This window comes from Podarcis cretensis (genome assembly GCF_951804945.1).
Source record: "Podarcis cretensis genome assembly, chromosome: 9".
Lineage (NCBI taxonomy): Eukaryota > Metazoa > Chordata > Lepidosauria > Squamata > Lacertidae > Podarcis > Podarcis cretensis.
The window spans coordinates 33,840,128-33,984,306 of NC_137178.1; the positions used below are offsets into that span (position 1 = coordinate 33,840,128).

The window sequence follows — 144,179 nt, forward strand, 5'->3', positions numbered from 1 at the left end:
TCTTTTCAGATGCACCAAAGCTGTAGAATCAATGCACAATGAAGAACCTGGATGATGTTTGCTCACCCTGTTCCAGCCTATGCAGATTGATTGTTTTTTTATTTGTTGAGTTTATGTGTACCCATGTTTTATGCACAGAGGCTTCTATGTGTGTGCAAATTGGGTTTTGTATGTTGGGATTCAGAACTTACAGGGTTAAGATGTTCTGTGATGCCTCACATTCTGACGTGTAATTTGGAAGGTGGGAGGAGTTTTGCCTTACTTGTCTCTGTGTTTTCGAGAGAGACAGAAGCCATTAGCCATGAATGCTAGAAGTCCGGGAGAGTTTATCTGAGAAATGCTGAGTTGTAAATATTCTGCTGTAATAAAAGACTGATAAAATGGACACACAAACGTTTCGTGTGTTTGCCTGGATCTAAGCAAGCAACAGTTTTTTCTGCTGTGTTTTTACTCTGCAAGGCGAAACCGGAGAGAAGCAGATCGGCGCAGCTTGGCTGAGGAGCGTGCCGGACCGCTATAAACTGCAGCTAATTGGGGTCGTAAACCAATTAAGCTTCATTATCTAACAGGTTATGGTTAAGGCTGCACAGGTGATGCTGACAGACTCTGGGTTACCTCCAAGGTTTTGGATAGAGGCAGTTAAGTATGTGGGCTTCACCTGGAATCGGTCCTACAATTCAATGGTAGGTGACACACCTTTTTTCATGTTGCACGGCAGGAAACCCCAGATTCACTTTCTGTGTTCCTTTGGGTCTGTTGCATCTGTGCCGGTGCCTGAGGCTTTGCGAGGGCCAGGTGAACCCAAGTTCCAGAAAATGATCTTCTGTGGGTATGAGCCGGTTTCTAAAGCATGGAGGTTTGCGTACCCATCAGGTGATCAGAGTAAGCTGCTGATCAGTAAACACGCTGAGTTCTATGAGCAGGATGAAAGGTCAAAGACTCCTGCAAAGCGTGATGTTCTTTCAGAATGTTTTTCTGATTCAGAGCAGGAAGGTTCTGATGAGGAGGAAGGAGAGCCAGGGGCTGAGTCTGCTGATGACGATCAGCTCACTGACCAAAGTCAGGAACAGGATGGGGCATCTCCACAAGTTGTAAAAAGAGAGCCCAAGAGTGAGCCTAGTTCTCCTGTGAGTGTAATGCAAAGGATTTGAAGACGCTTTAAGTCAGAGGGGGAATCCCGTGATACAGAGGACACACCTACTGGCCACAGTGAGTCAGAGGAAACACCTGAGTTTGTGTCCAGGCGGTCCAGTCGCACAACGAAGGGTATTCCACCTGAGAGGTATCAAGCCACATGTGCGTGGGTAAGTGTCGCACAATGCGAATCTGAGAGTTGTGAGGATGTTCCACAGATGCCTGACAGGAACGCCAGGAGAGGGCGCAAGGCATTAGGGAAGGGATTGATCTCACAGAGGTCTGCAAAGGTACATCCACAGGTCTCGTCAGAATGCTCGGCGAGAGGGGGTGAAGGGATTCAGAACTTACAGGGTTAAGATGTTCTGTGACGCCTCACATTCTGACGTGTAATTTGGAGGGTGGGAGGAGTTTTGCTTTACTTGTCTCTGTGTTTTCGAGAGAGACAGAAGCCATTAGCCATGAATGCTAGAAGTCCGGGAGAGTTTATCTGAGAAATGCTGAGTTGTAAATATTCTGCTGTAATAAAAGACTGATAAAATGGACACACAAACGTTTCGTGTGTTTGCCTGGATCTAAGCAAGCAACGGTTTTTTCCGCTGTGTTTTTACTCTGCAAGGCGAAACCGGAGAGAAGCAGATCGGCGCAGCTTGGCTGAGGAGCGTGCCGGACCGCTATAAACTGCAGCTAATTGGGGTCGTAAACCAATTAAGCTTCATTATCTAACATGTGTGCAAACGTCTTGCATTTCAGCAAGATACCAGAATATGATCTGCTGCCATGTTCTTAATTTCCCTTTCTGTTACAGCTTTAGAACAGCTGAACTTACTGTTGAAGAATGGTTTGGCTATGAACCTTTGAACCTCTACTACAAGAACTTCTACAGAGTCCATAATAAGCAGTCCTATCCTGATGGACTATATATCTCACATCTCGAAATGTTTTTCCCTCCCCATTCTGATTAATTCTGTTTTCTTAGAGTTTTTGAAGGACTAATAAAAGAAAATGGAAAATATATGGGAACTGTTTTTAAGAGACTGCCAACTGGTTGTTTGTATGTCACTGAAAAATATGCTGTATTAACGATGTGCTCAGTATCGACACCAAAGTATCCATGAATCATTCAGCCACAAAAGCAGAACTTTTAAAAATTAGATGTTGTAACATTATTCCAGTATGAAAGGCAACAAAGATTTAGGAAGACACTAAAGAGTCGATTGCATAAAAGTGAGACATTACTGAAAGCCATTCTGCTTTTTTAAAAGCTTTGTGTATAAAAGTGCAGATGTCTTCCAATAACTCAGAGGAAGGGAGAAAATGGTTCTTGTATAATAGGAATGAGCAAAAGGCTGGCATTTAAGATGTTGCTTGATGTGCTGGAAATCAAGCTGAGACACAGTTCAGTTCTCAGCTTGAAAGAATGAGGATACCAAAGTCCCTCACATGCAGATCCTGTGATCTAGCATAGATTCTGACAAAGGAGAAAGGTGTTCATTTGTTAACCCTAAACTTCAAATAAAGTTTTTTGAGAATGAAGTTCTCCTTCTGTGCACTAAACTAAACATGAGAATATACATCTAGCCTTCCTTCTGACATCAATGTATGAACCCCATGTTCCCCCTTTGGGCTCATTGGACCGTCTAGCTCAGTGTTGCTCTCCAGGTTTTCAGGTGGGGCCTCTCCAAGCCCCACATGGAGATGCCAGGAGTTAAGCCTGGGACCTTCATGCTCTACTATGAAGTTATGCTGCTCCTTCATACAATTGGTTGCTTCTGGTAGCAGGAGTTGCAGAATGTGGTGATATCCAGACACATATTAAGACAGCCCTATGTCTGAGTGAACTTTTTTTTTTGCTCCAGAGCTTTCCCCACACCCCCCCCCCTTTAAAGCTGAATTAGAGGAAATGGCTATTCGGGTTTTATGTCGATTACTGTTTGCTCTGATTCAGCTTTAAAGAGTGGGTTTTCATGGGGAAAGCTCTGAAGGAAAACAAACAAACAGGCACTCTGAACTGGAGGTTTAAAGTGTGCACAGTACCAGGAAAGCACATAGGACAGGTAAGTGTGGCTAAGTTTTAAGTTCTACCAAACATTGCAGAAGTAATCTAGATAGGTGGCTGATGTTTCTGGAAGTGACCACGCATCAGATATTAGCGTCCAGATATTAGCATCTGCCAAGAATATATGAAGGCAAGACATGGCCAAACAGCTATTAACACTGTTTTAACAGTTGGATATGAACACACAAGGATTTATTTAGGGATATCATTTATCAAAATTCCAGGAGGTTCTCTGCCAACACAGAGAGCCAAATGGCTATGGGCAGCCTGCTCAACACCCCCAGTTAAGTGGTGTACTTCTATTTCTTAATATGAATAAGATTAAAAACTGGTTCAAGAAGTACAAATTGCTGGCTCACAGAAGTCCCAACTGCAGCTACTTGGAGAGGGACACTTTGTCTGACATTACACATGTTGGTAGACATGTAACTGACCTGATCTTTAAGTTATCTTAACAAACTCTAACCTACCTCACTGTAACAAGACTGAAGACTGGAGATGTACTTTATTCCAGCTTCCCTCATTTAATCAAACCTTCTAATATCTGCATCTGTAGGGAGAAGTTCCCAACAGAGTCCAGTTGTTGTTTGTTTCTGATGCTGCCTGGTCTTAAAACAAAATAATCTCTCCCCAGTCTTCAACAATATTACTAAATAATTGCAAATGAACAATAACGCTGTCAGTATTCAGGGAGATAAGACAAATGTTAAGTAAATTACACAGAGTAAATGAAAAGCAAGAATAAATACAGTCTCCCTCAGTTGATAGTATCTTGACTTAGTCTACAGTTCGATTGCAATTTAGAGGGAAAGGGCAGGATACATTATTTGGGTATGAGAAATGCTATTTTAAAAAGAGGGAGATTATAGGACTGGTAAATCAAAGTAGCAGTGTTAGAATGAGAAATGGACACGTCCAGAGAGATAAATTAATCACATTCTGGATAATGTTTATTCAATATTGAAACAACAAGACAACAGCAAGAACCCACTGATGGCATATGAATTGATCTGGCTTACTTGACCCAACAAGCTCCCCACCCTCTCACAAATGTGAACAAACCTCACTGCAGCCAACCACAGGCAACCAACCACAACCTGCCTCCAATACCTCTCACTGCCAAGGAAATGTAATAAGTGAATAGAAAGAGAACTGACGCAGTTGATGCTGACACCAAACCCCACATGTACACTATATAAAAGAATATAAGTTTCACCACCCCATCCCTCCTCTTCCCCCACCTTATACTGTACTCAACACTAAAGTCTCATAACAAATGTAACTGATCTGTAGAAAAGATTTTAAAATCTGAAAAAGAGACAATGCACATAATTTTGTAAACCAAGAATTTTTTAAATAAAAAATATTTTTTAAAAAATATTGGAACAACAAGCATAACATCTTTTGATTGTAAAGGATGGTGAACGATGCACATGGTAGGAAATGCTTGAAATGCATGTGTGGTTAATATACACACAAGAGGGCAAAGCAAACTGTATTTGGGACATAAAGCACTGCAGCATCCATCCACTTTTATCTTACGATTCTTTTTATTTTCTTATCATGATGAGCACATCCATTTTAAATTGGATCTTAGCATGAGAAACGAATTTAGGAAAGGGTTTGCCTAGCTGCACTTTCCTGTAAGTCTCCACTGTGTTGAATGAAACACAGGAAGATCAGGAGAGCCTAGGCAATTGGGTGGCTCCCTCCAGCACAATGAGAAAATTCAGAATGGATATGATGTGAACGTCCACTGAAGGAATGAAAATAAAGGTAAATGGGTGGGGGAGTCCCCCCCCCCATAACGATCCAATTTCCCCTCTGAATTTCCTGTTCTACTTAGATTCATACCCAAATAGGGCAGCTTGTCAGATGCCCAGTGTCCAGCTCAGGGTGGTCCAACAAGGTCCTCAAGGCCTTTTTGGGTGGTCCTCAGCTACTGTACATTTGACCACCACCACCCAGCCCCTGCACTGCCTTCCGAAGCCAGCTAATCAGGGTTCCCTGGTCTAGCTCCTACTTTGTTGGAGTAAGTAGCAGCTAGACCAGGTGCCTTCTTCCTTGACCTACCACTACAGGACTGTCTAGAAACCATCTTGCCCTGAGGCAATGAGGGACCCCACCTGTCACATAACTGAGGTGTAGTAAGCAGCTTGGAAAGTGCAGACAAGAGTATCAGTTTAGGCTATTGATTTGGCTGTGGCAATCATGAAAGACAGCTACATCAAACAGAAATGTTTTTTAGACCCTAGTTATATATGCATTCTCGCTGCTTCTAATATACTTCAACTCAGAGACTTTGCTTGGTGGAGAGTGAAGTGAAATAAACAAATGCCAGACACTTTTGCACAAGGCCCAGTGAAATGAATTGGAACCAGGCCTTAAACTAGTGCTTAATTCCCACAGATGTTTATAATTTTAACTCTGCCCTGGATTACGAACTGAATTTTATTTTGTGCTGTGATTTCAACATTTGGTATGTACACCACTGTGAAACAATGTAAAATGTGGACTAGAAATGCTCTAATTTCCCCACTAAGAAATGCTCAAGGGTGCGGCAAGTAGCTTTCAGCAGGGATGGCCAACTGATGGGCTGAAGTCAATTTTCACATTTCTGCCACCATGGTCATTACCTGTCAGATTAGTGGTGGCCTCTTCCATACTGCTGCTAACATGGGCAGTGTCAGCTGAATCCAGGCCCCATTCCCAGTACCCAAAAGTTGGCTATCCCTACTTTAAGCATGCATAAACCATGCCACACAATCATGTTGTCTTAAAGTGCTCCTCCCTCACACAAAGACACCTCAAAATTCAGTATTTCTGCAGGAGTCTCTGATATGGTTTCTGCTTCGGATATATTTATGTTTGATGCATTCCATTCATTTCCTGGCACGCATTAGTCATTTAAAAACCTGTTCAGAAAGGATACATAAAGTCTCACATTTGTATGTGGGTTGGTTTTTTTTATAATTACAAACCTCTGAGTTCAATTATTTTCCCCTGATCCAATTTCTGTATGACAGCAACCCATACAATAAAAGCAAATTGCCACCATTCCTTTGTGCATTTAATTTTCTATTTCCTTTATTATGGTGTTCATAATTTCATATACATATATATGGGAAATAATACCTGTTTACCAAAATGCAGTGATGTAATATTGTGTGGCTGTTATAAGCACAGCAGCTTTCCATTTTGCTTACTATTTTCAGGATTTCTGTCTAATCGCATAACAATCATTACACTAATTTCCTTTGATACCTTAAAAAAAAACATTAGGAACCAAGGAAAAACACTGAAACAAACAGGTGATATAAATGGACTTTTGCAGCATTAGAAAGAAGCCATCTAGCAATTTCCTATCTGTAATTTCCTTACATGCAGAGTATTAAATAGGGACCTCATCTTGGTTCTACCCTTTGAAGAGCTAACAAGGAATCACAGAGTGCAATAAATTCCCCTTATGGCGAATATAAATACATTGGGATGTATTATGCTATGCATTGATTTTTTCGAGACTTTGCTTTAGTGTGCTTATGGTAATTATGTCTGGCTCCAGATCACAAATCAATGGGAACAAAAGTAATTTGATTTCTCTCCCCCCCTCCCTTTTGTATAAAATTAAAGGGTTTCCCACCCCCAAACAAAATCTTCAGGAAATATAATTTTGTTTCCTTGGCAGCAAATACATGAAACTGTGAACCAATTTGTACTATCCATCCAGGGTCAACCTAAGTCATTTTGCTGCCTGAGACTAAACAGCAAGTAGATTCACACACGCAAGTAAATGCCTATGCTAGTCCAACTCACTCTTTGGGTAATAGACATGACTAAATTTGGTTCATTGAACAGGATTCTTCTAAATAGTCACACAAATGAGAGCCAAAACAAGTCCTGCTACTGCAACAGAGTTTTTCCTCCTCTGCTCCCCCCTATGCATGCCCAATATGACCAAATCAGCTCTCGGGGTCAGGATAACGCCCCCCCCCCCAGAACAGCATGTTGTGGGAGAAGAGGACCATCCATCCATCCAGCTCAGATTTGCCTACACTGACTGACAGTAGCTCTCCAGGATTTCAGTCAGCCATTTCTCCCAGCCTTACCTCAAAATGGCAGGGACTGAGCCTGGGACCTTGTCCATGCAAAGCAGAGGCTCTACCACTGAGCTACGCCTTTCTCAAATACTTTGTAAGGGTGCATCCAGATTTGTCACTATTTTGTGGGAGGGATTCAAGCAAGCTGGAAAGTTGAGTTTCTGCAGCTCACCTGGATTAAAAGGTTCTGCATCCCTAGTGCAACAAATCTGCTGTGAAAGAATTGGGCATTTTGCAGTTTGGAAAGTGATGAGGAAATGCATTGAAAAGTGTCGGTTGAATATGAAACAGGAAGATGTCTAAATGCCCTTTGAAGCAAATTAGGAGGGATGCTCATTGTCCTATAATTGCCCTGCAAACAAATAGGAATGTATGCTTGATAAAGACCAGATAGAATCTCACCTACATGAAAGCTTTGTGCAAGCAAATCAGGAGAATTCCTTAATAAACCAGTCAGGGGCCATGGGCTTATCTCCAAAATCCAGCTTTGGGGTTGTTCTCTGCTTTCCACTGTAGTTTACCAATTTGGTCAAAGGTCCATGTTTTATTTCCTACTTAAAGAAAAGTAACCTGCCATATATAAGTAGTTTAGCATAACCCTTTGAAATACTTATATGTGCAGGAATTTTGTCTTATCTGACCGTGGAGAACATGCAAGATTAATACTTTTCTGATCACATAGAAAATGTTTGGGCATTCAGTAATAAATAGCCTATTTGGACATAATTTATGGCTGTTGGGTCACAATGTAGCATATGGTTTCAATGTAGTACAGAAATTGCACTCAAGTGACCTTTGATGTCTACCGTGCTCAGCTAAAGCCAGCTTGAAAGAAGTTTTTGTAATCTTATTAGAGAGGAACTGGTTTATAAATCTAGCAGCTGCTCTAAATCAAGAAACATAATTGATTTCTAAAGAGTTGGAGGAACACCACAATTAGTAGACAAAATAAAAGGAAATCAGGTACTATGAAAGGAGTGGGCCATTATGTTCAGTGCAATAATGTTATAGTTATGCATTTGAAAAGTTAGCTGATTATAATCTTGAGAGCATGTATAATTTCCAAGTAAAGCAGATACTCACTACTGATGGGGATGTACAATGATAAATACAGCTGATGGTTCATTCACAAAATTTGAGGTAGCAGGCTTCAAGTTGAATAAAATGAAAACTAAGGTTTTAGAGAAAAATTTAACTGTGAATGAGAGAGAGAAGTTCCAGGAGGAGACAGGATTAACATTGGTCAAGAAAGTGAAATATTTAGGGGTTAACATGACTGCCAAGAATGTGAACCTGTTTAAGGATAATTATGAAAAATGTTGGATTGAAGTGAAAAAGGACTTAGAAATATGGTCAAATTTGAAGCTATCATTGTTAGGTCGAATTGCTGCAATAAAAATGAATGTATTGCCAAGGATGTTGTTCTTGTTTCAAACATTGCAAATTATAGACAAGATGGATTGTTTCAAGAAGTGGCAGAGAGATATTTCCAGATTTGTCTGGCAGGGCAAGAAGCCTTGAATAAAATTTAAGATATTAACTGATGCTAAAGAAAGAGGTGGATTTGCCCTGCCAGACCTCAAACTTTACTATGAATCAGCTGCTTTTTGCTGGCTGAAAGAATGGTTGCTTCTTGAAAACACTGATGTGCTGGATTTAGAAGGTTTTAACAATGTATTTGGTTGGCATGCATATTTGTGGTATGATAAGGTAAAAGCACATAAAGCGTTTAAAAACCATATTGTTAGAAAAGCACTGTTTAATGTTTGGATAAGATATAAGGACTTGTTAGAAAATAAAACCCCAAGATGCTTGTCACCAATGGAAGCGAAGGCACAGAAAAAACTCAATATGGAGGCCAAATGGCCGAAATATTGGGAAATTTTGGAACAAGATGGAGACAGAGTAAAACTGCAGAGTTTTGAAAAATTAAAAAACAAAGTGCGCGATTGGCTCCATTATTACCAAATAATGGAGGCATATAATTTGGACAAAAAAGTTGGCTTCCAGGTGGAAAAATCAAAATTGGAAACAGAATTGTTAGATCCTAAAATTAAGAATTTGTCAAGAATGTATAACTTGCTGTTGAAATGGAACACTCAGGATGAAACGGTGAAATCTGCTATGATTAAATGGGCACAAGATGTTGGACATAACATTATGATGGCTGACTGGGAACAGTTATGGACCACAGGTATGAAATTTACGGCATGTAATGCCCTAAGAGAGAATTTAATGAAAATGATTTATAGGTGGTACATGACACCAGTCAAGCTTGCAAAAATTTACCATTTGCCCGAAAATAAATGTTGGAAATGTAATGAGACTGAAGGTACATTCTTTCACCTTTGGTGGACATGCCCAAGGATTAAGACATTCTGGGAGATGATTTATAATGAAATGAAAAAGGTATTTAAATATACCTTTCTGAAGAAACCAGAGGCCTTTCTCCTGGGCATGGTCGGCCAATTGGTGCCAAAGAAGGACAGAACTTTCTTTATGTATGCAACAACAGCAGCAAGAATACTCATCGCGAAGTATTGGAAGACACAAGATTTACCCACCCGGGAAGAATGGCAGATGAAGCTGATGGACTATATGGAATTGGCGGAAATGACTGGCAGAATCCGAGACCAGGGAGAAGAGTCGGTGAAAGAAGATTGGAAAAAATTTAAAGATTATTTACAGTAATATTGTAAAATTAATGAGCTTTAGAAAAATGGTGGAATGAAGTTATATGGCTTTGGCAGAAATGTTATAAGGAACTAGGTACAGATAGATTGTTAATGTATTAAAGGGGAAAAAATAAGGTTAGAATATGTTAAGATTAATTACAGGACAGAAAACAGAGGAAGATGGAAAGGAATTGCTGAAACAGTTAATTGAAGTGGAATACAAAAAGGGAGGCGTGAGGAAGTCAATGAAACAAGTGAATGAAAGCTAAGATTGAAAATATTGGAAGTGTTTTTAATTGTTTTTGTTTTGTTTTGTTAATTCAATGTTTTACGTAGTGTTTTTGTTTTTGTTTTTGAATTGTATTATATTGATTTGTTTTAATTTTCTTTCTTTCTTTTTGTAATCTTTAAACTCTTAATAAATATTATTTTAAAAAAAAACATTCACAAAATTTGAGTTGCATATTGCAAAACAAATGACAAAATCCATCATCACACTGGCACCAAATTTACCAACAGAAGGGGGAGGGCAAACATCAGAAGCATTTTCCAGACTGGGGGTGGGTGGGGGAGGCTTTGTGATCATTTGCTAGATAAGTAAGGGCAAGACTGTTTCTCCTCTAACAGCCATTTCTTAAAGGTTGTACACATCACATGACCATGCTAAAAATTCCTAAGCTCAACCACCTGGAAATAATGCTGAGCCTGTTCTGCATTTCATCTCCTAATCAATACAGTGCAGCCCCTTTTCTATAGAGAATGATGAACCTGCATCCCTCCAGATGTTATTGGATGCCAGTTTTCATCAACAGTATGTTCAATGACTAGGCACCATGGTCTGTACATTCTGAGGTGTTTGCTTCATAATTTTATAGAATTATTATACAGTGAATCAGGATATCAAGGAAGAGGGTGTTGTTCGCCCATGTTGGAATTCTGTATTTGCCGAGCTAGCCAGCTCTTGCCCTGTGATAACAGCACTGCTAAGTCTTGCTTGTTCAAAGTACAGTGGTACCTCGGGTTAAGCACTTAACTCGTTCCGGAGGTCCGTTCTTAACCTGAAGCACCTCTTTAGCTAATAGGGCCTCCTGCTGATGCCGTGCTGCCAGAGCACGATTTCTGTTCTCATCCTGAAGCAAAGTTCTCAACCTGAGGTACTATTTCTGGGTTAGCGAAGTCTGTAACCTGAAGCGTATGTAACCTGAAGCATATGTAACCCGAGGTACCACTGTATTCCTAAATCCCTGACCCTGCCAAAGATCATGTAGGGCAATGAGAGAGCTCCACAGAGCAAAATCTGTTGTGGGCTTTTTGCAAAATAGCCAAATAACTAAGCTGAACATCACTATTCACTCTGGGTAATGTTGGTTTTTCTCCTCCATTCCCAAAATTAGCACTTTCTTAGAGTTAGTGACAATGTGTTGATCGAAGTCAGTCTAAAACATCTCCAGTAGCTTCTGCATTAGCAAATATTTTCAGTGCTTCCTCATGCTGAATTGCTGGTGCATTTTTTTTAAAAAAATATATATATTCTCTGCAGTCTCTTCAAACCTAATGGGCTTATTCAGGCATGCAATGAAGAGTGACCCTATCAGGCAATTGGCTACAAGGTTACATGAGCAAGCACATGACTCTCCAAAACTTGTTTTCCTAGATTGCCTGAAATGGCTTACTGTAACAGGAACTCCAAACATTTTCTTTTTTTTAAAAAAAAAAAAGACAGCATTTTCCTTGACAGCACATTATTATTGGCTCTAAGGGATTTTCTTTATTTTTTTGCTAGAAAAAGAAAAGAAAAAGAACAGCATATTATATTTTACATCAATTGCATGGAACACATGCACACAAAAGTATTCCATTTCAGTGATGATAATCCACATTTAAGCAGCAGTGGTGATTAAACAGATCTTCTTAAATTCAAATATTAAATTGAAGTAATTGCATTTTCACACCAAAAGTTATTTCCCCCCCAGTTTTCCATTTTGCAGGCATGTTGCTTTCTAATGCACATTAATCCATATAGCAATTTGCTACTCAACATGTTGACACTAGAGTATACTATGCACAGACTTCAATACATGACACCATTTTCATAGATTCAGGTGAGGCAGTAGGGATGCTAAATTGATGTATTAGAACACCAATGGACTAGATAACTCAAACTCAACCCAGACAAGGTGGGGGTTCTGGTGGTGGGTCGTTCATCTGACCATTAAGCTGGTGTCCAACTTGTTCAGAAATGAAGTTGGACTATCCTGTGAATGTAATAAATAAATGTCAGATTCACAGATTATGGGGTGCTTTTAATTCCAGCTCTACCACTTGAGGCCCAAATCAAATCTCTGGTACTCAGCATCTTCTACCAGCCAATACTGGTGCACCAGTAGTGACCACTTCTGCACAGAGATAGCCAGCCCACAATTTACCTATGTCTTGGCAACCTCCAGGTTAGACTACTGCAACATATGCAAGGTTGTCTTGCATATGTTGCTTCTCATAAACTTCAGGTAGCTGCAGACTGCTAACTGGGACCTTTCACAGAATATATATTTCACCAGTTTTTAAACATTTGTACTGGCTGGTGATTCATTTCTCTGTTATTCAAAGTGCTGGCAATTACCTTTAATTCCTTAAATGGCTTAGGGCTTTAGCTACCTAAAGGTCTATCTTCTTCAGAATCATGCTTGAACTTTATGATTATCACTGGAGGCTCTCCTTCAAGCCCTTTGAAGTTTGCCAGGCAGTGACTTGCAAGTGTACTTTCTCAGTTCTGATGCTTCATATGTGGTGCTTCATATTCAGGGAGGTTTGCCTGGTTTCAAATCTGATATATTTCCACTGCCAGGCAATTACTTTTTTTTTATTTGTGCAGGTTCTTCAGCATATCACTGTAGATAAACTGAACGTGTATGCACTCAAGACTACAACTCTGGTTATCCCTGGTCATGGGCCACACTGACTGGGGCTAATAAGAGCTGGGGGACACAGTTCCTGCCATACTCCTGCCATAGATGGTTTGAATTTATAGTTTTATTGGTTCTCTTCTGTTTTATCCCTCAGCTGTGCTTCTGTTGATTTCTGTGGCATTTATTACTAGGTTTTATTTTGTATTTATTATTGTCTTATTGTTTTTATGTGATTGCATGAGGTGCCCTGGAACTTTTTATCTGAAGAGTGACATGTATGCACCTTAGATCAGTGTTTCCCAACCTTTGGTCTCTAGCTGTTTTCGGACTACATTCCCCACCATCCCTGACCACTGGTATTGCTAGCTAGGGATGATGGGAGTTGTAGTCCAAAAGCAGCTGGAGACCCAAGGTTGGGAAACACTGCCTTAGATGAATCAACAGAGTCAATGCAACAAGAAAACTTTTCAGATAAACATCTTCCAGGAAGCCACATCCATCTCATAAGTCAATATGGTTTTGTCTTATAAGCATGGCTGCAGAGTTCATTCAATATTCAGATTTCTCTAATGAAGCACAAATGAGGCTTCTTCTGTAGCACATGGGGTCATATCCTATGGATGTTCCACTATCATTTGTGATCTCTGCAAGTATAGTTAATTGGGTCAACTATGACAGATATGCCAATATCCTTCAGATGTTCCAATAGGTGGCTGGACAATTATTTAACAAGTGCTAAATAATAAGTTAATAAGATGATCATGTAGCTCCTTGGTAAGCCTTTTGTATCATCTTGCCAAGTGAGAAGGACAACTGGTCATCTGCAGCCTATGTGTATCAGTCTTGAAATACCAACATAGTGCCAAACATGGGGGTGCATTTTGGGGGGGTTAGTTTAAGTTTCATGTTATATATATATATATATATATATATATATATATATATGACTTCAAATAAATTACACAAGGCTGGCTTGTATACGTCACAGTGTAAAAGATGAAATACAAAAGGTATGGGCAGGATACCCCCTAAAGATTTCTGACATGGAGTTGGAAATATTAGCAAATTTACATCCAGCCATACTGAGAAGAGAACATGAGCTTAGATTCTTGACAATCTGCATGAGGAGAAAAAAATAAAATACAGATGAGGAATTTCATTTAGTCTTACTGAGTGGTTAGGAAAAAAATAAGCTGTTGTGCAAAATATTAAAGGAGATCAAAATCTGTTAAAAATCACTACAAGCTCAGCAAAAACCCCAAACCTGTTTCTCAAAAAAAAAAAAAAATCTTATCTATTTAGTAATCTTCTGTAGCCCATTAATCTAGACAGGAGAGCAGTGTTCTATAGTCTCCCATACTATTCATATATTGCTGGAGTAGCAGGTTCAATTAATATATACTAGGAAGAACATGGATGCCTTTATGTTGTACTGGTGAAGGCCATAAGGAACCTTATAGTAACTCTGAACTTGTCCTTACAAACTAGATGCAGGGGAACCACTGTGGTAGATTTGAAGTGATAAACAGGATAGTGAAAGTGTTAAGCACCTCGACTAATACAAATCCATCCCCCAAATGATATTTGCCTTTCTAAGGTATCAAACCATGGTTACATATGCTAACATGCCGGACTTGGGGAGGGATTTGATTCACTTCACATGTAAAGGTGAATTTACCTGATGCACACTTTCTAAAACAAAATGCAATTTTTAAAAAACAACAAGTTCTGAATTTTGCAAGGCAGTTGTCCAGCCAAGTAATGTGTACAAAAGTACATACTGCATATTGTCGGTTATGGTTGGTTTTGGCTAACAAAAGAGTTTGCCCCAGACATGGGGCAAGCATTCTCTGGTAAGAGAGCCCCACCAGATATTTAAAAAGCACAAAACATGTAGCAAAGCATGAAAATGTAGGCTGTTAGACCTTTAAAAGATCCCCTCTTTAAGTCACTTACAAGGCTTCCCCTTTCTCCCTCTGTAGCATAGAAAAGACCACACAGTTTGGTAAGCTATCAAAATGATTTACTTACAAACTTGTCAAAGGTCAGCTTAATGTGTTTTCCCATGCAACAGATCTCAAGCAGAAAACCTTAGTTACAGAACTTGGTAAAATGTTTCTAAACTAGCTGATCCTTCCCCACTCAACAAGAGGGGGCATAGACTTCTGGGTTAGTGCCTCCAGCAATGGCGGAATTCCTCTGATCGGGAGGAACTTGCTCCGTGGAATTCAGGGTCTGGCCACCATGGCGAAGGCGGAGACCCACTAAAAATCACAGGCGGGAGAAGCCTGTGAACATGGGATTCGGCTGGCACCTTTTGCGCCTCCCCTACTCACGGGGAGACCCGGTTTCGGAGATCCAAAGTGATGTGGGGTGAGCGGCAAGGTGCTTCAAACTGACTGCTTCTTTCATGGAGTGAAGCCGCATTGCTGTTGCCGGAGAGCGCTGACTTTTTCCTGTGGACAATTTGATTCTAAACAACTACCCGTGAGTAGAACAGAAAATTGGATTTTTAAACGTCTTAATTTGGCACTGAAACGGGGAGGTTTCAAACAGGAAGTGCGCCTTCCCCTTTTGTAAATAGATTGAAGTAAAGAATTTGCAAGCTAAAGTCTTGGAAAGTCCTATGTAAAGGATTAAACTTCCATCGGCTAAAATCATTAAACCCCTCTTGGAGGCAGGAGAAGAGGGGGAAAATTTTGGATCGCGTAAGACTGCAGGAGAGAGTGAAGAAAGTTGGATCACCACTGCTCTGAACCTGGAAATGGACTGCTAGTAGGACTGACGTTTTTGGGAAAGTTCATTGACTGTGACAGTTAGTTAAATAGGAGAAAAACATTGTTTTCTACGCCACTACAGCAGCAAGAATTCTACTGGCAAAGTATTGGAAGACGCAAGAGCTACCTACTCTGGAAGAATGGCAAACAAAGGTGATTGACTTTATGGGACTGGCCGAGATGACGGGCAGAATCCGTGACCAGGGGAAAGAGACAGTGGAAGAGGACTGGAAGAAATTTAAAATATATCTTAAGAACAATTGTAAAATTGATGAATGTTAAGATGTCAGGGGGTAAGAGGTAAAGAAATTGCAGCAGTAATCAAAAAAAAACTAAATGAACTTTTATGAAAGGGAATTAAGATAATGGACCTAAGGGTTGCTAAAGAATCAATAAACAAGGATGCAGGGATGGGGAGGTATGGGGAAGTCAAAAGAAAGAAGGGTATGAAACGATCAGTTGGAAATTCTGTTGATTTGTGTTGCTTTTGTTATCTGCTTGAAAAAAGAATAAAAATTATTATAAAAAAAAAGAAATACATTGTTTTCATTGTCTCCTTGTGCGTTTAAAAAGGAGTAAAAGTAGCTGAAAATTGAAACTAATTTTACTGCTTGAACTGTGCTTAAAAGGATTGATACAAACAGAAATTGTTTCCCTCTAGAGGGAGCCTTTGAAATTGTTACAAGAGTTGGGCTGGTGGAATCTCCAGCTGCAAGAGAAAACTGTGAGATTGACCTTGGATTGCTTGAGAATGTCTACAGAAGAAGCCTTAGTGATTGCACTATGCAAGATAAGTGAGTCATTGGAACAGCTCCACAAGAAGACGGATGTGATGAATATTAAAATTGATATTTTGGGACAAAAAGCGACTAATTTGGGACAAAAAGTGAACATCTACACAGAAACTATTCAGGAACCGATACAGGAATCTACTTTGACATGCCAAATGGTGGAGAAAGCGAGGGAGAAAGTTGTGGTTGTTGAACCTAAAGTAATACAAGTGGAGAGGGAGAGAGCCCCAGCCTTACAGAGGCAATTTGATGACTACAAGTTGTTGCCCTCTATTACTGAATTCAGAGAAAGTAAGATTGGAACCCTGCTTGGACTGGAGAAGGAAAGTTGGATAGATCATCTCATGCAGGGATTTACTGACCTTTGGGATCTGGACCTGGGTCAGGAGGAAATTGGAGTTGTGGGGACCTTCAGATTTGGAGGGATATTGAAACACGTCCTGAAATATCTTTTGGATTTTAGTTTTAACCACGGAGATGCGGATGACATGTCGAGAAGGAATAAAAACATTGCTAGGTTGGAGCTCCCCTGAGACCTACTCTTCAGCATCAAAGGAAGGAAATTAAGAACAAGATCAGCAGAAGACAAAGTAAAGTGTATGTATAAATACGAAGAAGACTTGCAGAAGGGACCTGGAAAAGAGTTAAGAGCCTCGGACAGAAGATCACCAGGTTGATGGAATTGACGGAAATGACTGGCAGAATCCGAGACCAGGGAGAAGAGACGGTGGAAGAAGATTGGAAAAAGTTTAAAGTTTATTTATAGAAATAGGGTAAAATTAATGAGTGTTAGAAAAATGTTGGAATGAAATTATATGGCCTTAGTAGAAGTGTTATAAGGAGTTAAGCATAAATAAGTATTATAGTATTAATGGAAAATAAGGTTAAAATAAGTTAAGATATTTATATGACAGAAAATAGTGAAAGATGGAAAGGATTTGCTGAAACAATTAATAGAAGTGGAATACAAAAAGGGAGGTGAGAGGAAGTCAATGAAACAAGGGAATGAAAGATAAGGTATTGAAATGGTATGATGTATGTTTTTAAATTGTTTTTGTTCTGTTTTGTTTAGTTTAATGTGTTAATGTTGTGTGGTGTATTGTTTATATATTGTATTGTATTGTTTTTTCTTTCTTTTGTTTTTTCTTCTTTTTTCTCCTTTTCTTTTTCTTCTTGTTTGTAAGGTTTAAAAGTAATAAATATTATTTTTTAAAAAAAACAACAAGAGGGGGCATAGTCAACCTAGTCAAGTATGGCAAAACAGCTTACTCTATGGTCTTTACCCCTTTTTGCATTAACTAGAGCTAAGCATGCTGGTTATATGAGGCTGGATTTCCCACATATATTAGGTTAAATGTGCATGGAAATACATAAATCAATGAAAATAACATGCAAACCTGTGTTCTATTAGGAGAAATTGCTTTGCAAAGATATGTCTGTTAGGCAAAATTGCATACCAAAATGTACAGTTTAGGAGAAATTCACACTAAAATGTTGGCAAATTTTTATGATGACTTAAAAAAATGAATCACAAACTGATGTGAAAATATGAAAACAGAACTTAAGTTCGGGGGAAAAGAAAAAACAGAAAGGCAGAAGTTGACATAATCACTCATCCCTGCTAATATGAAATGTAGCTGCATCTAGTATATCTATCTGTTTCTCCCCATCTTTATAAGATCATTAGCATTCCTTTTTTAAAATAAATGCTTACATTAGCACTGAAATAATATTAGATATCAAATAATCACTATTCAGTCTTCCATTCACAAGCCTTGCTTCACCATTTTGAAAATTAATTCCCCATTTCCGCCCTTTCTGCCCCACCTTGGGTTTTCATAGAATCATAACTTATGAAAAGTATCTCTTACATCACTCATTTCATTAATAACACATTTTTTAAAAAATAAATTAATTAAACCCTAAAGTTGAAGTGATGCTTTACTTACTAAAAGCTCTTCATCTTACTCATCTCTCATGAATAACTTGGTTAATTTATGCTGATGATTTTTAGTATCCCTGAGAGCCAAACTCTCAATCTGCTTAAATTTGCTGTCTTAGTGGCTCTGGGATTTCTACATCCACCAGCATGCAAGGATGGTTAGGTAGGGAGGTGGGGATGTAGCTATTTATTTTTAGATTGATATTTTGCTTTTTGAACACATATCCCCAAGGCAGTAGATGCATTGCATATCAGGAGTTAGAAAGATGGATTGATTTATCATGACTTCTCATGCAAGGTAGCCACATGTTATGTGACAGACTTTTCCTATCATGATTCTTGACCCATCTTTAATATGTACACCAATTCTGCTCATCATCTGATACAACTATTTTTCCTCTGACAAAAAAAACAAGCAAATTACTGGGCAGCCGGGTCTTTTCTATATCTGCTGATTTCTTCTTTGTGCTTTTCATCATATCCCATGAATAAATGAGAAAATAGATTGCATTAAAAAATAACAAAGGAGAGAAAGTGCTCATGGCTGGGGCAAGAGTATTTGTTGTGCTGAGTTAGGAGTAGCAAACAAGGCATCATCTAGATGTTATTGGAGTACAATGCCCACCATCTCTGGCAATTGAGGCTGAATAGGAATTCTTTATCAGCAATTTGGCTCATGTGGAAAGGAAATTTATGCTTCCTTTGTGCTTACATCATGAAGTTAAGTGTGTTAGAAGTGAGTGTTGCTAAACAGGCTAAATTGGTCATATTTTGGCAGGTAGGTAGAGATGGGAGGATGGTAAGATGAACAGGTGAGCACCTTTGGAGAGATGAGGGACATACCAGGCCCTTTCAGGTTGTGTGACTTGTCCTGCTGAGCTAGGGCTGGAAAGTCTCCCTATTGAGGCTGGGCCTTGTGCAAGGCGCTATGATCAAGTCATGGTCTTGCCCAAGTTCTGTGGAATTAGACTTGCTCCCACGCATGGCTTACCTTCTGGTGACATTTGAATAAAATATGAGCCTAGTTCAACCCCACATACGGTACTTGAGTCTTGCCTCTTCTTTATTGGGGGCCTAAACTGGCCCACCGGTCAGTTTAATCAGGCCCCTGTGGCTCAACATCTTCAATCCTAGAAAACATCAACAACTTTGGCCGACCCCTTGGAGAGCCAGTATGGTGTAGTGGTTAAGAGCGTAATCTGGTGAACCGGATTCGTGTCTCTGCTCCTCCACATGCAGCTGCTGGGGGATCTTGGGCTAGTCACACTTCTCTGAAGTCTCTCAGCCCCACTCACCTCACAGTGTGTTTGTTGTGGGGGAGGAAGGGAAAGGAGAATGTTAGCCGCTTTGAGACTCCTTCGGGTAGTGATAAAGCGGGATATCAAATCCAAACTCTTCTTCTTCTTCTTCTTCTTGGTTGGCTTCACGGCCCTTCACTTCATCAAATCTGGCCTTCTTTGAAAAAAGTTTGGACACCACTGTATTTTAGCACAATGATACCAATTCAGACAGTCATAGCTTCCTCCAAATAATTATGGGAGCTGTATTTTAATAAGGGTACTGAGAGTTGTTTGAAGATCCCAGATACCCTTCCAGAGCTACATTTCTCAGGCTGGCTTAACAACCAACCCCTCTTCATAGGAACTCTGAGAATTTTGGTTCTGTGAGAGAAATGGGGGTCTCCTAACAACTCCCAGCAACCTTAATGAAGTATAGAATTCTTTAGGGAAAGCCATGATTGTTTAAAGTGGCATCATAGCACTTTAAATGTATGATGTGAATGTGGCCTTAGGCATCTTGCAATGAAAATGCAAGCTCAACCCCACACCCACTAGAATTCTAAAATAATTCAGAAGCACCCTGGGACTGCATCAGAAAAACAGAAGCCTTTTCCACAGATGAAGAAAACTTTGTGGAAATTGGAGGCCAGGTTGTAGCACAAAACTAATAAAAAACAAAACCCTAACCTTTTCTAGCAGTCAAGGGACCAACAGTATCTTTAGCCTTTTTCCTTACTTCCAATGTCCTCGTGGAATCCCACCTCCCCCGGCACACATTTCTAACATTGCTTTTTAGCTTTATAACATTTTGTATTCTTCCTTGCTGGTATTGCAAATGCATGCTTGCTCTATCTGTATGAGGTTTGTGTGTGTATTCTGTGGTAACAAATTCAAGGCAGAAATGAGATCTCATTGGCACAACAAACAATAATTAAAAAGGCAATTGTGGAATAGAATAGAAAAGGCAAACAATGCACAGTACAATCACCAACTTGTGTATGCATAAACAAATGAAAAAGTCACCCAAGTGAATATTTCTGGGATGTTCTCCACCTCTTCAACATTAGCATGGCAACCTTACCCGGACAATCTTCTCTGCATTGATCAAGATGGTACAAACAAGCTCTAGAGCAGCCTTCTCCAACTTGATGCCTCCAAATATTTTGGACCACAACTATAGTGAGACATGGCCAGGGATGGTGAGAATTGGACTTCAAAACACATGGAGGGTGGCATGTCAGGGGAGCTGCAACATGGGTGGAAGTAGGGTGTCCACCTGTGTGGATCTGATCCCTGCTGAAAGTAGCAGGGCTCACATTTGGCTTTGCTGCTAAGGAACTCTCAGGAGTGCACTATTTGCATTCAACACAATTTAAATCCATCACCGCATGCAAGTCCTGCTCTCAAGAGGTGCAGTCTTCTTCCATATTGTCTTTGGAGAAAGATCTGGAGCAATAGCTTCAAACTCTGTGTTGCCTCTGGCTTCAAAGTCCTCAGTGGGTTTTCCTTAAAGCTGCTTTCTATGGGCTTTTGTGGGGACAAGGAGAGAGGAGAAAGGAGTCTAATGTGTAGGATCAGTCTCTCCTGAAATGGATATTTAGGATCAGTCTCTCCTGTGACTCATGATACCTTCACACTCATTTCTTTCCTCCCCCAACTATTTTCACAGGATAATGTAAGCCAATGGACTCCAGGAACGTTTTATTAGATCTTTATGGCTGTCACTGGTCCATGTCCAACCGGCAGAGTGTGAGAAAAAGCCTCACACCACCTCTTGCTCTTCTGCATCCCAGGTGGACTGCAGCCACTTTAAAGAAGCAAGTGACCCTGAAATAACCAAGGATGCTGTGAACCCCAGCATGTCCTGACAACACCCTATATTGACACTTGTACTGAACATCCCATTAACTTGGTAGACATATGTTTTGCCACAACTTTGCTAGAAAATGGTAATACAGCAGGCCATTTATAGGAGCAAACCAACAGGTAATAAGGGGTGTTTAACTCTTTCCGTACCACACACAATTCACGCCTAAAATTCTCCCTCCTGGTGGTTTATTTCTGTTCTTCAATCCAGCTGGAAGAAATGCAGAAAGAAAGAAAAAGCTGGCAGAAAGGAATAAATGGTGGGATAGGACTTTAAAAAACAATAATAAAAAAACTGTTCTTCAGCTTGTAAGTTAGCTATGCAACTGTTTCCCCTCTCCTGTTTCAATGACCTGAGATAAACACAGGCATGGAGAGAAATGTGTTTATTGGATAGCTCTCTGGAGTGTACCTGGCTGGAACCATCTGGTCAAACCCTTAATGTCATTACAATGAGATGGGTCCCCCCCTTTCTTCAAAGAGCAGGCAATCTGAAACATAAAAGGGAAATCTAAACACTGAAAGTTCAATCCAGAGCAATATCTAAATAAAGGTAAAGTATTGTTAAATATAAGCAAAAGCAGGAAATCAAATTAGCTTAAGGGCTTAGCTACACCCCAGGAATAAAGGTTAGTCATTGTTTCAAATACAAAGCAGCCTCTGACTAGTCTAATTAATAAATAGAATTTTGAGTCGTTTACAATAGACCTTTCAACTCTTCCTACGCTGCAGGCTCCAAACAGTATCACAAGGGGGTTCAAGGTCTATTGAACTAAAATGGCAGCTGTTCTTTTGCTCTGTTTGTTCCATACCACCATTGTAAAATGACATGACCTGACTTAATTTTTCTCTCTCAAAAAATGTTATTCTCCCTTTGAATTTTCCAAAGTGGAAGGAATTGTATTTCCCCCTCATATCAATTCCATATTTCAGATTTTGAATCATTATGATACTGTTGCCAGGAGTACAAACCTAATTGTACAAATTAGCAGAAGTATATAAAATGGGCAGATAGGTACACATACTTCTTTTCTGTCTGTACATCTAACTATGATATTAATAGTATTAGTATTGTTAAATCTATGTTCCATGGGTACCATGCCCAATACATTGGTAAAACAATAGTAGGCATTTATATATGGTTTAGATAGAACAAGTGGGTATATGTCTATGTATATAAAATGTGTGTGTTTGTGTGTGTGTGTGTGTGTGTGTGTGTGTGTGCAAGCTGTTTAAGACTTTCCTCATAGACACAACTTATCTGACTTAGAACTATTTCCTACAGAACAGAGATGGGGAATCTGCAGCCTTCCAGATATTTTCAGACTACAACTTCCATCAGCTCTAGTTAGCATGGTCAATGATCAGGGATGGTGGAAGTTGTAATCCATCACCTTCTGGAGGGCCACAGATTTCCCATCCTTACTTCAGAGCAACTATCAAATCGAGGGATATTAGAAGGAAAATAGAAGTTTTAGATGTATAGAGTAAAGGGTCCTATCAGACTAGGAATTTAAGATTAAAGACAACACATTTTGTCTAATTTTCTTGCACATGCCACACTTCTTAGAGTTATTCCATCCCAAATATTAATCCCTAATGTTTTGCTGTGGAAGGTGGAAGCCAAAACATGTAACTACACTGTGTTTGATCTATCTCAGTTTTGACATTCACTTGCCTTTCATATAGTATTATTTAGTGATTGACAATTTCCTTCTAGGATAGATAGATCCAAATTTACCTTATGCTATACACCCCCATTTTGAACAGTTTCATCTATCAAGGTGTGTCCAAAATGAAAGAGTTTCATGTATATTTTTGTACGAAGTAAGTAGTAAAATATTAATTATCCTATTTTAGAGTCAGCATATTGACTACACACACTTAAAATGAATATGGGGTGTTCTTCCTATCCAGTAGGACAGTAGAGGATGAGATGGTTGGACAGTGTTCTCGAAGCTACCAGCATGAGTTTGACCAAACTGCGGGAGGCAGTGGAAGACAGAAGTGCCTGGCGTGCTCTGGTCCATGGGGTCATGAAGAGTCGGACATGACTGAATGACTAAACAACAACAACAACAAAGGACAAGACTGGCTGCTACTTCTCTCCATTTTTCTTAACCTTTCTTAATGCTTATAAAAACCTTGGAGAGCATAACATGACATCTTCTCACCACTGGTTCAGAAAGGATTTCTACCATGGACACATTTATATATGGAATGTCCCAGGTTCAGTCTTCAGCATCTCCCTTCACCAAGGTCTTCCATCTGAGATCTTGGAGTAGACAGTGCTAGATTAGATGGATCTCACCAGGGCTAGCCCAAGATATTTTGCTGCCTGGGGCTAAGGATAATGTAGAACATATCCTGTTCTGTGTTCAAAAGCTGACCAGACTGGTAGTTGAAACATGCTTCACCTCTGGAAATGGGACCACACCCAATGACAGCAGACTAGCTTGGGTGGCTCAGAACAAGTTGTACACACAGCTCTGTCTTCTAACAATTCACAACCGCTCTGCATTTGCCACATGAGTTGTGCTCCTCACTCTACCTAATGTAGTGTTGGCTCAGGATCTGACTATGTTTGAGAGAGTTTCACATGAGAAGGAAAACTATTTCTTTAAAGAATCATTATTTCCAATATTTGCCAAGGAGAAGAGACTGTAATTGAAGCACATCACCAGTTCATAAGCATAATGCTTCTTCCTGGATCAAAACGCTGCAGACAATAGGAAAATACAATATAGCTAAAAGAATGCAACTGTTTCTGAGCTCTAGTTAATTTCTGCTCAGTCTCCCTCAGTAGTGGAAAATCCACCTGTTCGGAAGAAAACCAGAAAGGTTTTTAAACTCCATAAACGTGAATTGCTACAATTAGGATTCAGCTGCTGGCTGTGCTCTGGTTTTTTAATAAAAACTTGAACAGACATCTTAGCAGCTGGCTGACTCCATTCCAGTTGCAGAGACTGCTTTGCTGCTTATTCATGATCACATAACTGCAGTGGAGAATATAGAAAAGTGTGTATGTGCTAATAGATGCATACATGATGTGAAAACAATGAAATAGTGCTGCATCCACCTAGATTTTAAATCCTTCTGGGATTTAGCACCTACTCTGAAATGTATATGTAAATAAGTGGCTGATAAAACAAAGCTTGTGGCACTGGGAGCAGAACCAGCACCACAACCTACCTTCTCATTAGCATCAGAGATGGAGAACCTTTTTCTGGAGGCTACATATCAGTGGTGGCCAAGGTTGGGTGCAGGTGGGAGGACCAATGGATGTGACTCTCTTAGCTTTGTACAGTAGGTTGGAGGCTTCTGCACACATGCTCCCCATCTCTCCATCACCCTTTCAGGCAAGCAAGAGTTCAAGGACATACTCCAGCTGGGAAAAGTACTCCAAGATGGCATGACCCATGGGGAGGGGCACTGCATGGTGTCAGGTCTGAGACAGCTCTAAGTGAAAGGTTGCAGCCTGCTGAAGAACAGAGAGAGTCAAATCACACACAGGCTGAGCAGAGTTCACATCAGACAGGGGTAACTCCACCGTCCCCTGGAATGCAGGTTGGCAAGGGAACTATCTTGAGTGAGCAGGATCTCAGCCAGGTCTCTCAGGGGGAGGGAAAAGGCACAGAAGAGAAGATTGACAGTCTGTCTTCTCAGGAAGAAGTTGGGGATCCAATGAGCCCTGAGAGTTGTCGCTGGGGGAGGGTGTATGACAGGAAACAGAATCAGAAATGTAAGCATCATAGGTTCTGTTTATGTTGGTGTAAGAGGAAAGACTCCTTAGAAGGGTCATCATGATTGATGATGGCAGTGGCTGTGTTAGAGCTGTCTGGAGTTATCTGTTTGTTTTGACAATAAATCATCCTTTTAATGAATTATGTTCACTGTGTTATCAAGCTGGGGACTGGACTCCTGACATGTGGGCAAGGTCTCTAAGGCCAAATAAAAACGTCTTCCTGAAAAACTGCATTTGACCCCTGAGATAGGTGTCCCACCCCTACATGCATATAATATGTAAATAGGGTTAGAGTTGGATTTCAAACTGAGCACTGGTAACCAAGGCGATATTTCTAAGAATCTCCCTGGAGATAATACGCAGGATAGTGATATCTGCCATATGTGATGTAGTGGCTAGAGTGCCGGACCAGGGCCTGGGAGACCAGAGTTCAAATCCCCACTCAGACATAAAGCTCGCTGGGTGAACTTGAGCCAGTCATGACCTTTCCACCTAATCTACCCTAGAGGGTTGTTGTGAGGGTGAAAAGGAGAGGAAGTAATGTGTAAGCCAACTGGAGCAACTTGGATAAAAAAATGTGTGTGCATGCATGCACAATACAGGTTTTTAAAAAAAAAAAATTAAAAAATGTGAAAGTTGAAGTATTATCCTCCAGCTTAGGGCACTGGGTGTTTCAGAAATGTGCCCCCTGCCCCACATTTGTCTCTAGTCCAAGATTGGATGACTTTTCAATTAGGAATGCTTTTTTTATATCTGAAAGGATACAGTCACCTATATTAAAACGTCTTGCAACAGGCTGTTCAAGCATTTATGCTGTGATTGCTGACTTGTGATTTCCGGATGGGGCAAAGGTCCATAGATGTTTTCCTAGCATACTGCATGCGACATCCAGGGCATTTGCACTCTGTAACATATATTACAATGCTGGGCTTGCAGGTGATGTAATAGGTCTTGCCAGCCATTCTGCTTTTGAAGGTGACCGTTTTCCTAAGATAAGTTCCACCCAAGATAAATTTGGCCATTGGATTTATAATGATGCCATTCAGAATTTATGATAGGCAGATTTGGTTCAGCTCTAACAAGTCATTTGCATAGATCTGGAGACAAGGAGAATGCAGTGAAAGGAAGCATACCTATAGCTTTTTTAAGATGTTGTGAATTGGCTGCCAAGGGGTAGTTTTCTGTAATTGCAATAGTTTAGTTAGAAGATACTGGATGAAATTGTATCGCAAAAGGGACACAGTTGTTCCTTTTTTGTATTTTTTGTTTCCTTTGTGGAGGAAAGTTTTAACTATTTGTTTGTGCTTTTATATTGTATTTTTATCTTGTGAACCATCCTGAGATCTTTTTATGAAGGGTGGTGTAAAATTCTACTAATGATGATGATGATGATGATTCTCAGGATATGATCCCCAGCTGATACTACAGTCAATCAATTGCATCCAGACTTACACTGCTATCCCAAACATGTCTACTCAAGTGCACTGAATTGAGTGCGGCTTAATCTCACATCGGTGGGTTAAGGTTGGAGCCTGAGTCACTTTTAGAGTAGACCCACTCTAATTGTGACTAAGTCTGAATCCAGACTGGGGCCAGCAAGCAGATGTTATCTGTGCAGGGAATATATCTGGGATCGTTTGGAGTAAATTTCAAGGTTATTACATAAATTATTTTGAGGAGTTTGTTATTATTGTTTGTTTGTTTTCTCCCTTCCTGAACACAGTGCCCAAGGCAGTAAGCAACAACAAACAAAGACAGTATCATAACAAAACAAACAAAAAGAAAAATCATAAAAACATATTTCTTGACGTTGTAGAAATGCAGGAAGTCTAGTTTAAGTAAATGTTTACTGAATAGATGCATTACTATGTTATTTTGTTCTGGGGTGGTGAGGACATTGAGAAAAAGAGTGAGATTAATTGTCAATGGTGCTTTTGTGTGTAAAGTTGATTTTGGGTGGGGGGAAATGGAAAGAGTTTGGAAATCTCAGCACTCTCTCTCCCCTTCCCATTACAAAGCTGTAAACTGTGTATCACCACAATATTTAGTTCGTTGGTGGACGCTTTAAGGATGATGTGCTTATGTTTGCTCACTTAAACACTTGGCCCAATGTTAGTGAGGGGGTGGGTGATGAGTGTCTCTGTGTTTTATGGAACTGGAAAAATATTCACAGCAAAGTTAAATTTCACCTGATTTTATAAGTTTACAGGTGCAAATTAAACTTTTCCACACAGTCGCTAGTAATCTGCATTCCCAGCTATTATGCTTTGAACCTGAAGGGCGTCCATTTCCATGTTTCTATGCAAAACATTTTTGTTCCTCTTTAGCAAAGCAAACCTTGGTCCTTCACAATGCATTAGTCCAATTCTTGTATCAATTACTAGGAGTTGCCTTAGCACTTCAGTTGACTTAGAATTCAAAGTGGCTTCTTCGCTAGTAGTACTGAATAGTTGGTGTCCTTACCTCTGCATTCTGAGATTGATTGCTTTTTGAAAGGATTGCAAGCACTTCCTGGATACATTTTGTACCCCATTATACAGAACCACCACCACCCATCAAGCTGTCAATACTGTGCTTGTTTTCTGCCTGTTGCTGGTGACCCACTGAAGGTGTCTAATTATTGGTACTTTATTATTTATTGGGCTTGCTAGTCCTTTTTTCTAAAATGTCAACTGAAAGCCACTTACAACTCAATGTGACTGTGAAATCTGCATGACCTACTTCCTGCCATATCAAAGCAAAGAACCTCCTGGGAAAAGGTCACTTTGTTTATGAGTGAAGTCTTCCTATCCATTCCACCAGCTTCCGGTTTGATGCCCAAACACCTAATCAATAGTGCATGTACCCTTAATTGCCAACTTCAGACATTCTTGGATTATATGGATCCCAGGTTTGGTACTGATACTTAGTTATCCTGATAACCTAGGTTAGAAGATCCGAAACATGCAGCCCTCAGAATTCTCCTGGGCCTCTTGGCAGCTTTTGATACTATTGGCCATGCCCCCCATCCTTCTGAGCAAGTTGTAAAGGTAAAAGGTAAAGGTACCCCTGCCCGTACGGGCCAGTCTTGACAGACTCTAGGGTTGTGTGCTCATCTCACTCTATAGGCCAGGAGCCAGCGCTGTCCGCAGACACTTCTGGGTCACGTGGCCAGCGTGACAAGCTGCATCTGGCGAACCAGCGCAGCACACGGAACGCCGTTTACCTTCCCGCTGGTAAGCGGTCCCTATTTATCTACTTGCACCCGGGGGTGCTTTCGAACTGCTAGGTTGGCAGGTGCTGGGACCGAACGACGGGAGCGCACCCCTCCGCGGGGATTCGAACCACCGACCATGCGATCGGCAAGTCCTAGGCGCTAAGGTTTTACCCACAGCGTCACCCCTGCCCGTACAGGCCAGTCTTGATGGCAATTGGATTGCAATATTGGATGGTAATTAGTTGCACACTGACAGCCAGTTCCAGGAAGTGGTTCTGGAATTTCACTGACCTGCCCATGATACTTCTGCTGTTGTATTTCACTGGGTTCTACTTCATATCTCATTCTGTTTAGCATCTATATGAAACCAGTGAGTGAGAACATCCAGGAATCTGGAGTGAGGTATCATCAATGTGCTAATGACACCCAGCTCTGTTTCTTTTTATCTGATTCAGGTGATGCACTTGAAACATTACATCAGATCTGATATGCATAATGGCTTCAATAAAGGGCAATAAAATGAAGCTCATTTCAGGCAGGATGGAGGTAAGGTTGGTAGTGAACCAAGGAAGGGGTGTTCAACTTATTCTGGATTGAGTTGTACACTTCCCTAAATGATGAATTTTCAGGTTTGGGAGTCCCATTGTTAGATCTGCTTTGTTTTTGGATGCCCAACTGGCATCTGTGGCACTGTGGGTGCTGTGCCAGTTGCTGCCTCCACCTTATTTGTGCTCTTGTATTATCCTGTTTAGACACTGAGATTCATTATAGGTGTGGTGCTGCATTTCGGAACTACTTGGATATTTCAGTTGGTCCTGAATGCTGCTGATAGATCACTGATAGTTAACAGAAAGACAGAACACACATGACTGCAGTATTTAAATAGTTTTACTGGCTATCAGTCCATTTCACAGAACAATTCAAAATACTGGTCTTAGCATTTGAAGCTTGTGCATCTAGGAACTCCAACATCTAAAGGTCTGCCTAACCCCCTACAAACTGCCCATGTACTAATATCATGTGCAGAGACCCTTTTCTGGGTATAGCGAGGAAAGTGGCAATCAGGGAAAGGGCCTTTTCAGTAGTGGCAGCTCATGTATGGAACTCTTTCCCACAAGATCAAGGCCTGGAGCCAAGTCTTTTGGATACCTGGCAAAGACCTTTCAATTTACCCAGCTTCACCTAGACCTTTCCTTACCCAGATTTTTAAATATCTCATCTGCTTTTACTGGAAATTGCAGTTGCCTTACCTTTTTACTTTGCTTCTGTTTTTATCCTTTAGTTTTTGCTTTAATTGATGTTTCAGTCTCTTTTATCTCTTTAATTGTAAGCTGAAGGGGGGTATGCTAAATTATGTGGGTAAATAACCAACCAAACAACTTTTTAATATATGGAAGATTAACACAGGAGAGTGATTTGTCAATTTAAGGAAAGATGGTAATATTCCAATTCCATTTTAAACATATGACCTGTATGTTAAAGAGAAGATAAGCCCTGGTTTATTGCCAACTTGTGATCACTTTATGCTAACTCCCTATTCACAGGAGATAAATGGATGTTTACTGCAGAATAAGCCCTAGCTGATCGTCTTTCATCAAGAATTGCACTAGCCTCAGCTTTGAGATGCCTTAATGCAAAAGCACCATTTTATTTTTTAAGGAATATATGTGTGATTATTTTTATATCCTCTTTATATAAACAGCTGCAAGGAGACTAAAACAAAATTTCCAAAGAAACAATCTGTTGGTAAATCTCCACCATCTCCCCATTTAAGCAGAAGAACAAACACCTTGCATAGTCAGCACCAGGCATACCATGGTACAGTTGCAGTCAGCAGTTTGGAGAAGAATGAGAGGCTGATCAAAAGCCCATTGGCATGAATGGGAGTTTTCTATTGATTTGAGTCCACTCCTCAGCAGTTCCATTAACTCAGCCACCAATGACAGTGAATGGAGAGAAGCAATTCTGTTAGAACTATTTGAAAACAATTCTGGGTGCGTACCAGAGGGGAAAGAGTAGAACTAGCATATTATATATTTCTTATTCTTTAGTTAACTGTTCAAGTGTTTGTGTGTGTTTAGGAAATACAGTCTTTAAGCACATTTGTGTACCAGGAACTGGGAAGAAAAACAAAATAGGAATTGATGAGCCTTCTCCACCACTTTCAGAAAGGCAAAGCTGTACAACTGCTGTTGCATTGGAGCACCTGGTCAGGAAGCTCAGTGCAAAAACAGCTGGATGAAATAATAACAAAAAAGCATCAAAGTGTCACTGCAGCATTGGTACTGCCATGCAACACTCTCTGGAAAGAGTCCCTGCTTTCTTTTCTCCTAGACAACACACCACAGCAATGTCTAGGCACCCTATTGAGCTGCCCACCTCTAACTGGTCCTTGCTTCTCTCATGCTTATTGTGTGGCTTCTTAGCCACAATTGCACTCCTGCAGGGAATGCCAAACAATTAAGGGGAGCTGGAACTGCGTATGCCATCTCCAACCCAGAATGTGCCTCCTTGCCCCCTACCCTCCAACATCTGCACATTGACTGTGGATAGTTAAATAGGAGAAGAGGTCACACAGATGCTTTTGCACCTAGAGTTCTTCTTTTTAGGCATCTGTGCTCAGCTTACAGAAGTCTGGGGGCAAGGAAGCTCATGAGCTCAGGGCAAGGGGAGCAATGTTGCCCCACTTCCTTTTAATCACATGGAGCCCCCTTGACATTTATAGCACATGAAAGACACTTCTGTGTTAGCAGAAATACAAGCCATAGAACAGGCTTCCTCAACCTCAGCCCTCCAGATGTTTTGAGACTACAATTCCCATGATCCCTGACCACTGGTCGTGCAAGCTAGGGATCATGGGAGTTGTAGGCCAAAAACATCTGGAGGCTGAGGAAGCCTGCCATATAATATACAGTACAAGAAAACAGGGAAAGGGCATATTACCAAAATTAACTTCAAATTTTGAAGTATTTTTCTAGTGGTTAAAACATTTTTAACGTATTTTTTTATTAAAGATTTATTGGTTTCCAAAAGTATGTGCAATGTCTTTTTTTCAAGTTACATTTTCTACAGATCAGTTTCTACATTGTGAAGGATGCTGTCAGGCATATTTCCCCTGTTTTACAGCTTTACCATATTGATTTCCATTTCACTGCTGCTGGTAACTTGGCTTTCAGGCAATACTCTTAGGAACGAAACATACAAGGCCTTGTGTAGTAATATGTGAAGAGGTAAAAAATATGACATGGCAAAAAGGTGGCATGGAAGTGGGGAGCTTCTTCTCAGTAGGAATTAAGAAACTAACACATCAACATCCTTTCCCATCACCACCACCATTTCCAACATTTTTTTAATTTGTTGCAACTATCAGCCTTCATTTAAGCCCCACTCAATGCAAACCGTTCTCAGGAATTTTCTCAGGAAATTCAATCCAAACAACTTCATAGACAGCAACAAGCGCCCACTGAATATATCCCCTTTTGCAGCCAGAGGGCCACATTCTCTTCCAGAGGCCACATGGTGGTGGGGCCAGAGGTCAAAGGTGGGCGAAGTAATGAATGTGTCTCCAGCTTTTTTAGTGTGGGCTACTTTCCAGTCAGTCAGAAGTCAGAGGTTTTTACACCCACATGCAACACATGCCTCTCTTCATCCACCCAAGCCAGAGGCATTAATCCAGTTGATGGACACATTTTGACCAAGAAAAAACCCTTGAAGAGAGTGTCAATCAGGACCAAAGGGGGTATGGTATGGTGAAAGGGAGGGGTGTCCTAGTATGAGAGTGGGGTAGGAAGAGTTCAGAGGGAGATGGAGATGATGATAGAGAGATGATAGATGATAGATGATAGATAGATAGATAGATAGATAGATAGATAGATGATAAATGATAGAGATAGATAGATAGATGATAGATAGATAGATAGATAGATAGATAGATAGATAGAGATAGATGATAGATAGATAGATAGATAGATAGATAGATAGATAGATAGATAGATGATAGATAGATAGATAGATGATAGATAGATAGATAGATGATAGATAGATAGATAGATAGATAGATAGATAGATAGATAGATAGATGATAGATAGATAGACAGACAGATAGATGGATGGAGATGATAGATAGATAGATTAGATAGATAGATAGATAGATAGATAGATAGATAGATAGATAGATGATAGAGATAGATGATAGATAAATAGATAGATGATGATAGATGATAGATGGATAGATAGATAGATAGATGATAGATAGATAGATAGATAGATGATAGATAGATAGATAGATAGATAGATAGATAGATGATAGCTATAGATAGATAGATGATAAATAGATAGATAGATAGATAGATAGATAGATGATAGATAGATAGATAGACAGATAGATAGATTAATGATAGATAGATGATAGATAGATGATAGGTAGATATAGATAGATTGATAGATGATAGATGATAGATGATAGATGATAGATGATTGATAGATGATAGATGATAGATGATAGATGATAGATGATAGATGATAGATGATAGATATAGAAGGCTACATTTAGTCCTCAGGCATGAGTTTCCCAGTTCCCAACTCCTGGAATCCAGGTCACTCCTGGAGAAGATGGATATCTGGGGAGCAGCAGATATAGGAAGATGTGGATTTGGGACTTGTGGCCACAATATACCATAATCCACCCCCTCCTTAAACAAGCACTATACTTCTTTCTGACATAAGGGATCTGCATCAGCACCTGAGCTACCTACACTGTCGCAGCCACGAGTACAATTTTCATAATGATAAATAATGAGAGTTCATTTGTGCTATCTTTGACAGAGTAATGTGAACCCTGAAAGAAAAGCAAGCAATTGAAATGTTCTATGAGCCTTTGAGCCTCATTTGCACTCTCCGCGTTCAATGAAATAACCTGAATGTTGTTCAGATTTCAACCATGATTGGGTGGTGGGTGGGAAAGAAAAAGAAAAGAAATGTGTATTAGGCTGTACAGACGCTAAAGTGGTTGCCTGAGGTATAAACTTACCCTGTATACCCTACCTGGAGTGAACCACTATAGCAATGCATATATCACTCTATGCCACATTCAAATATCACTCCATATCTGGCCCAGATCCTACTTGTTGATGCACCTTTGGGTGGAGCCAGGGCCAGTTCCAAGACATTTTGTCACTTGAGGTGACTCAGCAGCAGGAAAGCCCCTCGCTCATTGGCTGGGGCCAGTGCTGAGGGCTGGCACAGATGACAGTGACAGGAATGATGGCAGCTGGAGCCCTCATGTGTCTCCTCCTCCTCTGACCTGTGGTGGCCCCTGTAGGAAGCCACAGCCTGAGATAACTGGAGAAAGCCTGTGGAGCCACGAGGCACCAGATGCCTCCCCAGGCGGGCAGTGGCAAGATCCTTGCAGCACTGCATCTGCAACTGAAGGAGTGGAAAAGGTAAAGCAGAATGCCTATCTCTTTTCTTTTCAGGTCTGTCATGGCTGCCAGCTCTCCTGAGCCTGCCACTTAGGTGACTGCCTCAGGAAGGCTTATGGTCAGGCTGGCCCTGACACAGTACAGTGCTGGCACCTCTATGGTGGTACTGTGATTGTGGAATGCTCTCCCTTCTGAAGTGCATTTGGCACTGATGCCATTTGCTTCTCTGTACTGACTAAAGCCATACCATTCACCCATGCATTCTTGCAAGACTGGTTGTTAAATAACTGGCTTCCCAGCTTCTTCCATTACTGACTGTTTCACATCTTTGTCCAGTGCTTTATATTTTTATACTTGTCTTTGACTCTTTGTGCAATTGTTGCATATGTTTTATACTGTAGCCCACCCTATGAACCAATGAAGCACAGGCTAGAAGAGCTTTTCTCAACCTTGTGTCTCCAAATATTGTTGGACCGCAACGCCCATCATTCCTAGCTAGCAGGGCCAGCAGTCAGGGATGGTGGGAGTTGTAGTCCAACAACATCTGGGGAAGTAAGGTTGAAAAAGGCTGCTTTATAATAAAAAGGATGTTTACCCGTACATGCACCCCATCTTGTTTCTTCATTAAACACACAACAATTCACAGTTACATAGGTATTTTAAAATGTATGATATCTCAAAATACACATATTAACTGCATATCTGGTGTGTTTTTGAGCCAAAATGTGTGTGGCAACCTTCAGAAAAATGAGAAATCCAATGGATAACTTTGTCGCTATCTGCACATTAGTCTGGGAGGTGCACATTAGATCTGTTCATCCTGTAATTTGCAAAGATCAAAAGTTCCTCAAGCATCCCTAATTGCAGGCAACAAAGATCACCAGCCAAGGAAATCCACAGGACAAATGCTTCATCCTGACCTTTGTAAGATCTTCTGGGTCAGGTTAGTTCACCAATCTGAGCAACAAAGATATCAGTTCTTGCTGTCTACTGACTCCTTGACCTCGACACACCCTTTGCTGCCAGGATACTGCCTCGGATCTACAAAACTAAATTAGGTTATAAAAGCCATGCTGTGACATGTACTGAGCTTGAGCAGGTCCATGCACAATACGCTTTTGTGTTTTAGTTAAGTATTTCCTGATTAAAAATGAATTAACCCTAAAGATAAAAATGAAAATAAAAGAATGGACTCTAATTGCCGCGGATAAAGTTATATTCACGATGTCAGGCCACTTAGCTGCAGGGCAGTCAAGGTTCACAAGGGAAAACTCGTTCATTAGGCAAACAGTGATACATGCTCAGTCAGGTTCCTTTATTTCTTATTTGCATTAATGAAACAGGCATGTAAGAAACATTTTGTTGTTAGAGAACACTTTCATACAAGAGAACAAAATTAATGCAATGACCCTATTCTTGTTTTCTATTGCTCTCATTTCTCCTCTCCTTATAAATTCACCAATGCCAGAGAGAGACAGAGACAGAGAGAGAGAATGAAAAGCAGATGTACAAGGGGAAATGAAGTGTTTTGACAACATACGTATGATTTGATACTACAGTTGTGTGATTAGAGTGGTCAGATGCAAATGGGGGCAGGCCTCCTGCATCTTTAGTAGTTGTGTAGAGCCCCATGCTGGGCAAAAGATTCCTGCATTGCAGGGGTTTGGACTAGATGATCTTTGTGATCTTTTCCAACTCTATGATTCTAATATATCTATCTATATCTATCTATCTATCTATCATCTATCTATCTATCTATCCCTTTATGTTTTGATCAGTGTGATAATAATAATAATAATAATAATAATAATAATAATAATAATAATAATTTTATACCCCACCCAACTGGCTGGGTTTCTACAAATCTCGGGTGGCTGAATGTCATCAGCCTCATTATTTTCTATTTACAGTGCTATTTTAATAATAACTAACCATTCGGGGTATCATCTAGAGAGGAAAGGAAAGGAAAGGAAAGGAAAGGAAAGGAAAGGAAAGGAAAGGAAAAAAAAAAGAAAAGAAAAGAAAAGAAAAGAAAAGAGGTATTTCTAGGCAAGCTGGACTCAATTGAGGCAATCAAACAATGCAAAACCTGAGATGACTAGTCACTTTGGAAAACCTTTGTCACCTTGTCATCAGGCATCGTCAAAATGTCATTTGCAATACTAAAGATATAACCCAGTTCTGTCACTCTTATTTATATTGATGCACACATCCCAGAACATCCTCTTTCACACACACACACATATGATTGTGCACTCTCACACACTCCCCTGTTTGGAGAAAGATAAGCATCATTAACTTCATTTAACTAACATTTAAGCTGTAGCATGGTATTAATGTTTCTTCTCCAGTACTATTTTGAGAGTCTCCCTGTGTATACAGAGTTCACAAGCAGGACCAGACAAGGTGTTTTATTACCTGAAATAAAGGACAAGAGGGTGTCTCATCCCCCAGTTGATATACAGAAGCCAACTGGGCTGGCTGTTGAATCTTACTTTAATGCTGAGGCCAGGGCAGTGTCCTCCATCATTCCCAGGGGAAGAAAGCTAGCTTAACCCATGTATGTCCTTCAGCACCTCACTGCCGCTGCCCTGTGCTCAGCACTGGCTGGCTGAGACAGCCACCTTGCTCTTTCTAATGGTAGGGCTTGCCTTGCCACTAAAGCAGGAGATAGATCACCAGCCTAAGCTACCAAAATTTGAACCTAACAGCGTTACTGACTAGGCCACAATAGTAAGGACAAGAAATGTACCATCTTGGGTAAATCAGATTGAAATAATTGCTTGTAGTTTCTGGAGTACAAGGGCATTATTCATACAGGAACTATTTACAGGATGTGTAGAGAAGAGAGAGAGAAAAGGCAGATATCTGGTATCAACATGTTGGGAAAGAGAACCAAAAAATAGCTCACGTTTAGTGGTGGAGTTAAACTGGACAAAGAGGCTACAAGTAAGAGCTGGCTAGATTATTAGACAAACCGTCTCCTTATGTGGTTTAAAGTAACACATGCACTTATTAGAAGTTCAAGAGAAGATAATGTATTTGCTCTTCTTGAATACACCCCACTCATGAAACAAGTGTTATATCATTCCACTCCCTATAATTGTGGAAGGGGATTTTTTGTAAATACAAACACTTGAAACACATACCCCAGACCAGTATTAATTATGTGACTATGGGTTAGGGCCAGATCTATCAAAAGGCAATGTGAGACTTTTGGCTCAGGTGGCTGATGGGGAGAGGAGCAGTGCAATTGAGTCCCCTACCCTGGGTCACTCACCACTGGCTGGCTGCCAGTGGCACCGTTTTCCTGTCTGGACCCACATGTTGCCTCCTGATGTCAGGAGGCAGTGGGCAGATGTGCTTGATAGGGTACTTCCCCAATCATCCTAATGGACCAGTCTCAAGTACAGACAAGCTTGACATCAACCCACCCTGTGCTATATATCATAGAGTTCCTTACAATGGACTGAGCTGTGCAGTCTGAGTAAGCCTATTGACCATACAGGTCAATGAAGCCTACTTCCTTGGAAGACTGCAGAGGAATGTAGATTTCAATTTTTTTTTTCTTTTTGTCTCATCACTGGCAATTAAGAGCACTTTAGGAGAATAGGTGGTAACAGGCGTAGTTAACCTTTTCCATCTCATACAATTAACCTTAAATTTGGCCTTCCAGGTAATTTCCTGTTCAGTCAGTCCACAAGGTTTGAACCAAGGTGTGTGTTTGTTTGCCTAAGCCCACCCAATCACCCTACCCCACCAGCAAAATGTAGACTGAGCTGTTAGACATGAAGGCAACTTCTTAAAATATGGCAACAGCTTGTTCTTCTTATTTACAATCCTAATCACATCATTGATTTTGGTAATCTTTCCTGCACTAAGAGCAGTTATTAATCCTCTTGAAACAGGACCAGGGTGTTTGTTTGTTTGTTTTGTAAGCCTAGATAATTAAAATTAAGCTGAGTAATGACACCCTAGAGATTTCTCTTAGAACTGCTAGGAAGACCACATCTAATGTTAATGGAGAAACTACAGCTAGAATAGGGACGCAGGTGGCGCTGTGGGTTAAAGCCTCAGCGCCTAGGGCTTGCCGATCGAAAGGTCGGCGGTTCGAATCCCTGCGGCGGGGTGCGCTCCCGCTGCTCGGTCCCAGCGCCTGCCAACCTAGCAGTTCGAAAGCACCTCCGGGTGCAAGTAGATAAATAGGGACCGCTTACCAGCGGGAAGGTAAACGGCGTTTCCGTGTGTGGCTCTGGCTCTGGCCAGAGCAGCGATGTCACGCTGGCCACGTGACCCGGAAGTGTCTCCAGACAGCGCTGGCCCCTGGCCTCTTAAGTGAGATGGGCGCACAACCCCAGAGTCTGTCAAGACTGGCCCGTACGGGCAGGGGTACCTTTACCTTTACCTTTTTACAGCTAGAGTAGAATTTTCCATTGTAACTGAGAGCATGTATGCTTCAAAGAGTATTCAGTAAGACTGTAGTTTGAAATCCTTACTTTATGTAGCATGCTATACTGTCAGGTCAGACTAAAAAGAGAAACCTAAGAAACATTTACTTATTCATTCAAATGAATCAGAACCTGTCTTGAACCTAAAGGAGTAATCATGTGCAATATTTCTGTAGATTGTAAGGACTGAAAACAAACAACCCCTGATTTGTTGCATGAGTCTGAAATTGAATTGCCATGTTTTTGTGCATCATGGTCACTTGGGGAATTCAAGTAATTTCCTCCTCTGGTCAATATTATTGTGTAACTAAAGAGAGAGTTCTAGGGGAAAAGTATTTGCCAGAGCTTTCAAAGTCCAAATTCAAGGATGATTATTAGCTTGCTTATGATCCTTCAAGCAGAGAAAGTCTCTGCATTTAGCGATCTTTTGACAGCCAAATAGTTTCAGTATTATCATTTCTTGCAATCCAATTTTCACAGAGATTCCGGTCATGTCTGCTTTGCAAGTAAAGTCGAAGTTCATACAAAGAGAAGATCACTGACAGGCTGTTACCCCTAATGCAGTTCCTTGGTTATGCTTAACCAAGAGAATCATTGTAACAGTATTAGAAACACATTGGAGATTCTAGTAAAATCATTATCATCATCTATGCAAGAGTAAAGTCAGATTGTCCCTGCCTTTATCTGATAGGCATAAATACAGCAGGTAAATGGTTTCCAGACATGATAGTTATATATTAGAGGCATGCGTACCAGTTCCTGAGAAAGAACAGGAGAGGGCTTGTCTGTTGGCTTCGCACAACCATGTGGCTAGCCCCTGCAGAAAACAGGATGCTGAACTAAATAGGCCTTTAATCTGATCTAGTAGAGATAATCTTCCATCCTTATGTGAAATGTTCTCCATCACACCATCTCCATTACCTGCTTGAATTTATGCTTCTTCCAAAGGCCTGCCAGAAGAAAGGAGAGCTACAAATTAATACAAATTAAGCATGTCTAGGCAACTAATAAACCATTTGAGTACGATTTACTTGCGACCCTTGCCTTTTCTCCACACAAAAGATCTTCATTGGAATAGCTATCTTACAACAAAAGATACACAGATGTAAAATACTGTCTTCCATCCCATTTAAACAAAATCTATTTCAAAATATTTGGGTTAACCTTAAATCTTTTCGTCTCTCGTGGGCATTGAGGTTTATATCTGTCAAGGAACTGCCATCAGGGCCAGAGGGAGAGAGCGGGCTCCAGAGGGATTCCAGAGAGCGTCCCGGGATGGGGAGAGGCAGCCCATCTTCTGGGGAAGGGAATCAGCGTAGCACCAGTGGAGAAGGGGGGCAGATGGGGGAATCGGTGAGGCAGTCCCATGACTCCTTGCCGGGGACCAGCGGGGAGAGTAAGGGTCCTCCACTGCCCACATCCTCCTTGTGCAGAAGGCTTCCGCGCAGGGAGAGTAGGCGGAGACTAGGCGTCAAAGAGCTTCTTTGCTGGAAGAAGTTCAAGAAACATCCACTGACGGATTATGCCAGCAATTGAGACAGCCACGGGCGAGTGGCTGTCCAGACAGAAAAGGTTCACTCAGGCAACCCAGCCAGGTGTGGCGCCGGTTTACGCACGAGCAACCCCTAGAACCATTACAGCAATCCATCAGTCACTGACGTTGCTTGTGCGCAGCCCCGGAGAGGCAGCATGATGAGCCAAACAGGGACAGCCAGAGAGACGGAGCAACAAGCCGTGGTGCGAGGTCTGGTCGAGAGGAACCGAGACCTGGAGGTGCATGTAGCTACCCTGATGGCGTGACTGGAGGAGAGATGGGCTCAGGATGCACAGGTCAGAACCACCCCCATCGCAAGGAAGGTACCGGGGCTGGTACACAAGTTTGGGGGAAAGCCCCAAGACTACAATGCTTTCCGAACGGAAGTTCAGTACGCTTTGGAATTGCAGAAAAATGACTTTGCTGATGATGGGGAGAGAGTGGCTTACATTGTGGGACATCTGCAGGATGGCTTGCTTCTCATTCCTGGCAGTCAAATATTCCAAAATATTTATTATATTCCTCACATTGTCTTTCATTTGTCTGCCAGGAAGGAAACCTGCCTGATCTTCGTGGATAAGTTCCTGCAGTGCCTTTTTTAATCTTTTTGCTAAGATACCCGTAAAGATCTTATAATCTGTGTTCAACAAAGATATCGGTCTATAATTCTTTACTTGTGTAGGATCACAATGAGTGTAATAAAGGCTTCTTTCCACGTTTCTGGTATTTCGTGTTGTTTCATAATGTTATTCATGACTTGTTTAAGTGGTACCGTCAAGGAATCCCTCATTTCTTTGTAATAAGTCGCTGTAAAGCCATCTGGTCCTGGGGTTGAGGTGAGTTTCTTGACGGCAAGGCACCCAGAGACCAACTGACAAGCAGAAAGAGCGAACGGTATACTCCAGCAATACCTACGCTGCTACGTCAGCGAGAGACAGAACGACTGGGTAGAGAAATTAGCTTTGGCTGAATTTGCGTACAATAATGCTGAACATGTGTCCATGGGAATGAGCCATTTCATGGCCAATTATGGGTGTCACCCCAGGGCCTTCCCGGGGAGGGGGGAGGAAGGATGGAGTGTACCTGCAGCTGAGCAATTTGTGGAGGAAATGGAGGCCTTGCACCAGCAACTCAGGATGAACTTGTAGCAGGCCAAGGAAGTTTACAAGAGGCAGGCGGACAGGCACCGTCGGGAGGGGGAGGCCATACAGGTGGGAGACCGGGTGTGGTTGTGAACCCAAGAGTTACCCTTAAAGGGAGGGTGCAAGAAGTTGCAGCTGAGGCGGCTGGGGCCTTTTGAGGTAATACAGCAGGTGAACCCAGTGGCATTCAAACTCAAGTTGCCTGACAGCATGAAGATACATCCGGTGTTCCATAGGTCCCTACTTTCACCGTACAGGAAGGGGCGGGAATTTCCGGGGTGGGAGGAGTCACCACCCACCCGCGGGTAGAGGAGGGAACACTGTAACCAAGCCACAGAAATACTCGATTCAAGGTGGCGAGGTCGCCAGGTGGAGTACTTGGTAGCTTGGGAGGGAGAACCCAGGTCGGAAAACACGTGGGTCCCCGCTGAATCAATCAATGACGGGTATCTGGTGGAAGAATTCCACAGTTTGTTCCCAGATAAGCCAAAACCACTAGCTAGATTCTGGGAGGAAGAATTTGGACCCACAGACGACGAAGGGGACTTTGTGGGTTTTCCTGCCTCCGAAGAGGAGGGAGGGAGAAGAATCAGACTGGGAGGTTCAACCTGTGGGAAGAGATCTGAGCGGATGGGAGGCTGGTTTTGAATCCTCAGAGGATGATGACAGCTCCTTCAGGGGATTCCCCACATCGTCGGCCGAGGAGAGAGAGGAGGTTGAACCGGAAAATCGTGCCGGGCTGGAGGGGGTCCTGGGGAGGAAGTGGATGTCAGGGAACTGCCATCAGGGCCGGAGGGAGAGAGTGGGCTCCAGAGGGATTCCAGAGAGTGTCCCAGGATGGGGAGAGGCAGCCCATCTTCTGGGGAAGGGAATCAGCGTAGCACCAGTGGAGAAGAGGGGCAGATGGGGGAATCAGCGAGGCGGTCCCATGACTCCTTGCCGGGGACCAGCGGGGAGAGTAAGGGTCCTCCACTGCCCACATCCTCCTTGCGCAGAAGGCTTCCGCGCAGGGAGAGTAGGCGGAGACTAGGCGTCAAAGAGCTTCTTTGCTGGAAGAAGTTCAAGAAACACCCACTGACGGATTCTGCCAGCAATTGAGACAGCCACGGGCGAGTGGCTGTCCAGACAGAAAAGGTTCACTCAGGCAACCCAGCCAGGTGTGGCGCCGGTTTACGCACGAGCAACCCCTAGAACCATTACAATATCCTTTCACTAATACTAGTCACAATTACAAATTACTATTGTCTTGTCTCGACTCAGAATCAATGATTTAATACAAATTAGATTTTCCCATGAAAGGGATGTGAGAAGTTGATTAAGAGACTGTTCTCTAGCTGCCACAGTGCCACTATTCTTCAGCAAGTTATAACTGCTTTCTCACCATGAAGTGATTTCTGTCCAGTTTGTGTGACATCTCGTTTGCACAGGCTGCTGGGCTTATTTTGATTCAGTCACAAAAATGGGTTCCATGTGGGTATCCTCCAGAATAAGATTGCCAAAGGGTCATGTTGTAGTTAGAAAATAGTGGTGTGAATTACTTCGTGTTCACACTTAAATCTGTTTGATGCATCCATTCCAGGCACCATAAAGGCAGAGTAATTGCTGACTCCTGAAAAAAGAAAATGGTAAGGTATGAAAAAGTTCTCTAAGCATCATGTATTCAAAGGACTTTTTTCATACAGGGATATATAAATTACTCAAGAATGCTTTCTTCCATGGATTAACCCATTTGTTGAAGTGGGAAAATGCAGTGGTAGATCAATCAATTGCTTTCATTTTTAATACCCCTGAAAGTAAAGTCCAAGGTCAAGAGAGATTGTGACATTTTCCACCTGTTGTTCTTCAGATCATTGATAATAATCAGAAAATGATGGATATTTAAGTCTTGCGGACATTGATGATTCCCAGAAAATAAAGGGGAGAGGAAATTCTATTGGCTGGCACACATGTTCCATTACAAAAACAAAGGGTAGTTGAATAACACCGTGTGCTGAAATCATCTTTTCGTGATGCCAAAGTCTTAGATAATTGCAAAGAAAACATTTTTCTGGAGGCAAAGGAGATAAATGATGATCAAGAAGAGCAAGGCACTTTACAAGGGAGGGAGGAATCTGTTGCTAATTTTCCATTTCAATCTGAAAGGTGGATTTACCAGCCTGGAACCATTTATTTGCATTTCTAAGTGGCAGCATGGAGCAAAATGTGGTTTTGCAAAAGATTAGTCTTCATTTGTCGAAGTAATTGCTGCCTAAAACGATGACATATGGAAGAGCTGACAGGAACTGTGGCGGTGGGGTCGATTTTCGTCACTTGCCTCAGAAATGAAGAAATAAATAAAATAAAATAGAAAACCTCATTTGGTGTTGGCATTGAGAGAGAGAGAGAGAGAGAGAGAGAGAGAGAGAGAGAGAGAGAAGGCATATGTGCTGTAAAACTAGGCCTGGACTTCTTATTAATCAATAGCCCCTATTGAAGAGAGCCATGTACAGCCTCGCAGCTGCAACAGTATTATTAGAAAATGATATAGTGAGCATTAGGATGTATAATTCATATTGCCTTCATTTGCTCAGACCATCGTGAAAATCCATAAATCATTTTCTTGTTCATGTATTGCCTAAGTGCAATTTGTCATTTTGCATTAGGGGGCTGCTTCAGATCATCAGTGCTTCTAATTCACTATTTAAAGCTTAACAAAATGCTGCCCAGCCCTGTCTGACAACTGAGACTATATGAGAATGAAGTGCCCAACCATGGAGCTTGGACAAATAAAGATAAGAGATGTGCAGAATGCCCTTTGCAGTTCCAGAGTCTTCGTGGACCCCGAAGCCTTGTTTATGCATATTACGTATAATCTACTGAGATCTTACCCTCCTGTGGAACTACATGGAAATGACAGGGAATTGCACAAGACCATAGTTTGGGTGTTTAGGCGTAATGTGCACAAGATTGTGCAACTTCATACGAAATGCTTATATACGAGAACTTTGTGTGTGTGTTTTAAACCTATAAGCTTTCCAACCTATCCCCATCATAAATAAAATTTGAATTAAGGTATATTCAGATCTTTCCTATGGAGAATTAGAAAAATAATAATACAGTGGTACCTTGGGTTAAGTACTTAATTCGTTCCGGAGATCCGTTCTTAACCTGAAACTACTTTAGCTAATGGGGCCTCCTGCTGCTGCCGCGCCACCGGAGTACGATTTCTGTTCTCATCCTGAAGCAAAGTTCTTAACCTGAGGTACTATTTCTGGGTTAGCAGAGTCTGTAACCTGAAGCGTATGTAACCTGAGGTACCACTGTAATGATGAAGATGCAGATACGGTGACAACAATCTGGAGGACATAATTCACTATAACCATCTAGAAAAGTACAGTGAAAGATAAAGTGACTCAATTATCTCTGCCTACAACACCCAGCTTTTTTTTATAAAATAAAAATAAAATCCTCCATCCCACAAATTACCCTCCATTCACTTCAGGATGGCATCTAAGTACTAATGGGCAAACATGCTCTCTGGGGACACAATGCCACTGCATTCTTTCATAAGGGTTAAGGGACCCTTTATCGACCTGAAGGTCATCTTCTCACTAACCTTCTGGTAGCCATGAGCCTGTGGTAGGTGGCATGAGAGGCAAAAATAGATGGAGAGAAAAAAAAACCTGTATTTTTTTTTAACCTTTCTACACACACACACCTCTCTATCCAAGGAAACAAGCAAAAGCACATTCGGATTTCAAGGGCAGTTTCCAGCCAGGCGAGGGAGTCTGCGATGCAGGGCTAGTAAGGGGCCTGGTGCAAGTGAGTGTGGCTGATTAGGGCAGGCATAGGCAAACTTGGCCCTCCAGATGTCTTGGGACTACAACTCCCATCATCTCTAGCTAACATGACCACTGGTCAGGGATGATGGGAATTGTAGTCTCAAAACATCTGGAGGGCCATGTTTGCTGATGCCTGGAGAAGGGGATGTCATGTGGGGAGTATCCTTTAAGCCAGACAGAGAGGCTGGGGCCAGGGGCTGAGGTTACTCACCCCTGCATTAATATGGTTTGTCCTTCCTGCCCACATGCCTCTCCCATATCAGCCGCTGTAACTCTTCAGTGGTTCGAATTCATCCCTGAAGGCACACACTTCCATTGTCTCCCATGACAGACAGATGCCAACAACTACAAGATCTATAGCAGGCATAGGCAAACTCAGCCCTCCAGATGTTTTGAGACTGCAATTCCCATCATCCCTGACCACTGGTCCTGATAGCTAAGGATAATGGGAGTTGTAGTCCCAAAGCATCTGGAGGGCCGAGTTTGCCTATGCCTGATCTATAGCATACCTGTGAAGGGATTGTGATAACTATACTAATTAATTTATCTACTGCTTAGTGCCCAGATGGCTTCTAAGTTGCTTACAAAACATAAAAAACCAATTGCACTACATCTATAATCATGGGAGGGGTTGGAAGCCTTATAAGAAGCTGCCAAAAGAGATGGACTATGAGCAACATCACTGGAGGGATGCTTCTAGGACTAAAGTGAAACTGTGATGCTCCCTTGTTATTTTTGCTATTGCATGCTGCATGTGGTTTAAGTAATCTTGTTATATTTATAGTACTGAAATATGTCTTTGTGTGTTACTATATTTGCTGCTGTTTTACTATGTTCTTAAGAAGTTATTATTTTGCTATGTTATGAAATTGTTACTGTTATGTTTTGCTCTGTTATCATGAAATTATTTTGTAGTATTTGTTTAAAATATATCTTGTTTATTTATTGTAGCAAGCCACTTTGAACATGATGCATGTGTGTCTCTCTCTGTGTGTGGAAAAGCGGCATACAAGTAAAATGAATGAATGAATAATACTAACTAGCTGGGAAGCCTGTTCCTTTGTCCTTGGGGAGGGCCTGTAGCTCTGAGATTGCGCACATTGCCTCCGTGCACCCTCAACCTAACAGGGAAGAGGCAATTATAGTGAAGAAGTCTACAGGAGTCTCTTTGCCAGAGATGGGGAACCTCCAGATGTTGCTGGACTCCCAGCTCCCATCAGCACCAGCCATGAGGATGCCCAATGGGTCTAGGGCAGTGGTTCCCAACCTTTTTTTTTGGCCATGCTCTACCCAAAATCCTGATGTGCTGCCCCCCCCCCCATGACATATAGTTCTTATTATTCAAAAAGTGAACTCCTATTCACGTTGAGGAAGCCTAAAAGGCCACTGACTGTTAATAACTCATTCTCAAATTGCCCCCGTTATAAATCAAATTGCCCCCTTGTAGGGCATGTGCCCCACATTGGGAACCATGGGTCTAGTGCAATGGGAGATGCAGTCTCTGGCTCAATGCTGTTGTGTGGTACTCCATTCTGGTCAATGGGCAGTATACTTTCCAGGCTTTTTCTTATCTTTTACTCTAAGATTTCTTATTTTCTTCACCCACATGAATTTCCCCGAAGAGATACTTGTGTGTTTTCCTTGCCCCTTGTTTATTGGTTAATTATCCTAGTTGGACTATCTCCCCCAGCCCCTTTCTTCCTTTTTCTTGCTTTAGAAAATGCCTGTTTTTATTATCCCATCTGGATTTCCTATTTTTCCTCAATTGCTCGGAAAAACGCCTCTCGCCAAGCCCCGAGCCATGCCACAATAATAAGAGGATTTAGGAACAGATTGCTTTCAAGTCATGTTAAATCACCGCAAGCAGCCATTTATCCAGATGTTAACAAACTGCCCCCCTCCTTCTCCCAAAGGCTGCAGAAGATAGAAAGTCCGTTCTCCAGTCCACCTCACTCTGAAAAGGAACATTTGGGGCAGTATTAAAACACCCACACACAGACACCCCCCCCACACACACACACAGAGAGAGAGAGAGAGAGAGAGAGAGAGAGAGAGAGACGATCAATCAAGGTAAAACAATAATAATACTCAAATCAGTCACCTAAGACCCAAAAGTAATCCGGACATGTGTGACGCAGTAACTCTGTTACCCTGGTCTGAAGGAGGCGAGTGAAGCTTAGCAGCACCTCAAGCCTCAGCTGTGATCGGGACGGTAGACTGCCCCTGTTTTTGGAGGGTCGTGCTGCCTCGAGGACGATGCTGGTGAGCCGCCGGGGCGTGGGGTTTACAGTTGTGCTGTGGCCACAACTGCCTTCCAATGGCACCGCGCTGTTTATAATACAGTGGTACCTCGGCTTAAGTACTTAATTCGTTCCGGAGGTCCGTACTTAACCTGAAACTGTTCTTAACCTGAAGCACCACTTTAGCTAATGGGGTCTCCTGCTGCCGCAGCACCGCCGGAGCACAATTTCTGTTCTCATCCTGAAGCAAAGTTCTTAACCTGAAGCACTATTTCTGGGTTAGCGGAGTCTGTAACCTGAAGCGTCCGTAACCTGAAGCATATGTAACCCGAGGTACCACTGTATACACCACGACGCTTTATACCGTCGTTATCCCACCCGAGCAGCTGTCTGATGTAACTCCCCTTTCGTCGTAAATCGGCGGGCGCTGCCCGCGAAAGGAAGAAAGGGGACGGGGGGAAGAGTCACGTCCAGGAGAGAGGGAGGGGGCCGGGGGAAGGTGAAGACGCTCAGACAGGGAGATCGAGCCAAGGCAAAGCGATGGTTTTTATAGCCCAAGGGGACTAAATCGCATGCAGTGCTGCCTCCTCCGCGGAGGAGCTCGCTTCTCAGCTGAAGAGGCGAGGCTACAAATGCAAATGGGCTCTTTCGAAGAGAGGAGGGTTGTTTGAGCCGGAGGTCTAGGCAGGGGAGCTGCTCACACAAACGGGCGGAGGAGCCGCGCTGCTGCTGCTGCTACTCACAACTCTTTCGACGAAACGTCACGTCTGCAGCAGTGGCTCACTCTGACCGCTAGGAGGAGCCTGCTGCTTACATTTGCCAAGCGCGCGCGCCACTTCCCCCTGCGGAGCTGGAGGAAACTTAAAACGTCGTGGCGGTAGATATCGTGGATTATTTACCACCAGACCCGTCCAATCCATCTCTCGGCGGCGCATCCTGCTTTCCTCTCCTTTTAAGCGTCGGAGTCCACGACACTGAGCTTTCGAGCACGCTTGTGCGCGCGCGCGCGTGTATACACTGACACACAGGCTGGGGCGGCTCGGGTGTTCTCTTCGGGGCAAGCAAGGTGCCACAATAAGACAGCGTTTTAAAACCAGGACGGAGGAAACCGGATAAGCATTCGCCACCCAACGCACACGCGCGTCCCTTGCCAGTCCGGAGAGAGGGTGTTGAAATCGACGGCGATTTCTTTCCCGTTAAGTACATAACGGAGGCTGAGGGTTCAGCAGGGTCTCTGATCCGGTGGGGAGGTTCAAATAGGCACCCTGCAGGCTCCCTTCCCACCCCACCAGCCTCTCCGGCTAAGCCACAGGTCCCTTTTCAGCCGGCTCCCCGGTCCCTCCTCCCCTGCTGCCAGCGTGTGACGCTGCCGCGGTTTTCCTTTTGGCTCTGTCTGGCCGCCCGTAAATTTACTGCAGCTGTGAAAGGACTAGCCATTTTGTCTGTCGCTCCCCTCCCCCCCCCCTTTTTTGCTGGCAGAGAGGCAACCCAGGGTTTTAACTGCTCAGAGACAGGAGGACCCATTCACGTGAAAAGAAGCGGAGGAGGAGGAGAGCAGCCCGCAGTGAAGCGAAGGATGCGCGCAGCTAGGCAGGGAAGGATGCTTAGAAATGGGTGGCTGGCGGCGCTAGGCAGACGAGGCGGGGAAAGAAGGAGAGGGAGACGGCGGTGGCGGCGGCAGCCGTCTTCGCGAAAAGAAAGATTCCCCAGGAGGCTGGGGCTATTTGGAGTCGGAGACGGACTATTATACACGGGGAAGTCATGCTTGTACAGATCTAGGGTCATGCATGCCTCTTTTACTACCAGCCCCGTCCCCAATCTAATATTGCCACTGCTCCTCAAATATCCTTTCCTGAATCCTTTCTTGCGCTTTTACACCATCTTGGGCAAATGGACCCTCGGCCCGAATTAATGAGCGGGCTTACAGCCAAGGCATAAAGCGGCTGCAGATCAAAAGGCTATCCTCCTCCAGAGGACACCAGGTATCCAATAATGTGCGCTATGCTTTGCCAAAGGGCTCGCTTGTACATTTTCAAGCAACCAGCCTCAAATTATAATGCATCATAAAGAAAAGCGCCCGCCTCAGCTCCGCGTCTGCGGCTGGGGACCGAGAAGCCGATTCGAATCGACTTCGAGAGAGATGCCGAACGTTAGAATCCGTGTACACACGGATCCATTGCCCCCGCCCCCGCATGTGTATTTAGAAAGCAAGGTAGTCCTGGAAGCACTGTGGGAATGGTCTACGGAGGCTGCCGTTCACAAGCCACTTACTCCGGAGCAATCGCATAGCGATCACCCACTTTTAGCCCGAGAGCACTAGTTTCGGTGGCCATTTCCGATTGACTCTGCATTGATTTTAGAGGAAGACGTGAGGGCAACTTGGAGGAATGACTGGTGGGTACATTTCCCATCCTGTGACGTCAAACCATCCCCTGCAATCCTAAACCCCTTGCTTCAGACAGAGGAGCTTCGCTGAAGCACTACCCAGTGTGTAAGCCTATGCACGCCTACTCGCAAGTAAGCTCGTTGAGTTCAATAGGGCTCCCTCCCAGGTAAGGGAAGCGTAGGATTTCAAGCCTATGTTCACCGGAGAATGAGCCCAAGGGCTCGGTGTGGCTTACTTCCGACTAATAGAAGATCGTACTGTAAAAATGACGTGAGAGCATTTAGTTGCTGAGCTGCATTTTGCACTTTGACAGGCCACTTACTACCGCTGGCACCTCTTCTCTTTGATTCCGCTCCTCAAATGTAATAAATTATGACGCTCTGCGAGTGGGCGGGGTGTTAGACACAACGACCCGGGAACGTCCTTTCCCTACAGCGCGAAGATGCTTTTAGGGAGGCGAGTGGGAGACTCTCGCGGCTCCGTGAAGTTCACAGATTAACGTGCAACAATAAGGCGCAAAAGCAAGGCAGCGTTGCGCCAAGGGAGCACCTACGTTCAGTTGCTATAGTGCAATTCCTCTGCGTAAAGGAGCCTTTAGTTACTGCGCGAAGGCAGGAGAGCCAATCGTAGTAAACAGACTCTGTCCCGCGGGGCGTCGAACGGGGGATTTCACCAGTTCGCTTTTTTTAGCCTGGCTGATCGTAATCTCTTCCACCGTCACTGCCTCCAAAGCACTTTTAAGAAAGCAAAACAGAAATCCCAACTCGGAAAGATGCTCCATTCATCTCGGCAGAACTTCTGAGTATACATGTTTTAGGCTAGAGTCGTCGACAGTGGGAGAAAAAGTTTGGTAGTCCGTCCATTCACAAGTTTCACTCCTCCCACCCCAAGTTTTAGCCAAAGCATGTTGCCGCATAATCTTCTTTCATCAGTAACTAGGATGGCTGTTAACAAGGTAATGAGCCACAGGAGCCAATTCCTAAGGGGCGAGGGGTCTTTGCACCCCCCATAAAATATTCCAGGGTGCCCCCTCAAGTTGATGAGCATTGCCATTCAAATAGGGGGGTGCGCGCGCGCGCGCACTGGGTCATGTGATCGATTATGCAGGGTGGGGCTTACCTGGGGGACCCCCAATATTTTATTCGAGTTGGCACCCCTGCTCCCCACTTCTACAATTCTAGCACGGGACACTGGTTATAACCATTTAAGCACCTACATTTAAACTCGGAAACACAGGATAGCCAACGTGGTGCCCTCCAGGAGTTAAGGACTACAGTTTCCATCAGCCTTGCTCACTGGCAAGGCTGGCTGAGGCTGATGGGAATTGGAGTCCATAACATCCGGAGGGCACCATGTTGGCTACCCTTGTAGTATGATTTTGTAATATGTTTGAATATTGCCTTGCATCGGATGGGCTCTCTAATCCACAATTATTGTTTTTTAAAGCAACAACAAAACCACATCCTATCAGATTCTTGGCTAGACATAGAAACCGAGTCAGACTATTGGTCTAGGATGATATCTACTGTACTAACTGGCGGCTCCTCTCCAGAATTTCAGACAGGAAACTTCCCCAGCCGGACCAGGGTGCGGTGGGGATTGAACCTGCGACCTTCTGCTCTGCCCTGCCACTGAGCCATAGCGAGTACGATGTTCATAGTAGCATAGGTGGCCTGTGGATAAATTCGTTCACCTTATATTGTTATTCAGTGTCATCATCACTCTGCGAACGCTTGTTTTGTGAAATCGATTAGAAGATAAATGCTTGCTGTTAAGGACCCCCCCCCCCCCAAAAAAAAAGCCACAGCAGGCAGTTGGTGGAAACTCCAAGTGGCTCTCCATTGCGTGTCAAAGACGATCCGGCAAAGGAAAATCAAACCGCGGGGAGAAGAAAAATAAGTAAGGGAAATGTATGTCAAGTTTTCCTTGTTGGCGATGCTTTCCAGAGCAGAAAGGTACCGAAATAGGCAAAGGCGAAAGGGAAAGTCGGCAGCAGGTGGAAATTCCATCTCCACGGAGCAGCTTGTTTATTAGCGTCATGGTTTGCATTGATGACGAGAGGTGATCTCCTCGCTCAGGAGCCGCGACAGGGGAATAGTAACTTTCCGAGGCAGAGATTCCCCGGCAAGCGCCTCGGGAGTGGCAGGGCTCTTCTCTCTGCCTGAGACCGGCGCGCACGCGCGCCCTCGCGCCGAGTCGACTGGAGCGCAGGGTTCTCCCGGGCTCCCTCCCTCCTCCCTCCTCCTCCTCCTCCTCCCCCCTCTTTGCTCCGTGACGACAGCTGCTGGACGTGCGGCACATCCAATGGGCTGCCGCCCTGGGGCTGTGACGGCGAGACGATTGGTTGGCAGGAGCAGGTCGCTGCGCAAAAACAGAAGAGCCGAGCGCTCCGAGCTCAGAAACTGCCAGCCGAGATCGCGGGAGCTGGAGCTCGGGACGGGAGGCGGGCGGGCGAGCTAGCGCGAGGAGCTGCAGTAGCAGCAGCAGCACTGCTTAGTGAATGTGCTTGCAAGCCAGCGAGAAAGAGGCAAAGCAGCCGAGGAGGAGACGGCGGAAGGAAACTGAGCGCAAAGGCATGCAAGGAAGAGCTGGAGATTTAAGAGCATCTCAGCAAAGCCCCGGAGAAATTCAGGGAATTTAAAGTTTGGGGCTGCCGCTTTTCTCCCCATCCTTCCTCTGGCTGTCATATTTTTGTGGCTCTCTTTAAAAAATGTTTTAAGAGAGAGAGAGAGGACCTTCCCCGTCTCTCATGCTTTTTTCTTCATCGGAAGGGGGCATGCCCATCTCTTCTTCCCGCAGCCTTCCGCGCTCCCGCTCCGACCAGGAAGCCCAACGGAAGACAATCTTGAAACCGACCAGTTCCTCGGGATTTGCCGTGGCTACCGCTGCCTCCAGCGCCTTTCCGGCTGCCGCGGTGCAGTGCCAGGACTCTGGGAATAAATTAAAGCGGGCTCCTGTGTCTATATAGCCACCTACCTATTGCCTCCAGTTGGTCATTTCTTGCGAAGATCACCGATGAGGTGGGAGCTCGGCTTGGCTCCCTCCCGTGCCCATCTTGGGTGATATTTCTCCCTCCCCCAGCTACCCCCACCTCAATTTTTAAATTTATTTTAAAGGAAGGCGATGGGGGAGGAAAGAGAACATGAAAGGAAAGGAATCATAAATCCTTTCTAAAGCTCCCATCAATCTCTGGCGCTCCCTCCCCTCCCTCCCTCCCCGCACAGACACGGTGTTTCTCGAAGGAGGAGGGTTTTTTTTTCTTTTCCTGGAGAAGGGGGAAGTGTTAGCGTCGGGGAGGGGGGGAAATCTCTTTTCCCCTTTTGGAGATGGTCGTGCTATTCGTCTTTGCCTTAATCTGGATGGTGGAGGGAGCCCTTTCGCAGCTTCACTACACGGTGCAGGAGGAGCAAGAGCATGGCACTTTCGTGGGGAATATCGCCGAAGATCTGGGCTTGGACATTACAAAACTTTCCGCTCGCCGCTTCCAGACGGTGCCCAATTCGCGGAGCCCTTACCTGGACCTCAACCTGGAGACCGGGGTGCTGTACGTGAACGAGAAGATCGACCGCGAGCAGATCTGCAAGCAGAGCCCGTCGTGCCAGCTGCACCTCGAGGTCTTCCTGGAGAACCCGTTGGAGCTCTTCCGCGTCGAGATCGAAGTGCTGGACATCAACGACAACCCGCCCGCCTTCCCGGAGCCCGACCTGACGGTGGAGATCTCGGAGAGCGCCACGCCAGGCACCCGCTTCCCCTTGGAGAGCGCCTTCGACCCGGACGTGGGCACCAACTCGCTGCGCACCTACGAGATCACCCCCAATGGCTACTTCTCGCTGGACGTGCAGACGCAGCCCGACGGCAACCGCTTCGCTGAGCTGGTGCTCTCCAAGCCGCTGGACCGCGAGCAGCAGGCTGTACACCGCTACGTGCTGACGGCCGTAGATGGCGGGCAGCCCCAGCAGCGCACGGGCACAGCCCTGCTCACCATCCGCGTGCTGGACTCCAACGACAACGTGCCCGCCTTCGAGCAGCCCGTCTACACGGTCGCCCTGCCCGAGAACTCGCCGCCGGGCACGCTGGTGCTGCAACTCAACGCCAGCGACCCGGACGAGGGCCAGAATGGCGAGATCATCTACTCTTTCAGCAGCCACATCTCGGCCCGTGCGCGAGAGCTCTTCGGCATCTCGCCGCGCACGGGTCGCCTCGAGGTGAACGGAGAGCTGGACTTCGAGGAGAGCAGCGTGTACCAGGTGTACGTGCAAGCCAAGGACCTGGGCCCCAACGCCGTGCCCGCCCACTGCAAAGTGCTGGTGCGGGTGCTCGACGCCAACGACAACGCGCCCGAGATCAGCTTCTCCACCGTCAAGGAGGCCGTGAGCGAGGCTGCCGCGCCGGGCACCGTGGTGGCTCTGTTTAGCGTGTCCGACCGCGACTCTGAGGAGAACGGGCAAGTGCAGTGCGAGTTGCTGCAGGGCGACGCGCCTTTCCGTCTGAAGAGCTCCTTCAAGAACTACTACACCATCGTCACCGAAGGACCCCTGGACCGCGAGCAGCCCGGCGGAGACGCGTACACGCTGACGGTGGTAGCCCGGGACCTGGGCGAGCCGGCGCTGAGCACCAGCAAGTCCATCCAGGTGCGCATCAGCGACGTGAACGACAACGCGCCGCGCTTCTCGCAGCCCGTCTACCAGGTGTACGTGAGCGAGAACAACGTGCCTGGCGCGTACATCTACGCCGTGAGCGCCACCGACCGCGACCAGGGCGCCAACGCGCAGCTGGCCTACTCCATCCTTGACAGCCAGATCCAGGGCATGTCGGTGTTCACCTACGTGTCCATCAACTCCGAGAACGGCTTCCTGTACGCCTTGCGCTCCTTCGACTACGAGCAGCTCAAGGAGTTCAGCTTCCAGGTGGAAGCCCGCGACGCGGCGGGCGGAGGCGGAGGACCCGACGACCCCGATGTCGAGCAAGCTCTGGCCGGCAACGCGACGGTCAACATCGTAGTGGTGGACCAGAACGACAACGCGCCCGCCATCGTCAGCCCGCTGCCCGGGCGCAATGGCACGCCGGCGCGGGAGGTGCTTCCCCGCGGCGCCGAGCCGGGCTACCTGGTGACCCGCGTGGCGGCCGTGGACGCGGACGATGGCGAGAACGCGCGCCTTACCTACAGCATCGCGCGCGGCAACGAGGCCAGCCTGTTCCGCATGGACTGGCGCACGGGCGAGCTGCGCACCGCGCGCAAGGTGCCCGCCAAGCGCGACGCGCAGCGGCCCTACGAGCTGGTCATCGAGGTTCGCGACCACGGGCAGCCGCCGCTCTCCTCCACCGCCGCCCTGCACGTGGTCTTGGTGGACAGCGCCGTGGAGAGGCAGGGCGCGGGCGCGGGAGGCGGCGGAGGCGGCGCAGGGGCCGGCGGGGGGCTGGGTCCCGGGGGAGCTGGGGGCCCGGGCGGAGAGCACCGGCCCAGCCGCTCGGGGGGCGGCACCGGCGGCGAGACATCCCTGGACCTGACGCTGATCCTCATCATCGCGCTGGGCTCGGTCTCCTTCATTTTCCTGCTGGCCATGATCGTGCTGGCCGTGCGCTGCCAGAAGGAGAAGAAGCTCAACATCTACACGTGCCTGGCCAGCGACTGCTGCCTCAGCTGCTGCTGCTGCTGCCCTTGCTGCAGCCGCCAAGCGCGGGCGCGCAAGAAGAAGCTCAGCAAGTCCGATATCATGCTCGTGCAGAGCTCCAACGTTCCCAGCAACCCGGCCCAGGTGCCCGTCGAGGAGTCAGCCAGCTTCGGCTCCCACCACCACAACCAGAACTACTGCTACCAGGTCTGCCTCACCCCCGAGTCGGCCAAGACCGACCTGATGTTCCTCAAGCCCTGCAGCCCTTCCCGCAGCACCGACGCCGAACACAACCCTTGCGGGGCCATCGTCACGGGATACACTGACCAGCAGCCCGACATCATCTCCAATGGCAGTATATTGTCCAGCGAGGTAAGGCGTCTTGCTGCCCTCCGGGCTTCTCACAACCTCAGGAGCCACTTACTACAAGGGCACTCCTCTCCTCTCCCTTTGCTGTATCCCTCACTATCTTTTGCTAGACTTACAACAGGCCTGCCTTTCCTCCCTGGAACTGCAGGGGGCACATGTTGTTCTCCATACCCATTTTCCCCTCACAACAACCTTTAGAGGTAGACCAGGCTGAATGATGGTCACCCAATGAGCTTCTTGGGTGAGAAGAGTTTTAAATCTAGGTCTCACCTGCTCCTAGTCTGACACCCTATTATATCTTACTGGCTCTTGAGCTGTAACAGTTACCAACTATCAGTGCTGGAACCTGATGCGCTTAAATCAGGTGGAAGTTCCAAGTGACGAGTAAACTAATATTTACTCATAAGTAAGTCCCATTGCCTTCTAGGGGGCTTACTCCTGAGCAGCTGCACATAGAACTCTCACTTAACTGGTTGCATATTTTTCTCTAATTATTAATGTTACTACTGCTTTTACTACTGGTATTAAGTGTTACTAGCATTGTCTTGCCTTATAATCTCCCTGCTCAAATGCTTACAGGTCCCCAGACTGTCATTTATTAATTGGCACTATCAACCTGCTGCTCAGTTCAGTTCTCTTAAGTGGGCTGTAGATTACTACTACAGTTGTGGCAAGTAGTAGCAGATGAGTAGTCAGCTGATTTATGCCCTCTCTCCAGCAACACATGTGTTTCCAGCCACTGTACTGCCATCAAACTGCAGTGCAGCTTTCCTTCATCTGCACCATCTCTAATTCCTTCACTGTTATGTAGGCTGTCATGATGTCCAGTTACCTGGGGAAAAGCTCCACTGAACATAAGGGGACTTACTTCTGTGTAGACATGCCTTGTCCACCTTCTCTCTCTCTCTCTCTCTCTCTCTCTCTCTCTCTCTCTCTCACACACACACACACACACACACACACACCCCTCCTAAATATCCATCTTGCTCCATCCTGATTCAGGGCAGGCTACTTGGACAGCTCTGTGTGTTTTGAGGCACCTTTTGGTTTCAGCCAGTAAGTAGCTTCTTTTCAGAGGCAGAAGCAATGGTGCACTGGGGAGCATCTTAGAAATGGTTGCAGCCAAGCGCCCACACTATGTGCATTTGAATGAAGCTAGCCTAGCTTCTTCCTTTTCTGTATCAAAGCAACACAGCCCTGGGTCAGCTGCCAGTTTTTATTTTCCCTCAGTGCAGACCAATCCATGCATGTCAGGGAATTTTTTGCTGTTCGTTTGGTCCTTTAGTTATTTTATTACTCCTTTCAGGAACAGCAAATCTGAAATAGTTTCTGTAATGATGCTTCTGTTCAATGCAGTAAAGTTTTTTTTTGTGTGTGTGTGTTTTAATTAAAAAGCTGCCATTTACATCTCAAAGTGCCTGCCTGTATGATTAAGGTTGTGGGGGGAGTGGTGGGGTTTCTTGTGGTTATGAACATCTAACTATCAGGCAGCAGTTTTAATTAATTCAAGAATTAAGGATTTATTAATTAACTTTTCATGACGCTAGCAGAGTGGTTCCATATGAAGCATTTTTTGTTATAAAAGAACCATCTCAACAGAATGCAACCGAAAGCTTCTATCAAAGCTTAACATTCTGCCACATTATGCATGTTTTGTGTTACCCTGGTATGTAAAGAATTTTTGCAGATCACATAATCTGGACTTAACATTCTTCGATTAAAATGTGGTCTGCTGGGCATCTAATTGAGTGTATACTCTCTGTGTCTGTTACTGAGAGAAAACATTGTTTTGCACCTTGGAGAAGCCAATGAAGAATTTTTGATAATATTTGAAAAATTGTTCTTCTAGAACTTAAGAAGAAATATTCTCCTTGTTCATCTTTTTTAAAATAAATAAATAAATTTGTATTTCTTCTTTCCATATGCTGCAATGAAATACACAGTGGTGTTCAAATTGTAGGTTTATTATTCAGAATAAGTAGTACCTCATTTGACATTTTTCACCCATTGCTATTCAGTATAGGCATGGAATTCAAGAGTAATCTTTGTTTATTTGCCTTAGGGCTAATATTTCAGTCCTTGCCAATGTAAGGGAAGTAAGGAACTCATATATACCAGTGATACTTGTTTCTTGGGTATTATATGGCTTAACTATAATGCACTTATAGATCCATTATAATAATTATAGATACATAAACTGGTTTTGCCTGCAAAAAACACACTGGGAGTTCAATTATTTTTTCTAATTATTTTTCTAGACTAAACACCAGCGTGCAGAGCTCAGTTATCTAGTTGATAGACCACGGCGGGTAAACAGGTAGGACCTCCTGATTTCCTAAATTATGGCCCTAATTTTGCACAACCTGAGATGTATTTCAGCAAGTATGAAGGAGGACGTGGAAATGTGTTTACTGCAGATGTCGAATAATAGCTGGGGAATATAAAAATGAATTTGTTCAGACAGGAACATTAAGCAAAATAAATCGGCCCTGAATGAACACCTTTGAATTATGGCTTTTGGTGGGTCTTGCAGAGATTACCTGAAAAGAGAGTGGAATCTCATTTTGTGCTGGTCTGAAACGTGCCTCAAATACTTATGAGCCTCTCTTCAAGAACTGGCATATAGTATTGACTTCTCTGTGGAGAAATTAGCTTCCAAGTTTAAGCAAATTCAGCCAAATTATTCATAGCAACTCTCATAGGCAGTGTAATAATGGCTACTGACTGTCCAGATGGATTATTAATGCCTGGAAGTACAAGTTTTGTTTCTGATGGAAAGAGCTTCTTAGCAACAGCAACAGCAGCAACAGCAACATCAGTGCTGTGAGCGGGAGGTCTGGCTGAGTGCAGCTCCACATGTGGCCATGTGATGGCAGAAGAATGTTTTATGACTTTCCCTTTTTCCTGGGTGTTCAAATATTAAGCGCTTTTTTATGTTTCTAGTTCTGCATTCCAGGAAGCAGACATAGTAAGCTCTAAGGACAGTGGTCATGGAGACAGTGAGCAAGGAGACAGCGATCATGACGCCACTAATCGAGGTCAATCCTCTGGTAAGTCTGATAAGGGGGAATCTAAATATTTGATCTTTTAATAAGTGAGGCAGCAAGGGCAATTACAGATAGATAAATAAATAATAGGCCTGAAAGTAATGGGATACAGAGTGTTTGTTGTCTTTTTCTGCAGATGCATGGATGAGTTTTAAGAGTGTTCCATTTAATACATATTTATGTGTGTGAGAGTTTAAAAAACACACACACCACAACCTTGGCTTGCTCTTGAGAGCTACAGAGTTTTGGTATGTTAATGGTATGTGGTGGACTTTCCTTCCCCATTAGAGGTAGAGAGGTACTGACACATTTGGGAGCAGGCAGAAAAAGATAGTCAGAAAAGCTGTTGAGAAGATTTCAAAGCAGTTTGCAGCATCAACTGGATAGCAGGCATGGTTGAGTGATGCACAAGGAGTGTGCCCCTAGGGGTTTGAATGAGAAAGAGCGAGGCGGCAAAAGAGTCATGATTGAATGACAGTTGGATGGTGAAGGTTTGTGTGTGTGCGTGTGTGTGGTGATCAGTAGCTTCTCACAGGGTATCTTGAATATATGATGCCTTGCACTTGCAGGATGCTACTTTCTATCTCGTTAACCTGGCTTTTATAAGCCAATAAGTGGGCTGCATCTAATTGTGATATTTGGATTCATGATTGTGTGGTACATGGTGATTTGATCTTCACCGGCTTCTGGATGAAAAGAGAGCATAGTCTTGTGGTGGTGGTGGTGCTTCCACCAGTTGGAGAGGAGCAAGGATTCTTTTGGCATTTACATGGCTGTCATGCACACCTTACAGTATTCAGTGCCAGCTGTTTCTGAATTGTCATCAGCTGAGGCCTTGGAATCCAATCTTTGCATCAAGTCACAAAAGTTCAAGGGGCTTCCTGTTGGTTGTTACAGCCACACCTTTCAAGGTGATCCTCTGAGGAAGTGAGTATGTCTCTCTTGCTAGAACAGCCTTCCTCAATTGGGTCCCTTCCAAATGTTTTGGACTACATCTCCCATGAGCACCAGCCAGTGCTGGCTAGAGCTGATGGGAGCTGTAGCCCAAACCATCTGGAGAGAGGACATGAAGGTGAATCCCACCCTACTCAATTTCCTCAGAAGCACTGAGAGACGGAGTGGAGGCTGGCTGGTTGGTTTTTCAGCCCTTTGCTCTTCCAAGTGTGTTGTTTCTTTTGCTACGAGAAGCCTGGGTGCGTTGTAAGAAGGGGTTGGGTGGGGGGAGAGAAGAAAGCCTGTTCAAGGGCTGCTTTATATTACTGCAAGTCATTAATATGCAGACCTAATGAGACTTGAGGAAAGCCAAGAGCCTCTGAGCTCCCTGCTCCTTGCAGGGCTTCATGCTTAGTGAACAGAGCATCTATTTTGTGTCTGGGAACCTGACAACAAACCAGCTCTTGCCAGAAGTTTACATTGGAACACAGAGCCGCTCTCTCTCCCCCGCCCTTCTTTTCTCTCTCTATATCTGGCATATGGTTCCCCCTACACCGACTTCCAGATATATGCATTTTAGGCTCCTTCCTCCTCCAAGCTACCCCTAGTTCCTTTGCATCATTTCAGAGGCAGCAGTACTCAAGCATGATAAAATCCCCCTTTGCCCTCATCTCCCTGTCTGCTTCCTCCCCACCCCCTCCCAACACACATTTTATTGCGGTACTCATCTCTCTGAACATTTCAATCAGTTTATTCTCTCAACATAATGAACCATAATAACCAAATAGGAGAGAAAAGAATAAACATCTGTACAAAGGCCTGGAATGGAGAGGCAGAATGCGGGAATATAATCATCGTAATGCACATCAAGCAAAAAGCCATTTTAGTTGAGAAGCATCTACCAGTGTACTACACTTAGCTTTTTGTTGTTGCTGTTCTCTGTGTGTTTTTAATGGATTATCTGAAATTAGGGTATTTATGATGACCTGAGACTTTTTATCTGTTCCTGCATTGCCCTAATGCATTGATGCTATTTATTTGACAACATAGGGTCCAAACTTTAAAGGCTTCATTTTGTTTTAATCTAGTTATTTGTGATTTCAACACCAAAACCCAACAAGCTAAAATGCTTGAATTTAAACCAATTCTGATCCATTTACTTTAAAAAAACGCATGGTCTGTGGTATTCTTGACTTGTAGACTTGCCTGTTAAATTACAAGCTTGCGCAAATAAAGTGGAGAGGAATAAATTATATTGAACAATTTCTTTTGAGTCTAATTAGATTTAACATTTTGAATTGAAACTTTGACTTAAGTTAATAATTGAAATAACCAGTTTTGAGAAATTACTGCTAGGCATTTATGGCTATCGCTTTGCATAAGGATTTTTGCGGTATACTGACACTGTGTGAATCCATATTCATGGAGTGTCCTGGAATATCTCACCTTACTCCTGTGACTTTGGGATACATATATTAAGCTCTTTGATAAATGCAATACTTCCATTTTCTTCACATAGGTCACGTTTTCCCTAGCACCCTTTCTAACAAGTGGATCCTGCTTTCACTCTCACTCCCGTCCATTTTGCCTGGTTTATGCTATGAAAGAGAGGGAACTAGTTTTCTTTGAACTTCAGTAGCTAACAACGATCTAGAGGAGTATTCAAGGGCACTATATATTTTCTCTCATGTATACACACACACACACACACACACATATATATGAATGAAAAACAACAAAATTAAACTGCATTAAAGAAGGCTCTATATATGATGCAGCCAAATAGTAATATATAAATAAATAAATTAAGTTAAGTGTTTCAGCCTCCAACTTCATCAGTATTCTAAATATAAAAAATAAGAGGCTAAGGCTGGAATACTTAACTATCCCCATCTTCTTATCCACTTACTTACATATACAGGTGTGTGTGCTTGCATTATTTATTTATGGATGCAGAAGTTGTTCTATCCGTAGCAAATGACCACAATGTCTTTCTAATCCCCGCTTCCACTTTTGCTTTTAAAAATAGTTCATTTTCACTCTACATGTCTCCTAATGCTGCTCTCTTGCTTCACATTTTGCTTGTTTTCCTGATTCTGTTTAGTTTCATCTCATTCCAGAAGTGCTTGCATAATAGCACTGCATCAGTGATCTAATAAATGAAGTCACCTGGAAATTAAGGGGAAAAAATACATAAACCCTCAAGCTCTTTTCGTTTATGCCCTGTGTTTAGCATCAGGTAGAAGAAAATGCTGTAGTGTTCACTTTAGAGATGTCAGGTGTTTGTGGCAAGCTTGGAGAAAATGGTTCTTAGGGTTATGCCAGCAGGGATGCATAGCAACCATGGACCTGGTGTGAATCCTGTCTCTTGCATGGTGAATTCACTAGATAGCCTTAGGCAAGCCATTCACAGCATCTAACTCCTCATCTTCAAATAAGCACACAGTATACTTAGGTACAGGGACGCAGGTGGCGCTGTGGGTTAAAGCCTCAGCGCCTAGGACTTGCCGATCGAAAGGTCGGCGGTTCGAATCCCTGCGGCGGGGTGCGCTCCCGCTGCTCGGTCCCAGCGCCTGCCAACCTAGCAGTTCGAAAGCACCTCCGGGTGCAAGTAGATAAATAGGGACCGCTTACCAGCGGGAAGGGGACGCAGGTGGCGCTGTGGGTTAAAGCCTCAGCGCCTAGGGCTTGCCGATCGAAAGGTCGGCGGTTCGAATCCCTGCGGCGGGGTGCGCTCCCGCTGCTCGGTCCCAGCGCCTGCCAACCTAGCAGTTCGAAAGCACCTCCGGGTGCAAGTAGATAAATAGGGACCGCTTACCAGCGGGAAGGTAAACGGCGTTTCCGTGTGCGGCTCTGGCTCTGGCTCTGGCCAGAGCAGCGATGTCACGCTGGCCACGTGACCCGGAAGTGTCTCCGGACAGCGCTGGCCCCTGGCCTCTTAAGTGAGATGGGCGCACAACCCCAGAGTCTGTCAAGACTGGCCCGTACGGGCAGGGGTACCTTTACCTTTACCTTTACCAGCGGGAAGGTAAACGGCGTTTCCGTGTGCGGCTCTGGCTCGCCAGAGCAGCGATGTCACGCTGGCCACGTGACCCGGAAGTGTCTCCGGACAGCGCTGGCCCCTGGCCTCTTAAGTGAGATGGGCGCACAACCCCAGAGTCTGTCAAGACTGGCCCGTACGGGCAGGGGTACCTTTACCTTTACCTTATACTTAGGTACACCCGTAGGATTGCTGTAAGTGTTGCAGCTCGATAATCCTTGTGAAGTGCTGTAAACATTGGGAAATAATATACAAATATTAAAGGTTGTATACAGTTGGTGTCCCGCAGTTGATGGAAGGCAGTTAGTGGACCAGAGAGGGAGGTGATTCCCACTATAGCTCCCTGTGTCCCCAGGTCTTATCCATAGGGCCCACCAAAACCCTGAAGCAGATTTGGAGAGAAATGGGGGCCAAAAATTACCTCCTTCCCCATTCCACTGACAGATGCCTTCTGTTAGCTGATTCCAAATGGTATCCTTAGAATACCACCCTTAGAATGTGCTATATACAGCTACTAAATATACCTAGATTTCCCCTTTTTCATTAAGTGTTTCAGCACAACAACCCATTACCTAATGCAACTAAGCTTAACAGTGGCATCCTATAGATGTATAGTCATTGAGTTAAATGGAGCTTGCTTCCAGATAAGTGGGTCTATGATTGCCTCCTTAGTACATGTAATTGAAGGAATCCCATATTATTTCCCTATGTAGAAAGGGAAAGCGGGTTGGAACAACCTCCCTATGAAGCCAGGCTACAAAGTTTGGGGCTTTTAAATATAGTGGGGGCGGGGGGGGGGGGGAGTCAGCAAGGGACATGATTTCGTGGTATCAAATTATTTTTGGTGGGAAGAAAGTGGATAAAAGTTTTTCTCACTCTCTTATACTGCTGGAACCCAGTCCCCTTCAACAAACCTGAATTTTGGAATACAGTGGTACCTCAGGTTAAGTACTTAATTTGTTCCGGAGGTCTGTTCTTAACCTGAAACTGTTCTTAACCTGAAGCACCACTTTAGCTAATGGGGCCTCCTGCTGCCGCTGCTGCCACTGCTGCTTGATTTCTGTTCTCATCCTGAAGCAAAGTTCTTAACCCGAGGTAATATTTCTGAGTTAGCTGAGTCTGTAACCAGAAGCATATGTAACCTGAAGCGTATGTAACCCAAGGTACCACTGTACAGTACTTGGGAAGGACAAAAGGAAGCACTTCTTCACACATCCCATAGTTGAATGATGGCATGTGCTACTGCAAGTTGTAGTGATGGCCACCAATCTGGCTTTGGACAGCTTGAAAAGGGAGGAATTTGCAGAGGATAAGGCTATTAGTCATATTCAAGGAGGGTGCCAACAACAAGGAAGATAAGACCGTCAGTGACTTATTGCCACTTGTTCTACTGAACACCAGTTGCTAGGGATCATGTGTAGGAGAGTGCTGTTTGGTTGTATTTAAGTATTTAAGTAGACTCAGTGAAATTAATGAGTCTAACTTAGTTATAGCCATTAACTTGAATGGGTCTATGTTGAGTAGGACTAGCATCTTCCCAGCGTGTTTATGTTCTGCTTATGGGCTTCCTATAGACATCTGGTGAGCCACTATGAGAACAGAGTGTGTCATCCAGCAGGGCTTTTCTTATTTTCTTACGTTTTGTTTATACTGCCTGAATTTCCATCCCTCTGTGTTGAATTACAGATTGTAAACTCACTGGACATGGCTTTGCCTTATTGTACTCTGTAAAGCATCATGGACACCAATGGCTTTATACCAGTACAACATAATATTATATGTATTTTGTTTCCTGAAAGATGGAATGGTATATGATCTAAACAAAAGAGTCCAATTCCCTGCTGCAACTCACTGAAGTATTGTGGACTAGTTATTTGATTGAGATCAATTACAGCTCAGGAAAATCATTGGACTGTTCAGTATATTCCCCACATAAATGTTTTTATTGGGGTTTTAGAGGGGGGAGGAATCTCAAGAGTCTAAAATAAAAAGTAAAAAAAAAAAAACCAACAGGAAGAGTACAACAAAAGGAGAGAGAGGGTTGGGGGAAAAGACCCCAAAGTCAACAAATGAATCCTCATGCAGTAATTTTAGTGTAGACAATAAATTTGACACAAAGTAAGGGTGCTAGATTGTGACTTCAGGTGATATAATTGTGGTAGTTTTTGGCAGGATGTGCTCCATTAAATAAACACTTTCTGCATGTAGAATTATCTCCTGAAGATAAAGCTTTTTAGGAGTGCATCTAGTGGTGTATGTATGCCTCTGTCTTGGTGTGTGTGTGTTTTTTTTTAATCCATGAGTAATTAAGTTCTTGGCTTCTCTTCTGAGACTTCCAGCATAGGTGCTAAGTACCACTCTCTGTGTTTGTTTGCATTTATGCTGTGTGATATGAGCACCTGTCTGCCAGGACTTGGACCTCAGCCACCACCTCATTGCATCTAGATGTTCACGAAATAAACATACAAAAAGTACGCTGACTTGAGAAGGCTAGATTTTTCATAGGGAAAGAAAAAGGCAAGGGATCTTCTCAAACTTGAACATAGCTACAGTACAGATTTTTTTTTAAAAAATGGACTTGGATTGTAGACAAAATTTATGGCTTTGCTTTTGGGCACAGATCTGAATGAAACAGGGATAGAGTGACTGTCCAGTATGTGACTGGCTGAACTGCAAGGATTTATGTTTAGTTTTTGTTTTTAAATCTTTGCTTGCATCTGAGCATCTTAAGGGAATTGCCATTAAAAAGCCAATGACCAAGGTGTGTGTGTGTGTGTGTGTGTGTGTGTGTGTTTAATTTAGCAGGATTCTCTTGTCAAGGGATTTAAGGAACAATTATTAGCTGCTCAGATAAGAACCAACAGGGTTCAATTCTAGGAACTGGAAAGAGAATTGCATTGCTGTTACTGTGTGGAGGATGAGAAATGAAAATGCCAAAATTCCAAAGGAGCATAGATAGATATTTCTTATTTTTCATCCCAGGTTGTTCCTTGATTTGAATATCATTTTGGTGCTTTTATTTTCTGGGAAGACTTTTGTATCTGTTAGTTGTTTCCCTGTAGATGCTATCCTTAAGATTGTTCACAATCCACTGGTCTAGATTCTGTCATGACGTTACTGTAATATCTAAAAAACCTTGCGGTGACATAGGGCACAGATGGAAAAAAAGATGCATGTAGTTGAAAGCAAACTTTGAAGACTACTTTTGCTGCCAAAGAGCTGGGAAGTGCCTTTTATTATTTAAAAATGTAACTGTTTTGGAAAAAGTAGGTGCAGTTGGCAGGTGGGAGGAGGGGAGGAGGAAAGAAAGTCTGGCATACTTATTACTTACAGTTGCAATTTTTAATTGGATAATTAGAGACTGATACTTTGAAGATTATTCAAAATCTCTAGAGGCTTTCTGTGCAAACTTTTCTCTTTCTCCTCTTAATTTAATTTAATCAAGAAGGAACAAATCTCAAAAATGCCTAACGTTTGAGAGCAAATCATGTTATTTCATGTAAACTTGAATGCCTTATAAAGGCTTCGTTATTGTGAATAGCTAGACTGCTTTAGCCCCATTGAATTGCACTTCCACACGTAGTTATAACCTACTTCCCTGTTTAAGTTCTCTTGCAAACTGGGTGTTGACTGCGGGAGGAGTTTCAAGCATACCCCTTTGTTACTTCAATCAATACTACTGTTGACTGTAGTCTTTATAATCATGGCCTTTTTGGTTTCCCTAGTTTATACCCCATGATATGGCTAGTGGCAGTGGAAATTGTTCAGAAATATAGATGGAGTGTGAGAGACAAATTGTTTGTTTGCTCGTGTTTTTTGTTTATAATAAATGAGATATACTGAGGGATATTATTGACAAGTAACTTGTACTAGTTGTTAGAAGAACCCTTTTGGCACAGCCATTGAAAATCCATAACTCTCATTTACTTTTAAAATCCCAGTTTAACATGTAATGGAAATTTCCCCCTTTTTTTTTTCAAATTCAATTACCATTTTTAATTCAATCTCCCCCAATGTAGATTTGGCAGAAATAGTAGGTAAGTTAGCAGAGAGAGACTGCACATCATGTTAGATTTATGACAAAGCTGAGATGGAAGTGTTTGAGTGACTGAACATTTCCTTTATATATAAATCAGTAAAGAGATTCTTGGTTTATTGAGAAGTTCAGAGGAAGCAACCACTTCCTTAGTCCTTGGCAGGGCTCTTTTGCACCAAAGTTTACCAAATAGTGAAAAAGCTGTGTTTTAGTGGTAAATCAACAAGTGTTAGTGATAACACCAGCCATTCATTGACTAGTTGTTTATTTCTTGCAAAATAGCTCTCCAAGTCTAAAGAAATGTATAATTACTATGATTTCTGGAACATCATAAGCCACAAACATGTTTATTTGGTTTTGCTGGGTTTTTGTTTGTTTGCAAGAGGAGAAGTTACCCACATTCAGTCTTTTGGGGTGGTACAGGCTATAATTGTAATGAAATAGATGGTATATGAAACCCAACCTAACACTGTAGCAGTTGCCTTCTATCCTAAATACACGCTCCAGGCCATAAAAAGACTTTTGGTGACATTGCATAAATGGAAAATGGTATAAAACTTAAAGAAACTGGTTTTGTGCTTGGTGGTTTTAAATCACTTATTTGAAGCCACTGCGCTTAAAATCTGTCAGTTTTATGACTGCTTGTTTCTACATCTGTCTTCAGAGCTGTTACAGAAAACAAAACTGCAATGCAATAGTGCAATAGACATGGTGCATAACAACAATTATAATATTCCTACTACACAATGCAACAATTCATTCAAAATGTATCAAAGAAAATTAAGACAGCATATAAAGCAGGTTCCTGGGAACCAAATGTGGCCCACCAGGCCTCTGTAGGTGGTCCTTGGGATTCAGGCCACACCCTTCCCCAGGCTCCACCCCTCACTGAACCTTCTCTGCATCCTCCTCTTGTGGTTTTACCTGTGACAATACGTCTTGCTTGCCTAGATGGAAGGTGGAGAGTGGCTTGTATTGCCACATACCCCACTGAAGGTTACCATTGAGATATTTTGACCCTTGGGTTGCAAGAAGATTCCACATTCCTGGCATATATTACAAAGAGGCATATGACAAACTGTGAAAATAACCCTAAGGTTACCATTGAGATATTTTGGCCCTTGGGTTGCAAGAAGATTCCACATTCCTGGCATATATTACAAAGAGGCATATGACAAACTGTGAAAATAACCCTAAGGCAATGAGATTAGTATACAGCCACCCCCTTCCCCAACTTCTGTCCTTCTGTCGTCTTCTGATAAAGCCTACTAATGCAGGAGAATAGGGCATAGCAGGTAGATGGTAGATACGGTCTCTCTTTCTGTAAAGTAGAGCACAAAGCCCAATCTTGTTTCTTCCTCTAAAAGGTTTTCATTATTAAATATTACATGAGAGTGGCAGAATGTGCAATCCTAAACACACCAGTTAGGGTATAGGTCTCATTGAATACAGTGTGACATGCTTCAGAGTAAACGTGCATAAGATTGCTAGCTTGCCATAAAACTACATTGCAATCTGATCTGGGGGGAAAAACACACACACCCCAGAGCCAATTCAATTCCCAGACACTGAGCCATTCACAATCTCTCTGTTTACTGAATCTATGCATCACCAGCTGTGCTTCTATTGCTCCAATTCTAGGTCATTATGACACCATGAAGAAACACCTGTTAGAAACCATTTGGTAAAATGTCACCCTGTTATAGACTGCTTAAAAATGGGAGAATGCACAACTTGAATTAAAGTCTGCATTTTTGCCAGTGCAATTTCTAAACCAGAATCTTCATTTCTCTTTATTGTATTGTAGGATGTAATGGTCTGATCATTTCAGTCTTCAAGGTTTGGGGGGAAGAGACATTTTGTTTCTCCTATTGCTAAACAATTGGGATTTTGTTGGCTTTATGCTAGCAAAAACACATTTGCTAGCACAAGGAGAGCCACCCAGTTTTCACCACTGGATTTGGCAGAAGTTGGTGGAAACCGGGTCTTGAAGAAACACTTTTGGTTGTGCAACCTGCCATTGGCTACAACCCTTAAATCCATGCTTGCCTAACTTACGTTGTGTGTGTGTGTGTGTGTGTGTTAGGATGTGACTCAGGCAAAGTTTAGCACCTGAATCACAAACATTATACCCCTGGGAGTAGGGCCCATTGAAATCATGGTAGTTTTTCTGAGCAGACCAGCATTTTAAAAGTTCCTGTGGCTGATATCCAACATTAGTCATGTTCTGGGCAGACCCATTGAAATCAGTGCATGAAAGTAACTACAGTCCGTTGTTTCAATGGGTCTATTCTGAATGTCACTCTGTTGGATAGCACCTGTTATTATCAGTTACCTGATGACATGGGAACTTAAAGTGCTTAACTAGGGTTTGATTATACCTATTTATAGTAGCTATTGTATCGTTTCCTATTTTGCATTATACTATATTATTGCACAGCATTGTACAACATGTTTAATTCACTGCATTTAGCAGCAAAAATCAAAGGAGTTTACAATTTCATAGATGTTTCACAACTGCAAACAGGTAGTTTTGAATTGGGGGAGGAATGACCTAGACAAGGAATATAATATAGTTTTACTTGTTTTCTCATGTCTTTGTGTCAGTTTCCAAAACTGAAATTTATTTTCAGAAGCCTTTCTGAACAAATACAGAGATTGTGACTGTAATGAAACTTGAAATCCTTCTGGATAATATTATGACTTATTTCTTTATATTTGCTTCATTTTTTATGAAATATAAATGTTAAGCTATGTTTTAAAAATCAGCTTTGCAATTGCAATATCTGCTGGAAAGTTACTAGTTGGATTTATTATATAAAGAGAGGAATATTGCTGGAGAAATGTTGAAAATGTCTCAGAATGCCTTTTCTGTCCACCCCTTTTCTTTACCATTGTGTCAGCAAAGAAATAAGCTAGCCATTTATTTCACAAACCATTTGTATGTCTCGGATGCTATTCCTCCCCTAAATCTTTAATCCCAGCTGCCGTTCACGTTTGCATTCCTCAACAGCTCACCGATTAGTAATTTACTTCCAGACTTCTGCATAGCAATTATCAGTAGGTTACAGTCAAATCCAGACTTTGTATTGCACAAAGCTTAATTTAAAATAAAACTGTCATTATAAAGTGAGATTAATCTTGAGACAAATCCCCTTGTGTTTCTCTAGTTATCAAGCACTTGTTGGTAATTGGGTGGGATACCTTATTTGCAGAAAATTTGCTAAGACACTGCTTCTGCTTATAAAAGCTGCAGCAGAATTCTTAATATGAATCTTTGCTTGGAGGGTAGTGTGGGTGGGGATAGCTGATACTGACTTAGGACAGTGGCTACATAGTCTTTTCTATAGTAGACATTTTTCATCAGGAAAATGTAATCTGTAGGAACCAGCTGCCATTCCCGAATCCTGACACAGAGGAGCTGTACACTTTAAAGGTCTTGTGGCAGATTATTCCTTTCTCTGCAGTCCGCAGCCTGCCAACTGACTTGCAAGGCTGCCATGATGCAATGCCAGTGAGTCTTGGCTCTAGGTTTGGGAAATGACGATCTGCGGCTTACAGTGATGAACATCTGATGGTGGCCAGGCTGTGTGGATCATTTTGTTGGTGTTGAACAGTATCTTTAGTGTTAATGAGTTTTGGTGTTTTGTTGGAGCGGTAAGCTTTGTGTTAGGGAAGGGGGTGTGTGATTTTATTGCTGTTGTTGTCCAGCCAAGTCAACACGAGGCTTTCTTCCACTGTTACATGTACAAATTCAGCTCTAAAACCTTTCAGTTCTTTCTCCAAGCAAAGCCATGAAAAACAACTTTTGACCACTGAATTCTTAAGCATGCAGTAATATCACTCTTGAGCAAACATTGGTTATTCCATTCCACTCTTAACGACTTCAGCCATCACTGCTCCTTCAAGAAACCTGTCCTAGTGTCTTAAAGGAATCAGTCTATTGAAATGCCTATCGGAAGATAGTCTCACTTGTCATTTAGAATTCTAATAGCTTTAAAGGATTTGTAAGCAAACAGTTTCATGTTGGCAGGGACCAGTGTTTGCTGGTATAGAGTAAGCATTAACACGTTTGTCAATAGTATCTGGATCTTTGTCACATCAGGCTTCAGCTACCCTTAGTGCCACTAATTAGAGTAATTTCACAATAGGCTTTTTTTATAGCTACTAATGTGGCTTAAGGGACTGTAAAGTAGATGGTAGCAGAAAAAATAACTTGGAAGAAATGGTGCCAAAGTCTGGCTCTTTTAGGTCATGTTCTTTCCTCCAAAATAAAGTCCTTAATCTTTAGCTTATCTGTATATTGACATTTTCCACTAGTCGAACAAGTCATCTTTCCTCCCCACTATGCCACCCTTTTTGTGTCATACTAACCCCTTGTTGACGATTGTTGGGCATCAAGCCACTGCCATTACCATCAAACACAGTGGGACCAGCTCCCAGATAGCTTGATGGAGGAAGTTCACAAGATATAATAATAATAATAATAATAATAATAATAATAATAATAATAATTTATTTATATCCTGCCCATCTGGCTGATCCTCCCCAGCTACTCTGGGCGGCTTCCATAGAAACCAAAAATACAGTAAAATCACACGTTAAAAACTTCCCTGAACAGGGCTGCCTTCAGATGTCTTCTGAATGTCAGGTAGTTGTTTATCGCTTTGACATCTGCTGGAAGGGCGTTCCACAGGGCGGGCACCACTACCCAGAAGGCCCTCTGCCTGGTTCCCTGTAGCTTTGCTTCTCGCAAAGCTTTCCTGTCATCTTATGCTTGCTTTGCCATTTGTGGAGCATTCTAGCACTTCCTTTCTTTTTAAATGAAGGTGCTGTCTTTTGAAGACTGAATGATCAGATTCTTTATTGGGAGAATGAAGGTGATGAAAAAAAAAACACCCAACTCCTTTTTGATCACCATACATCTATCAGCAGCTGGTCATGATGCTGAAGATTATATCTACAGTTTTTCTCTCTTTCCTGCTTGTAGGCATGGATCTCTTCTCTAATTGCACGGAGGAATGTAAAGCCTTGGGCCACTCGGATCGGTGCTGGATGCCCTCTTTTGTCCCTTCTGATGGACGCCAAGCTGCGGATTACCGCAGCAATCTTCATGTGCCCGGTATGGACTCTGTTCCAGACACTGAAGTGTTTGAAACACCAGAAGCCCAGCCAGGGGCAGAGAGGTCCTTCTCCACCTTTGGCAAAGAGAAGGCCCTTCACAGCACTCTGGAGAGGAAGGAACTGGATGGACTGCTGTCTAATACACGAGCGCCTTACAAACCACCATATTTGAGTAAGTACTGTTCAAAAGGCTGCTAGAGAGTTTTCCCTTGATGGGAATAAAACTCCATTCCCCAGGGTGCTTGCTAGGAATAGAACAGTATACCAGAGGCAATGGGGGGAAGAAGCCCTGAATCCCTTTGGATTAATAACCACTGAAGAGAACAATGTTGATATATTATTATTATTTTTTAAAGAAAATGCCTATGGCATTTTAAGTTTGTAACTTCTAGGACCTTGTTGAAGATGGATTTGTTTTTTTAAAATGCTGTTTTTGGAACTGTTGCCCTAATGAATTTTTTAAAAGTAAATAGTTAGCAAGACAAGTATTTCCTCACATTTGTAAGCTGTTTGTGGTGCTTCTTCATTGGGACTACTTGTGGTACCAAACTTGTTTTGTACCCAACAGCTGCTTTGTTCCCCATTGAGCAAGGCTTGGCATTCATTCTCCGATTCATATTTCTCTGCTGCTGCTGCCATCGCCTTTTGTTCTCTTGACCATCCTTCATGGGATGAACTTTTAACAATCTTTTCTGGAGCTTTCTGAATTCTTGAGACCATTGTAAGTATGATGGCGCTTGTGTGTGATACAGAAGATGGTGCATAGGGTTAGGTGAAAGAGGAGAATTCCTTATTCATTTCCGTGCCAAGTGGAGTGCCTTGAAATCACTCTTTGGCCCGAGATTCTACATTGCAATGCTTACCAGCCCATTATGTTTTATTAGAAGATCGTAAAGTCTTCCCTTGATTATAAGTGCTAAGGATGAGTCTGTGTGTCTGGAAATGAAGAAAACCAGTGCCTTCATTTAGGAAGTACAGTGGCTGCAAAGGTTGCAAAGATCTTTCTGAAAGAAAGAAAAGCAAATCTAATTGATGAGAGTGGTAATGTCACCACTGAAATACAATATAGCAGTGCTTCCTTTCCTCAGTTCTGCCCTCCCCTCCCCAGTTCTGTCCTAGAGGGATCCCATCTTAAAGCGGGAATTTATGCTTTATTTATGCTTATTTTAGCTTTTAGACTAAGAAGCCAGACATAGCAGAAGCTTCTGATTCCAGCTTTGTATATTTTAGTTTCTAGCAGCTGATGTTAAGGCACATCACTTGTTCCAAAAAGAAAAAGAAAAAAGCCGAAACACCATTTAGTTGTACTTCTTGTACCTGCTGGGTTACCTTTGAACTTAATGATCTAGAGGAGGATTGACAGATCTTTTTTTCACTGTTCAGCAGATCAGCCATTCCAAGTGCACCCTTCACTCTAGAGATAGTACTTCAGCCATGCATTCCTAATAACCTTTTCATGATTTTAGGTCATATGTTTCAGACCTGTAGCATTGTACATTTCTTTAAGGTGATGCCTGAGCTTGTTCAGTTAAGGTAGTGTATCTTTTTTCTTCTGATGGCTGAAAATGAACAGCAACTTTGCAGTGCCAAACAGCTATAAGAGGTTTATCATCCAAATTCAGCCTGTTCCTGTTGCTTCTGCGTTTTTAAATCATAGACCAATCTGCATAGCTGCCCCTCTAGTTTGTTTATTTTCTCATAAGTTGTGATGTACATTTGAAGATTTTTAAGCCTGCGCAATGTGTTGGTGGTATCTGAAAGTCATTTAAAGGGGATTCAGGGAATAGGGATTCAGGGCTGGGGTTTTTTGTTTTGTTTTGTTTTGTTTTTTGCATCTAGACTTCAGGCTAAAGCTATATTAAATCTAAAATCAGGCAGGTTTTCCCCTACCTGCAATTAATGTTTTCTTTTGTATGAGGTTAGGTTTTGAACTTCATAACAAGCAAGAGTTATTTTAGAGAGAGAGAGAGGTAGGTGAAGGAGAAGAAACCAGCTATTGAAGAGCACGATGTTTCATAGAGTTGAGAAAATATTTTACAATGAATAATTTCTTTTTTGAACACAACAGAGAGAGAGAGCCTATTCTCAGTTGCAATTCTAAGAGAAGCAACCGAGTTTATTCAAGTGGTAACTAGAGTCGAGCTATAGTGACCACAGGCTAATTAAGTTTAACATTCTCTTGGGGCAAATTGTGCCCCCCCAAAAGTATCAAGGAACTGTTGAAAGCTACAAAGGGGATTAAAACAAACAAACAAAAAAAGCTAATTTAGAAAACTCTTAACAGAGCAAGGTATGCTACCCATGTCTGCAGCTGGGGGAGGGAGGGCAGCCATACTTGACCCTACAAATAAAATGCCTATTGTTTAAATTGTGTTATTTCTTAGCTTCAGGATGGGAGGAGAGAAATATATTATTTGCATATTATTAAACAAGTTTAATTATTCAAAGGATAAAGAACAAAGCAATCCCAGAAACAGAATGGATAAAGTCTAGAACTTCAGTCTGTATTTCCACTGGGACTTTTGACTCTATTAATTTCCCAAGAAGCAAGTTCCTAGGATTGAGGGAGAGCTGCCCCCAAACTCACACTGCCTGTGCTGAAGCCCCTGGGTGTGCTTGAAAATGTTTCCCCGAGCAGCCTTTGACATGGGAAACATACATTTGGAGAAATGATAACAGGGAATGGGAAGGGGGGCAGTGCAACAGGCAGCAGCTGCAGACTTAATCCCATCATGAAAGCTCGGGGATAGTGAAGCAGAGCTGGTGAATGGCCTGGTGAGAGTGTTTGTTGTTGAAGAGGTTGTGTGGCAGGAGAACTGTAGGGCTATATAGAGAGGTTTGAGAGACCACATTTGGCCCATGGTTTCCCCACTCCTGTGATAGCCAAAGAATGTATACTTAACCAGAAATGTAAAAGAGGCATATACATTCTGCACCGCAAAACTTCAAGATGCTAAATAGAGCTTCACAGAGTAAGTCAGGTATATGGAGTGGGTTAGTGAAAATTACAGCTAACTCAATAAAATATAGCATATATCTCACATAACTAATAAATGCCCAAGCCTAGCAGTTGCGTGTTTAAAAGGTAGTTGGAACAGCATAAAAATAATTTAGTTTAGCAGAGATCGACTCATAAGATTAAGCAGATTCCAAAGTAGCTGTTATGACAGTTGCATTCATTTTATCTGTTCATGTCAGGTAATTAAGAGGCCGCATCTGAGAATAAGAAGTCAAGTGACAAAGTGCTGGAACATACTAACACATTAAATAAAAATAAGTTGCTTATACCAGATGGTATTCATCCAACCGTTGCATATGATTTTCAGGGGGGAAGTTGACTTTATTTCCAACAGAAATAGTCCTGTCCCTTGTTCTAGATAAATTAAACTAGGAAAATGTTTCGGTTTGCAATGCTTTATAATTGCTGTGGTTATCAAATCTCATCCATTTAGAATGGCACTACTAAAAATTCAGGAGACGTCATAAGGATTGAGAGACATGAAATGTCTAAGAGAAGAGTAGTCCTTTTCCTATCTGGCGACATTTGTAAAGACAGAATATGAGCAAATGGGTTCTGGGTCATACAGATGCAAAGCACAATTCCTGCAATGGTAGGAATGATAAAGTCTGTTGAAGCAGAGAGGACAGACAGCAGAAAGGGTTAAAGGACATGAAGTGGAAAACCAAATGGGAATAGAGTGGGAAAGGAGACAGTAATGAGTATATAAATGGCAGGGAAGTTGTCCCCTTCTCCCATATGGACAGAGAGAATCTTGAGACTGTTACATATAATGTTAGCCCCAGATTGTAAGTATCTAGATAATAACGGTATGTTGCGGAAGCTCTGTAGCTCAGTGGTGTGCAATCAGTTCCAACATCTCCAGCTAGGGTTATGAAGCTCTCCTGTCTGGAGCCTTAAAAAAAGAGCAAATGTGATATTTATTCTTTTGGAGTTATTTAATGATATTAAAGAGTCAAAAACCAAGTAATGAGATTCTAAGATTGGACTGAGACCTAAACGGAAGTTCTGTGAACTACCTCAGAGGCAAGTCCTATTGAATGGGACTTTCTACAGTCACTAAAAGAGATAATTAATCATGGCAAAGACTTGAGACTAGATGTGCTGATCGATAGCTGGCTTAAAAAAGGTTTTTAGGTTGCTTGTCCAGCCTTTGGGAAAAGTGACCAAAGGGCGTTTTATTAGACTCAAGTTGGCATCTGCCTATAAAACTTGAGATGAGGAGCTGATGCTAAGTATTTGATACAGCCTTGGCTCTGGTCTGTTCAAGTCAGGTAGAATGTAATCATATATTGAAAAGCCTTTCTTCTTCTTCTCCAGCTGAAGAGATAGGAAAGGTTGCACTCCAGGTGTTGTTGAACTATACCTAGCTAGCATGGCCATTGGTCAGGAGTGATTTCAGTTGCAGTCCAAAATAGTGGCGGGCACCAGGTTGGGGAATTTTGAGTTAAGCATAGGCTGAGTCTTTCCAGATAGCCCATCTCGCAGCCGCCACGTTTTGAAAGTCACTCCTGAAGGTCAGTGCCCCTCTGCAGTTAAAGAGGCTACAGTTAAAAGTGAGGATGAAGAAAGTATTTTATAATTTGTGATGGCAACAAGCAGAATCCACACAGGGCTTTTATTTAAAGATCCTCTGTATTTGAACCAAACCCTTGCTGACTTCAGTGGGATTATTATGCTACTCAGACGAAACCACATAATTCAGATGTTATAACCGCAGCCTGTAATTTGGCCATGGATAATGGCATGGTCAGAAAAAAACTTTTGAGAAGACAAGCTTTCAAAATAACAACTCATGTACAGTAAGTGTCTGGACCATATCAGGATGTAAAAGAGACCTTTTACTATGCCAGATATACTATGTGCAGAATTTCCCACATTTAGTCCACCTGCATTTTGAGATATTAAACCTATAATTCTATACATACCATACCTAGCAGAAGCAAGCCCCACTGGCCATGCTGATATGTTCTTCTCAATAAACATGCATAGGACTGCCTGCAGTTCTAAAAAATCACTGCTTTTAAATAAATAAACTAATCTTTTTTTCAAAAAAACCAACCAAACAAATTGAAATTTTTTTCCCCATACCAAACTAGTGTTGTTGTTCATTTTTATGGGTTGTAATAATGTGATCTTGTAAAAATCATTTATTAAACTTTTTTAATCTACGAAAAGATTTTCTATCTCATATTTTATCTCTTGTTAGTAATCTTAAGGAAGCAGCTACTTGCCCTCTCAGAGGGCCATAGCAATGGGATGATTGGAATAATGGGCAGTGAGGAAATAGTTATGTTGAAATATCCTCAAAAATTAACTTCATTTTGGGAATAAAATTACATATAAATAATATTTATTCCATGAATATTTTGCATTCTGCTTAAAAAGAACAAGAAAAACAGGAAGGGGAATATATCCACTTTTTTAGTTTTAAATATATGATTGACAAAGCAGGTATTTTATGCAGCTATTGCAGGAGCTGCTTTGTGTGGTAAAGATGTTGAAGAGAACTTTGTAGTATGATGTCTCTATAAAATGCACCAAGGACAGAGATGATTCAGTGCCATTTGCGTAGTACTTTCAACCACAACGACTATAAGCTTCTTTGCAAACCCAAGAATAGATAATGTTAGTTTATCACCAGAGGTGGAAAAATTATATATGTGCTCAAGAAACCATTTAGCTGCACAAAGAAACTGAAAATTAGCAACAGTATTAGGCAAACCAGAAATATCACAAAATAGCATGCCAGCTTCCACATTCTCCATAACTCGTGGTCTGACAGCTTGCCATCACCTCTGTAAATTGGCAAGAATGATTTTAGCATATTATGGATTGTTATGGTTGTTTTTCGGAATTTCAGGTATATATCTTACTGAAAAATGGCACTGCACCACAGTTTTGAGATAGTACTAAAATGAGGCTGTCATAATGATTTCATTTACTATAATTCAAGTAGTGGAGATCTTAACTAGGATATGGAATAGTTGCTCTTAATTTGGGAGAACATGAGTTAACAGGGTACACAGCTAGAAATTTTTAAGCATTAGCATTACTGATTCTTACTGAGCATTCCCCAACCCCATAAATGCCATCTTTATTTGTCCTTTCTGCTTGGAACACCTTCCATGGAGTATGAAATCCATTGATCTCAAGGAGGTGTACAGTAGAGCTTCCTGTTGCAATGTTTTTCTTGTTTTTGGATCTGTATGATAGGGAGGAAACCCAGCTGTTAGTAGTTAATTTATCTCTCGGCAATATTTTCTAGGTATCATATTTTTAATTTGTTTAATTTATTATGTTTTTCCTAATACTCTGCCACTAATATCTTAAGGTCCCTGGTTCCAAAACATCCACCTTCATTTAAGAAGACTTCCTTTCAACTACCTTCGTCCTGCAGAAGAAGCAACCGTATGAAGAGCAGAGAATTAAACTAGCTCTTGGAGAGGCCCCTGTTTATGCATGCATAGGAATACAAGCTTGCATTGGACAAATCGGTTGAGAGAAAAAAATACTGTGAATGGGTTATGATTTGTAATCAAAGAGATTTAGTTGTCCTAAATCTGAATCCAAACCTTCTTCCTCCTGGTTTCTGTTATTCAAAACTAGATTTCATTTTTATACCAAAGATAATAGTTACACAAACTTAATTAGCAAGGGATGTTATCATAGTGGTAGAACATGTACTTTGCATAGGTTAAATTCCTGGCATTCCGTTTGTTTTTGTTTTTAAGGATCAGACAGCAATAAATGTGAAAGATCTCTGGAAGAACCTGAAAAGCTGCTGCCAGTCAAATTAGACCAGGCTTTGTCACGCTGGTGCCCACAGATGGTTTGGACTAAAACTTCCCTCAGCTCAGCCAGTTGGGCTTCTTGGAGCTGATGGGAGTTGTAGACAAAAACTGCTGCAGGGCACCAGTTTGGCAAAGGCTGTATTAATCAATGCTCAGCCAAATGGGCAAATAGTCTAACCATGTAAAAGTCAGTTTCTTATGTAATCACCATATAAAATACTTGTGTTAGTTTTGGTTAATAATGTTCTGCAGTAAATCATATAGTGCTATGCTAGTGCTCATCTGTGGAAAGGTAGTGGTGGGGAACACACAATAATATTTGAGGCATAGTGATTGAGAGCAGCCTTCTCGAAATGTGAAGCAGAAGATTTATCTGTGGGGTTAAAAGCACAAATGAAAATAACATTCACTTTGCCATAAGTGTGTATTTAATTTATGCACCCGTAGAGAAAAATGGAAAAGGATGTATGTAGTGTCAAAACTAAAAAGGAGAAAATGAAGCTTATCTACCTAAATGACTGCCGACGCTATTTTAGTAAGAACGAAAATAGTTAAGTGCTACATTATATAATGAAGAACATGAATAAGTCAGGACTAAAGTCTTCAATATAGCAAAGTTGTTAGGTTTAACATGCATTACATTTGTCATTCATCTACCATGCATTTTCTACTCTGTGGCTTGCTTCTGATCCACATTAAAGCCTCACTCTCATGACTGACATGTGGGCTGTTGTGATGAGCATGTTATGCAGGCGATTGTGCTTGAGTTAAATGTATTTTAGATCTGGGGTACGTTCATGGACATTGTCACAACCAAAGATACATTTTGTGCCCTATCCACCCACCTGGCTTGTATCATGAGCAACTGCTTCCCATAATTGGAATTAAATATTCACACACATTGCAGTTTCTTGGCAAACATATTTGCATACTTGAACTGGCGTTTTGATTTATTTTAAAGCAGAAAATTCTCAAAGCAACTTTGTTTCTGTGAGGGGGAAATGGAAGGAACTGCATAGGTTTAGCATGAAGAAGAGAAGACCAGGAGAGGTGAGGGGTGGGGAGAGAGAAAGGCAAAGTTGACTACGCAGCAGCAGCTTGCTGGAGTGAGGTGGTGGAGAAGTCTGTACTGTGTGGGCACATCAGCCAAGCCGATCCGGCACTCTCAATAAACCTACGACTGCACCCATTTCTCTCTCCCTCTTGCTAAGCTGTAGCGACCCTGCTGTGGGAAGGTCAGGTGTATGGCCATGCCTCTCTCTGCTGGCTGCAACAGATTTTTATTTAGTCATTTAGTCACGTCTGACTCTTTGTGACCCCATGTACCAGAGCACACCAGGCACTCCTGTCTTTCACTGCCTCCCACAGTTTGGTCAGACTCATATTTGTAGCTTCAAGAACACTGTCCAACCATCTCGTCCTCTGTCGTCTCCTTCTCCTTGTGCCCTCAATCTTTCCCAACGTCAGGGTCTCTTCCAGGGAGTCTTCTCTTCTCATGAGGTGGCCAAAGTATTGGAGCCTCAGCTTCAGGATCTGTCCATCCAGCTTCAACAGATATCAATCTTCAAATACCTGAAAGGCTGTCATACCTAGGTGAAGTCAAATGGGTTTTTTGCTGCTGCCTCAGGGGAAAGGACTAGATTCAGTGGACTGAATTTACAGGAGGATGGTTTTCAGTTGATTACTAGGAGAAATGGTAAGAGAAGTTCAATGATGGAAGCAGATTACTGAGGGAAGTGGTGGGCTCTCTTGAAAGGAAAATGCAAATGGAGACTGTGCAGCCATTTGCTGGGAATGCTCTCTAGCTCTGGATTTCCTTCATCTTGCAATGAGATAGACTAGGAGGACTACTGGATTCCCTCCATTTCTGTGATTCCACAGCAAAACATTTTTAATCAATCTATCTGGAATACATTAGGAACTAAAGCAGAATCTAATTAAAAGGCAGGAGGGACTGTTTGAATGTGTTTTTGGGAGGGGGGTTATTGGTTTGTTTTTGTTTTTGTTGCATTGTGTATTTTTGTATTCTCATTTTATGTTTTTCTATTGTGAACCGCCCTGGGGATCTTTCAATGAATGGCATTATACAAATTTAATTAATAACTACTATTACTACTACTATTCAACACTTCAGCATGTCCCCAGAAGTTGTCCAGAAGCCAACTCAGCTGTTGTAATAGGGGCCTCCCAAGTGTTGAATGAGTTAGCACTCCAGCTACCATGTTCTGCACCAACTGACAATTTCACATAGCATACTATACATTGCATTTAATGTGGTAAATTCCTGGCTCTGATCTGGCACACCAAGCACTTTTTTTCACCCACCCACCCAGAACATACCAATTTGAGCAGAAACTGGCACAAAAAGTCAAAGAAGACACAGCACTTGGGGATTCTAATGGAGATGCAAATTGTCCCCTCCTCAGTCATCAGATTGACCATATGATGAGCAGGGTGGAGACAGTTGTCCCATCTGCAGTTTATCTGCATGGATCAGAAAAAGAGAGGAGAGGCTATATGCCTCTCTGTGTGTGTCCCCCAACCCATAGTTAGCAAGTGACCCATGCAAAGCTGGCCAAAGGTGAAAGTTGCCCTCAGGTAAAATTTTAAAATACCAAGCACCTTGTGTTGCATTAATTATGTGATTAGTAATTGCATCATTATTGTTAAACCAACAAATACCAGGTAACGGAAGGAGGGATGGGCCTCTTCCTGCATTCCTTTGAGTGGAAGGGTGGGATATAAATTTAATAAATATTTTACCACAGTTTTAGCCTGCCAAGTTTCCCAAGCAAACACAGAGACTTAGCTAGCTACAACCTGCACATGGCAGGTGCTGCAGAGATATTTGGCCCATCATTTCTTAATTTAGTACAGAATTTAATGTATTTAGCAGAATTTTGCTTGGACAGAATGTACAGTAAATGGCTTAAATATGCCAGGTGGCTATGTTTTCCTTTCCTTCTTGGTACTCAGTACCCTCTTTTCCTCATTTGTGATTTTACAAGAAGCAAAATGAATTGATTTCTTTTATGTAAACTGCCTTTAAATAATAAATTATAAAAAGAATTGAGTTGTTTATATTTGTAGTAGCCTGTCCTTTAACAAAGAATCAGAGCTGTCTGGCCCCTTTTGCCATCTTATACCCGGGAGGCAGTAAACATTTTGTTAGGCCTACCTGTGTGGGGCACAGAAATCTACAGCATTAAGTTTGCCCAATTCCAAATCAAAGTCATTGTGTCAGTACCTTTTTGTAGTTAAATAAAACAAGAGCTCAGAAATATAGCTTGCGGTAACAAAGCACACTAATTGTTGTTATGATGGCCTAGTGTCAGCGATGAAGAGGATAACAAGTGGCCTATTTCAGGCATAATATGACTCATCAGTGACTTAGACATTGCAGTGAAGAGTATGCTAATCACATATTTAAACAATACAAGCTTGGAAAGGATTGCAAATCTTTTGCGGAATGCAATTAAGTACTCTATAATCTTGATAAATTAGAAGGACGGGCTGAAATTTGATAGGATAGCACTTCAAAACACGATATAATTGCTTTGCTTTTGAACACAAAATCAAAGACCAAAGCGGATAAAGAAGTGACACAAAAAAAGAAGAAGAAAATAAGGACGAGTAACTCAAATGTGCAGAAGTCTAAGGAAACACTGGCTGGATTATGATAATGCTGTTATCTGAAGATCTGTGCTGTAATAAATAACAGCCAGCATGGATTGAAAGCATCATTGTGGATATGTGAACTCATTTTGTACCTTTAAGAAAAGAGTGCATGCAGGTCCCATCTTGTGTTGAGTATGGGAGCCTTCAAACTTCGTCATAGTGCAGTGGTACCTCTGGTTAAGAACTTAATTTGTTCCAGATGTCTGTTCTTTACCTGAAACTGTTCTTAACCTGAGGTACCTCTAATGGAGCCTCCTGCTGCTGCCGCGCCACAACCGCGAGATTTCTGTTCTCATCCTGAAGCAAAGTTCTTAACCCAAGGTACTATTTCTGGGTTAGTGGAGTCTGTAACCTGAAGCGTCTGTAACCTGAAGCATCTGTAACCTGAGGTACCACTGTATGGGAAGGTCAGGCAGGAGTATTGCAAGAAGGGCTGGCATATACATCTTTCAGGCACCATGTCTGAACAGGGTTGATGTTTCCTGCAGATTAAAAGAAGAAAAAAGGAACTTGAAGCATGAATAAAACTTGGGTGCTAGACAGAAGGATTTGCTGAAACATTCTCCTAGCCAGGTTAACTTTCCATGCACAGGGATTTTTTAAATGCATTGAAATCACTGAAACCATCAGTACCAGTTGCATTTTAAATTGGTTACTGTTCTTGGAGGAGTGCACATGTTTTCCCCAAATATGTAGATCTACTCTTTGCTTTTTCATTTCATTCCCACCAAGTGTTAATGTTTATTTGAGAAATTGTATTTTAAGTTGAGAATTGAAAAGGGTGAGAATTGATTTGTTAAGACTTTTATCACATTGGGTTTTTATAGCACTGTAGTCCATGTATCCCTGCAAAGCTGCACCTGAATGTCTATTGACGCTTCAGATTGTCTGGGGGAGGATTTTTATGTGGCCAGATGTGTGTGTGCTTGTGGGGAGGGGGAGAGATCTGAGAAATGTTGGAGGGTATGTTTCGATCTTCTCTGGCACGACTGCAATGGTATGTTGGATCCATGCCAATATCCAGCAAAATATAGGAAAAAATGAGAGACTCGTCTTTTGATGTGCATATATTATTCAGCTAACCCTTTGGGATATATTTTCACTGTTACTGAGTGGCAAACTTAGTGCTGCAAGGAAAACGTCGCATTTCCATTGTAAAATGCAGTGGGGTTTACTTTAAGAATATAGGTAACAGTAGCAGGACTATGGCTGGACAGGAGATGGCTATGAATGTTAGTTTTTCCAGAACTTTTCTACTGCATCTGGAGAACAGTTTGGTGGAGTAATCAGATGGTTTGGCGAGCTAGCCCTACACATGAAGAGGAAGAACTTCCATTGCTGTAGATGATTTCCAGGATACAAGTCTATTTGGAGAATACCCACTGACAACCCAGGTCCAGAGGATCAACTCTGAAGGGAATGGCACCCCTTTGGGTTGCTTCTTTTGGATGTGACAAGGACAAGGACACTTTCCATGAGTTATTGCTTGTAGGTGGTCTTACTCCTATGTGACAGAGTGAGCAGTTGGTGGGGCAGGGATGTGAGTTAACCTTTCCTCTTTCAACTGCCTTGTCATCCAAAGGTCCAACCACATCCTTAGCCAATTTCCTGCTTTAATGTATTTAGATTTCTTTCTTTCTTTCTTTCTTTCTTTCTTTCTTTCTTTCTTTTCCCTCATTGACTGCTTACATTTCTTTTGCTAAAATTTGTATACATTTTTTCATTTGGACATGACTTCCATTTTCTGAAGGAAGCCTTCTTTCCTCTATTAGCTCCCTTGAGTCTGCTAGTTAACCACATCAGCATACTGTTGGCCCTGGTTGGACCCTTCCGGATCACCACCTTAGATTGACTAGATGGAATAGCTGGAGGGCCATTTTTTTCATCTGCCCATGGCAATGGAGGCTAAAGAAATACTGGTTTCATTGGTGTCTCAACATTCTTCTGCATCCTTGTGGCAAATATTTGTGTGCTTTGACTGAAATAATCTACATTTAATAAATGGCATAAAAGAAATAAAGCAGAGATGATGACATGTTTATTGTACAAACTGGAGTTTTATATTGTATATGTGTATCCCTATATACATAAAAATGTAAGACGGTCACCATGTAGCCCCAATTGGAGGATTTATAAAGAAGAATATGGTAGGATGGTGGCTTCATAACTGGCAGAAGTTGAAGAGGGTGCTTAGTAGCTGCAATGTGTGTCATGGGTCACAAGCAGGAACTCTAAACACAATTTAGTGCATGTTTTGGAGTATTTGTGGCCTCTTTTAATAGGCAGGTCCTGTAAAACCCATCTTTTATTTATATGCATGAATTTTTAAAGTTTTTATTTGTTTGTTTTCATGTTCATACTGTGTTGTAAGTCTGAGTCAATTTTGTGAGCCAAGTCAATAATATTATTAATAGCAACAGCTTTATAAGTAATGAGGGCTTGTGTCCCCTCCCTAATATGTGATGGACTGATAATTCCAAGGGGGAGAACTGTAGTAGTATGTCCTTTGGCATCTTCAGTGAGAGAAGGTAGACTGAAGTGAAAAATCTCAAGGGCCCAGAAGGGAAAGTGTCATGCAGGCATGTTGGCTTGAAATCTGGACAGCAGGGCTGGTCTGCCCATGAGTCAATGTGAAGCAGCTGCCTTGGGTGGCAGAAATTTCATGAGAACTCGCACAAGGTCTCACAAAATTTTGTAAGAATACATCATCGTCATCACTGTTTCACAGGCATTGCAATCCAGGTAAGGGAGGCTGCAGAAGTGGTGCTTGTTTTATCCCAGGCAGAAAAATAAGATGCATCACCCCTGCTGGACAGACTGCTGAGATGGTAGGACATGGGATTATAGGATCTGGGAACATGAGGATGTGGTGAAGGTTGTGCAGGTTGGTTGCATATAACCTGTGTTGTTTACACTGGGGGAATAGAGTGGAAGATCTGCATTCAGGAAAAGGATAGGGATGATGCTACATGAAGATGTAGAAAAGCTATGCTAATACATTTTGATTTCAATCCTATGCCCACCTATCTGAGAGTAAGCCCCATCAAACTTAGTGGGACTTAGGTCTATATTCATAAGATTGCACTCCATGTTAATTGCAGTCACATTTATCTCACTTCTAGAAAGTTTCTTTAAGCTTTTCTTTTAGCAGGTATTTTGAGCAGTTATATGCAAGCTTGGCAATTAGTTAAATGTTGCTGCTAGTTAGAGAGATCTTGAATATGTGCTAATATGTGCTTAAAGAAGTCACCACAGCAGAAGCACTGAATAATCAGTTAAAGCCTCTGAAAGCATGGGATAGCTGTCACAAGATAATCAACATCAGAGGCTACATTTCAAATACAAATGTACAGTAATATATCAGTTTGCAGTAATTATTTGCAATATACTGTTGAGTTTGCGGTGTTCTTTATGGAATGTGTAGCATGGTCAGGATAATTGTTTATGTATTTCTTTACACAACTTTTTCCAACCCCCGCGTGTTGAAAATTTAGGGATAGGTTGAAGTACATTACTTCACACTACTGACCATAAAAAACCTAACATTTTATGCTGCATCTGGAATATCAGGATCAGATTTGTCTCATTCATATATATATATATATATGCACACACATACAACACATACACACATACATACAGTGGTACCTCTACTTACGAATGCGACCCATTTTGGGGTGCCATTCGCACCCCAAAAAGTCCAGAAGTAGAGTGCCGCTACTGTGCATACGCAAAGCACCATAGAGCACTTCTGTGCATGTGCGAAGTGCGCAGATTGCTTCTGGCGTGCTCGCATTTGCAACCTGAAAATCCACAACATGAAGCGAATGCAACCAGAGGTATGACTGTGCGTGTGTGTATTCACACACACACACACACACTTATATTCTAAACATTAAATGCTTGCTTAATTGTCAAGAGCTCTCCTAAGGTAAATCAGTGGTATTAAGTGTTTGAAATGAATGCATATGAACAGCATAGACCAATGAATATTAACTTGGTAGCAAGTTCGGTGATGCTTAGTTGCAGGTAAGTGTAGATTAGATTTTAGCCCCAGAATGTAGTTCTTACAAAAAGGCTAACATAAAGAGGACTTTTTGTCCTCTTATCAGAATTCTACTAGATAGCCTGAATAACCTAGACTACCAGACTCATCTAGACTGCTAGGACGTATTCTGTGCTGGAATTGACAAAACAGTCTGTCTGTCTGTCTGCAGAATTTGGTTCATAACCCTTTTTAGCAAATTCACTTGATTGCTGGTCCAGTATCCACAAATATGCTCTGACAGAAAAAGTGACCTATTTGCATTTAGATGAGCCATCTGCCCCATTTTGATGGTGGAGGTAACAGCATCAGCATCAAAGTCATTTTGATGGATAAAAAGCTCTGAATGGTTAGTGCTATGTCCATCAGTGCCTTTTGCATCCCTGCTTATGTTTGTATCAGTGTCACCAAAATGGATTTGAGTTGATTTGGGCAGCAATATTACACATGCACTTACATGCAGCAAGATGAAGGACAGGGTTTTATTCCTGCTGGGGGCAAGATAGCTTTTGGATGTACTTTTTCACTTTATTTTTTTTTGACCTCTTGAGTATGGACAAAACCACTGGTACACTGAATAGAGATGAAATGATCTGTTGTATTTATATATTTATATAGATGAAAGCAAGGATGTTTGTTGCAAAGGGGGAGAAAACAGCAATTACTGCAATCGTTGTTTTATTGCACAACCCAAAGAGCTGATGCTCACATCTCTCATTTGATTTTTACACAGCTTATAAATAATTGTACATGTCAGGGTGAGCATTGCTGGCTTACTTTAGAGTTTCCTATGTGACTCTTGGACTTTATTCTCAGCTACTCTGGAAGCCATGTGACAAACTAGATGTTTGCTAGACATGTAGCATGCCGCTGCTAAGCACCTAGTTTTTTTCTTAATTACAGACACGGTGGGTCAACCCTTATGGGGAAGGCAGCTCCTAGGGAGGTACGGCTTATATCTCACCACCTCAGCATGATTAGAGTGAACCTCCACCCCCTACACATAGCTAGGGGCCTTAAGAATAATGCTCCCCTTTGTGTCAGTGGGGTCCTTTTCTTTTAAGACTCCTAACTGTTTAGGTGGGTAAAGAGTTTAACTCCAATAACACAGAGGAAGGATGCAATATCCTCCCTTCCCATATGCAGCCTTTTCAGTAAGTATCTCAGTCCCCACTTTGTTGTTGTTGTTTAGTCGTTTAGTCGTGTCCAACTCTTCATGACCCCATGGACCAGAGCACACCAGGCGCTTCTGCTTTCTCTTGCCTCCCACAGTTTGGTCAAACTCATGCTGGTAATTTCGAGAACACTGTCCAACCATCTTGTCCTCTGTCGTCCCCTTCTACTTGTGCCCTCCATCTTTCCCAACATCAGGATCTTTTCCAGGGAGTCTTCTCTTCTCATGAGGTATTGGAGCTTCAGCTTCAGGATCTGTCCTTCCAGTGAGCACTCAGGGCTGATTTCCTTCAGAATGGATAGGTTTGATCTTCTTGCAGTCCATGGGACTCTCAAGAGTCTCCTCCAGCACCATAATTCAAAAGCATCAATTCTTCAGCGATCAGCCTTCTTTATGGTCCAGCTCTCACTTCCATACATCACTACTGGGAAAACCATAGCTTTAACTATACGGACCTTTATCGGCAAGGTGATGTCTCTGCTTTTTAAGATGCTGTCTAGGTTTGTCATTGTTCAGTCCCCGCTACCTATAATTAAATAAGAAAAAATAGCTGCATGCTGTACATTTATCAAATACTTAGTTTGAACCCTATGCTATGCCAATGGTGTGTAACAGACAGAGCCATGTAGGTGCCTTGAATGCTAGAAAACTTGAGTATAGGTGATGGCAAGGAGTATTGGTTATATGGATAGCTCACATGCTCAGAGGAACATAGGATGCTACCTTGGACCAACTATCTCAGTACTGACAGTGGCTCTCAAACAGGAGTCTTTTCCACTAGAGATGTCAGGAGATCTGTTACCTTTTGCTTACAAAAGCATGTGTTTCACGACTGAACTGCAGAATATTAATTCTCAAAGTTGTTTTTTTCAAAACAAACAAACAAAACCAAAGCTTTTGATGAAGGAAATAATCTCACTAATGCACATTTAAAATGGCCTTACAAAATGTTATATGCAGAGACATTAAAAATTCCCAAAGCAGCTAATAACAAAGTACACAGTTGTTGGCATCCATCTTTCACAGGAGACAATGAAAAAGTCAAACTATTGAGGAGTTACAGTGCCTTCTGTGGCTGTAGAGACTGATTGGGAGAGAGATGTTTTTTAGTACAGGTGGGGCAGAGGAAGGCATCCAGGTTTGCTACTAATGGTGCAAATGTCGTTTCTTCTCTCTGTGCTCCTCCCAACGGTTATTCCTTCTCTGGTACTAATCGACATAATGAGAAGACAGTACTAATCAATATAATGGGGAGAAAAATCAATGTAAAATACCATGTAATATCAGAACCACAGTGAAAACAATAGAACAATCAAGTACAAGCAGATTAAAAAAAACACAACAGATTGGAAGCTAGTTTAAAAAAAAACAAATTAATATTAAAATCCAGAGCTGCAGAACTGCTCAAAATTACTTTTTGTTAGAATGTTGAGGCAATGTAAGCCATATTTGGAGTATATTTTAAGACATGGCACCTTACCTTAACAGCTTATACTTCACATCCATTTTAAGAAGAAGAAACGAAATGTGGAAGGCATTGAAAACTGTTAATATACTAATTCCAGCATGCCCACAGAACCGTATATGAAGTGTGTGTTTATGCTTCCTAGGGCTAGTTACCTAAAAACTCACATGCATTATTGATTTATTAATACATTTTATGAAACAGTGCACATCCATCCACATCTACAGTGCACCTCAATATATGTGGGTAGATGGGGGGAGAGGCGGAGGAGAGTTCACATTCCAGTATGCATTAGCATTTATGAATACATTTAAACTGAAATGTGTCATAGCTTCTTCTTCAATACGCATACAATTCATGCCTTACCAGATGAAAACTAAGAATTTTCTTCGGTATTTAATATTTCAGTTCATCCAGGATCACAGCCTGAGAGGTTTTCCTATTGCATATTTCTAAAGGCTCTTCTTTGCCTTCTCTATCTAGTATTTCTCTATGCTGCCAGTAACTCAGTGAACCAAGAATTTGAACTTATGTCTCTCCAGTCTTAAGTCTTACACTCTATCTGCTGCACAACAACAGATCTCATGGTTAGCGTGTATGCATATAGTCAGCTCTGATCTTGCGGTGTTTGACATCATGCAGCCATCCTTGATTCCTTTCTCGTTCCTTTCCTCATCAGGCTTCATTTTTCTGCTAATTTGCTTTGTGCTTTTGTGTGTTTCAGGGCTCCCCAAAAAACATATAAAACCATTTCTGCAAAGTGTGGCAACATGCCTATTTTTAACTTCACCCTTGTCTTCAGAGCATGAGCCCCAAAGTGGAATTTCCTTCCTGCTCTTCATTTGAACTGTAGCAGGAAATGTACTGTTAAATAACTAGCATTGTGACAGTGCACATAGGGGTCACGGTAAGAAAAGGCTTCAAATGGCTCTTCACTGCTACATTTAGCTGCTTTTCAAACACTGAATAATGTTGCTATAAGGACTGACATTGTATACGTATTCCAGCATCACCAGTTGTCAGCATATCTGTTTTTATTTTGGGAAAGTAGTCTTAAAGAGAATACATAATTTTTCAAGTGCTCAGCAGTCATCCATAGCCTGCAATGACAAGAACACAAGAACCTAAGACAAATCTGCTGAATGAGGCCAGTGGCCCACCTCGTCAAGCATCCTGTTCTAAATGTCTGTGGGAAGCCTATAAGCTGGACATGAGCACAACAGTTCTCTGCCCACCTGTAATTCCCAGCAGCTGATATTCAGGGGCATGCTGCCTCTGCCAGTGGAGGTAGAGTGTAGCCATTATGGCTAGGAGCCATTGATAGCCTTGTCCTCCTTGATTTTATCTAACCCTCTTTTACAACCATCCACGTTGATAGCATCCTACTTCCTTCCATTCTCCACTGCAGGCCCCCACCCCCTGGGTTGGGGTTCTGGGCGATCGAGAAAGTTACTCCAGTACACAAACAAGTTGAAGAGTAGATGCCACTCATCTGACTGTTCATCTTGGCATGCCCTAAAGTAAGACACCTAAAGTATATTTACAAAAAATCAGAAGAGATGTTTTGATGCATCTTGAGCCACATCATTTCATCGAGTGGTCTTCAAAAGGGAAACAGCTTCTCTGCCTGTGAAAGCCTGGACAGGTCTTTGGATTCTGGCCATTCATTTTTTATTTTGGAGACAAGTGAGTCTCTGCATCGCCTTCTTACAGGTATCTCGCCCTTCGTCATGGTATGCTTTACTTTCCCGAGAGAAATAAGTAGCTAGTATTATTTTATTTTCCATTCCCACATCATAACACTAATGGGAGTCTGTTTGTCTGTGATGTTGGGGGTAGCTGATTTTAAAATCTATTTGGAAAGCAGGTACCCAATAGCAGAGGACATCATGCTGGGAAACAGTAATGTACTGGGCCATTGATTGCTTGGTGCTTTAGTTGTAAAGCACATAATGACTAATGCTGAGGTTTCTGTTTGGATGGAAATGGTATCAACAGACAGAGGCAGCACTACCTTTAGGCAAAGGTCACATCCACATCATACGTTTAAATCACTCTTGTACCACTCTAACAGTTACGGATTTCCCCAAGGGACCCTAGGAACTCTAGTTAGATAATGGAGAGGTTCTGATGGTGTGAATGTTACCATAGTGAGGCTACTGTCTCAGGCAGTTGTTTTCTTGCGACATGAAACACAGAAATTTGTTATTGATTGATTATTATATTGTTTCATTATTTTAATATTTCACTTTATATTTATTTTTCCATTTATGAATCCTTTCTTCATGGAACCCAAGGTGGTGTACATGTTGCTCCCAGGAGGTCACCCACCCAGGCACTGACCAGACCCAGTCCTGCGTAGCTTCAGGAAGGTGTTAACTTCAGGCAAGGTGCACCATGCCTTGGCAGTTTATGGTGTTTGCTGTCTCAACTGCCAAACTAACTTAGCTGGCTTGGGTACTTTGCTGTTTTCAGGTACTGAAATGTAAGGTTAGGTTTTGCTTACAGTCTGGCCTTATTGCTGTAGCTAAGAGCGATCATCTGTAGTCCCAAAATTAGGTATTGGATATTTCCCTGTCCAAATGGTACTAGCAAACAAAGTGAGTCTGTTTAGGACAGACTGTTTACTAAACTGCAAGGAAACAATAGACACAGATTTAGTAGTAGATTTCATAATGCTGTGCTTCTGAGTAGCACTGTTAACAGCTAGATGGAAAAAAGAACTGGTGTTTGATTGGCGCAGAATGACTTTTTAAGTGTCTTCTTGTGTTTTGAGACTTCATGACTTTATTTATTTGTTTCTTAAATGTATATCCTGCTTCCCCACCAAATGATGTTGAAAGTATTTGCTTGAATAAATCCTGGAACATACTTGGAGGTTGTTTCCTTTAGATTTCCTGATCTGGTTCAAAAACTAGGATGCTACACATTTCAGTAATAGATTGGTGGCTAGTCCTCTGTTGAGATGGCTTGCGAATAATGGCCTAATGAGTTTTCCATTCCTAGAAAGGTTTTATGAGTCAGTGCTGTTGTAGACGCATGTATTTCTTGACACTTTCAAATAAATGACCTCCTTTGATATGAGAGCTCCTTTGATATGTCAGAGTACCAGGGAATAGCCTGAGCAATCTCCTTTTAATTAACACCTTTTTGACCTCATTTGCTAGCTCCCCACAAGGTGCCAAGAGTTCCTTTCTGGCCACATGGTGCTCATCTAATTGGTTGAGCCCACCTGTTTGCCACTCAAGCTAAACATCTCAAAGATGGAATATGATCCCCCTATTCCTTTTCACCTCTTTTGACCATCCAGGGGTTCCTGTCTGCTGAATCTATGCAGAGAAGAGATGGTGGCAGAAATCTCTTAAAAGGATAGATGTTCAAAACTAGCCTACCCTATATGGTACCTGTAAGCACAGCTTTGGTATAGACTCTTCTTTCATCTTGCAAAATAACGTGTTTCTCCTAGCTAGGATTCATGCATCTAATTCTAAACAATTGCCAGGATTTTGTCATAGTCTTCCATTGATGTGCCATGTATTAGGATCCCATCCGTGGGGCAATTGCTCCTTTTAAATCTCTTAAGGAGTTTTGCCACCTTTCTTTGAAAATTTTTGGAAGCGTTTGTTGTTCCAAATGGCAAGCCTTCAAAAAGAGTGTGATGAATGTAATCAATTTAGCACTCTTGTTTGTCAAAAGTATTTGCCAGAAATCACTTGAGGTATCCAAATTGACAAATATTTTTATTCCTGTCACTTTTGGGAAAGATACTAGTGTTGGAAGTACATATTTTTTTATTAGAGTGCGTCTTCATTCAGCTTTTAAAGATCAATACAGATCTTCTTCTTTTTTCCACCTCTCCCCCGATGACTAGGAACTTTGGTGCACACCACAAGGTAGGCTTGATTTCCTTAATTATCCCATGTTCCTCCATCCTTTCCAGGTCCATTTCCACCTTGTGGAGTAAGGGAATGAGTGTTCTGCAGGCTGTTTGCATGCTGTATGGTTTGCTGTCAGGTCTTAAAACGTCCATAGGATTTCTTTTTATTAGACCAGGGTGTCCAAACCCTCCTTAAGTTTATCCCACTGTTTTGCGCAGTCCCATTCTGCCATTGCTCCACATTTGAGGAGATTATCCAAGTTTTGACTTCATAGCACTTACATAGTATACACAAGCTGCTCTTCTATGCAGTTTGTTTGTATGTTAAAGCATCCAAGACAATTTAGAATATTCTCTTGTCTCTATAAAACAATCCCTGCCATATGCAGATCTCAGGAGATCCTTTGTATGTCTCTTTTGAAATATCTGTGACATCAGCTCCTGAATCTTTTTTTAAAAAATAGAAATCAGTTGTCCTAGAAATCTATTCTATAGAGACCACCACTGGCATTCAAGAAAATTTGGCTGTCCGCTTGCATCATGTAGGTCAATAGCTCAGTGATAGAACATGCTTCCTAGATTCAGTCTCCAGGTACAACTGGGAGTGACTCTTGCCTGAAATCCTAGAGTCACTGCTGGTCAGTGTAGACAATATTGAACTAAATGAACCAATGATCTGCCTCACTGTAAGGCAGCTTCTGGTGTTCCTAACACATGATAGCAAAATGTCTTTTTTTGGAACATTTGGAACTGTGCTCCTTTAGCTGACAAAATTCCTCTATTGTTATAAACATTTCCACATTTTTGCATGCTCTCTTAAAGGGTGGTCTTGTCTTGTCTTGTTGTGTCTGGCTACAGAATGCTTTTAAAATGGCTGGACTGCTTTCCTTTGTGCTGCTTTTGAAGAGAAATGAAGAGTGAATTTGTGGAATGGCTGCTGCTTCTAGTGTTTTGTGAAGTAGAGGTTACGTCTTCCAAGTTACATCACTCACTCTCTATCTTTGCCCTGATCTGTTTTGGGATGGGATCTGGAGTGCATTGGATTCTGACAGATCCTGAACCAAAGTGGGCTATTTAAGACAGTTCTGGGACTTATTTGAACTGAAGCAAGATCTCTCCTAGGTGCCATGAACTGAAGTGGGGGCCTCCATAATGCTGTGTGATGCTTTAAAAGCTCAGGTGTTAAAAAAACACACAACACTACAGACAGCGTGTCTTCCAAAAATGAAATGTTTCTCCCCAAGTTTGCCATATAAGGAAAATGCCAGAAAGAGAGAGCCCCTTGTGTGACCAGCAGATCTGCCTTTCCAGAGGACATTATGGCCCCACTTTAAATGGACATTGGCTATGGGATATGGGGGTTTTGCCATTTGTTGCAAAATCCTTAGGGTTTCAATACACTGAGATTTCTTCAAAAGTCCTTCCCCTGGATTCACAATTGAATATGCTTCTCCCTAGCCTGGGTACAAGTCCCCTAGGACTCCTGAATGTACAAAGGAGCTTAACTTTTCCTTTTACCATTGTACATTTTCAACATTTTCAAAAAAGAAATGTGCTCTTTATTTGATCTTAAATATGGTTTGAAGCAGCCTTTCTCTGCTGCTTGTCGGCTGCTGGCTCCGCACAAGTAGCAAGTTGTCTGCTTCAGTGTTTGGAAGAGATGGTTGCAATGTTCTTTCCTGCTAGTATCAGCCAGGAGCCCCCAAAGGATGACCCAAATACTCCATCACTGCACTGTCAGATCTGAACAGGAATAAATACTTAATTGTGAGTCATAGACTCCCTTGAGCTGCAGCAGCTGATTTTTGTACATGCTGTGCTTAGAACATGGGCTGTATGAAAACTCTACAAAGGCAGGAAGAATCTTCTGCCTTTCCCTGATCTAACTTACTGAGATGAGGACAACCACAAGCTGCCATTTACCATAAGCTGGGCTGCATTTTTCTCTTGCCAATTTCCATCAAATAATCCCTATGGCTATTTTTCCAGACATTTAAATGTCTATTTGTGAAGCATCACAGCTCCGGACCACAGGTTGTGAACAAGCTGCATGCAGGACCTGCTAAATCTGATTTGTTTAACAACATTAAATGAGAGTTTCCTGATTCAGATGCAATGGGTGACTCTGGTCCAAAGCAAGCTAGGATTTCTGTATCAAAGAAAGTGAGGAATATACTGCCATGGCATGTGGTCATGCATCATAAACCGTGGTTTATGGAGCCATGGCCAAACATCTGAACAGCTACTATGTTCAATGAAGCTTACATCCAGTAAGTACCTAGGGATGGAGCTTTAATCTGGCAGATCACTATATACAAGCATTTAAATAAAAAGTAGGGTTCCCCATTTCTTTGTTGATAATGGGATTCATTAGTTTTCTCCTATCCATATTGTCATTGCCTTTTTACAGACTCTCACATACATAGAAATAAATGCATACATTGTTATAAATACATTTGCTTTTTGGTGGTTGCTGTATTATATTACATCCTGTCCTCTCTGTGTAGCTCTTAAAATCCATCTCCTTTTGGGATAGAAACTGCTTTATATACCATACTGTGATTTGTGCCTTTAAAATATCCGAACTCTTCTTGGAATAAATGTGTTAAGGTAGAAAACCCCTGAACAGATTTAAAAAGCCTTTTCTCCTCCTGCTTCTTCTGTGTAACTGATTGTTAATCCCTTGTCCCCCTAGACACATATTACAGGACCTAGTTTGTTGTGCAAATATGGTAGCAATTTTATTTAACTTTGCTAATGATTTAATAATAAGAAATGAAGCAAAAAAAGGCATCAGACTCAAGGGATAAACAGAAAGCTATCCTCTTGATTCTCTTTCGGTGAACCATAATGAGGATACTGTAAAAAGCTTCAATATAGTGTGAGCTAGAATTCTTTATTTTTGATGCGAACTCTTGTAATAACCGTTATGCTTTCCGCCTCTCTAGGCCTTGCCATTTGTGGATCTCAAAGTGGATTATAAAAGAATAGTGATTTAAGGCCAGCAGATCCTCTGTGAGATAGGTAAGCATTATTATTCTCATTTTACAGATGGGGGAATCATGGACAGAGAGGTTTAGTGATGATTTCCTCCCCCAATCTCAAGACAAAGCCAGAAATAGCTCAGATATATTGTCTTCATATCTCCTGCTTTAACCACATGGCAATCCTTCTTTCCACATAACCTCTCTGACTCTATTTCCCCAACTGTAAAGTAAGGATAATAATACAGATTCAGACAGATATTTGTGCAGGCACATTTCTTTGCCTGCTGGAAAGTGAGACATTTAGGTCTGACCCCACCTTTGAGGCTGGTCATATTCTTCCACTTGAAGTTTGGAGTGGAAAAAAGCTCTCTTAAATTTTGTGGAAAGGAATTAATTCAGCAGGATATTGGCTAACTTTCGTTGTATGGTGAATTAAGAGTTTTGAAAACGGCAGAATTATTTTTTTATGAGGTGATTTAGAAACGGTCAGATAGAGGCATCGTTGTACTCTGAACTGCTGAATTTCCAAAACTGGAAGAATTTAAATACAAGTGTTTGTTTGTTTTTTTAATATAAATAACGGTTCAGTATCATCCCATTGATGGCCAAAATACTGAAGCAGTGAAGGAGTTTACAACAGATGAACATGCATCATATTTATATATATATAAATTTAGGCAGTTAAATTTAGGCAGTTTAATCAAGATTCCAAAGAGCATTTTTACTTATATGGAAGCCACAGGCAAACAGAGAGTCCTCAGAGACCAAGCAAAAAGGAAAATAAAATCCCAGCAGAAGTGTGTTATTACTCGAGGAAAAAAAATCAATATTGATTAGACTGAAAAGGGACTTTTCTTACAACAGCTTATGTCTAAGAATCTCTTCTCCATGAATCCCCAAGATCTGCAGGGGTGGTGGTGTTTGTTATGATGGTTATGATGATAAAGGTAAATCAAAATCCTTAGATGAATGCCAGTTTATTCCCATTGGTCTAAATGGATTTAAATGTGCATACTTCAACTCCATTTCTTGTGTGAATCTCTCTACGCATCCTTCATTGGTTTAGTAAAACCAAATTGCTTTTTGTGCCTGTGTATGGCTCTGTCTGCCAAAATACTCCAGTATTTAGCAGTTGTTGCCTATGTATACATGCAGCAACTAAATGAATGGTAAACATCATGTTTCCTGGAACCCAGTTGGTTTTGAGATAGTGATAATATTCAAAATGCATACCATTGACATCTGTTTCTTGCAATTGTAAGGAAATACTGGTTAATTGTTTTATTGTGATTTGACATTCTCAAACTATTTGTAATAATATTTCTTTTTCAAAGATTTTTGTGCAGATGCTTACATATATACGGTAATCATTCATTAACTGATGAAAAGCAAAGTGATATATTGAACACACTAAGTATTACATTTCATGTGGTTGTAGTTAGCAATGTGCAAGCTTCCCCAGACTTAGTTCAATCTGGATTTCACTAAAACACCTTAATTTGGACTTCATTACCATCAGGACCCAGGAAGTTCTCTGCCACTAACCCCTACCCAGACAGCCTTTGCTCTTGTCTCTTCCATTTCCAAACCAAACCTGCACAGTATTGCAGGATGGGTGTGCAGACGTGGCCAGGTGCATTCATTACACTTCTGCTAAAGATACAGAGGCAATTACATCCCCCTTGCTTCCTGGTGGCTGTAGGTGCATTAGCCATTAAGGCCAACATGGAGACTCAGATGCAATTCCTTCCCTGCATTATTTGGTAAGCTTGGTTAGAGAAAGAAATGGGCAGCAGTTATTGGCTTAAATGATGACAGGCAAGCCCATTACGAGCTAAGTGCAAACTTCAGGTGTTGGTGGGGTATTGGCTTGGTCTGTTATTGGCATTAGATGTCCAAAACTGGGAGAACTGATTCCCAACTCCCTTTCCCCATTTATGACCTTTTGGCAGCATCACTAATTGAAACTAACATTTCCCCCATATCTTACATTTACTTTTATTTGTTTTATTTATTTAATTTGTATACCACCCTTCATCTGAATATCTCAGGGTGGTTCACAGCAAAAAAACATGCAAGATGAAAACACATGTGTAGCTTCTACTTGCCTTTAACCAGATTTATACAGATACTGGTGATTCATGTAATTAATTAAGACCACATAAGTAATTAAGAACATTCATGTAATTAAGACCATATCATTTTACTCTGCCCCTACTACCAGGATGCTCGTGGAAAGATTATTGCCACATTGCTTAGAAGAGTGTCCAGAAGTTCTAATTTGGAATTGTCTAGATTACTTCTAGAAGATGGAAAACCAGAGATTACAATATTAGTCATAAAATTTTGCACGTCAGCCTATAAAATCAGTCACTCTTACCTACTGGATATATATAGACTTCCTATCTCTCTTTTAAATTATTAAGCCTTCAATTTTACTTACTTACCTTTTTGTTTTACTTTATTTTATCCCTATTGGTACTTGTAGTATTAAATAGAGTATGCTGGTTTTTAACTAAATAATATTTTTTTTGTCTCTCTCTCTCTCTCTTTGATAATAAATCAGATACTGTTTCACACTGTCAGGATTCACAGAGTTTCTGAATGTTTAGAGATTCTCCCAGTTGTAGAGGAGCTGTTTATTTATAAGCAGCTCTTGCAGACTGGCAGAATGTTCAAATGCCCTAACCTTGTGGGCCGGGTTCAACTACATGAGACTTTCAGCCCGTCTCTTCTTCCATGGTACCAATTTTCATTGGAAAGACCCATACAATCAGGCCCCATCCATATGGTCAGGCTGGTTTCCAGAAGCTTTTTAATCATTCTCTGAACCATACAGAACTCCACCCCCATCTCTTCAAGTGATACTGACCCTGCTGTTTGTCCACATGATCATTTTAACATTATCTTCATCCCATGATGTCAAGGGAGTGTTCTTGTTGGGATTATTGTCTGTCTTCCAACTCTACGCAAGCATTGTTTTATAACAGGGATAGAGAACCTATAACTGCCATCAGCTCCAGTCTGCATGCCCAGTGCTCAGGGATGATGTGACTTCAGCAATATTTGTAGAGTCACAGTCTTCACCCTTGGATTACATGCTAACTTTGTTAAATTCCAGAGGATTAAGTGAGTTCAGGAATTGTTGTCCCAGGATCTGATCAAGTAGGCCTACAGTCTGTTAGTTTAATAACTGCATACTCTAATGAGTGTTTAAATTGGTTTTTAATTGATAGTGCCCTCTGGAAAGGGATATTCAGCATTGTCATGACACTGCTGTAATGAAATTGTGTGAATAGAGAGATGATAGATAGATGATAGATAGATAGATAGATAGATAGATAGATAGATGATAGAGATAAAGCTTGATTTGGTCAGTGCTTTATAAGTGGCTTCCCCAACAGCAAATAGTTGTCCAGTTTGCACATAACAATAAAAAAAAACCATAACTTAGCACAAGTGAGTCTTCCAGAAAGAAGATCAAACCGTGTTGCTCTTACTCTTGTCCTGCTGCCACTGTGCTTCCATAAACTAAACCATCCCATCCAAACCCAAGATCATGGTTTGTCTCCCCAAGACAAATTAAGAGAGGTAAGCCATAAAACAAACCTTGGTTACAGCTTGTGGTTTGTTTGGAATGAGGCTTCACAATGACTTAGCTTTACAGCAGCAGCTGAACTAGATGAGGATAAAAGTGGCCACAAGGAAAGTTGTACAGAGACTGGATCAAAGCCTCTGTGCTATTCATTTGTGAGGGCCTCTTGGTTGTTTTTTTTTTTTTTTTTAATCTTAAAAGCAGCCAGGGTGGTAAATCAGTTCAGGGGTGCAGTTTCCAGTGAGATAGCTGTTAATGTGTTGCAACATAAACAACAGGGTCTTGCGGTACTTTAAAAACTGCCAAATTAATTACAGCACAAGTTTTCATGAAGTAGAGTCCACTTCATCAGACAAGGTGAATGGTAATCCTTAAATGCTTATGCCATAATTACTACCAGTCTGTGACACGGCAGAAGAGACTTCGTTGTTCAGGGCTACATCGGCTTTTAGAACTTGTGTTGTTTTCCCAATATAATGCCCCCTACAAGCTGCCAATTTCCCCAATGGGGAAAAGACATGGAACCTGTTACGTGTCATTCCAGGGGGCACAATATGAGCTTTAGGAAGCAAACATCGAGGGACGCAGGTGGCGCTGTGGTCTAAACCACAGAGCCTAGAGCTTGCCGATCAGAAAGTTGGCAGTTTGAATCCCCATGACGGGGTGAGCTCCCATTGTTTGGTCCCAGCTCCTGCCCACCTAGCAGTTAGAAAGCACATCAAAGTGTAAGTAGATAAATAGGTATCATTGCAGTGGGAAGGTAAACAGTGTTTCCGTGCACTGCTCTGGTTCGCCAGAAGCGGCTTAGAAATGCTGGCCACATGACCCGGAAGCTGTTTGTGGACAAACGCCGGCTCCCTCGGCCTATAGAGCAAGCGAGATGAGCGCGCAACCCCAGAGTCGTCTGCAACTGGACCTAATGGTCAGGGGTACCTTTACATTTACCTTTAAGCAAACATCTGGAGGAATGGTTTCGCACCTCCAATTCCCAAAGCCCTGATTCTTTTTCTCCTGCATTGGTATTTTTAATAGTTTTTTTTTTTTAAAAAAAAAAATAGAGATCATGGATCTCCTCCTGTTTTATTTTGCTCAGATCAGATATTATGGGTTACATCCTTCCCTGGCTCTCCTCTTCTGGAGGGGGAAGGAATTTTTTTTTTTTTTGATATTTCCCTTCTCAGGCCCCTGCACTCATACCCCCAAAACCCTGCTACAAAGACTGTAGACCAGAGACCAACTGGCACAGTGTGAGGTAGGATGGAGAAGAGGGAAATGAGTGAGGGGTTGGGGGACTACAACTGGACACAACAATAACATCCACTGACAACTTGATTTATTGATGTCTCTGCTTCTGCAAATACATGATTTGCATATATTAATTCAGCTGTGGGTTATGAAAACACATTTTACTTTGATCCCAACACCTCCATCTCACAAACCACCTAAACAACAGATTCTCCATATGGCTTTGGCTACTGTGATGTCAACACTAGCTGTAGGATGTTGCAAAAAGTAACACTTCAAGAAAATAGGCATTCTCTTTCTTTTTTAAAATGTAAGTAGAGCCACACTAAAGAGGAAACAGTATCTCAGTTCGCTTCATACTTTGTATTCCAATACACAATGAACAGAGTCTACATTCAGTTTTCCAATTCTAGTAGCTTACCACATAGTACTGAAATCCAAACTGCAGTTTACAGTTCTGCAAGTTCAGTGGGGTCTTTTCTCTTTGTTTGAGCAACTGATCCTCACACCATATCACAAACTCCTTTTAAAACTCCCCTTACTTTCAAAACTTGCTACCATGTGGGATGGAGCACTGTTGCTAATAGGGTTGTCCTCATAGAACTGATTTCATTGGATTCTAGGCAGTTAGTATCATCATGTATTTTGTTCATTTAAAATTCAATATAAAATGTTTAAACAATGCCTTTTTGAAAGCCTAATGGTGTCTCCACTACATCCAATCATGCTTTCCAAAATAGCCAGAAAGCTCCTGTTGAAGGAAGGGAATCTTCATCCTATTGCTTTTCAGTGGAAGAGTTTCATTCTTTCACCTGCAGTCCATAAAGTATCAAGTTTATCAAGTGATAAACCTTGATAGAGCATCCTATATAAGTTTAAGAGTTTCCTGCTTTTCGTTGTTTATTTTAGTTTTTATTTGGATTGTGTTTATTGTTAGTTTACAATAGGATAACATCAAAATATATTGTAAGCCTTTTGGGGGAAAGGATGTATGTAAATTTGTTGCTTATTTTTAATAAATAAAAATATGCATATATGTATTTTTTTATACTGCCTTTCAGTAAAAATAAATAAATGCATATATGTAAATTTTTTATACTGCCCTTCAGTAAAAAACAATCACAGGCTACATAAAAGTAAAATGCAAATAAAGACATAGGTAAAATAAATAAACAAGTATAAACATAATAGATACTAAAGCTGCATATTCTTTGAACTAAATATTATTCCAACCTTTTAGTGTGTTTTGTATAATTTTGCCATAGTTTCTTTTAAAATTATTGATAGGATCATATTTTATTATTATTATTATTATTACAATTTATTACCTGCCTTTCACCCCAAGGTCCCAGGGTGGGTTACAACAATTAAAACACAATATCAAAATGTGTTTGAAACAAGTTAGGGTTCAAAGCAATTTAGGTTTACAACAAACTAGAGTGTTCAACAATATTTCTGAAAAAAGTTTTAATTTATTGCCATGTAGCAATGTTTCATTAAAGCAGTTTTAGGGATTTCTTTGTATTTCATTCCCTCATAATGAAGCTTTTTTTTTTTTTTAACCCACACCTTATAATCTGAAGACACTGAAACCTTGGAGGTTAAATTTCACCCCATAAAACATGTTAATGATGATTCTTCCATGTGGCCTTTGATAGTTTGATGGCAAACCGTGTATTGACACAACTGTAATATTTTCAAAAAGAACACTTCAAGAGAGCAAGTTTCTTTCTCATCTTAGCTGCAGGCATGCGACTCAGATTAGAATTTGATTTGGTGTCTTTTCTGAATGCCGCTACAAATTGTTTGTTACCTTTGCTCCCAATTACAGTCAAAATAGCTGATGTCTAGTGCTAACAATACACGGCTAGCATAGCTGGCAGATTTGGATACCCGTCTGCTAATGCGCTGGCCCTTTTCATCTACAAAAAAGAAGGTCAATTTTCAGCATGACAGTAAATGCCTGGATTTGAATGGTGGGATTAGTGCAACATATTTTCGTTTTCTGTCAGTCCCAGAAAATACATATATCTGTTGGTGACTACGATAATGGTTCAGTTAGAAAGGGAAGGAAAAACCAGTTTAAGATTGTTGTGGGATCTTTAGCTTTAGCAAATAGGAGAAAGGAGAAAGCAAATTGGTTTCAAAGTGCTACTTTTATAATGCTATATTGAAGTGAAAGTGTGCTTCTTCATCATCCAAATGTACAAAAAGCATCACTGAATCCTTGCCATGGCCTATCAGATTATTTATCGAAAAATAGAGTACCACAGAGCCTACAACAAGTGGAGTTTGTTCCTCAAGTCCAGTTGTTTCATTTGCATTCCCATATAATCCTACTGGCCATTTCACTAGGATTCCAGCAGTCATTTCCTGAACCAACGATTGTCAGTTTAGGAGAGACAGTGGCTCACTGGCTCTGAAGTTATAGTATCCCACTATCAATCCCAGGTGACTCCAAGTACCTGAGATAGCAGAGAAAAGTTTGACTTGTAAATCCAGAAAGCTTCTATTGGTTAGCCAGCCAGTCCTAGGTCCAGTGTAGGCTTCTATACATATACCTGATATCGCTTGAATTGGTGTTTTCAATGAATTTTTTTTTTAGTGTCTTCAAGGTGAATGTGGTTGATGTACAGTGGAACCTCGTATTATGTACCGTCCTCCTTGCGAATGCTTGCGGGTTACGAGCTCCGGTAACCTGGAAGTAGATGCTCCCGGTTGCAAACTTTGCCCCAGGATGCGAGTGGAAGTCATGCACCAGCAGTGGGAAGCACCATTAGCGAAAGCGTGCTTCATATTATGAGCAATTTCGGCTTAAGAATGGACCTCTGGAACAAATTAAGTTTGTAACCAGAGATACTACTGTAAAAGCTTTCTCTAGCCCAGTTTGCACATAATGCTAAACTTTGTTTCTTTAAACTATGGTTTGTTTGGTTGTCCAAGCCCTGTCCAGCAACTTAACTAGGGTTTCTTTACTGTGAACAAACCACAGTATGAAGCCATGGTTTGTTGCTGGCATACAGACCGTAGTTTGCTTTAACTATTTCTTGGTGTTTTGTGCAAACCCAGTACACATCCTTAACCATAGTATGTTAGGCCACCCTATCCCAGACATGTAACCAAGCTATAAAGGCATGAAACAAGAGCATCTGGAATACAATAATGCAATCTTGGGATAAACAATCATGCAGAACTATCATGCAGAAATAGATGGTGACTGGAACAATACATTGTATAGATTGTCCGTGTTCTTCAGTCTAGGTTACAATTCTACATAGGTAGCTATAACCAGGGCTACCAGAGAAGTCATAACAAGTAGTTGGGTTTCAGTAATGTAAAATCACAGTAATTCTCCTCTCCTAAATCCATAATTCAGCATAATCCTATACAAATCAAGAAATTTGTGATGCTTCAATATACTTGGGAGCAAACCCCCATGGAAATTGGACAGAATTTACCTAGATTTATGCTGCATGACCTGTTTATTTCAGTGGGGAAGAATAAAGCACATGCTCAAATATCTTCAGTTTTACAAATGGGACTTTAAAACACTGTATTTTTGCTAAACCACATCCACTTTGTTGTAACAACTTTACTATTTGCCTATCAAAATGGAAAACTACTGAAATAGAACATTAAAGCCCAGTTATCACTGCTACCTAGGGAGTACTGAACTCTCCCCACTGCTGTTTCTTCTATTTAATATAGAGCACCAGCTATGTGTACATGCCACAGAATTATTCTTTGTTTTCTCAGAAGTTTCTTTCTTTCCCCCCACAGCACGGAAAAGGATATGCTAGTCAATTCTACGGGACTTACCTGAAGCAGCATGATTTGCACAAAAGTCGACCAACAAAAGCATCAACTTTTCAACGTCATTATCTTGGCCATCCGATTCTGTGTAAAACTGAAGATTTACTGTGCTGTTGGAGACATCTTGGCCAATAATAGGACCTAATTGCTCTCAGCAGGCCTGAGAAATGAGTTGAAATGTATGGAACTGTAGAAACTTCAAGGGGCAACTGACTTTGCCTCCCTGATCAGTGTGTGCCTGTTTACAGCACTATATCGCTCTCTGTTTCTCTTTCTCTCTCCAAAATGTCACTGAGCCCTTTAGATGTTTATATTCGCCACAAGAAGCCAATCGTACAGATTTTAAAAAAGGAAACGTGCATTATAAATGCAATATCACTGTTTTAAACTTGACTGTTTTATATTATTTTTGTGTGATCAAGTGTCCCCCAGACTATTCCAACTTTACAAAAGAAATTGTGAATCATGTTCTTTTCACCTGTGGGTCATGGAAATGTTGTTAATCTGCAGACCCACAAAATATCAAAGACATTCTGTAGTTTATACACCGTGTTGCAAAGTGTTTACTGTACTATTTCAAAGCTTCTAAATAAATATAAAATATATATATTATATTACATATAATTTTCCGGGAAACGTGGTACCATTTAGTTGATTTTTAAATGAATTCATACAATCCGCACCATACACTAAAGCGAGAAGGTAATTCAGGGTCCTTAAATTATCCTTGCCTAAAAATAAAATAAATCTTTAATAATACTTCCCAAATTTTTGTACTTTGGTCAATCCTGTTTGTCCTTGTTAAAAAAAAAAAAAAGCTGTAAGCAACAACATTTTTTTCCTGAAAGTTGTACTGAATTTTCAATGCCAAAGATACAGCTGTCAATAATTATGAAAATGAGCACTGACTATGTACTATCGAAGTATATATATCAACCTCCATTATTTTGATTCTATTTCTATGGTTTTTAATTTGGAATCAAAAAACTTTTTATAAAGGCTCTATAAACTCACATGTATATGTTGTTAAAGAGTACACTGGGTGTCTGTACATTTTGCAATGTAAGATATGATGTTAAGTGAAGATAACTATTTTAAGGCAATCTCCCCACACACACATGCGCCACCAGACTCATAGCTGGCAACATATATCATCCTTTAACCTTGTTTTGCACAAATACATCTTTTCATGCTGACTTGCAGTGGTTTTCAAAGAAAGGCCCACCACAAAGTCATACATGTTGCCAAGCCATTAATTTGATTAATTTCTCTTTAACGTAAAAGCGATTTGAAGTTAGGAATAGTCAGAACCAGCTTCAGTGGTAAGCAGGTTAGTCCTGCCTGTGTTATCGTTTTGTAGTTTGGATGGTTTGAAGCCTCTCAGAAAGGATATTTTTATCAGAAAAAGAATAAATTGTCAAAAATTCAAAATGCTACAAAGTAAAGGCTTCCTTTACTTTCATGGCCTCTGATTACAAGTACCATTGAAAAAAGAAAGGTCAAATATAGTGAGGTTTTTCGTTTGTTCTTTCTGTCGTAATGCTACTGTCTTTTTCTTTCTCTCTGATGACTACCTGTCAAATGTTCAGGAAAACAACAACCATAAAAGCATGTCTTGTGTTTCAGTTGGAGGTAATGGATGCAGTGCCCTTTTGAATGAAGGATAAGAATCCACTCTTTTTATTTTGGAAGCTTTTGGTTCATACCCTAGGACCATAAAATTGCTTCCTTGCTGACAATGAATTCTGTTCACAGGGTATATATGACTCAGTATAAGTAAGGGTGGGGGGGAGTGAAAATACTATTACACTATTATTATTATTATTATTATTATTATTATTATTATTATTAAGTCTGTGTATACAGCAATGCACACATGAAGCTTCCCTGCAGGCAGACTTCCTCATTCACTTCTGTGGTGGGGGTAACTGTTTGCAAGCATATCTTTGTACTTCCAGGTGTGTAAGTGCATCAGAGTCCCAATAGCTGCAAATTGTTGCAGAGCAGACTGACACCAGTAGTAGCTACAAGAATTTATTCCGCCAATTATTTTCTGCCGTATTCCCATTGTGTGAAAGGGAACTGTGTGTACAAAAGTTGTTGACTTATAAGCAATGTTAGTTTCCAAACTCGTAACAAAACAAAACAAAATATTCCTGCTAAATACTTTTAGTGCATATTTCTAAATTATTTATATATTGACAGGGATTTCTTGGGATCCATTTAACAATGTGTATTATATATGAATCACAGAAGAAGAAGAAAGCACACAAATTAACTATTAATTTGAGCAAACACAGCCGTAAATTCTTCTTTAGCTTTAGGTAATGGGAGTTCTGGTCACCTATATGCCTTGTTAAGTTTTATGGCGGGGAGGGGGGAATGGGCTATTAATAATGAAATGTGTGAAGAATATTTCATTTGAAGAAATCTGTCAACTTGAGCGTGCTTTTAAGGCAAGAAATGAAATGCCCCTCCTGGAACTGGTTTTGCTTTATTTTTATAGCCTCTCTATACAGAGGTGTATACTGTAAATTAGGGTTGTTTCTAGTCCTGTGGAGAAAAAAATATCACTTTTTCTTTTTCTTTTTTATAGACTATTAAAGGTGTTTTTATTTACTGAAAATCTCCCTCACATTTTGCCCGCAACTTTTTTGGGGAAAGTATTCATAATGCTGTTATTTCATCTGTCTTTTCTAGTGCATTTATTCCATCTCTCTCTATAATAGATTATGAGTAGAAGACATGGGCATGCATCAATTCATTTCATGCTTTCGCCTTTCCTTATTCTCCTGTTTCTGTATATGCTCAGTGCAACTGAGGTCAGTGGGAGACTTGTGCATGGAAACATGATCAAGCTGGGCTTTTAGATGCCTAAACAGAAGATGCTAACTACTACAAAGGGGAATGGTTCAAGGACAACTTCCTTCCCCAACCTGGTTGCCTTCAGATGTTTTGGCCTAGGACTCCCATCAGCTCAAGCCAGCATGACCAATGGTCATTCATGGAAGATAAGTCTTGTAGTCCAACAGTGACTGGAGGGCATCTGGTTGTGGAGTAGCCTGATCTACTACTGTCAGTGATTACCTTTTGTTACTACAAGGTGTCTTCTGGTATATGTCCCTAGAAGAGCGTTTTCTGGTATTTGTGGCCTGGTGGAAACCCAAACCTATGTTTTTAAAAACCAGTAGCACATTATGCAGGTGAAACAATTCACCACATGGACTGATGTGAGAAAATCTCTTCATTTTGAAGAAACAATTTTAGAAAAAATTGACCTGCTGGAGAAATTAAGCATATTCCTCTTGCTCAGCAGCAGCCAATGTGGTGACTTCCAGATCTATGGGATTTCAGCTTTAATAATCCTTGACCATTGGCTGCACAGGTTGGGTTAGAAGGAAGTCGTAGTCCAATTTCATCAGTACAGCATCATGCTGGCCACCTCTGCTGTAGCTATTGCATAGACAAGAGTGTAAAATATTCAAATAACTTAAATACTAAGTTTGTTGACTTGATGCACTTTTGCTGTAGGCATAAAGACAACTGGGATTTTTTTCTTTTCTGATTTCCTTGTGAACCATCAAATGTGGAATTTGATTTTCTTTCAAGACTCCAAATTCTCTGCACTTTCACTCATCCTAAGACTCTTGGGGAAACATTCACAGCAACTTCCAATACAGTATGAGAAGTTGCTGTGAAAGATATAGAAGTTTCAGGTGTGATCCTAAAGGACTTATCCAACACAACTAAAACCAACATAATCTGCTTAAAGAGAATGGATCCTTCTAGCTTTCTGCATGCCAAATGCCTGCACAGGTATAGAATATCTGAGGTGGTACAAATGCAGTTCTGCAGCTGAAGCTAAGCAGGTTTAAGACGTGTAAGCTGCCTGATGGGAAACCACCCAAGTACAAGAGAAAAGTATGTTGTGGACTATTTGAAGGAACTACAGGATGTCAGTTTCTCAGGCATGGTAGACTTGCAGCAATGCAGCCGGGGGGGGGTGCGGTATTGGAAATGACAACATGCAGCTACTTTTAGAATAGTTTGCATCCACTTATTAGATAGCATATCAAGGTGTGTGTGTGTGGTTTGGATTTTTCATCAAAATTATATGAATGGGCCCCAAATCCCATAACAGAAGGGTGGTTTTAAAAGCCAATATATTTTATTTTATTTTATTTTTACTTTGAGGATCTTTCCCTAGAGTAAAAATAAACAATTTAAACAATTCCTTGCATTTCTGAACGCTGTTTAAGTTTTCCAATACTGATGAAGTATGTAAAATGGCATTTAGTATTTCAGCCCCAGATTCACAGAGCTGCATATGGCACAGAACCTCAGCTTCCTCCTTTCAACAGCAAGCCCCTGATAGGATCTGCATTTGATCTGATCTGCATTGTCCAGCAAGATTCTCCTGCACCTTGCCAGAAATTTCACAGAAGCCTCCAATGCAATGTGAGGAGATTTCAGCTGTGAAAAATTGAGCAGGTCCAAGTTTAAAGCTTGAGTAGGTTGCCTTAAGCCTGGCCAACACAATTAAATTATAATTGCTTTTGGTTATGTCACAGAGATTGTAAACAGATGCAGCCTGACATGTTAGGAACCCTAACATGAATCAGATCATTAGTCCATCTAACTCAGTGTTGTCTACACTGACTTGCAGTGGCTCTCCAGGTTTTCATCCTTTCCAAGCCCTACTTGAGATGCCAGGTAAAGACCTTTAGCTTTCAAAGCCTCTGCTGTTAACACGGAGCTGTGGTCATTCACCGTAATGTTAAGTCAGAAGCAAGAGTTCTCATTGCAACATTTCCCAAACTATTCTTTCTTTGCAATTTTTTAAACTTCATTTAATATCATGGTTTTAATGTCCACCAAATAGTTCAAATGTCTAACAAAGAGATGGAAAACAAGATTTAGCCCTTTTATGTTACATTGCTTAAGTTGCAACTGCAACCTCAGCTAATGGAGAACAATCCAACCACCATCACCACCACTTATGCCAGGATTGGATTGAGTAGAGGCAAGCTGGCCTCCAGATCTGTGGGCAGGCAGCATCCCCACCAGTGGAAACCAGTGAAGAGGCCCCAAATGGGGCATTCTGGGGCAAGGAAGGGACTGAGCTGGCTGAGGACCTGCTGACTCCCAAGCCGGTCTCGCAGCTTTGCAAACTGACATTGGGCCCAGTCTGGACCCGATGGTCCTGCCTCACACGTTCCATTGTGGCTCCCATAAGTAGAGTTGCCACATGTCTTGTACAATACAGGGTAGACCCATATTTCAATGTAAAATGCTGTGTCCTGTATTGATACAGTTTTGTCTTGTATTACAGGTCTCTTTCTCTGCCCAGATAAGGATCCTCTCCAAATGCATGTGTTTTAAAATGTGTGTGAAAGGTTATGTCTTTAAGTTCTGGGTAGTCGAGCACAGACAGATTTACAAATTCATGTTTATGTGTGCGTGTGTGCATGCGTGTGTGACAAATTCCAGAGGAGTCATCCTATTAGGCTGCAATATATCTTAATGTATTGCTTTGAAGCCACCTCAGCACTAGAAGAAAAAAAGATGTCCTGCCCTGTATTTTGCCAGAAGAAAGATGGCAACCATACCCATGAGACTTCAGAAGCAGCTGTGGCTCCATCTCTCCAAAAAGGCACAAGGTCAGGGGTTGCAGGGAGTTTGAATTGCAGCCTAAATACAATTGAACACACTTACTTCAATGTGCTTCTTGCTAAGCACAGTCAAGCTTTTATTTAATTTATTTATTTTAGTTATTGCCCATCTACACATTCTTTTTCGTATTTATGACTGCCTCACTCATGGGTCACACACACATGCAGCATATACAGGGAAGGATCTTAGCTTGGTGGCAGAGCACAGGCTTTGCATACAAAAGTTTCCAGATTCATACCCTGGCAACAGGAAATATGCCTGTATGAAACCCTATGAAAATGCTGCCATTCAGTGTGGACAGTAATGGGCTGGAAGCACCAATGATCTGATTTAACTGGCCCTTGTCATTATTCCATGAACATAAGGGCTCTGCCAGATTGGGTCAAAGACCAATTTATCCAGCATACTGTTCTCACAGTGACCAACCAGATGGTTTTAGAAAACCTGCAATCGGGACCTGAGTGCAGTGAAACTCTCCCCACATGTGTTCCTTGCTATTTATAGGGATACTCCATCCCAACTGTGGAGGTAAAGCAACACCATCGTGGCAGGTGGTCTTCTAACACACGATGGAAAATTTGCAAAGTTTCCCGAAGGTCACTACTGGCCAAGCGCCTTGATCCATCAGTTCATATCCAAGTGACCTGTTGCACATACAGATTCATCTACCTGCAGGACTCTTGTGAAAGCAACATGCACACATAGCTACCATTCTTGAAAGGAACAGCCAAGTCCTGGTTGTAGGCTTTACATGTGAGCCTCAGTGAAATGCAATACTGTTACATCCCAACAAGATGTGTGATTCCCATTAATTTTGATGTGCCTTGATCGACAGCAGCTTCTAATGGGTTGTGTTCACAATCCTGAAATTAATAATAAACTTCAGGGGTGGACCAAATGTATCTGGGAGTTGTGGATTAAATGGAGAATAAAAATGGTGTAATCTGTCCAGTATTCCAATAAGACTTCATATAACCAGGGATGGAAAATCTTTTCAAGAGCTCTCCCATCTTATCCTGCACCCCACGTGTCTGCTAATATGCCTCTGGTATAAATGAAAGTGTGCACATAAATACTGTCTTCCTCTAGCACATAGTTCATTGCTGATTACCAGCAGGTGAGGCAGCCACCTCAGGTGGCAGGATCCACAGAGGCAGCACATCCGGTCTCCAAGGGATGCTGTTCCATGGTGGCAGCAACAACTGTGGGATGCTCCTTAGGTACCAAATCTGCCACTTCCTCAGCAGCTCTCTCCTGCAATGCCATCTGTACAGCAGGGGCATAGCTAGCTGCTCCAGCACCCACAGGGGCAGGGTGATCCACACACGGGGGTGGGGTGAGCCGCCCACAGGGGTGCCGTGGTGAGCTGTCCATGGAGTCCACCTGGCATATGCAAACCCCACACTGCCATTTCTGGCAGCGCAGGGGCTGAGCCACCGCGTCACTCCCAGGAGAGACGCGTGGCTCGGGTGCACTGCAGGGCAGGCCCCGTGCTAAATGCTGCCCCCCCATGGTGTGTCATTTTGTGACCCCCTCAGGGCAACCCGCACCCCCCTTCCTACGTTGCTGCTGTACAGCAGCCTTTGGGTGAATAGGAGACACTGCTGGTCTCCTCCCACCCTTGTTCCCAACACAGATCTTTATTACCTCCTTGATCCTGATGCAGATCTTCACTCACCCCTTCTTCCCTGGCAGAAGCTGGCATCATTTTGTCATTCACAGCATCTGCCCAAATGTATTGGGCTGGCCCTAATTATCTGCGTCTTTGTAGATACTCTTCTGTGTCACATGCAAGAGCATATTTTGACAGCTTTCTCAAATTGAAATTGTTTTAGAATTTGAGTTTGTTAATAAAGTTCATGAGACTGTGTGTCCTCTTATGGCAGTGATGACCAAACTTGGCCCTCCAGCTGTTTTCGGACTACAATTCCCATCATCCCTGACCACTGGTCCTGTTAGCTAGGGGTGATGGGAATTGTAGTCCCAAAAAAGCTGGAGGTCCAAGTTTGGCCATCACTGTCTTATGGGAATATAAATCAATGGTCTCTGTGTACAGTTCTCTTCAATGACTTCAAAGGTAGAAATGATATACACTTTTAAGAATAAGTATGAGCATTTGTCCATGGGATAGTTACATTGTCATTTCTGTCTTATTAGGTCAAAGGTCCACTGAAATCAAGCAGTTAATCTAGTGTAATCTCGTCAACAATGGAATTCTTTATTTAGATGATGTTTGTTTATTTAGGATCTAGGTTACTGAGATGAAATAGAACCGAGGTCTCTGTAAAATATCAATTGTAATAAATCATGTTCCATTGTTTCAATTTAGCCAGAGTTTTATCCTAAAGCAGGGGTGGGGAACTTGTGACTGTTCAGATGTTTTAGGACTCCAATTTCCATTAGCCACAGCCAGTATGGCTAATGGTCAAGGATGATGGGAGCTCTAGTCCAACCTCTGGAGGGACCCAGGTTCCTAATCTCTGTCCTAAGCATTCTGAATCACACTGAACAAATGCCTAGCAATGACGGCTGTGCACACAATCATTTCCCCCCAGCAAGCTCACTGTGGTCCTACAGATAACCAGAGTAGCTCTTGATACTATAGAGTGCATGGTGTATATGTCTAGGGGGGGGGGCAGATACTAGGTGTTTCTGTTATGTTTTTCTTTATTACCAGAAATTAGAAGTTTTTGTATGTGTTGGAAAACTAGCCCCCTCGGGAGAGGCTGGCCCCTCTCCCAGGCTCCAGGGGCTTGTTTGCCGGTGATCTACCCTGGCTGGCATCCCAGCAGTCCAGGGAGATCTTGATAGGCGACACCTCCCTGATGAAAGGTGCACACCCCCTTCCCCCTTGCATACCAGCAGGAGAAAGAAGTTAGTCAGAAAGTCTATTTCATCTCTACTTTATTTCTGACTGTACAACTGTACAATAACATGTCTGCTCACTCAGTCTTCTCTGAGCAGTTGCTTGTTCGCAGCTGCGTAGTACTCATATCCCAACAGTATGTTCCTGCACGTAGGTAGAAACAGTCTCAAGATACATTAAAAGCATGGGCCACAGGAATTTCAGGCTGCTTATAATGTTCACCTGCATCACATAGACACTATCTATCTGTCTATCTATCTATCTATCTATCTATCTATCTATCTATCTATCTATGCATGTTCTCCTGAATGCTCTCAATACATTGCTTACTTTTGCTTCTGGCTTCAGCTTCTGGTGCTATGCCAGAGTGCTCTAGAGGGGTCCCTGGACCCACAAGGAGCTGCACCTGGGAAATTGAGGGGTAGTGGGACATGCACATGCAGAAGCCATATTACATTTATTTGGTTCTATATTAATATTTCCTCCCCTAGATTAATCTCTGTCCTGACCCTAGGGGCTACTTCAAACATGACCAATTTACTAACTGGAAAGTACATCTGTGTAGGAAGAAGCATGTTAGGCCTATGGAGGTGGCTATACATTTATAATGAGTAACAGATTATTCCCTGCACAGATCTTCCTTTTGAGTGGTTAGGATGTTAGCAAAGAGTATGTGTGATGTTTGTATATTTCTCTGTTTGGCTGCATATATAACGTATATCAGAAAAGACATATGTATGCATATTTTTCTTATTACACATAAGTAACATCTGTGCAGGAAATCTGTTAGGTTTGAAGCATCCCTAAGGTTTGCAGTGAAAGAACAAAATGTTTGAACTGTGGTATACAGACAGTTGCACAGTTTTATGTATGTGTTGATGTTGCAGGGATGAGTTGCCAATATTTCAGAGAGAAAGCACCAGGGAATTTTTTTAGGATCCGGGGTCAGAGGAGCTATTTTCAAAATTCAATAATTTGGGCCAATAGAAACACATCTGCCTGACTTTCCAGATTGTCTAAAGTAGTATTTTTAAATAAAAATCTCCATTTCATTGTGGAAGTGCTGTTGCCAGGAATAAAGATAGCACTTCATTATGCCAGCATTAATCCACTTCGAACAGCTTCTTGAGACTTGACAGTACTGTTTGTTGGTTTCTTCACAACATAATCCAGTCCAGGTCTGCTCCAACTGAAGTCCTATTGAATTTCAAGGGAATTACTCCAAGGTAAATGGCATAGGCTTGCAGCCTCAAGTAGAGCACAGGCTTTTAAATTAGCATAGAGCTGAATGTATTGTGGTCACGTCACCTTTAGCTTTATTTCTTGGTGTGATTGATTGCACAGTTTTAACTTTTTATTAAGATTGGATTGTTCTCACTGTGAGTGTTAATGGGCAAGTGTCTGTTGATGTGCAGAGGAGAAGAAATGAGTGTCTGTCTCTCTGCAGGTGCTCACCTTATGCAGCTCCCAAGCTTCTCCCCAGGAATGTTTAAGTTATGTGAAAGGGACTTGCTAACTAATTCTTCTCAGAGCTTAGAGCATATTTAACATACCGTGTGCACTGTGTGCTGTTAAAATATGTAAACTCAAAAACACACAAGTTCAGTGTGCAATTCCCACAATCATATTTTATTCAGATTCATTCACCTTCCCTGAAATGATTAAAACAGTGTGTGTGTGTATGACTGAAGATCATTTTTTCCTCAGACAAAGCTAAACTATGCTTTTCCACCTGGGAACAGTAAGAGTCGAGAACAAGTTCGAGAAAAGCCTTGTGGCTGGTTTTGTTCTGCTAATGGCTGATGGATGAGAGACATTATGATGATGGTATTGTCAGGATTCCGGCCATGAAGGCTGAGACAAAATATGGATTCAGACTGCAGATTAAGTCCAAGTTATCAATCCAATGGGTTGACAGGGTCACGACATGCACAATAAATGCATTTGGATTGCCTCAGTGAAGTTCTGAGCAAGAGTCATCTGCCCAGAGCCAATCTAGACAGCACAGTTTGCAAGTTTGAAATATACATTTTGGACAAGGCTTGAGACTGAGGCCAAGGTTTCTACCAATGGGTTAGAAACTGAAGATTCAACTGAGTTGGGTAATTATACAAAGTTGCCTTGCCACAGACATGCATGATTGTTTAGACAACCAGACTAGTAAAGCTAGTCTAGGTAGCACTATGACAAATCTACCTTTCTCCATGCTTGTTGTGCAATGATCAGCTTCTTAGGCCAGGAATTCAAAAAGATTTCAGTTCCACAGATACCTACCTCTGATTATGTCCATACATCCTTCTCTCAGCTGCTGCTAACTAAAGCTTGTGAAATCAGGAAAGCAAAGCACCAGTATTCTTTAGACTCCAATCCCCACTGGCCTCATCCACCAAGCCCAATGTTCAGGGATGATGGAAGTTGCAGTTCAGCACCGTATTGAAAGCTACCAGTTCACCATCACTGATCTAGCTGTTCTAATGGTTTCCATTATTTGTGCCTGAACTGTGTTAGAAGGCAATCTAAAATCCATGAATTATATAGGCATAGTGATAAATTGGCCAAGTAACTGTATGGTGCCATATAGTAGCGCACTGTGTGGAAACAAATGTAGCACTAAACTGTATAGTAACAAGTGAAGTTAACCATTTGTTCTGGTTTTGTTGACTTCCCTCGGTACTATTAGCTGCCATATGTAGGCTTTTGCTTATCAGCAATGAAAACATTTTAAAAAAAAAAGTTAGCCTACCAAACAATCTGTGGAATTTGAAACAGTTGCATAAAATAGAGAATGCAAGAGAAGATACCCAACTATCATCCTGTTAGGTTATTCTGAAATACAATTGCCCAGACATTCTAGAAGATAATTGCAAATAGACTAGATAGAAAATGGTAGTAACAGTGCAAGCCTATGCATGTCTCCTCAAAAGTAAATGCTATTGAGTTCGGTGGGATTAGCTCACATCATGTAAGCATTTATAAAATCGCAACCTTGAGGTGATAGGGGAGGCTTGGAATAGAGGAGTGTAGCATGGACCAAAATTCTAATGCAATCTTGGGAACAGAAATATTTCTTTTAAAATACTTAAGCATTATTGTTTTATGACCCACTTATTGGGAATTGTTCTTCCATGGAGAATAATAATTCCAGGCCATATTGCAGATGCAGCTCCAGTTACTTTCACCTTTTAGAACAGCATGGACAGATACTGAGTCAGTAAAAGCAAAGCAATAAAATATTCCACTAGAGGACAAAACAGCAATGACCATAAAGAGGGCCTCTTAGAACTTTAGACTGCTATATACAGTTTTGAAAGTGCAGACATTAAAGGCAGATGAGATTTTGTTTGCTTTTGTTTTGTAGCTGTTGGGTTTCAGCATTTAATTTTTATTTTGCTACCTGTTCTTAATTTTTCTGCTCCCCAGTTTCTATCTATGAGTGATTCCCCCCCCAAAAAAAAGCTCTTTAAAAATAAATAAATAAATAAATAAATAAATAAATGATTATATTATTTTCACATTTCCCATTAGAATATATCTCCAAGCAATGCCAATATAATTTCATATAACATGATCTATTTTGACTAAATTGTCTATTCCAAAACTTTAGAAATAAATTTCCATTATTTGTTAATCAAGTTCTAGCCTTCATGCATGGTGCACCACAGTAAAAGGTTAAGTAAAGGTAAAGGACCCCTGGATGGTTAAGTCCAGCCAAAGACAACTAAGGGGTCATCTAGCTTTCAGGCCGAGGTTTGTCCACAGATGACTTTACGGGTCATGGTGCAACAGAACCTCTTCTAGTGCAACAGAACACCATGATAGAAACTAGAATACACGGAAACACCATGTATCTTCCCGCCGCAGCGGTACCCATTTATTTACTTGCACTGCTAGGTTGGCAGGAGCTGGGACAGAGCAACAGGAGCTCACTCCGTTGTGGGGATTCGAACTGCTGACCTTCTGATTGGCAAGCCCAAGAGGCTCAGTGGTTTAGACCACAGCGCCATCCGCGCCCCACATTACCCTCAGCCAACCATAAATAGAGAGCTCCTTCCATTTTCCATTTAGTCCTTGCCATTTTCTCAATCCTTGCCATTATAAGTGAATCAATCAATCAATCATACATTCTCTGCAGTACTTGTATCATTTTAAATACATCCAATAAAACCAGCACAATCTTGGGAGAAGCTCTCATTTAGTGGTTTACTTTATCACATCCTTCTGCAAAAGAATCTTTCCAAAATGAGGCCTTCCATTTCAGTTTTTGAATTGTAACATTTCAACGAGATTGTCTTTTGTGACTTGTTGTAAGCTGCTTCAGGGAATCTGGCCAGGAAGTAATACAGATTTCTATAACCATCCACACAGCCAAGTAAGTAGACAAGCAGGTAAATAAATGAACAAATAATATACCTTAAAAGATGGCAGCAAAATTGCTATATAATTTTTCCCTGTGCCCCCAACATACATCTGTTAAAAACATACATTAGGCTGCAAGTTGGTGGTCTTCAGGAGGGCATCCCAGGGACACAAGATTCTTCAGATCTTCCTCTTTGAAGGTGTAGAAAGGGGTCTGTTCTTAGAGAGGGAGGTTTAAATTTGGGACTATGCCAGCCCAAATTTGTATATTCTTGTATATTCTTGTAGAAATGGAAACCCCCCCCCCCCACAAGATTCCCATCTTCATAATATCCTAACTTTGATTTGTGTGTGTGTGTGTGTTGACCCCTCCTCTCTTCTCATCTCTGCTTCTCTCGCTTAGCACTGTTTATTGAAGCTAACCTAAGCAGTTTTTCTCCAGGGAAAAACCAAAAGGTGTTGATTTCCTCCTGTTTTTAGGCTGGGTACCTTTCAGCATGCTCATTCCCACCTGCAGGAGCTGTTAGCACTTCAGTGGAAACCATCTCTGTGTGACTGCTTGTCACTCTTCAAGGGAGTGCTCTCCTTTTGTTCCCTGCCTTCCCTCTTTTAGATCATTTCCCCCCAGATTTCTCAATATTTAATAAATACATAATCAAGAAAATGCTTTCATCTATTCATTAGATTTTTGTAATGCCTCTGGAAATGACTTCTCCCTTTGCATAAACTTGTCAGCAAATCTGTTTACATCATTCACAAGGAAAACAAAGCCTCTTTTATTTATTTTCCAGCTCAGAAACACTTTATGAGATGGGTTGCACTTTTTTTCATGGATAATAATTTTTTCTGCTTGTATTCACTCTGGTACTACAAGCCATGCTGCACCCGGTAGCGAGGAATTCTTTTTTTAGGTGAGAGAAATAGAAGCATGCAGAACCAGATTTTAAATGATTGTATGGCAGGGACAGAAAACCTTTTTGGCTCTGTAGGTCAGATCCTTATCCAGTCACAGCCTTGTGCCCCAAATTTAACAGGTGGGCAGAGCTGATAGGTGGTAGAGTAGAAAGATGCTTTCTGCTTTTCCCCTGGGAGCTTGCTTGAACAGCTGGTGCAGCAGGCTTCATTCCACTGTCAAAGCATGATTGGGAGTGCCTTTTAGGGCTTCCAAGTACATGTGAATAAATGTATAAGTGTACAGCTCAACTACTTGTGTACACAGGTACACAGATTGTACACCTGTTGAATGTAATGTGTAAAAACCCAAGCATGTCTTATAGTCCATGTTCCCAAACCAGATTATTTTGGGGTTTCAAACCATACACAGAGTTCCTGTAGGAGCAGGATTTTCTGCTCAGATCAGTGGAGGAGGAAGTTCTCAGGCAGAGGCTTGTAAGCAGTGCTTTTTTCTGGGGTGACACAGCGGTACGCATACCCCTAAACATTTTGTGAATCTAAGTCTGGCCTCATTGAGGGGCAGTATTTCAATATGAGTAGGAAAATGAGAGTTAACCTCAACATTTTTAAAGAAAAAAGCACTGCTTGTAAGCATGCTCAAAGCTGGGGGGAGGATGAGAGGACCAGCATACCTGCCCTGCACTTACCACATGACTACATTTTAATAATAATAATAATAATAATAATAATTTATTATTTATACCCCGCCCATCTGGCTGGGCCTCCCCAGCCACTCTGGGCGGCTTCCAAAAGAATATTAAAATACTATGATACATCAAACATTAAAAGCATCCCTGAACAGGGCTGCCTTCAGATGTCTTCTAAAAGTCTGGTAGTTGTTGTTCTCTTTGACATCTGGTGGGAGGGCATTCCACAAGGAGGGCGCCACTACCGAAAAGGCCCTCTGCCTGGTTCCCTGTAACTTGGCTTCTCGCAGTGAGGGAACCGCCAGAAGGCCCTTGGTGCTGGACCTCAGTGTCCGGGTAGAACGATGGGGGTGGAGACGCTCCTTCAGGTATACTGGACCGAGGCCGTTTAGGGCTTTAAAGGTCAGCACCAACACTTTGAATTGTGCTCGGAAACATACTGGGAGCCAATGTAGGTCTTTCAAGACCGGTGTTATATGGTCTCGGTGGCCGCTCCCTGTCACCAGTCTGGCTGCTGCGTTCTGGATTAGTTGTAGTTTCCGGGTCACCTTCAAAGGTAGCCCCACGTAGAGTGCATTGCAGTAATCCAAGCGGGAGATAACCAGAGCATGCACCACTCTGGCGAGGCAGTCCACAGGCAGATAGGGTCTCAGCCTGCGTACCAGATGGAGCTGGTACACAGCTGCCCTGGACACGGATTTAACCTGTGCCTCCATGGACAGCTGTGAGTCCAAAATGACTCCCAGGCTGCGCACCTGGTCCTTCAGGGGCACAGTTACCCCATTCAGGACCAGGGAGTCCTCCACACCTGCCCGCCTCCTGTCCCCCAGAAACAGTACTTCTGTCTTGTCAGGATTCAATCTCAATCTGTTAGCCGCCATCCATCCTCCAACCGCCTCCAGACACTCACACAGGACCTTCACCGCCTTCACTGGTTCTGATTTGAAAGAGAGGTAGAGCTGGGTATCATCCGCATACTGATGAACACCCAGCCCAAACCCCCTGATGATCTCTCCCAGCGGCTGCATGTAAATGTTGAAAAGCATGGGGGAGAGGACAGAACCCTGAGGCACCCCACAAGTGAGAGCCCAGGGGTCTGAACACTCATCCCCCACCACCACTTTCTGGACACGGCCCAGGAGGAAGGAGCGGAACCACTGTAGGACAGTGCCCCCAGCTCCCAGCCCCTCAAGACGGTCCAGAAGGATGTTATGGTCGATGGTATCAAACGCCGCTGAGAGATCCAGCAGAACTAGGAAACAGCTCTCACCTTTGTCCCTAGCCCGCCGGAGATCATCAACCAGTGCGACCAAGGCAGTTTCAGTCCCATGATGAGGCCTGAATCCCGACTGGAAGGGATCCAAATGGTCCGCTTCTTCCAGGCGTGCCTGGAGTTGTTCAGCAACCACTCGCTCAATCACCTTGCCCAAGAATGGAAGATTTGAGACTGGGCGATAGCTGGCCATCGTGGCCGCATCTAAAGATGGTTTTTTAAGAAGTGGTTTGATAACCGCCTCTTTCAGCGGGTCTGGGAAGGCTCCCTCACGGAGGGAAGCATTCACCACCCCACGAAGCCCATCGCCCAGTCCTTCCCGGCTAGCTTTTATAAGCCAGGATGGGCAAGGATCAAGGAGATAGGTGGTTGGTTTCACTCGTCCAAGCAGCCTGTCCACATCCTCGGAGGTAACAGATTGGAATTGATCCCATGCAATTTGACTAGACAGGACTCTAGCACTCTCCCGCCCCGGCCCTGCTCCCACGGTGGCGTCTACCTCTTCCCGAATCTGAGCGACTTTATCTGCAAAAAACTTTGCAAAATCATTGCAGGAGATCATGTGGCCCGTACTGGGCCCTGATGTAGCAGGTGGTTCCGCTAAATTGCGGACCACCTGAAAAAGTCTCCTGCTGCTGTTTTCTGCAGATGCAATAGAGGCGGTGAAGAAAGTCTTCTTCGCCGTCGCTACCGCCACTTGGTAGGCTCGACATTGAGCTCTAACCTGTGTCCGGTCAGCTTCAGAATGAGTTATCCGCCACCGGCGCTCTAGCCGTCTCAACGATTGTTTCATTGCCCTCAGATCCGTGGAAAACCACGGGGCTCTCCGGGCTCCATGCAATCGGAGAGGGCGCTTCGGAGCCAAACAGTCAATAGCCCTGGTTAACTCCACATTCCAGCGGGCCACCAGGGAATCAGCTGAAAGGCCATCAACATGGGATAAAGCATCCCCTACCACTCTCTGGAAACCATTTGGATCCATTAAGTGGCGGGGGCGGACCATCCGAATCGGTCCCACCTCCCTGCAGAGGGGAAGGGTCGCGGAGAAGTCCAGTTGCACCAGGAAGTGATCTGACCATGGCACTTCTTTTGTTTCACTTTTAGTTAGTGTCAGGTCACCAACATCCGTAGAGGTAAAGACCAGGTCCAAGGCATGTCCGCGGCTATGGGTTGGGCCAAACTTATTCAGGGACAGCCCCATGGAGGCCATGCTTTCCATGAAGTCCCGAGCGGCCCCTTGTAAGGTCGTGTCGGCATGGATATTAAAATCCCCTAGGACAACCAAACTAGGTGTCTCCAGGAGAACATCCGCCACGACCTGAAGCAGCTCGGGCAGGGAATCCTTGGTGCAGCGGGGAGGTCGGTACACCAAAAGGAATCCTGTACTGCCCCTATTGCCCAACTTCCAGAACATGCACTCAGAGAACTGGGTCTTCCCAATAGGACGCCTGGTGCAAACTAATGACTTCCTAAAAATCACTGCAACCCCCCCTCCCCGCCCACAAGGCCTGGGTTGCTGTGCGTAAGAGAAACCTGGTGGACAAGCAGCAGCAAGAACAGGCCCGTCCGCTTCATTCAACCAAGTCTCTGTTACACATGCCAGGTCAAATCCCCCATCCATGATCAGGTCATGGATGGCAGTGGTCTTATGAATCATTGACCTGGCATTGCACAGCAGCACCTTCAGGTCATGAGGGTATCCCTTGCTGATTCTAGTATCCATCTGGTCAGGACCAGACCTGGAGGCAGGGATAGTCCTCAGACAACGACTAAACCTGCCTCCTCTGTAATGACATGGTCTGGTCTTAGCGTAACTCCTCCTCCTACCCGAGATCACTGAGATCGGTTGTCCCAACGCATCCCCCCCTGTGGAACATGCCGCAGCCATTTTGTTGGCTGGGACCCACTCCCCGGCAGCCCTGACCCCTCCCCTTAAGAACAAAATAAGACCTTAAAACAATGAAAACAAAACAAAAAAGAAACCCCAAAAAACAATACAAATAAAAAACTCCAAAAATTACAAATCCATCAAAATCAAAACAAATTCCCAACTAAACATCCATCCCACCCCCACCCCATCCCTGCATATACAGTAATAATAATGACAATAATAATAATAATAATAAAGAAATAAAAAGGAAAAGGAAAATTTTAAAACATTTTAAAAAGAACTCTGCACCCCTCCGGATCCCCCTGGGCCGCAGCAGCAGTGACAGCAATCGTCCCTGTGAGGCCTGTCAGGCCCCGCCCTAGGCCAGATGGTGAGTGGCAGGAAGGAGCAGGGCCCTCAGACACCCACGCAGGAGAGTCCTCCTGGGCAGCAGAGCACAGCAGTCCTTATGGGGCTTCAGGCCCCGCCCCAGGCCAGATGGTGAGTGGCAGAAAGGAGCAGGGCCCTCAGACACCCACGCAGGAGAGTCCTCCTGGGCAGCAGAGCACAGCTGTCCTTATGGGGCTTCAGGCCCCGCCCCGGGCCAGATGGTGAGTGGCAGGAAGGAGCAGGGCCCTCAGACACCCACGCAGGAGAGTCCTCCTGGGCAGCAGAGCACAGCAGTCCTTATGGGGCTTCAGGCCCCGCCCCGGGCCAGATGGTGAGTGGCAGAAAGGAGCAGGGCCCTCAGACACCCACGCAGGAGAGTCCTCCTGGGCAGCAGAGCACAGCAGTCCTTATGGGGCATCAGGCCCCGCCCCGGGCCAGATGGTGAGTGGCAGGAAGGAGCAGGGCCCTCAGACACCCACGCAGGAGAGTCCTAATATCTCGAGAGGACTAGAATCTTCCTAAGTGGGTTAGTGCCACATGGTGAAAGGGAAAAAGTGATCCTGAAAAGGCAACTAACAGAAGTAACCAAGTCCAGCTGTAAACACATAAAAACAACAATAACAAGGTATATTTGTATGCCCCACTCAGGGGGCACTTCACTGCCCCACTTTCATTTTGTCAGCAAACAATCACCACAACACTAGTAGCAATATCAACCAGGTAATAAACACTAGTGTAAATGCAGTGCTATCATGGCATGATCAAGGAGGGGCCTGTTGCCCAAACATCCACATGAAGTCAAAGGGAAATTAACTCGGGGAGTCAATAGCTGTGCTGGGTTGGAGTGAAAGTGGGCAAGGTGCTCTTTGGGAGCACTGCCATCCTCTCTACCCTCTCCTGTCCCATCATGTCCCACCCTGACTGCTCTGCTGCTGGCACCTGGTTGCTTCCCTCCCACAGCTTCCCAGGTAGTGATGTGAAATGAGAATCAGACTCTTTTTGTCCATATTCCTTTTTTTCAAGAAACAGCTATTTGGAAGGCTGCACTCCTCAGCAAAGTGCCTGCTGTTGAGGATCCAGCCATGCCAAACACCTTCCTTTACCCGTGGTGCCTCTGGCATGCAGTGGCAGCATTTTGCTGTGTAGCCAGGGGTGTCTTACCCATAGAGGTTAGTGGCACAGGGCACCAGGGCGCCAAGTTCTGGAGGGCACCAGGGAAGAGGCGGAGGCTGGATGCAGTGCCTCCCGGCATCAGCTCACCACCCTCGCCCGCCTCCGCCATGCCGCGCTGAAGTAGTGGCGCGCCCAGAGCCTCCATCTGCCGTGGCCACCGCAGCACGAAATGGCCAGCTGAGCCAGGAGGTGCCGCGTCCAGCCTCTGCCTCTTCCTCGCCAGAGGAGCCACCCTCCAGCTGCTGCCTGCCTCCACCAGCCCCGCCAGCAGCACCATCCTCCCTAAAAAAAACTCTGGGAAATGGGTGTGTGTGTGTGCCGGAGGGAGCTTGGCACCAGGGCACCAGATATGCTTAAGACGGCCCTGTGTGTAGTGCACAATCCTGGCTAAATGTTTAAGGAAGATATGTAGCAGCCATTGACATCAGCCCTGGTGCACCATTTTCTGATCCCGATGGTGATGTCACATTGTTTGCCCTATGAGCTTCTGCTGTTGCCTCCTCTGATAGTCATTTGGCACCCTTGCATTGTGGGGCCCTGGAATTCTGTCCAACCCTAACAGAGCCATTGAACAAAATAGTGTGCTTGCTTCCCCCCTGCCTGCTCAGAGCTGCAGCTACAGTGAAAGATGCTTCTCCTTCTTGGCCAGTTCTACATCCTTTGTATATAATGCCAAGGCCCAGCCTGATTAAGGAATCAGGAATTAACTCCAGTTTCCCCCTGGGTTTGCCCCACCCATAAGCTTCGGGGAATTAAATCAGGCTCATCCAGTTGGTCAGTTATTGCCTGCTCTATAGGACACAAATCACAAGGCAGCTTCTCCATAGATCTAGCTAGAATGTAACTGGAATCAGTTTCCAGCCTGCCAAAGAAGACTGATGTAAACTGTGTTTCAACAGAAAACGTTTCTCAGTGATGTGCATGTGTGCAATAATGCATTTTTTATTTTAAAAAGTCATCCTCAATAAGTGCAGTACACATAGTTTGAAAAAAACACACACCACAACTATCAATTAGGAGGTGATGGGCAAATAAAAGTGCTTCATGATAACCCACTAGAAGCCAGGGCCTATAGAGGAACAACTAAAGACTTTTTCAATTAGCGTTAAAACATTTAATGTTAATCCTGAGGGTTTAAAATGACTTTAAAAAGTCACTCCCCAATAGCTTCGAGAGCTTTAAATCAACAATGCAAAATCAACTAGTTACTGCACTTACTAGCTTGGAACAAAACACAGCAGTGATTATATTCCTTTAATTGTCCTTAAAGTCATTATTACATATGCAAGTACAATTTTCTGCTCTCCAGAGTCATTCCCTCATTACACTTTGTGATTCACCAAATTACACTATTGTGAATAGTGCCTGAAACCAGTGTCCAAATAGTATCAGGGAACTGCTGGGCTCCTTTCGCTGAGGTCAATTTAATTACATTGTGCATGACAGCAACCATGCCATTTGGGTATTGCCTTTGCCACCAGCAATTGACACCTGAGTGTTAATGAGCTAGTAATTAAGAGCTGGCACAGGCAGGCACATTTTCATGTTGGAGACTGGGATCACCATGTGCTGTATCACGTTTGTGCTAACAGCCTTCAGTTATATAGTTCCTGGAATATACAAGGTTTGTGACATATAAACATATTTCATTTGCAAAGCCTGCTTTTCTGACGGTCAGACTAAACAATTCTGTGCCTCCCATGAGAAATAGAACCATCATAAACATTTTCTGAGCACTGGATTATTTTGCTTGGTTTTGATTTTTCTCATCTTTGCATTTTAAAGCTTGTTTAAAGGTTAATGGCTTCTGATGATAATCTACCCCAAAGGCTTAATTAATATTGGATGCCCCCTGTGCCAGATTCTGCTCAGTGCCAGAAAGAGACCCAGGTCTCGGGTCAAAATAAAATCACTCCACAATTAGACAGAACCAACAGACATCAAACGAGACAGAGTTAATGCCCTTTCTCCTTTGCATGATCATGGACAGATGTCTTCTGCTGGGGTTGTACAAGGCCTAAACCAACTGCAAAACAGGCTCAGAGGCTCCTCCCAAAAAGAATGCAAAAAATAGCTCTCAGAAATGACAGTCAACATCTATTACAGCTCATCAACACATTTCAGAACAGAGGTTCAAGAGCAATCCAAAACTTTCAAATTCTATAAAAATGTGAAATAGCTGTTTTGAATGATCCTTACCAATAAGGAGGAGGGATCATTGAGAGCAAAACTAAAACACTAGCACATTTGCAAGGTGGGGAAACTTCTAGACGGGTCCAGTCCCTACTGCACTAGTTTTCTACCGCTAAGGGAAAATTGTTTTTTTCCAAAAAGAAAGAAATGCATGTCATACTAGGGTACTTGCAATCTGAAGTTCTACCTGTCATTCTGATACCTCAAAATCCTACCTCTTCATTCCCACTTTATTCTGTTGCATTCACAAACCAGGCTTTCTAGCAAGAGTAGGGACTTTCAGGTTTGTCAGACCTCTATTCAGCCCATATGATTCTCCCCAGGCTGCACGCCTTCTTGACCCTGCTCTGCACCCTCCTTCAGTACTTTTGCTTTGTGGCAATGTGTCTTTGAGGTGTGATACTGCTGCTTGGTTGCTTGGATGCTGGATGGAAAGATGTAGGTGGTTATAGAAACATTTGATTTTTGCATGGGTGGGGTGTAGTATACTATGAAAAGCTAAAATTCACATCTATAGATCTGCCTATTCTTGTCTCCAACCACACTGAAAACAATGCCAGTGTAATTAGCTTCAACATCTTTTCCATATTCTTATTAAAGAGGAGAAAGAGAACTTACTATTTTCTGCTATATTAATATTTTGTTCTGCTCATAGAAATTGAAGCCCTTTATATATTATAATGGGGCAGGACTCTCAGATGCAGATATTTAAAACATTTAGGTACCTATATCTACATTCTAGGGCATTCCACAATTAAAACACAATAAAGTATAGTGTAATGTACACAGCAGAATAAAAGCAAGACTATACCACATGTTAGAATTATAAATGTAAGGTCACCAGGTTTTGCCTGGTACTGAAAAGAACAATATTAGTTCTAGGCAGGTCTCTTTGGGGAGGAAATTCCAAAATTGAAAAGGCCCTTTACTAGCATCCACCCTACTTCTGGAAGAAGCAGCACACAAAGGAGGATCTCAGCAGGTGATCTGAAAGCAGGTGAGAACAGAAGGCAGACCGGATTACAGTAGTTGGTAGATTTGTAGTAGATTGTCAAGGATTTCATATTCTTAATTGTTTAACAATAGTTGACTTGGGGGAAATGATTTCCACTGTCCCTAAATTATACTGCTGAAATGAAGGATTCTTGCGGGTAACAAGGAGGAGATTTTTGTACAGAAGGACATTGAGGTCAGGTTAGTTCTACTAGGACTTGTAGCAAACTCATGGATGGAGAATTCTTTAATCATAAGCTTGCTTCTATTGTACCATGCTCTGATTGGTGGATCTTGAGGTTTTAGTAGCAAACACACACACAGCGTATCACACAAGCCCAAAGCCTGTCCAAGCCTGTGACTTAAATCATGGAATGTAATAGCCTAGCAGCTCAGTTCATGTAAAACAAAGCCTGCTTATTTTACATGAAATGGAAAGAAAATATTTGCCAATGCTAGATGATATTGACCAGACTAAAAACACTTAGGGGTTTTTGAAATATTAAGTGCTTTTAAATAAATAAAAAAATAAAGCCAAAAGCAAGGTTGGGGCCCTAGATCAAACCTAGAGGTGAAAATGAGGTTCTCAAGTCATACGATAGGTTGCCTGTCTCCTAATCCAATATGCTGGAATGCCATTTTGCAGCTGCTACTATAAAATGTGGGGTGTTCCTGTACTTCTGATAGCATATATATAGTAAAGGCAAGTTTAAAATGTATTATTTATTAAAATTATCAACAAGACTTAAATCACAAGAATGTGCGCTCCTTAGTATGGATGTGTACTAGCAATTCTTAAATAACTCAAGCTTGATCACATTACTCTTTAGCCTCCCTTCAGGAGACCTAACAATATATCAACGGAGTGGGGGTGTGTATCCCATTTAGGATCTCTAACAGAACCCCTCCATTCTCATTCTCATCTAATGCTAACAAGTATGCCTTGCAGCATGCCCTGAAGGTCAATAAACTAGCGCAAACCAAGGGAGAGATTGAGTTTGGGGGCCCCATTACAGCTCCCTTTTTATGTCAGAAGACTGACTCAAGGCAGTGGCTTAGCAAATCTCCCAGTCACTTTACAAACCCACATTCACCCCATCAGATGAAAAATGCATTAACTTTATTGAATCTTTAGTTTTGGGATTTACTTCTCATTTCTCATTTTCATCTTTGGGAAGAGTTTGCTTTTCGACTGAAGCCTCTGTAGGACATCCAGCCTTTTATATGCAGATTGGTATAATTATCCTTTGAAATTCTCTCAATTCCCAGTGGCTTAAGCTGAGAACATGAAAGGGCAAATGTTATCCTGAGCTGAAGGATGGGGGGGGGGGGGAAGTGGCACATACATCAATCCAAGATGAGATACAGAAATGAACAGCTCTTCTTTACCCAGCGATGGCAGCTTTTGAGAGATTATTGAAGGAGCTATACAATCACAAAGGTTGTCTTGAGTAGCACACACTCGCACACAGAAAACACCCCTCTGCCTATGGATAGCCTTACCAATTTTTATCTTGTCTTTTTTATACCAGAAGGTAAATGGATGTTTAGTGAAACAAGAATAATAAACCATGTCCACTCCCTTTGATCTTCTCCCACATGTTTAGCTTTCTTCCCTTAAGAATGGCACCTGGCCCCAGGGGGGAATTCAGGCCTGGTGGTCTGGTGATAGAATCATCTAGCTAAGCTGTCAAGCAAGGAATGGCATCTCCACTTGGGCCTCCATCTGGGGACTGAGAGAGAAGCTCCAGAGCCAAGGCTTCATGTCCATTGAGATCCACATGACAGACATCTGGCTCCCCAGCTCAGAGGGGTGAGATAGTTGTTCTGCTGTCACATATATCAAGCATCTGTTTAATGCATCCAGACTTGCAACAACATAAAAAAGGGAACAGAATACAACAAAGGTAATTTATGCCTCTTGAAAACATAAATAGTCCTGGCTATTTAGGTTAGCCGGGACAAATGTTGCATTCCTTTTTTACAGAAGCGTTGAGGGGAATAGCTTTCTGATGGTAAGAACGGTTCAACAGTGGAACAGACTCCCTTGGAAGGTGGTGGACTCTCCTTCACTGGAGGTTTTTAAGCGGAAGTTTGATGGCCTCCTGTCATGTATGAACTAGCTGAGATTCCAGCATTGCAGGAGGATGGACTAGAAGAGCTTTTGGGTCCCTTCCAATGCTACAGTTCTATGATTCTGTGAAACGACAGAGATTAGTTGACTCTACCCTGACACAACAGTGTCCAATGCCACTTAGCAGCTAAAGTACATAATGGCACTTATCAGCACAGGATGTTTTGAAATAAATTAAATTAAAAATAATATGTGCATAAGCTCTAGGCTGCAGCCTAAAGCATTGGCTACCAAGAAGAGGAAGATGGATTGCACATGTGGGACATGCTTTTGCATGCATCTGGATGCTTTGGTTCACATGTAATGGAAGGAGGTTAGGCGCATCAGAAACGTGCCATCACTCGCCACCATGTGTAAAGCCAGAGCTCTGTCGCCTACAGTGAAATCCTATGCATGTCTACTCAAGAGTAAGTTTCATTGTGTTCATAGGGAAAGGGTACATAGGGATGCAGGCTTAGTTTTCCAAGAATAACCCACATTAACTTCAGTTTTCTTTTAAAATGCTTTGGTCATGATCTTCAAAATGCTTTGCCTGCCTGAGACCCATGCATTTTGATGGGAAGTGAACCAGTGTCACATTTTCGAAGGGAATGTTTTAACAATCGTAGGACTCAGTGACATGACCTGAATAAATAAGCAAGGCCATAAATAAATATTTTGCTGGAGTCTGTGTATTATTTGGGCAGGTGTCATAGAAACTGGAATGGGGACAGTCTGATCATTTCACTGTTGAATTTTTTTATCTTTGGATAATGAATGAAACCATTATGCTGCTTATTATCAATTCCCCGTGATATCCAGACCAGAAGGTCCCTCCTGTGTTGAGAACAACCTGATTAACTCAAGGTGTGTTAGCTTGAGAGCAAAGTCAAGTGTTTTGAATGCAAGGAATGAAATTATTAACACAGACTTATAAACCAGAAGTGTGAAAAGAGAGAAAGCTGAATAAATGCCAATTAAAAAGTAGCCACTCATGTCGAGTCATACTGTGTTTTTCCATATAGGTTTGCTGAAATGAAGGCATAAATATACTATGAAGTGTTCAGGGATCACTATGTCAGCGGGGAAGAAATCAGACTTATATGCACTTTATTGAACAAAGGGAAGGCCACATCATTTTTCTCTAGCTGTTAACAACCAAATAATTAAATTGAATGACTTTAAAAAGGGAGAAAGAAACACCATGCTGATACTTCAGTCTTACCTCTCCACACTGCAGATGGGAATAGGGCAGAATGCAGTTTGCATCCATAGCGTAACACCAATATGCACCCAATGGAAATCTACCCCATGGATTCACTCTCAACTGTAGGTAAGTCATTTGTGTTTACTGTGTAAATATCATTGGCAATGCCAACTGTACCTCACTGGTTGCCTTTCCAGATTCTGTTGCATTCAGAAGTGCAGGACCATCCCACCCATGAGGCAAGGTGAGGTGACTGCCTCAGGTGGCAGGATCCACAGGGGCAGCAGATCCAGCTGCCAAGGAATGCACTGCCACTGTCACTGTCACTGTCTCTGTATCAATGACAGCTGTGGTACACACCTTGGAGGCTGGATCTGCCTCCTCCTCAGCACCCCCCAGAATGCCACCTCTACAGCAACCTCACAACAGAGAACAGGAGGCGCTGCTGGTCTCCTCCCATCTCCAGGGAGGAAATGGCAGGGGCTGCCCTCTGGTGTCTCCTGGGCTCTGCACATGCCTGGCATGATTCAGTTGGCTTCTTCCCCATACCCCCATGACAGCCTTTGATTCCCACTTCAACCATCAGGTAATGTCGATGTGATTGCCCCTCCCCTGTTCCAAATGCAGATCTCCACTCTACTCTTGTTTACAATGCACACCTTCTCTCACCCCTTCTTCCTTGGCAGGTGGGTGGGACACACACATCATTTTATGGTTCACCTCAGGTGTCAAAATGCATTGAGCTGGCCCTGCAGAAGTGCAACCAAGCGTCTACACCTGCCTGATATAGTACCATATTTCTCCTGTGCATATGCTAAGTTTAATCCAAACAACAGAGTGAGCAGTGTTTGTTCCCACTGTTGATTAGAAGAAGAAGAGTTTGGATTTGATATCCCACTTTATCACTACCCTAAGGAGTCTCAAAGCGGCTAACAATCTCCCTTGACTTCCTCACCCACTGCAAACACTCTGTGAGGTGAGTGAGGCTGAGAGACGTCAGAGAAGTGTGACTAGCCCAAGGTCACCCAGCAGCTGCATGTGGAGGAGTGGGGAAGCAAACCTGGTTCACCAGATTACGAGTCCACTGCTCTTAACCACTACACCACGCTGGCTCTCTTAGCAAAGTGATCTTTACAAGGCAGTTCTTTAATCATTTTATGAGACTGAACTCCCACACCTTCCTTTGAAATCTGTTTTACCTCTCTCCATGAAACCACTCTCTCTGTTTTGTAGACTCTACGTAAAATGTGCAAAAAGAGACACAAGAAAGAAGCATTATACTTTGGCCACAGGTTAATTCTACAATAAAAAAACAGGGATGGGGAACATTTGGCCCTTCAGTTGTTAGGGTACATCTCCCATTTACAAGCTGAGAAGCATGCAAAGAGGTCATGCACAAGTACTTCTAAATTGGGTAGCCAACACAATGCCCTCCAGATATTTGTTGGGCTACAACTCCCATCCTTCCTGATCATTGGACATGCTGGCTAAGGCTGATGGGCCACAGGTCCCCAATCACTGAAATAAACAATTACATATCTACATTCAAATCCAATACAGATACCCACAGGAATTAAAAGTCTCCACTTAGAAGGCTTGTAGAAGGAGGAATGTGTTGAATAGATGCCAAAAGGACACTAGAGAAGGCTCCTGACTGATAAATAAAGGGAGAAAGTTCCAAAGGATAGCTGCCATGACACTAATGGCCCAAATCCAACATTGCTGTAGATGTACTACATTGGAGTGGGTGTACTGCATTGTACTGCATTTGCAGTTTAGTAGGACTGGCAAGCTGACAAACTGAGCATGAAAGTTTCTATCACTCTTTGTGCTATGGCCAAGTTCCTGTTTAAAAACTCCTCTGCTCTCTCTTCACTTCCAATTGTAGGTTTAAAGGACCAGCACAGCACATTATCACAAAACGAAACCGAGCAACTGTTCTTCACAGTCACTTTATTTTTATAACTGTCTGCAGTTATGCTTTGAGAGTCATATTCACAATCCGAGTTGGAGGCTGTTTCAATATATATTTACATATATATATATATATATATATATATATATAGTCCAATGATACCATCTGTTTAAATTCTTCATCCCTTTTATGTATTGGACACTTCTTTTTTAACCAACACTTTGCCCTTTCCTCCTTTTTCTAACGGATGCTGTTACCAGAAAAAAATGCTGACATTTACTTATTTTTAATGATAACGCTTTTGTGGGAGCAGGGGAGTGATGAGTACAAAGCACCACTCAAAAGAAAGAAAGAAAGAAAGAAAGAAAGAAAGAAAGAAAGAAAGAAAGAAAGGCTTATAAAATAATGAAAATTAGCTGAAAATCTGAAGAAAGAAATCCTTACAAGAAAGCTAAGAGACACATGACAAGAAGAATGGCTATGTATATTATAGACCTTTTTGGATAGTATCAACTTGTACTGCAAATGGAAATCATACATAACTGACCAAAATTATTAAAACATCACACTCTGTATAAATCTGTAACACTAGAAATTAGGAACATAGAAAGCTGTTTTATGCCAAGTCAAACCATTTGTCTATCAAGCTCAGTATTCTCTTCATTGACTTGCAGTAGCTCTTTGGGGTGTTGTAATGGTTCTAGGGGTTGCTCGTGAGTAAATCAGCGCCACGCTTGGCTGAGTTACCTGGGTGAACCCTTTCTGTCCGGACAGCCACTCACCTGTGGCTGTCTCAATCGCTGGCAGAATCTGTCAGTGGGCGTTTCTTGAACTTCTTCCGGCAAAGAAGCTCTTTGACACCTAGTCTCCGCCTACTCTCCCTGCGCGGAAGCCTTCTGCGCAGGGAGGGTGTGGGCAGCAGCGGACCCGTGCTCTCCCCGCTGGTCTCCGGCGAGGAGTCATGGAGCCACCTCACCGATTCCCCCATCTGCCCCCCTTCTCCACTAGTGTTACGCTGATTTCCTTCCCCAAAAGATGGGCTGCTTCTCTCCCTCCTGGTACGCTCTCCTGAATCCCTCTGGAGCCCTCCCTCTCCCTCTGGCTCCGATGGCAGTTCCCTGACAGGTGTCAAGCAGGGAGATTCTGCCCCAGCCCTATTGAGAGATGCCAGGGATGGAACCTGGGACCTTCTGAATACAGAGTAGATGCTCTACCACTGAGCTATGATGCTTCTTGCATAACTTGAGTCTCACCGTTTTGAGCCCACTAACGACAGGTGAGGAAAACATATATTTTGAAGCATGTACAAGCCCCCTGAGGTGTTGTAACTGGTTTTCCGTCACATCTGCATGTCCTTGAATATGAGTTTGTCTCCTGTAATGGCTAAAACAGGCATCATGGATTTCAGAGGAGTTGCAACACAATCTTTTGTCTTGAGCAGAAAACAGAAATGTTTATTTTAGCTCTTTTGCCAAGGGGGGGGGGGCATTATTTATCTAAAGGCAACCCTGTTCAGGGAAGCTTTGAATGACTGATGTTTTATTGTTTTTTTTAATATTTTGTTGGAAGCTGCCCAGATTGGCTGGGTCAACCCAGTCAGATGGGTGGCAAAATAATAATAATAATAATAATAATAATAATAATAATAATAATATTTTTTTAAAAAATAATATTTATTACTTTTAAAACTTACAAAAAGGAAAGAGAAGAAAAAAGAAAAAAAGAAAAAAAACAAGAAGAGGAAAAAACAATACAATACAATATATAAACAATACAACACAACATTAACCGAAACAAAACAAAACAAAAACAATTTAAAAACGTACATTATACCATTTCAGTAGTCTATCTTTCATACCCTTGTTTCATCGACCTCCTCTCACCTCCCTTTTTGTATTCCACTTCTATTAATTGTTTCAGCAATTCCTTTCCATCTTTCTCTATTTTCTGTCATATAAATATCTTAACTTATTTTTACCCTTATTTTCCATTAATACTATAATGCTTATTTATGCTTAACTCCTTATAACATTTCAACTAAAGCCATAAAATTTCATTCCAACATTTTTCTAACACTCAGTAATTTTACAATATTTCTATTTCTGAAAATAAACTTTAAAACTTTTTCCAGTCTTCTTCCACCATCTCTTCTCCCTGGTCTCGGATACTGCCAGTCATTTGTCAATTCCAAATAGATTTAATTTTCAACACTCTCTCCTGCAGGCTTGCGTGATCCAAAATTTCCCCCCTCTTCTCCTGCTTCCAAGGGGGGTTTAATAGTTTTAATCGATGGAAGTTTAATCCTTTGCAGAAGACTTTCCAAGACCTTAGCTTGCAGCGTCTTTGCTTCAATCTATTTACAAAAGGGGAAGGCGGACTTCCTGTTTAAAACCTTCCCGTTTCGGTGCCAAATTAAGACATTTATAGATCCAATTTTCTGTTCTACTCACGGGTAGTTGTTTAAAATAGAATTGTCCACAGGAAAAAGTCAGTGCTCTCCGGCAACAGCAATGCGGCTTCACTCCGTGAAAGAAACAATCAATTCGAAGCACTGCACTGCTCACCCCACGTTGCTCCGGATCCCCGAAACCGGGTCTCCCCACGTGTAGGGGAGGCGCAAAAGGTGCCAGCCAAATCCCAGGTTCACAGGCTTCTCCCGCCTGTGATTTTTAGTGGGTCTCCGCCTTTGCCGTGGCGGCCAGACCCTGTTTCCACGGAGTAAATTCCTCCTGATCAGAGGAATTCCGCCATTGCCAGAGGCGCTAACCCGGAAGTTTTCAATAATAATAATAATAATAATAATAATAATAATAATAATTCATTTCATTTATACCTCAACCTTCCTCCAAGGAGCAAAAGGTGGCACACAAGCTTCCCTGCTCACAATTTTATCCTCAAAACAACCTGGGAGACAGGTTAGACTAAGAGCTTGTGACTGAGCCAAGGTCACTCAGTGAGCTTCATATCTGAGTGGGGATATAAACCTAGGTCTCCTCACTCCTAGTCTGGCACTCAATCCACTAAACAATATTCACTCAACTGATATGTTTTGCATTGGTCTTAAAAATGTTGTCACAGTCAGGACTCAAGTCACCCAGAATATCAAATTTTATGGAAGATTTTTGAAGTATAGTATAACATGAAATTCAGCAAAGGAATCTTGATCAAAAACGTTTTGGAATTGGCTGATATTGTTTTCTCATTTTCCTAGACTGCCCATTCCATTTTCTTTCCCTTGTCTATTTTGGCAGTGTTCTACTCTTTTAACGCATCTATCACGTGACTGAATACATTAAAAATGTAAATGACAATCATAAAGATCCTAAATTAAGCCATGAAAAAATTAAGCCTCTCCTGACCATTTATTTATTTAAACAATTTATGAGTTTATAAAACTCACAAAGCAGCTTGCAAAAGGCATTAAAAATATGAGATACAATAAAATCAACAGGACAACAGAAGCAAGATCAGAAAAAAACATCCTTTGAAAAGCGTTTCATGTGTGTTCTGAAAGGCCTGGACAACTAAAAAGGCATATCCTGGTGACCGAAAAGGTTTGGTGAAAAGCAAGCCACCTTGGAGGGAGGAGTCCACAAACAAGGCACCACAACTTAAAAGGCCCTCACAAACTTGTCAAGAGAAAAATGGCTGGCATAGGTTGCATTCTTCATCGCAGAAGAAGAAACAGCCAATTCAGATTTTAATGGTCCCAGTAATTTTTGACTTCTGGTAGGATGTGAACCAAGCTCTTATCATTGGTTACCCACCTATGGGTTAAGTGTACATAAATATAAATTGTCTGTTTGCAACCTTGTTACACTTCACAGTGAGCTGGTCCCCCCTCTAACCCATCACTCTTGATGCCTCAGAATGCCAGGCCACTCTTGCTTCAGAGCAGACCTGGTGGGTCCTTTCTTCTTAAATTCAGGAGCCCAGTTTATCACAGGAACCTGTCCTATGGGCTTCTCCTATTTTCTCTGCTTAGGCTTATCCCACTTCCTTCTCCTAGGCTTGTCACTGTGCACAATTATCACAGAAATCACTACTGTTCCTTTCCTCAATGCTACCCTCCTACAGCCACACCAGCATTTTAGGATTGTAACAGTGTTATATAGAAAAGTCAGTGATGTATTTAATGTAACAGCTATTTCCTCTACTTACTTTATATTGAAACTTTCAAGTACATATTTTGAATTGGAAGACTGTGATAGACTTACCTGGTATACAGCCGCAAAGGTGACAGGGGCTGGCAGACTTGAGAAGTCTTATTTTTTTCCTCCCAATATATCCTGTAGTTCTTAAGTCCCTCCTGGCTTGTGAATAAGTGGATAAAAGTGCCTCCCGGCTTGTGAGCAGTGGTGGAAGCAACCGATATCACAGAGAACACATTTCTGCTTGTTAAGGGTTGGAAGAAAAGGTTGTGAAGATTGGGCAAATCATACATAAATTGGTATCTACATATATAACCAGCACATTTCATTGCTTATTTGGTATGTAGGTTGAATGCAGTCCCAAGACCAATTCTCCAGCCTAATTAAGAGATTCGAGGGTACAGTATGCTGATATTTAAACTAAGAGTGGATGAATCAACCCATTTCCTGTTCATGGGTCCATGTCTATACAGTGCTGATTCTGCTTTAAATCCACATGAAAATTCATGTTTATTTTTTTTAAAGCAAATTTAACAAAGAAAGGGGGTGGGAAACAAAGGGGGATAGGTGAAATAAAAAAAGAAATCCATTTTACTGAAATACATATTTTCAATGTCTTTTCCCACAAAATAGGGATTTCTAAATGCATTTTCTCTCGAAATAGACCTTTCTAAATCTATCAGTCTAAAAATACATATTTTGAAGTGAGAACTACATTGAAAAAGGTGGTGTGTGATATCCAAAGGACAGCTGCAGTGCAATCCGCCCATTAATCCAGTATGTGTTGATCAGATTGGTTCATTTCAAAATACAGACCAGATTAAATCCTCAAGTATCCAAATATCCATGCAACAAATAGCAAAAAGAATAGCAAAAAATAGCAGTGTGAACTCACTAAGAACACTAAAGCAAAACATTTAATTATTTCAAAGTGGAGTTAACTTTAAATAGAAAAGCTAGTGTGGTGTTTTGAAGTTATAGAATGAAAGAAGCCTGCAGACTATATCATAGGAACTATATAATGTTAATTGTTACAGATGCTGAGACTTCGTGTATATCGCAGCGCTGGTCCTTCTTTTTGAAGGTACTTTCTGTTCAGCTTCTTGCATGACCCACATGCTGAAGATGTTGCTTTATATTTCATTTGTAAGACTAACCCTCCAATTAGTGGCTGATAATACTTGAAACTGAATTGGTCCTGTGATGACTCATAGCATGAAAGAGGGAAGTAACTGAGTCATTAAGACTTTGGCATGAAGCATGATTGTCGCGTTGGTTCTAGAGAGGCAGATGGGATGTGAGAAAGTCTAATACGAGAAAATATTTAATCTACTTTTCTTCTGTATAATTAAAGAAGTTCCTAAATCATTCTGCATTTTCTTTGAAATCTTCCTACATTGGTTCATCAGAACTTAGGGCAAATTATTTACTTGCGTATTTGTTATGTACTTGCCAAATGCCTCTGAAAGTGGGACCCCAACAACCAAACCAGAAATTTATATCATTAAATACAATCATGTCTTTATACACTACTGTTTTATTGTAATTATGGGTTGTTTCTATTTTTTCTCAGAGAGTATTCTAATATAACTTTGTTATGTCAATTAATAATACACATAAAGTTGCATCTGTAATCTAGCCAATTGAACACAGTTACAAATCAATAGTCCAAAAGCCTGTGTATACAACAACAACAACAACAACAACAACAACAACAACAACAACAACAACATTTTTGTCTGTTGAAGCAAAGGCAGGACTAGCAGACAAGTCCTCTGGCTGTCATTGGCTTAGCTGCTCTGGTGTCACAGAAGTGTGGAACAGACATTGGCTAGTCCTGTGTGTGTGAAAACACACACACACACACACACACACACACACACACACTTTACCCATTGGATTAGCTCCCCAAATTCATCATTGACATCTTCCTTTGGATGCAGAGAGAGAGAGAGAATAGAAAGTTCCAGAATGCTCAAACACATTTGAAAAATGGAAGGCACACATCAGTTTTTGAAAGGAACAGGACTCCCCGCATGCTGAACTGTCTTGCAGAACATTCTGAAATTGTCTGATCAAAGTAACTTCACTTAATAACTTTAAAGAGGTTTCTCTGCAGGCTTCTATTTTTACAGAAAATGGTTATGTTGTTGCACACAATAATGCAGCTACTTGTAAAGTGGTTTCTATTGGGACTAAAAGTCCCTTAATCACACACACACACACACACACACACACACACACACACACTTTCACTACAGTACTTTCTTTTTTTGAGAATTGTATGTTTTCTTTCCAACAGGAGTGTTCAAGAACCAAAGCCACACAAACACAATGGCAGGTAAATAACAGGTCAGGAATGACTCTATGTTTACACTGTATTTGTGATCCCTAGCTGTGTGAGAATCTTTTTTATGAGTTGTGTTAGGATTTCTCTCTAGAAAGCAGGGTTAGAGGTGCAAAAGAAACAGTAAAATGCCATTTAAAGACTGGTTCTAACATCTATGCTTTGCATCAGTTAGGTGACCTGTGCAAGTATTGTTAGTGTACCCATTTGCTACCATTATAAATTGAACTCTTCCTGAAAACATATGTCATTGTGCAGAATGCCCCACAGTGTAGCTTGGGCACCTGCTCTGAATACTAGCTTGCTACATGTTTTCTTTGGTTCTCTTCTGTACCACACAGGCAAGATTGCAGGGAAACAGTGGAGAAAGGCTCCATAAATTAATTTGATAGCTTGAAAACAGCTATGCAGCTGCGCATGTTGTCCTGGCCTCTGAAATGGGCTGACAAGGGACAATGCAAGCTGAAACAGCCTGTATATGTGGACTGTTGTGGGAATGAAAAGAGATTAAGTGAGAGGATTTCGACATAGGGTGCCATGAAAATCAGAGCTATCAGAACATAATTTTGTAGACCATTTGCTATCTACTTATAGTAATGTTGAGCCAAGCTGGGTGGGATGTTTCAGAAACATTCTTGTACTGTATGGATGATTTGTCACACTTTTCTTTTTTTAAAAGTACATCAGTTTAAGGAGATGGCTGCCCAGTTGCCATGGCCGCTGAGCTGGTGCTTCCTTGCTTGAAAGACCACAGAATGTACAGGCCTGTCCTGTAGCTTGAGCAAAGGACCTGCTATTCCTGAGAGTGAAAGGAACAAGCAGAAAATATAACAACACACTGATGTTTGAAGGGAAGGGGAGAAATATGGGTCTATTGATGACAGGCTCACATACACATGTTAATCCCTAGAGGTCAAATAATGTTCTTTATACTGCCATAGGGTATTACTGCTGCATCATCTTAGTTCAAACACAACGGTTATCAGTGGAGACAGATGAAACAATCATATGTGAGTCATCAAGTGATGTGAGAAAGTGAACTTAGTGATATTCAAAGTCTCATCACATGCTGAAGTGATTCAGCCCTAAGTGTAAGGGGAGGAAGGGAGAAGACATCAGAGGAATCTTGCAGTGATACATATTCATTCAGGGCAAGGAAGGTCCATTGATTACTCTGGTGCTCTAGCTGATGTTCAGGAAAAAGTCTCAGAAGTGTGTGTGTGTGTACATGCGTGCGCACACACACACACACCACACACACACCCTCCTCCATTACACCACTGCTAAGATTGGTCTTATGCATCAACCTGTGGTTCATTAGGCAATAAATTCACTCTCAGTTTTTGAGCCAGGCTGGATGGGGAGTTCCTCAGAAGTGTGACCTTCTTTGCTTTGGAGTAAGCTTTGGAACAGCACCAAGCGCAGTCAGTGGTAGCTGGTGCTTGTGGGATTGGTAGGACAGAACAGAGGGAAATCAACAGTAGGTGGTGCCATTGCCAATGACAGGCAGAGCCAACAAATTCTAGTTTTGCCGTTATATACCTTATGGCTGAGTTCTACAAGGGCAACGCTGAGACTATGGAGGAGGAACCTGACAGGCAGTGCCACCACCACCCAGACAACTTGCAAGTAAGAAGGTGGGTGGCGGTGGCTTAGCACAGTCTGAAGTTGTTTTGCCAATGCCCTTCAACCAAACTGGCCCCTTTCCATTGATTTAATTCTATTCAACGTGAAACTGAACCTTTCACAGTCCTCACATTCACTAGAAAAAACATGTCCATCAATACCCATCTGCTCTGTCTAGAGAGTGCAAATGCCTTGAAGTCTTTTCTGAATGGGAGCATGGGCATCTTTTTAAAAAGGGTATGAAAACAAAACAAGACATGGCCTGGTACTTTGAAAGGAATTCATTTGCTTCTAAGGCTTGGCCCTTTCATGTGGCACAACAAACTAAATCTGCCGCATAGATCAGAAGAGCTTTTCATACTGTCAGTTTCCTCTCACATTTAAGGTGTTATCAACATTCTAGACAGAAGAAGAATTACATTACATGCTGTCAAGACAGACAGATGAATATTTTCCCGAAAAAAAGTGTTTTTTAGTGTTGGCTGGGTAAAATTTTCAGGGAACCACATTCTGAGCCTTTTCAACATAGCAGACATGGCAGCTTCTTCAACATCAGTTGGTTACATTGTCTTATCAATTTGTCCCAGTTTTCATTCTGAGGGGCCTTGTGTAGGAATATAAGAAGAATCCTCCTGGATGAGACCATAGATCTACCTTATCCAACATTCTGTCCCCATTAGTGTCCAGCCAGATGGTTCCAGAAGCTTTTAAGGAGGACATGAAAGCCCTTGTCCCAACATCTGGTATACATAGATCAAACAAACAAGCAAGTAAACAGTTTGACAACCTTTTGTATTGCTTTTTTGAAAAAAAAAATTGCTCTGAATGCACATTTTAATCTCTACTACCCTGACACTAAACACACTTACTTGGGAATAAGCACCATTTTGTTGCAGATCATATATTTGTAAAGAAAAATAATACAGATAAGCATGTGTAACCATGTAAAAGCTCAACTGGCTGACTCCTAACTATATCATGCTTTTATAAATAAGAAGAAAGGGGTTGTGAGAAGCATCAGCTGAAGTGTTAGGAGCTGGCCTGTTTCCCATCACTGTTTCATGGCTACTGCACATTACACACATACCTATGTGGGAGAAACCTATGTGATGCTTGAATAAATTAAAGAAAGAAAAGCAGCCTTAGAAGCTAGGAACAGGGAAATGGTCACTGGGGAAAGCCTTTGGAATCCCTTTCCTCCTTGGTTCCAGATTGATCTCCGCCAAGATATTTCTCTTCTTCTAACGTCCGAGACATGCATTTGTGTGTAATATGTAGTCAGCCACTTCAGTTACACTACAGTCATCTGTTTGTAGCTATGCATTTTTACTCCAGAATCTTTTTACTCAATTCCTACTGAGGAGCAGGAATTCCACACGGAAGGAGCAGGAATTTAAGAAAGCGGTTTTGTAAAAAGTGGGAATGGAGGCAGCTATGGGGGAATGTGAACACTATAAAAATTAGCAACAATTAACTGTAACAGGGCAGTATCTAGGAGCTATCTGAATTTCAGCTTTTACTTGTGTTGCTGCATACTTGGGTTGTCTAGAAACTGAATAAATAATTCAGGTAACATATAAAATACAGTATTTTTTCAGCAATGTAAAGTGAAGGATGTGCTTTCAATTGTCATGAATTCATTTTTATTCTTATTTATCTATTTATTTAGCATCCTGGACAACGTACAATGAATTTGGAATTCAGTAGTCCACAGCTGTTTTCTGTGCAAATACTAATATTAATATAATATAACCCTTGGCCATTGAGAAAAATAATTGATGCAGTCTGTAGCGCTGCATTAGTTAGAACATGTATTAGAGGGTTTTTTATATAAAAAAATTGTGGAAACATGGCTTCAGGTTAGATATGCCACTAACCAACCATCTGGTGCAAAACGTGGCCTCTTTACTCCTTGTCTTCTTGCCATGTTGCTTTTATTGCTTTCCTATATGCAACACTAATTGAACCAGTTGGTTTCTCTTCCTAGGTTCAATATCACTCCATTCTGGAATGTCATTTTGTTTTGTTTTGTTTTTAAATACATTTTTATTAAAGTTATACACAAAACAGACATATAATATATATATATATATATATATATATATATATATATATATACACACACACACAGAAAAGATTACAAAAAAGAGGTCACTACAACAGAGATATACAAGCCAACTTTTTCCTTTTTCCAACTATACAAAGAAAATAGTTTAGCTACATCATGCAAAAAAAAAACAACAAAAAAAACACACCCTGAACTCCCTTCCACCCTTTTGGTAAGTATCGAATATCTACTTCCATTACGTATTTGATTTTTAATCTATAATCCTAAATTCACTCGCTGGTAGTATTGTTCTAACCCCGCCAGTTCACATTAGACATTTATTCCAATATAGTTCCAGTATTTACTCCAATTTTTCAGAAATTTCTGTTCATCTTGATCTCTTATTTTACCTGTTAATTTATCAAGCTCAGCATAATTTACCATTTTAATCTGCCAGTCATTTATGCTGGGGATGGTTTCCACTTTCCAGTATTGTGCCAACATAATTCTCGCTGCTGTGGTGGCATAGAGGAATATCGTCTTGTCTTCCTTTTTGATTTCTTTGCCCATCATTCCCAGCAAAAAGGCTTCAGGTCTTTTGGGAAAAGTGTACTTAAGTATTTTTTTAAGCTCGTTATAAATTGATTCCCAAAAGCCTTTCACCTTTTTACATGTCCACCATAAATGATATAGATCACCCTCCACCTCACCACACTTCCAGCATTTCTTATCCTTTAATCTATACATTTTGGCCAATTTCACAGGGGTGTGGTACCACCTATATAACATCTTCCAAACATTTTCTCTCAGTGCCATACATGCTGTAAACTTTATGTTACAATTCCACACTTCCGACCACCTTTCGAAATCGATGTTATAACCAAAGTCAATTGCCCATTTAATCATTGCCTCCTTCACCTCCTCGTCCTTTGTATACCACTCTAATAGTATATCATAGATTCTGGATAGGGTTTTGTTTTTGCCTTCTACTACTTCTATGTTAAATTTTGATTTTTTATCATCAAAACCCAACTTCTTCTTATCCTCTTTTAACAAATCATTCACCTGGTGGTATTGCAACGAACCAGTGAATAAGCTTTTTATCTCTTCATAAGGTCTGAGTTTGGGCCCTTGGTCTGTTTTTCTTAACATTTCTTCATAGGTGGCGTTTTTCTCCTCCATGATTGTTTTCTTGACCGTTAAAACCTCTATTGGTGAAATCCACCAGGGGGTCTTTCTTTCAAGGAGGTTTTTATTCCTTTCCCATGCTTGGTATATCGGTCCCCTAAAAATATGATTTAAGAAGCTCTTATGGACCTTCACTTTCCCATACCAAAGGTACGAATGCCATCCGTACCAATTATTAAAACCTTCCAGGTCCAATAGGTCTCTATTCTCCAGTTTTATCCAATCTTTTAACCAGAGTATGCAAGCCGCTTCATAGTATAGACTTAGGTCCGGGAGAGAAAAGCCCCCTCTTTCTTTTTTATCTATCAAAATTTTCATTTTTATCCGTGGCCTTTTCCCCTGCCAAATATATTTCGCCAAGGCTCTCTGCCACTCTTTACATTGTTTTAAGCCTTTAAGTATGGGGATAGTTTGAAATAAAAATAGCATTCTAGGCAGAATATTCATTTTAACAACAGCTATCCTCCCCAAAAAGGAGAGTTTCATCCTCCCCCAAATTTCCATGTCTTTCTTTATACTCCTCCAGGTGACATCATAATTATCCTTATATAAATTTATGTTCTTAGCTGTGACCCATATTCCAAGATATTTCACTTTCTTAGCTACCACAATTTCCGTCCTTCGTTCTAGATCTATCATTTCTTCCTTTGTTAGATTTTTGACCAACATTTTGGTTTTATTTTTATTTACCTTAAGTCCTGCCACGGCTCCAAATTCGTCAATTTTTTGTACACACAGCACCAAGGAGTTTTCAACACTTTAAAGCATATCGCCAGAAGACCACCTACTTTTCTTTTACCCACTTCACTACAGCCTTCTTCTGATAATTTCTTGTAAAAGCTGACTACTGTCCTCCATCTGAAGTCAGTGATCCTTCATGTTTGG

The 144,179-nt window shown here is 42.0% G+C and overlaps 1 protein-coding gene and 1 long non-coding RNA gene across 10 annotated transcripts; one reads left to right on the top strand and one right to left on the bottom strand.

Moving 5' to 3' along the window:
- Positions 1-38,304: 38,304 nt before the first annotated feature.
- Positions 38,305-47,197, bottom strand: LOC307223481. The gene is made up of 3 exons (XR_013842106.1): positions 46,935-47,197; positions 42,394-42,621; positions 38,305-39,286 (listed from the first exon to the last, which is right to left on the bottom strand). It is a non-coding gene; the product is annotated as an uncharacterized lncRNA (long non-coding RNA).
- A 4,666-nt stretch (positions 47,198-51,863) lies between these two features.
- Positions 51,864-106,938, top strand: PCDH10 (protocadherin 10). 9 transcript variants are annotated; one of them, XM_079989422.1, is made up of 7 exons: positions 51,864-55,443; positions 57,699-57,757; positions 58,384-58,490; positions 71,487-71,792; positions 92,667-92,688; positions 95,621-95,696; positions 104,280-106,938. In XM_079989422.1, exons 1-6 carry the CDS (start codon positions 52,786-52,788, stop codon positions 95,661-95,663), a joined length of 3,195 nt encoding a protein of 1,064 aa, XP_079845548.1. In that variant the 5' UTR covers positions 51,864-52,785; the 3' UTR covers positions 95,664-95,696; positions 104,280-106,938. The 9 variants fall into 9 exon arrangements, with proteins under 9 accessions (XP_079845548.1, XP_079845549.1, XP_079845550.1 ...); XM_079989423.1 differs by lacking the exon at positions 95,621-95,696; XM_079989424.1 differs by lacking the exon at positions 92,667-92,688.
- The last annotated feature ends 37,241 nt before the right edge of the window (positions 106,939-144,179 follow it).

Bases quoted from the DNA above. Each gene is read 5' to 3' on its own strand.
- PCDH10 (XM_079989421.1), top strand. From the start codon at position 52,786: ATGGTCGTGCTATTCGTCTTTGCCTTAATCTGGATGGTGGAGGGAGCC. The intron at 57,758-58,383 runs GTAGGACCTCCT...TTATGTTTCTAG, and splicing joins AGACCACGGCGGGTAAACAG to TTCTGCATTCCAGGAAGCAG. The intron at 71,793-77,973 runs GTAAGTACTGTT...TAATATCTTAAG, and splicing joins TTACAAACCACCATATTTGA to GTCCCTGGTTCCAAAACATC.